Genomic DNA, 126362 nt, shown 5'->3' on the forward strand with positions numbered 1-126362 from the left:
CTCCCTGGGAGCTCTCTGACTCGTGCGAAAGGTGGCCCAGAGCATCCACCTTAAATAAATCTAATTTTAACTATTAGGCTACAATCAACTACGCGCAAGTGTGCAAGTCATGGGCCTTGGCTTCTTTCTGTCTTCTCAATGTCTCCATGTTTCCATATTGAAGAGACAGTTTCAAGTGCGTCTCTTGCTGTGTTGAAGGGACTTCTTTGGCACCACCCCACCCCGCCAATTTCTGCAAGGCCCATTCCATCTGTCTAATGTTTCTAATTCAATGATCAAATTTCAAGAGGACAGTAACATGGGGGGAGGGGACAAGTGTCCAGTGAGTTAGGACTATGAAGCTCGCTTTAGGGTCCAAACCATTCCATCTTCTTTCAGAAGAGCGCTTTGCATTCCCCCCAATGTTGTATTAATAATGACATTTTAAAATTCTGGGCATTAGCTGTATATGAAAACTTAGAAATTCCCTTATTATGGTGGGAGGCAAATGTCAGAGACTGTTCATCAAAGCGTCTTTATGACCTTAAAAAAATTAGCTTCAGGCATAAAAATGGTGGAAGACATTTATAATAAAATATAGGGGTTTTTTTTCCTTTTAATTATCCCCCAGGGGGGTGGAGGTCAGCAAAGGGGTGAAGAAGAGAGAAAAACCAGGCCCATTAAATCTTTTTCTAGCCTGATGCCTGAGTTTGATTCAAGTTCACTGCTAATTCCATCAGCTGGGATGGATGCCAAAGGGAAGTCCAAATCCAACGCTTGTCTGGGCTTAGAGACTGGTTTCTGAACTGCAGGTCCTGCTCCCTGAATGACCTTGTTTAATAAAAGTAACCCCAGAAATTCCTGTTCCTGAGACAAATTAGTGCACAATGTATCGCCCTCCTATCAGACCCATAGAAAACATCTGGTTGAAAAGCAACCCCCCCCCCCCCCGCTGGCCTGAAGACTTTCTAGTCGTCCTACACTAAATGTCTTCTCCCCCCGCCCTCTGTGGGATCTCCCTGGGCACTAGATTTCCCCTGTTCTCACCCCTACTGAGGGGTGATTTTTCGGGGGAGGGTGCCACTCCACCCTCCGTCTGCCACCTCTGCCTCCTTCCTACCTTGCCCCATGGGTCCCTTTCCCATGAAGCCCTCGCAGTCCATGAGCTGCAAGAGCCAGGGCCCCCCCTTCTCTCCCACCACACGCCCCTGGCTTCTCACTCTCCTGGCGGTGTTCTCGCACTCACTACGCGTGTAGTGTGTCCTCTTTCAGACGCACTAAGGATGGGAGTTGCATTTCATTTCACATTTTATTTGCCCCACGGGCCCTAGCCCAGGGCCTGAGACTTGGCCATTGTTCATCAAATATTTGTGGGACAAATAAGTGGAAGTCACTGTTCTTCGCTGATTCTTGAATGAGTGTCATGTCAGGGCTCCTGAGCACTGGGCCCCACCTGTCCGGGGGGAGGAGAGTCCCAGTAACTTGCTCAGATCATCGGCAGTCAGTGGTCAGTTGCCTTGTCCAAGGCAGGCCCTTCTCTGACGTGGGTGAGTTAGTCCTTCCAGAAGCGTTGCCTACCACAGTGGGCTAGAAGCCTGAAGAAGCTTCCTAGGTCGACTCGCACCGCCGCTCCCTTCCTCCCCCTCTCCTTCCCCATCTTCTCCCCCATCTGGGCAGGAGGCCGACAGCGCCCCCACGGAGCACCAGCCGGGAGCCCAGATGGAAGCAGGGGAAGACAGAAGTGCTCAGGCTGGCTCAGCCAGGAAAGGCGCTTGGCCAGAGGACCGGGCTGCCAAACGCCGGCTCGGGCTGGGAGAGGAACGACCGGGAAGCCCAGGCGGCAGGCAGGAGCACCCTTTGCCTGCAGGAAGGTCAGTGAGCTCCACCCGTTAATGCTCCCCAAACAAAGCTCCCGGGAAATAGCAGAGCGGGACTGGCAACTGTGTCCCCAGCGGTCACAGCCACCATGATTCTTCCCGGGCTGTTTCAGGTGCTTGATGCAAAGCTGAGGGGGGAAGGGCTCTGGAGTGAGACAGGCTGGTGGTCTTGCAGAGCAGGCTGTGCCCTGTGCCCTGTAACGAAGTACTGCTCTGAAAAGGACACGCGACTCCGACCTCCATTCCTCAGTTTCCCCATCCGTAAAACTTGGGTCTCGAGGAAGGAATTGTGACCACTAAGTGAGATCGGGCACATAGAGCCCGCTACCGGCCCTGGCCCCAGCCAGGCTGAGTCTGCCGCCAACCCTGTCACCACACCCACGCTGACGGAGGCCACTGGACAGTGCCCCTCAACTGCACACAGACAGCCGTGTCCCCAAGTTGGATCTGGTCCCCCACCCAGCGTCCCATGGGCAGCGCTCCGACAGGAGGAGCTCAGGCCTGACCCAGGCTCAGAGCCACACTGCACCGCGCCCTCCCCCCTCCTTCCCTGGGACGTCGCCCAAACCCACCCAGAAACCCAAGGGGCAGGCTCTGCTTCCTCTCCTTTCTGGCCCTCGGCCCCAACCCCTCGGCCAGTCCTATGGGCCCTTCTCCACAAGGCACCCAGGTGTGACCGCTTCCCTCCACCCTCTGTCCCCATCTTCAGATGCCGCGGTGCCGGGTCACAGCATGTGACCCTCACCACCCCTGCCCCACCCCACCCCCGCCCTGGTCTCCTGGGGCCAGCCTCCCCAGGCCCAGCGTTCCTGCCTCTCGCCCCTCCGGCAATCGCGGGACTTCTCCCCCTTCAGAGCTCTTGTCCTTGACGTCCCCTCCACCAGCAACACGCTGCTCCTAGACCGGCTCCTTGTCCATCTGTCCCTTCGTTCTGGACTCTGCTGTCTCCATCTAGGAGCCACCCCCTCTGCCCCGTCCCTGCTCAGTGTCTCCCCATGCCACCAGTCAGCCGTACGGAAGACTGCACACTCGCTCATGTGTTTCCTGTCTCTCTCCCCTAGAACTCGAGGTTCCCGAAACCAGGGACTTCATCCGTATGTGCACCCGCCGTGCACGCCTGGTGTGTGTTAGGAGTCTCATCTCGACTCCCGGCCTGCACGTCTGGGCTTTGGGTGGCCCCTGCAGCGTGACGGGGTGTGGATGGCGGCACCCAGCCGCCCCCACGCCGGTTTCCCAGCCGCACCGAGCAGGTGCTCAGGGAGACAAGGCACCACTCCAGCAAGACGGGGATGGCGGCCCCCGGGGAGCGCCGGCTCGCATCCTGCCTGTCCCTCCGTGGGTCCCCGGGGGCCCAGCGTCACAACTGTTCTGTAAGAAATGTGCCCCCGCCTCCCAGCCACTGGGCAGTCCTGGGACTCCTCATCCTGGGGTTGGACCCCTTTCTCCAAATCCTGGAAACAGGCTGCCAGGAAACAAGGAAGTTAAACTAAACTGGTTCCCACAGCAAGGCCGTCACGCACTGCTCCGGACGGTCTCGCCCTGGAGGTGGCTTCGCCTCGGGAGTCAACGGCAGCATCGGAGGGCCCGGCAGCCTTCCCTTGTCCCCACCTGCCAGGCCCGCTCCTTCTGGGCCTTTCCAGGAGCAGGTCCCTCGCTCACCCCTCTGCCCTTCTCCCACACACCTGCAGAGCTGGCTCCTGCCATGGCCGGGAGCTCGCTGAGATGTCGCCTTCCCTGGGAGCCCGTGTCCGACCCCGTCTCCATTTGCAGTGCAGAGTTCCGGGCCACACCCCACACACGCCCGCCCCGCTCTGATTTCCTTCGTGGTGACCCTCAGTGCTGGGCGGCAAAGCCTGTCTTTTCCTCACTTGTTCTGTGTGCTGCCCGTCCCCCTCCCTGCCCCGGAGGCTGTGGGGGCTGCTGCCTGGCACGCGCAGGAGGCACCGAACACAGGTTCCTGGTGGTCGGCCTGACTTGTAATTCACAGGGCGCCCCCCTTGGGGAAGAGGGAACCGTAATAAATGAGAAGGCAGGGCCATAGCAGATGAAAACATGACATGGAGCCCCGGCAGAGAGGGCTGGCGGTGCAGAGGCCTGGCTGAGAACCGTCACCGAGCCCCTGTTTGCATCGCAGCAGGAAGCAGACAGGTACTGCTAGCACACGGCTTGCAGCTCCCACCTACGGGTGCCAACGCCCGTCCCTTTTTTGCCGAGGACTGGGCAGGGCCTGGCAGCATCAGTGGGTGTGCAGAGACCTGGGGAGTGAGCACAGTGCCTTGGGCAGCCCTGACATGTGACGAAGGGAGGGGCTGCTGGGACAGCAGTGTCCTCCGGAGCTGGGCCCCTCACCAGCATGGTCCAGCTGGCACCCAGGCAGACTGATGACCGCGGGCGGCTCCAGGAAGCAGGTGGCTGGAGGCGGACAAGGAGAGCGGCGCCCCCTGCTGGTTGAATCGGCTCTCTGCAGGGGGGACACTGGAAAGTGGAACCAGGGTCCCCCCACAGCCAGGTCCCTGGCCTGCAGGCTCGGTGACCCTGAGCAGGGTCTGAACATCTGCTTTCTCCGTCTGCGGAGGAAATAACTCCTCTCTGTCGTTTCTAGTTCCCAGCACTAAAGGAGGCAAATACAGGTGAAGAAGCCACAAAAATAGAAACCGTTTTGGTTGTTGTCTTAAGTCAACGTGGAAAGTGTCCGGGACATACATTGGAAAACAGCGACTTTAAAATAACATGAAAAGTGGGTGGCTGGACACGGCGGGTGCCCCTCGCCCCTTCCCTGGAGGTGGACGCTCTCCGGGGGGCGCTGACCTGGCCACAGCCGTCCCCAGCCGACTGTCAGAGGCCCCTCATGCTCCCCGGCCTCAGACTCCTGGGCCCTCATCTTCTGATCTCCCTTCCTCCAGGCTCCCGCTCAACATGCGGACCAGGTCACGTGTTACTGCTGATGAGTCGGCAGGAGGGGCGCCGCGTGGGTGGTACTCGTGCTCTCTGCCCAGACGTCCAGGGGACGCACACCTGGGCCCACCGGAGCACCACCCCCCAGAAGGATCCCCGCCCCTCACTGCTGTTCCAGTGGCCAGTCCTGGTGGGCACGAGCCCCATCGCTGGCTTTTGGGGTCTGAGACCCACACCCGCCATCCCGGAGCCAGGCTCCTGCTTCTTCCTCCTCCGCCAGTGGGTCACAAGGGGTCCCCACCCTGGTGGCCACGGGGGCGAGCTGATGGGGCGTTGCTGGTGCACGTGGGGCAGGTCTGGAGGGCCCGAGCCACCTGCAGTTTGCCGGGGCCCCGGGGCCTGCCATGTTCCATCCTAGTGCAGCACCTGCATCCCACGCTGCCACGGGGAGCCCGAGTCCCGTCCCGGGGGTCTGACAGGGTCCTCCCACAGTGGGCAGCTCTGGGAGGTGTCACCTGGGGGAGGGGGTCCATGTCCAGATGCTCCATCCCTCCTTTTTTCTCAGTTTTGTTGAGTTTTCATTGACAATTAAAATGGTGTGTGTTTAAGGGCTATCACTCGAGGGTTTGATGTATGTATACGTTGTGAACCAGTTACCAGAATCAAGTTCATGCACACCTCCATCACCTCACACAGTCACCACATGTGGGGGTGTTGTCAACACTGGGGACCTGACCTTTTAGTGAGTTCCAAGCACACGACACAATATTGTCAACTCGAGCCTCGCCGTCAGACACGAGACCCCCAACCTGTTTCCCCTGCGTACCTGCAGCTTTGTGCCTTTGCTCCACACCCCCCGCGCCCCCCTCCCCCGGCCCGGTAACCGCCACTCCGCTCTCTGTTTCTAGCATGGTGACCGTTTGGGGTCCCCGTAGGGATGTGCGGCGTTCGTCTTCCTGAGCCTGGCTCGTGGCACTCGGCACGGTGTCTTCCAGGCCCCTGTGTGGTCCCTAGACTCTTCCTGTCAGAGCTGAATTGCATTCCTCTGCACACATACTCCGAGTTTTCGTTTTCTGAGGGGCCTTCACCCCGTTTTCCGCAGTGGTCACGCCAATGTGCATCTCTACCTGAAGTGCACGGGGGCTCCCTCTGCCCCGCACCTTCCCGGCACCTGCTACCGCTTGTCCTTCCAGTGACAAACACTGACAGGTGTGAGGTGCAATGTCAGTGCGGCTGGTCTCCCAGGGATCCTACAAGCTGAGCCCCGTTCCTGTACCTGACAGCCACTTGTCTGTCTTCCTAGAGAAATGCCTGTTCAGGTCCCTTGCCCATTTTTCATGGGATTATCCATTTGTTTGTTTGCTTGAGAGTTGTACGACTTCCTTCTGTGTTTTGGATACTAACCCCTTATCGCATACACAGTTTGCAAATATCTGCTCCCATTACGCAAGTCGCCTTTCCATTCTGTTGGTCGTTTCCCCGCCCGTGCAGGATCTGTCAGGTGTGCTGCGACCCCACTTGCCTCTGTTCACCTTTGTTTCCTGTGATTTTCATGGCAGATCCCAAAAATCATCGTGTAGCTTGTAAGATCCAATGTCCCAAACGAACGAGGAGAGGGCTCCCAAACTAACGAGCTCTCCCTTCTCTGACCATGTATGGTCCAGCCCCACAGGTCCCGCACCTAAGAGCCCAGCCACTTCAGCTCCCTTTGACCTCCACCCCACGTGTGGGCAGGCCCCACAGTGCCTGAGGCTCGTGGCTGTCTGTGCGTGGCCGCTTCGCTCCTTCACGGGGACCGGCGCCTCACCGGCCTGCTCTGCCGGGACTGATCCGCGCTCCGGGCCTCTGGCCAGGACGGGAGGCTGGACCAAGGCGTCCGCATTATGTTCAGGCAGGAGGAAGGCGCTAGCTCCTAACAGGGAGAGGGGAGGCCAAGAATAGAGAGAATAACAGAGTCTTCCAGTGTCGAGACGGGCATGAAAAGTAAAAGAAATGTGAACACTCCATGTTATTTTTAGATCAGAAGTACCAGATTCAAAATACAAAGTGATCTTGAAAGAGGATAAGATTGTGCACATTTAAGCTTATGCCAAAAAAACCCCCTAAATGACAGTAGAAAACCCAGCGTCCAGACTCGTGCTGAAAATGCAATAAAAGATTTCAGTAATGTCTACTTAATAAAGTGGGGCTTTTGGTTGGTTCAGAGCACAGTACAAAAGGAAACAGGGAAAAAGGAAAGCTTTGCCGGTGGCCGATGGTGTGCCGGTGCCTCACGGAGAACGGAGAGCGCCGGGTGTGCCCGGGAAGACGGGCAGGGCAGCGGGCGGAAACAGAGACTGGGCGGAGGGCTGCTCGGAGGAGCCAGCGGGCTTTCCCGTCCCTTTCTCCTTTCAGGAAAAAAGAGGTTTAACAAGGAAGTTTCTTTTGTGAGTTCAAGTAATGGAGTGTTTCTGCTTCCACTTACCTGACCTGTCCCTGAGTTTCTGGGCTTCCTGGAGTTTTAGTGAAGAATAAAGACACCTTGGAAATGTTATTTACAATTTCTGCAAACTCTGAACAGACCCAGACAACTCTGTGCGCACTGGGACCTCAGGGACTGTGGATACATCTGGAAACCTCCGGGGGGGGGGGGCAGGACAGAGCCCGAGACACAGTGACACAGCACCGTGGGCTCCCTCCGACTGTGTGAAAATGACAGAGGATAACACAGACATTCCCAAGCGTAACTATTGTCCTTTGGAGTCAGACGTCCCAGGCGCCGTGCTGACCCCACCCAGCTGGGACACCTCGTCAGAAGTGCACGGTCCTTGAGTAATTCAAGCAACGAAGACTCAGCTGATGCGCAGCACAAACACCCCAGCGCCACAGAGATTTGTCCGGTCCGACAGCTGATCGGTGACCCCTGAATCTGTTGGACAAAATCCAACATCACTCAGGATGAAAACTCTCAACGCCTGGGTCTAGGGTGAACGTGCCTGGACACAATGAAGGCCACAGGGGATGAGCCCATGGCCAACGGCACCCTCAACGGTGAGACTCCGAGTGCCTTACCCTTAAGATCAGGAAGAAGACGAGGACGCCCCCCACCCCCCCCCCCCCCGCTCTCACTGAATCTGCGGCTGGACACGGTGCCGGCCTGAGCAACAGGCAGGAGGAGGGAGTAAATGGCACTTGTCCGTCAGCTCCGTCTCCGTAAAACTCGGGGGAAGGAAATGAACACAAATCATGGTTCTTCAACCTAAGAACTTGGAGCCTTCCGTGTTTTATTAGGCTGACATCACCTGCTCTCAGGCAGACAGACAGACTGACAGGCAGGCAGATAGATGGATGTTCCATAGACAGTCTTCCTGATACGCTGCAGCAGTTAGACATCGCACCGGCCAAACTCAACATCAGACGCCCGGAAACCAGCTGTCTCCCGGAACCTGCAGCTGTTCGGCAGGCAGAAGTCAAAACACGAACGTAGGGAGAGCTGGTTCACATGCGGACCACAGATCGGCTGCACCATACATGATACTATATGTGATGATATGATGGCCTGTTTCTTCACTCTGCACTTCAGCATCACCACGGCCATCAGCCCGCGTGTCCCTGTGACGCCCGGCACCGGCGTAAAGGGTGGTATGTGAGCGTGGAAGAGGCGGACGGTCCCTAACAAGGTTGGAACTTGTGCCCAGACAGGAAGTGTCACGCCGTCATCACAAAACCAAAGACTTGAGCTCTCTTCCTGCACCCCTGGGCCGTGGCTCCTGCTCAGTCAGATTTGCAAGTCACGAGCCCGGGCGACAGCCACACCTCTCGCGAAGCAATTTTCTTTGCTCCTTAGAAATGCGGTGAATTGGTTTTCAGTGAGATTCAATTATTAGGGACACATTTCATTTTCAGATCTGAACGGTTTTGCAAAGATGTGGTATTTATAGAAAGCCTCCTGATATTTCTTTTCAGAAGTTTTCTTTTACTACTGATTTCATTGAAATACCAAGTATGGAAAACCCAAAGCCGTGAAGAGAGGCATTGCCAAGGGTTGAAAATGCATTAACCCTTTCTCGTCTGAAAGAAAATAACCCTCATGTAGTACAGGCGACAAGAACTTTTCGTGTCGTTCTGTGTCCTCGGAAATGAAGAGATCATGGTGTGTGAGCGCACGTGAGGAACCGGGACCCGGGCGCCCCTCCAGGCCCAGGCGTCCGTCCCCGGGAGGGCCACCAGGCCGGCACGGGCGGCGCCTTCCATGCTCATGGTCATCGTCACCGGGTGCGGGGCCTGGGGGGCTCGGAAATATCGGGGGGACCACCGAGTGAGGCATGGAAATGTCTAATCAATATGCTGTGCAATGTAATGTTGAATGGCAACTCTAACTGAATCAAAGTCTTAATTTTAAAAAGAGAGAGTTCCTAGAAAAGCGAACAAAGACACACACACCAGCGAAGTCCCTACTTCTAACTCAGTGCAAATTGACTGTGTCAGGATGGCCGCCCATTTTTACAGCGATCGTTCAGAACGGGGGGTGGTATGTTTCTTCTCAGCCTTCTCATAGGACAACAAGCAGGAATGACACCCACACAAAGGGCACATCTGACCCCTCCATGAGGCTGCAAGGATGTGCCGCCCAGGACCCTGGGACAGGGCGAGGACCTGGCTGCATCCGTCGCCCCCTGGCACTGGGGCCTCGCTGCCCACGGGCTGCTCCTGGGCAGTGACTGAGCCCAAGGGGATGCCAAGGCAGGCCCGGCCTGGGTGCAGGGCCAGCTCCTCAGGCCCGGGACCCCTGCTCAGGTCCCTGTGCTCTGAAGGACCCCAGGGCTGGATCAGTGCCCTGCTGTTCACTTTTACCCAGGAGTCCTTCAGAATCATTTCATGCTACACACACACACACACACAATATTTCTTTTACAGAATCCGCTCGCCATATGGGGAGTCTCGCAAGTTCAGTCTGCAGAGCAGCCTGGGGGCCAGGGAAGAATGTCATCCGCAGTCTCCAGACTGAGGGCAGGCCGCAGGCAGGGGTCCTCCCCCCAGGGACCCTCCTGCTGTCTCTTCAGGCATCAACGGATCAGCTGAGGCCCCCGCCGCACCCACGGCAGATCCATCACCGCCTTTACTCAGAGTCCCCGGATTTCCATGTGGTTCACACCTACTAAATGCGTTTACAGACACCTCTGGACTGGCGTCGGGTCAGGCGTCAGGGCGTCATGGCCGAGCCCCAGAACGCACCGTCGCATCTCCAGTCTGACTCCCACCTTTTGGCAGGCCCCTCCGTGGTGCAGGAATTCTTCTCCACTTGGCCCACCGCTCCGGCACATGGAAGAATCCCTGGCACACAGCAGGCATGCGTTAAACACTTACAGAACCGCTACGTCGGTGGGTGAACTGACCAGGGCAGGCACTGGACTGGGCAGGTCAGGGACGCCCTGGCGGAGGGGACGGTGTTTGCGCAGACGCAGAAGGGAGAATGCTCAGGCACTCGAAGCGTGGGAAGCGAGGCCGCCCTGAGGACTGCGGAGGTGGGCAGGCCCGTGGGAGCAGCTGGGGCTGCAGCCAGGCCCCACTTGCAGGGACCCCTCCAGTGGTGCCCTGTCTGCTAAGACCGTGTGAGCCCGGTGTCCGCCATCTGCCCTGCAGAGTCCAGCTGTCGCGCTCCCTCCTGTGTCTCTTTGCTCCAAGAAGCACCTTTCCTCCACGTTGCCCAGGTGCGCAAAAACGTCTACGTGCTCTCCTTCCTCCTTTTGCAGAAAGGGGAGGTCGCAGGTTCACAGAGAGAGTGGTTCCCAGAGTGGGTCTGGTTTCAATCAGGAGGGGCCTCATGGCGGTCTGCACCCCTTCCAGGCCCCCCCGGGGGCAGACGGTTCGTTTTGCATGGGGGGCCTCCAGGTGATTTTTAAAGCCCCGTCTTATACCATCTTGCTCTAGAACCAAGCTCTTCAACTCCTCGGGGTCTGCGGCCCAGCACTCCGCTGATGCAAATCTCTCCTTCCTGCTTGGACGTTCTGGAACTTTCTCCTTCTGATGTTTTTCTACGCGTCTTGAAACGGCAGAGGACGTGTGGGGCCGAGCAGTGGCGGGTGTGGTTTCTGGGCCGGATGCGGAAGGGCAGTGGTTACTGGGTTGCAGCAACAGAAGCCCTGAGGTTGCTGTAGCCTGACGTCAGCTCTGCACACAGTCCAATGCGCAGGATCGTGGGCTCGTCCTCAGAGAGACCAGCGCGTCTGGCTGGGGTCCGAGACCACGCTGGCACGTCCTTACGTGTCGCACGGTGCCGTTCCGTCAACACTTACTTACCGAGGACTTCGGCGCCTTGCACCATCGATGGGGAGCGTCTGTGGCCCCTCCCTGCAGAGAGACCCTTGTCCCTGTGCCAGTCACAGCAGGCGGAGCCTTGGCGGAGCCAAAGTCTCCGCAGTGACTGTCATGTCCGCCAGCAGCCGTAAGAGCCCATGTAAGTTCCACGTGCCTTCACGCTAGCCCTGGGCCGGCCGCATCTGGACGGAGGCCGCTCTGCCTGCATGTGCCGCACAGCAGAGCATCGGAGGATGAGCCGTGGACCCCCACCCCGGGTGAGACGGAGTGTGGGGGTCGGCTGTCTTACAGGAGCCGCTCGCGCCACCCCACACAGCTCATCGCCGTGCTGGACGTGCGATTTGCCACACGGACAACCACTAGGCGGTGACCCCGAAACAGCCGTGCTTCATAGCAACTTCTTTTAAATCAGGGCACCGCATCGCTGAGGTTTGCAAGCTTCCTTTACCCAGAACGCCCCGGCCCAGAGCGACGACTAGAAGACCTGCCCGCAGACCTGCTCGGGCAGAAAGGGCCAGGCCGGGCACTGGGTTGCTCCGTCTCCCCGGAGACCGCACGCAACTGCAAGGCAGACTCTGGCCGGCAGTCAGTGCGTAGTCGATGAATAACTAAACGGATTATTTCTGGCAGAGCTTTCGAGGATCCTCTGGGGAACTATGTCCACAGAGAGATCTCCATTGCCATAGCAACAATGGGGTCCTGCATGAGGTGTCGGGTTCAGAGGTCAAATTCACGGACAGAAAATAAAAGGTCGGGGCACCCATGGTCAAGGTTCAGATCTTATCGTAACCGCCGTCTCCAGCTTCCCCATCACAGCCAGTCAGAGCTGCTAACGACTGCCATCGAATAGTCGTGTTTGGCTGCCTGCCATCCATTCCTCCCTTTTTGGAGGCAACACCTCAGTTCTGGGGGACCCACCCATCTCCAGGGGTGAGAGTCAAAAGAAGTAACCACTGCCATGACACGCAGATGACCCTCCCGACCGTTTGACACCGGTTCTGCTCAGCGATCCCCTGACGTGGGTCCCACGGCAGTAACGCAGCCCCGCAGGTCAGGGACGGCAGACCTGCCGGAAAGCCCAGCGGGCTGGCCCCAAACTGCGCCTTCACTGTACGAGGACCCGCTCCCTGCTGAATCCCTCTCTCTCCCCGGCAGGGTGGCCTGAGGGACAGCTCGGGCTAATGTTTGCATGTTTGGTGGTGGGGATCACTTTAAAACCAGAGGGGGGCGGGGCGAGCGCTGTGGGCAAGAAGGCAGCCAACACAACCTGAACCTCTCTCAGCAAACTCTGGATACGCTGCCTAGAGTAGGGTTTTTAAACACCTTAAGAAACATGCCGTTGAGCTCACAAGAAAGAAAGACGGAACCCCAGGGCTGTGTCCCAGAGAGAATGTGCATTCAGTGGGCTGGGCGGGGGGCGGGGGGGCCTGGTCCACCTGACCCAGGTACTCGGTGTCCACATTCCCGTGAAGACAGGCTGTGGCCCCAGTGAGATGCAGTGTGTGTGTGGGGGGGTGAAAACCCCCGCAGGGAGATCTGTGGTCAAGCAGCCGCAGCCTCAGCGAAGGGCGGGCCAGGAGAACGTCATCCATCAGCACAGCCAGCCGTGGAGGAAACAGCTCGTCGGCTTCCGCGTGGGCCCTGGGGACAAAATAGAGAGAAATAAAAGCTTCATGCATCTGAGACCCCAATTTATACTCGTTGTAGAGTCCAGGAAACACCAAAACTGGAAGTTAATCTCAATAGTCGTTCTGGGCGAGGAAAAACGTAGCCTGAACAGAAGAACATGCCAGGCGATCTCTCAGACACTCTGCAAAGAAAGCCACAGCAGATTCCCACGAAGCACAGCCATCATAAACACGGACTTGCCGGTATGTTGCATTACATGCGTACTCACATATGTGCATGTATGTATACCTACACACACGCACAGTCCCCAGGTGTCATGAAACAAAGCACACAAGAAGATTAGAGACCCTCCGACTTCGAGATTTAAAAATTAACAATCTGGAAAATACTACAAATCGCAGGTGCTAAAAACAAGTTAAAAATTAGGAGACATGACGCCCTGCAGGGTGAACAAATAGCTATGGCAGAGAACGAGCGGGTTCAGACAGAAGCCAAGCGGCGCTTCCAGAAACGCAGAGTGTGTTCAATGATCTCAAAGCTCAGGGCACAGAAAGGCCGCAGATTAGACGCAGCTACAAAGAGGACTCGGGAGATGGAAGGCGATGTGACGCGATGCCCTCGGAGGCAACGCAGAGGGACCGCGGCTCGGCTGGCGTGTCGGGGCCGCAAAGATCAGACACGGGGCCACCGTGTGAGCCGGAAGTCCTGCCCCTGGGAACGCCTCCAAGGGGAACGAAAACGCCACCTCGAAAAGACGTTCGCGCCCCCGTGTGCACGGCAGTGCCGATCACAGGAGCTGAGACGTGGACACGGCCTGATTGCACGTCAGCGGGCGAGTGGACAAGGACACACGTGTGTGAGGAAACTCCACCACTCAGGGCCACATGGGTAGACCTCACATCGCGCTAAGGGAATTGGTCCAACAGACAAAGGCAGACACTGTATGATCTCACTCACCTGTGAAATCTAAAAAAAGAAAAACTCGTAGAAAAAGAGGTCACACTTGTGGGTCCCGGAGCGGGAGGGTGGGGGCAGGGGAATTTGGGGGAAGGTGGTTGAAGGTGACAAAGCTCCAGTCATGAGAGAAATCAGCACTAGGATGTAATGTACAACATGACACGTAACACTGCTGAGTGATTAATATAGGAAGGTAAGAGACCAAAAACCTTTCATGTAAAAGTTCCCATCACGAGGAGAAGTGTTTTCCCTTTCTTTTTGTTGTGTCTCTGTGAGGAGATGGGTGTTGGCTGAACCCCTCGTTGTAATCATTTCACAATACAGTCTGTGGGCACCAAAGCACCATGCGGTGTGCCTTGGACTTACGCAGTGAGGCATGCCAATTATGTCTCAGTAAAACTGGGAATACAAGCTTAAAAAAAAAGAAGAAAAGCAGCCCTGGCTGGTGGACTGAGCACAGGCCTGTGGGCCTGCAAACCAAAGGGTCATGGTTCGATTCCCAGTCAGGGCACATGCCTGGGTTGCAGGCCAGTTCCCAGCAGGGGGACCCATGAGAGGCAACCACACATTGATATTTCTCTCCCTCTCTCCTTCCCTTCCCCTCTAAAGATAAATAAATAAAATCTTAAAAAAAAAAAAGAAGAAGAAGAAGAAAAACAAGTTCTGGCTGGTGTGGCTCAGTGGATTGAGCACCAGCCTGCAAACCAAATGGTTGCTGGTTTGATTCCCAGTCAGAAGACAAGCCTGGGTTGCTGGCCCGGTTCCCAGCAGGGCACGTGGGAGAGGCAACCACACATGGATGTTTCCTTCTCTTTCTCCCTCCCTTCCCCTCTAAAAATAAATAAATAAAATATTTTTTTTTAAAGTAAAGAAAAACAGATGGAAAAGTGGTTAATGGATTGTTTGGAGGAAAAAGTCAATATCTAATACAGGTCCTCAGAATTTCAGAGAGAGAGGAAATATTGGAATATAAAATGAGTGAGAATTCCTAGGAACTTCATGTCTTAAATACAAGATCCTAAAACCACAATGACCCAAGGAAAAAAATAGATAAATTCATCTTCATCAAAAATAAATACTTTTGTGCCTCAAAGAACACCATCAAGAAAGTGAAAAGGGGGGGGAAGGGGAAGGATTCACAGGAACAAGTATAGAGGACACATGGACAAAAACAAGGGGGGTGGAAATGGGAGGGAGGAGGGGAGCACTGGGGTGGGCTGGGATGGGAGCAAAAGGCAGAAAACTGTATTTGAACAATAATTAAAATTAAAATTTTTAAAAAAGAAAGTAAAAGACAACCCACAGACTAGGAGAAAAAATACAACTCATGTCTCTGATAAAGGGTTCGAACCTAGAGTATAAAAAGCTCTTACAATTTAGCAATAAAAAGACAAACCCATGTAAAAATGGGCAAATGGTTCGAATAGCTATTTGTCCAAAGAAGACACCCAAGCGGGCAATAGCAGCATGAAGAGCTGTTGGACGGCGTCGTTGGTCAGAGAAAGGCAGAGCAGAAGCACTGTGGGGTCCGCCACTCCGTGGCTGCTGTCAGAGAGACAGTATTTGCGAGGGCTGCCGAGGGTGTGGAGAAGCCGAAGCCCTCACACAGGCCGGTGGGGGGGGTAGAACCGTGCAGCCACTCGGGAAAACAGTAAACAGTCTGGGGTGCCCACAGAAGCCCAGTGCAGAATCACCCCATGGACCAGGACTTCTATGGCTGGGTGTGCACCCCACCGAGCTGAAGACCAGTGTCCAGACCAAAACGTGTGCAAGAATTCTCAGAGCACCCTCCATCCGAATAACTAAGTGGAGCGGCCACCATCCGGCCACTGGAGGAACAGAAGGCAGCGTGTCCACTCCGTGGAATGTCATTCGCCACGAAACCGAAGCACACACACCGCAACGGGACAGACTTTGAAAAGACTCTGCCGAACAGAAGACACCAGGCGCACAGGCCACGCGCTGTGTCGTTCCATTTACAGGAAAGGTGTAAGACAGGTGAATTGACAGAGACAGAAAATAAACCAGCAGGCGGTCGCCGTGGCCTGGGGAGGGGCGGGGCGGGGGAGGCCGCTCTGTGGCGTGGAGTTTCTGGGTCGGGAGGAGGCGAAGTTCTGAAATGGTTAGTGCAGCTGGTTGCGCGATTCTGTGAATGTGCCTAACGCCACTTAACTGTACACTTTTCAAGGGCCAGTCTTCTCTGTTCGTTATATTTCAGTGTTTAAAATGGCTAAAATCTATACACCGGGAAAACAGACAACTCTCAAAACAATAACGCTTCCATTAGAAAATACTGTTTTCCCAGAGAAGAATGTGGTCATAAGTTAATTCCAATGTGAACAAATGGAACAAAACTGAAGAACGGGACGACAGTTTCCCGCTCACCCTGGTGCTGATTTCAGAGCGGGCTTCCCAGGACCGCCCTCCGCGGCGGCTGCGGACTGTTGGGTTCTGGGGCCACTGTCTGGGGCCGAGGAGTGGGCGAGGGGGAGGCCCAACCGCAGCGCCTGGAGCGGGGAGGGGGTGTGAATGTGCCCGCATTTCTCTTCCAGCACCTCTGCCCCCGCACTGGCCAGTCCCAGGGGGATCTCAGGGTCAAGGCCACCGGCACAGGTGGCAGAGATCCACTTCTCGAGACACTGAGCAGGGTGGACAGAGAAGACCCAGCTCCTGTTTCTCTGTCCGTTTGCATAAGAGGTAAAGTCCAAGGAGCGGTTAGGTCCCGCTCCTCGCCTCTCAGGCTGGGAAGGGCAGCGTCTTGACCGCTGTCACGGGAGACATCAGGAAGTACGTAGAGACACTTTTGGGAAGAAAGGTGCCTGGCTGCTCAGACAGTGCCATCTGGTTGGGACATCTTCTAGAGCTCGCCGCCCAGGCTCAGAACTTCTGTCATCCCAGACGACAGCCCCAACCCAGAACGGAAGCTGCCGTGGGTCTCGAAAGCAGCTGGCACCTGGTCGTTCTATTCATGAGAAGTTGCAGTTCCAGGGAAAGTTCAAAAACGATCTGTGCAAAAGTGATAATGAAAGTGCTTCTCAAGCCCGGCTGGTGTGGCTCAGTGGATTTAGTGCTGGCCTGCAAACCAAAGGGTTGCAGGTTTGATTCCCAGTCAGGGCACATGTCTGGGTTGCAGGCCAGGTCCCCACTACGGGGGACGTAAGAAGCAACCACACGCTGATGTTTCTCTCCCTCTCTTTCTCCCTTCCTTCCCCTCTCTAAAATTAACTAAATAAAATCTTTAAAAAAAATAAAGTGTTTCTCAGACTCACAGAGAACAGGCTGACAGCTGGGGGGAGGGGGCAGAGGGGGGCGCAAACAGGAAGAAGGACTCACGGACACAGACAACAGTGTGGTGATTTCAGGGTGGGGGTCGGGGGGGGAAGAGGGGATAAGGGGATAAATGGTCATGGAAAATACAATAAAAAGGAATACAAAATAAATAAAATAAAGAAATTTTGTCTTGCCCTGGCTGGGTGACTCAGTTGGCTGTGGTCTCGCCCCATAACTGGAAGGTTATGGGTTCCATCCCTGGTCTGCTTGCACATGGCAGGCAGCCTGTCAGTGCTTTGCTCTCACACCAGTGTTTCTCTCTCCCCCATCCTCTTTCTAGAAGCAATGGGAAAAGAAGTCCTCAGATGAGGATTAAAAAAAAATAAAATGGAGAAGAAATCACTTCTCTCCCTGGCACAGCTCGGGGCGAGTGGTCGTGTGGGGACAGGAAGGCGTCTGGGTCACAGGGACCTCCGCACCCAGACCCTGTCTGCGGGCGTCGGGGCTGAGGGCACGGCAGACGGCAGGAGAGCTGAGGTCGGCTTCTGCAGGTTCCGCCGGCAGCACTGAAAACGGCCGACAGACCGCGTGCCCCGCGGGTACCGCCCTGGTGGGCCCGAGCTCCTTACCTCCGGTGCCGGTGCCGCTGTGACCTCGAGGGCAGTGTAAACAGGGTCCTGGCAGCTGAATCGTCCCTGCTAGTGATTTTGGACGTTGCGAGCCTGGCCGGGTGGCTCAGCTGGTTGGAGCGTTGTCCTGTCCACCAAAAGGCCGAGGGGTCGGTTCCGGGTCCGGGCACAGGCCTGGGTTGCAGGGTGAGTCTTCAGTCGGGGGCATCTCCAAGAGACAACCGATCGATGTTTCTCTCTCTGTCTTCCTTCCTCTCTCTCTAAAATCAATAAACGTTTTTTGAAATTTTCTAAGAAATCACGAGCCTCACACAGGGTGGGAACAGGCTGGACTGGCTGTCATTGTATCCCAAGGGCTCTCTAAGGACTGTCACGCGCGGTGGTTCAAGGAATTGTCTGAGAGCTCTCAGCTAGTGCGGCTGATGCAAGGCTGAGAGGGCCCTCGCACTGTCCCCCCGCCACACTGCCCAGGGACGGTCTGGTCAGCGTCACACTCCAACGTCTGATGAGGCAATGAGGAGCAGAGAGGGGAGGGGCCCCTCCACAGGCCTCGTTACTGAGAAAGCTGGAACTGAATGGCTTCTGGCTCCTGCGCCCCACGGCAGAGGGAGAGACTTCACTAACCCTCAGCTGCCGGTTCTTCCCACTCAGAAGAGGAAGCAGCCCTGACTGGTGGGCTTGGGGGGTCAGACATCGTTCCATGAACCCAAAGGTCACCGTTCGGTTCCCGGTCAGGAAACAGGCCTGGCTCGTGGGCCAGTCCCCTCCTGGGGCACAGGCCAGGGGCAACCAGTCGATGTCATCAATTGTATCTTCCTCTCTCCCTTCCCCTCTGTCTAAAAAATAAATAAGTAAAATCTTTTTAAAAAGAAGTGGAAGCCCAAGGAATAAATGAGTGAGGAACAAGCAGGAACATGTCCCTGTGCTGTGTATTTTCCTTCCGGCTGGGGGTCGGGACAACCCCCTGTCCTCCTCCAGGGACACGTGAGCAAAGCTGACGCAAACAGCATCGCGCGTTCCCCCAGGGCTGGTGGGACCGGCTTGAGCCATGAGAGTGCGCGCCGTTGGAAGCCGTGTGCACATTTGGGTGTGAGGAATGCTTGTCGGGGTCCCCATCTGTCTCCCCACTTAATGACTGAACCATAAATTAGCACTTTTCACTGGCTACATTCAGCAAATGCGATCGATTCACTGACTTTAATGTCAAATATGGAATATTTTTGACTTTTAAGTGTTTAGCCTTTTAATTTATGCTCACATTTGGAAACCTAAATGAGCTATTGAAATCTACCCAAATATCATAATGTCAGGGATTTTGTTTCTTTGTCTTTTCATTAAGAAGTTTCTTTGATTGAATCATTGATGAGACAACTGTTCGAAACATGGCTTTTTCCTCCAAAGGGTAAGAAAAGCAAGTGTTTTTAACACTTCGAGGCTCTGATCAGGAAGCGCACTCTGCAGCGCAAGGACTGAAGCCTCCGGGCCCGGCTCCCAGGACGGCCCCTCCGTCCCGCCCTGCGCTGCCCCCCGCCTGACCCCCACCCCTTCCTCAGCAGGGAAGGGCCGCGAGGCTCTGGCGCCCTCTCCTGCGGAAGCCAACTCCCCAGCTCGTCTGTGGGTGAGGCCCCCCCCACGGCTCTGGGCACTCCCTGCCACACCACCTGCAGGCCCAACAGGAAACAGGAGTCCAGAGGTGACCCCCAACAGTTCAGGATGACCTGGGGGCACACAGGACCCCAGGAGGAGGGAAGTGTTAAGGAAGCGTGCAGGAAAAGAACAACATGCATGCATGTGTGAGTGCCGGTATGCCGGCACCCCCATTCTTATTCCTTGCCCAGAGAGCCCCAGTTTTGTTGGGGGAGGTATCGTGCCCAACTCTGAGCAGTGGATCCGGACCAGGCAAAGCCAGTCACCGTCACCTCGTCCTTTGAGCTCCAGGATCTTTGTCACCATGCCAGGGGACATAACTCTTGTCACCCACTGAAATCGGAAGGCTTCTGGGGGCTTCGGGGGAGACTTGTGCCTCACTGCCCTGAGCTCCCATCCTCCCCTGCTTCGAATGTCGATGTGATATTTGAAGTGGTGAGGCCGCCATGAGCCTGAGAGTGTGGGAGAAAGACGGGGGGGGGGGGGGGGGGGGGGAGACGCCGACCCAGAAACCCCTCCTGGGAGCCACCCACCTCTGAGCTTAGGGTTGTTCTAGAGGAACAAGGAAGGCCCCGTGGGAGCCAACGGCCACATTCCCCGCAGACACCTACGGGCATCTCGACCTGCGTTCAAATGCAGAAGTACTGAGATGCACTGACCCAGAGGGGAGAGTTGCTGGAGAGCTAAGAGTTAGTCCCAGGTCTGCTCCCCAATTAGCCTCAGAACACCCAGCTGGTCCGATTTCAGTTCTTCACTTGGGTGCTGATTCACCAACTGCTGAGGCAGTTGGCCCTCAAGTGTGGGTTCCAGTCTGGAACGACTCAGAGGGAGAGAGAGAGAGAGAGAGAGAGAGAGAGAGAGAGAGGTGCCGTTTCAGTGACCACTCCGCCAGGCCTGGGAGAAGAGATAGGAGCTGAGTGTTCTGCTCCAGACCCGCCGACCCCCAGGGGACAGGGCGCTGGGCAGGTGCTGAGCCTCCTGGCTTGGAAGCCCCCAGGTGAGCCCCTCTGGAATCGGGTGAGAAGGCTTCTCCATAGTCCTAACAGGCCGAAACCTGCAGTGATCTACAAATTTACCATAATTCCCATAAAAATTCCAAAACCCCTTTTTAAGAAGATGAAAAAGCCAATCCCCATGTTTATGTGGAATTGCTAGGGCCTTGGAATCTCCAGAACAAACTAGAAAAAGACGAACAAAGTTGGAGCACCCACACTTCCCAATTTCAGGACTTACCCAGGCAAAGTGAGAGCAACCAAACGGTGCGGAGTTGGCCTACGGGGAAAGAGAGCAGGGGAACAGAACGGAGATGGGCCAGCTTCCTTCCAGCGAAGTTTCCCAGATGACTGACTCAGGGGGAGAAGAACACTGTCTCTTCAACAGATGTTGCTGGAACCACTGAGTATCCACATGCGAAAGAACGAAGTTGGGTCCTCCCCTTATGTCACAGACAAAATTTCACTCAAAAGGTACCAATGACCTCATCATAGCAGCTAAAACCGTAGACGTCTTAGAAGAAAACATACAGGTAAGTCTTTTGACATTGGCTTTGGCTGGAATCCTAGACAGAACACCAAAGCACAGGCCACACAAGAAAGCACTGATAGACTGGACTTAATTAAAATGGAAAAAAAATCATCCATCAAAGGATTAAAAAAACCCACAACAAAAAAAAAAACAAAAAAACCCCACAACATACAGAACGGGAGAAAATACTTAAAAATTGTTTATCTGACAAGGGTATACCATCCAGAATATATAAAGAACTCCTATAATTCAACAAAAAAAAGATAAGCAACCCAATTTTAAAAACAGACATAAAAACTTGAATAGCGACTTCTAAAAAGATATTCATGTGTCTGATAGGCACACAGTAGAAGACGCTAGGCGTCCTCAGTTGTCAGGGAGGGACGAGTTAAAGCCACGCCTCCCCGCTCTGACCGGTGCGGCTCTGTCGGTCAGACACTGTCCAAACAGTCGGTGTCTCTGCCCCTCTTTCCCTCCCTCCCTCCCCCTCTGTCTAAAATCAGTCTGCATGTCCTTGGATGAGGATTTAAAAAAAAGAAAAACGCCACTTACAGTTAAAAATCCATTTTTAAAAAGGAAAAAGATATATACTTATCTTAGGCACTTCATTTTAACTTAAAGGGTATAAATGTCCATTCCTATCTTTTATTTTAAGACTTTATTATTTACTTTTAGAGAGGGAGAAGGGAGGGAGAGAGACATCAACTGGGTCCCTCTCTCACGCCCCCAGCTGGGGGCCTGGCCCACATCCCAGGCACGTGCCCTGACTGGGAATTGAACCAGTGACCTTTCAGTTCACAGGCCAGTGCGCAATCCACTGAGCCACGCCAGCCGGGGCTCCTATCTGCTGACAAACACCCAAAGCCTTTCTTGGCTATGGGTTTGCTGATTGGACAGCTTCCTTGTGTTTCTTGTATAAATCACATCCATAGACTTCTAGCTTTGGCTTCTTTAAAATAGAACAAGAATCTGAAGCTACTGTGAAATGTTCTGAGCATGGAATCCTTCCAGATCTTTGCGACGTTTTTCAAATTATTTTACAGTTTTGTCAACCATACCAAATTAAGTAAAATTTTTGAGCAACTCACATTTGTTGAGTCTCACAGATGCATTCAACTTAGTTTCACAGACACAACTCTATGGGGTAAATTATATCGTTTTGCATAGAATCAAAGTTACAGGGAAAAAAAGATCTTTGTCTTATTCACTGGTTTTATTTTGAGCACAAAGAGCTTAGCATGTTGTAGGTGCTCACTTTCTTTTAAAATTCGGTTCACATAATGTTAAATTAAATTTAATTAATTAATTGCAGCCCTGGCAGGGTTGCTCAATGGGTTGGAGTGCTGTCCCAAGCACCAAAAGGTTGCGGGTTTGACTTCGGGTCAGGGCACACACCCGGGTCGCAGCTTCAACCCCCCCCACCCCCCCCATCAGGGTGCACATGGGAGGCAGCCGGTCAGTGTTTTCTCTCTCTTCCTCTCCCCCTTCCTTTCTCTCTACGCATACCCTCAGGTGAAATTTTTAAAAATATTTAATTAATTATGGTAACAGTACATTCAGTATGAATCAGTGTCTTATTCGGCCCCTTGAAGGCAACCGTGAGGCTGAGATGCCCCTGGTGAAAATGAGTCCGACACCCCTGGCTTCAAGGGACACGTGGTAAGGGTCTTGGGCTGTGGGCGGCGGCTCCTGTTTGAATGGCTGGTCCTGAACTTGGAAGGAACGAGGTGGGAGACTGAGTGACAGGGAGGGTAGCGAGGGCAGGTGGCCGGGCCTCTCCTCTCGGAAGGCTCCCCAAGTGCACACCCGCCCACAGACCCTCACTCTGCAGCGGGAAAAGTGCTGACTGAACGGTGACCAGACGCCCGGCCCCGTGGCTCTTCTGTGGCCTCCCGGCCGGATGGCCGTGGCGGTGGGAACGGAACTCACTGGTGTATCGAAGGCGCGCCTGTGGATGTCCCTGCGCCAGCGCTTGTCTGGCTGCTGGTGAGGGGGACCGACTCACAGCCGCCGACAGAGTCACTCTCTGTCCTCTAAAGTTGTCTTCCGTGGATGGGCCAACCCGGGGTGACAGACAGCATTCGATCCCTTCTCTCATGAGGATCAGCGTCGGCCCTCATGGATCAGACGGTTATTCTGGACTTGAACTTGCTCTCTGCACAGGCCGATTTTGGATGGCTTGTCGCAGGAGCGCACGTGAGAGACAGGAAATGAGTCTGAGCGGCCGCACGTGCAGTTCGCTGGCGCTACATTCCCCACTTCCACCCAGAAACGGCTTTGCAAACATGCCCCAACCAGGAAGACACGATGGCTGTTGACTGGGCTGGGCTGTGTGGCAGTGAGCACTGTCCTCTCTCGGTGGTTATGAGTTTCTGGGTCCTCCAAGGTAGCCACCCTCTTTCTGACTAGGCTAGAGGTGACTGAGGGGCACCGGGTAAGACCACACCAAACACATCGGTCACTGCACCTGAACAGGACCCCGGGACAACCCGGGCTGCCTCACGCCCTGCCCCCTCCCTTCCCGAAACACCCGGCTGCCTTCTGAATGCAGCCCCGGGCCCCGGCTGGGCCTACCCAGTACGCAGAGAATCGCTCCACCAGCAGCCCGAGGCTTGCCCCATGCCCCTTTGCCATTTCTCCGAGGAGCTTCAGACTCTCGTGCAAACAGGGCTGCTGGTATCGCGAGGCCCCCTGGTGGACAGGCAGGTGGATGCTGGATCGTGACCCTCCCTTGCAAGGAGACAGCGCGGTCAGCAGGGAGGCAAACCACCCCGGTGTGCTGGGGGCTGTCCTGGCTTTGGCACGGGCAGTCCTGCCCAGGAAAACCCTCAGGCCTGGGAAAACCAGGACAGCTGGTCCCCCAGCAGTCGGCCGAGGGAAAGGAAGGTCTGCACGGTGCAGTCGGCCGCAGGTTACGGCAGGGGAGCTGGAACCCGCAGTGCTGGCGCGGAGCAGTTTCCTCTCCGGCACCTGCACGCAGGGCCCACTCTCAGACCTGCCCAGCTGCTGACATCGCCGTGTCCCCTGTCCGTCAGAGCTGGGAAGGATGCGTGGAAGTCCCGGAGCCTGCTTCCTCCCCCCGCTGGCTAACTGCTTCTTGGGGCCCACCCTGCGTGGTGGCTTCAGCCTCCCCTCTTAACGTCGCTTCAGCTGATCTTTTCTGAGCCTCTGCTGAGGTTTCTGCCTCTGCCGTCACCTCGGGCCTGGGACCGAACACCAGGCACAGGCACCTGACCCCTCCTCCCTCTCCCGATGCCCCCCACCCCTGAGCACAGCAGAAACGGGGGGGGGGGGCACGTCTGCTCCCAGCGTGGCGATTGCTTCTGAGGCACATGCACCTGCAGGCAGGTGCACTTCGTGGGTCAAGAGAACGAACACCTTCTGAAGGTCAAAACCACATCTCCAGGGGTTGCTAGACAGCAGTCTTAGAAAACCAATGTGCACAGTGGTAGGAAGGGAAGTGGACGGAGTCCCGAGGGTCTTGTGGGAGCCCAAGCTCTGCCGCCCAGCGGGGGCCCCGGAGAAGTCTCCTCACCAGCCCGACTCTCCGGGTCCTCGTGAGTAACAACGAAGGGGTCAGACAGGGCATCACAAAAGTCCTCTCCACCACTGCCGACTGGGAAAAAGAAAATGCCTACGGTGATGTCTCCTCCAGCAGGCCGATGGGGGCGGGGCTGAGTCGGCACCACCTGGGGTGCTTCCAGCCCACCAGCCTCCAAGGCACACGGGCTTTCGGAGAAGGAGAAAGAGGTAGTTCTGCTTTATGAAAGGTCTTCTAAGGACTGCGATGGTCCTGTGGTAGGCAGAATAATGCACACCCCCCCCCAACGCCTGGAACAGTCAGTACGTTAGGTTCCCTGCCAAAGAGGAATTGAGGTTGACTGAGGTTGCTTATCCGCTGACCTAAAGGTGAAGGGGTCTCCTGGGTCACCCCTGTGGGCCCAAGGAGCCCTGCAGGTGGAAGAAGAGGTTGGGGCGCTCAGACTGAGAAGGGCTCTGCCGTCCACGGCTGCCTTTGGAGGCTGGAGACAGGCCAAGGGCCAAGGGGTGCAGGGGCCCCCGGCAGCGGGACACGGCCAGGGACGGACGCTCCCCTGGAACGCCCAGAGGGAGCACAGCCCTGCCCAGGCCTTGATTTCCACCCTGCGAGACCCAAGCTGACCTCTGACCTCTAGAAATGGACCAATTGGCGTTGTTTCAGCCAGCGAAGGGAGCTTTCCGCTACGACTGCAACAGGAAACAAGTCCAGCGACCTCTGGGGCCAGGGTGTGGACCCCCACTCCCTCTCACCTACAAACACACAGGCTCTCACACTCACTCACACACACTGACACCCTCACACCCGCGTGCTCGCACACATATACACTCCCTCATGCACACGCACTCACACACGTTTAAGGGCTAGTCCACTACCCTGGGTCTTGTGAAATTACGTCCAAGGACTCCTCAGGGTCCCCAGAGTGAACTCGAATCTCCTCGAACCAGGCTAGGGAAGCATTGGCAATGATGCACCCGCCCCGCCAGGCTCTGCCCAGACCTCCCTGCCCTGTCCTGGGCCTCCCTGCCCCGTCCCGGGCGTTGGTGACCCCCCGCAGCCCATCACTGGGCCACACAGACTGCACCCTGACCCCTGGGAGAATCTCTCTGCCCACCTCCAACCGCGCCCCCTCCCTATGGCGCCTGGGGGAGCCCCTTGCTTTCTGTCTCCCTCCCGACACCTGTCTCATCCCCCACCCGGGTGCGTTCCAAATGTCCTTCCCGACACCGGCCCACGACTCTGTCTCACTCACCTCAACTCTCCTCAGCACTTGCTGGACGCCTTTTTTAATTCTCCGATTAAGCATCACTGGACCAACACTCTCCTTAAAGCAGGAGGCCCTGATCGGAACACGAGACTTCAGGTGCGCAGTGATGGAAGAGGGGTAGCGGAGCGCATCTCGAGGACACCAGAGCGTCTTTGTCTCAAGGGCCACTGACTGCCAGAAGTTGACTCAAAGTGCTGTGTTGGGAAGCAGCCTAAAACTGCCCTTGGAGTTGGTGAGAAAGGTGTCACATGGACCCGCAATGTCCCCCGTGGGCACAAGCGGGGGGTGGCCCTTGTGCCATGTGCCTGTGGCCCAGAAAGGCAACCCCCCCACTGTGGACGCCTTTCCCCTGTGACTGAAGCCCAACATCAAAATAGCTTTTTGGCAGGAAAAATGCAATTCACTTATATCAAGCTCCGTTTTCCCACATTTTGCAAAACATTGCAGCATTCAGAGCAAAGAGAAAAAAACATCAGGTCCAAACATTCAAAACCATATGCATTTCACGAGCAAGAGAAACTCTCTGTGACAGAGAAACAGGAGAACAGAGCTGCCGAGCGAGCAGGTGCAGGATCGTGGTCGGGAGCACCCGGGAGGGGTCCGTTCGCGCACCAGCAGCTCCGAGATGAGGACCGGGTGGAATTCCAGCCTCTTACTTGGACGGCACTTTCCTTTCCCCGTCTGCCCTCTGCTGACACCTGACAAGCAACAGACTCATCCGAGGCGGAGCTTTTGCTGGGGGGGAACCGCAACGTGGAGACTAGAGGCAGTCTGCTGCCCTAAGTCCTGGTGATGGGGGGGGGGTGCGGGAAATGCTGTGGATGTTGGTGACGGTGATGATGACGGGGTGATGGTGAGGAGGATGGGGATGATGGAGAAGATTGTGATGGTGGTGATTGTGATGGCGATGATGGCAGTAATAACTAATGCATATGTCGCATTTCTCTATTTCTCCCCGGCTCTGTTGCAAATGCCTTACGTACGCACGTACATTAATTTCATCCTCACAACAACCTACGGGGCAGGTACTTGCACGATCCGCTTCTTCATGTGAGGAAACTGAAGCACAGAGAAGTCATGCCACTCGCCCAAGGTAACACAGCTAGTAGGCAGAGAGAAGTGGAGAGGCTCCTAACACCCTGCTCTAGAGTACAGAATCACTAACTGTTCCTGATAGGTGTCCTGTTTAGGGTTTCATGAGGGTTCTCTCTCAAAGGAAAAGCGCAAGCTGGGGAGCGAGGGCCGTCACCCACACAGGTGTGTGCGGTACCTTCATCGAATGTTACTCCGGACACTTGGGGGTTTCCACTGGGGGTGGGAGGGGAGGGTGGCACTGAAGGAGAAGCCCCTGAAGAACAGGTTTGGGGGAAGGGCAGTAGTGGGAGGGGCTTGTCTCAGGCATCCCTGAGGCAGAGACGCATCTGAGTGGGGAGTGAGGTGTCTGTGACCAGGAGGGCTCCAAACCTGAAGCTTATGCATCTCCAGAATTTCCCAAGAGACCGCGTGGACCAAAGAAGAGGGGCGCACATACGTGCAGGCGCCGGGCAGCTGGTGTAGAGTGCAGGTGTCGGCAAAGGAGGACCAGCCTGACCAGGTGGGGCTCCCAAGTCTCCTTTCCTTCCAGTGCAGCAGAGAAGCCTTCATGGGCCGGGAATGGGAGTTAAGCAAGAGAGTGGCATGATGAGATTTGCTTTCAAGGAACTCCGGCTGTGTTTGAGGGGGGGTTACAGGGCCCTGAGACGGAGCAGGGACCCCCAGGCAGCTCTCAGCAGACGTCCGGGCCAGCCCCGTGGTGGCGGGACAGCGGGAGCAGGGAGTAGAGAGGGGCCCTGTGCAGAGGCGGGCAGCAGGGAGCAGAGTGGAATCGAGGCTCTGACCGTTGGCCGGAGCAGCTGGCGGATGTGGCGTCACCGTGTGAATGGGGGAGATGCGGGGGAGTGCGGGGGTTTTCTGCTTTGGAAGTGGGCTGGGCAGAGGACTGGTATTGAAACGCCGTTAGATGTAGGGGGGAGCTCGAAGCAGGACATTGGAGACGCAGGCCTGCATGGTAGTGTCCTCCGCGCCCGAGCCAGGCCGGGAGAGACAGCTGAGCCACCGGAAAAGGAGGCGACAAACACCCCTGCGCACCCTCTGCGCGTCCACGGTGGTAGCTCATACTTCCGCCGTTTTGCGGATTGATCCTCTTGCATGTGAATCTCGCTTCAGAGCTGCTGCCGCCCCAACCCCACCCACCCGCCCACGGGCGGTCTCTGTCGCCGTCTGTCCCTTTGAACAACGCTGGGGAATAGAGATGCAGCTGTGAGCCCCGTAATTACACCTGTTGGGACTTGCACCTGCGGGGGCTTCCCGACGACGGCTGAGGTTCGCCCACCCGCGCACCTGCTCTGTGCAAGCGGCCCTGGCTGGTGTGGCTCCGTGAGCGGAGAGCCCGGGAATGTCTGTCGCGTGCGTGGGAGCCCTCTGCTGGCCAGCGGGGGCTCTCCACTCACTGAGGCTTCTCGGCTGCATAGCATCAGCATTCCCTTTAATTTTTGTAAAAACGCTCTTGGGATGGGAATCCTGATGAGGGACTCAAGGCTTGGAGAATTTTAGTGTTAGGTAACAGTTAATAAGCCTAGCGGTGAATGCACGTGCAAAGCTATGGATTCAGGAACGGCAGTATGGCCCGACCTGACTCGGGGGGGGGGGACGGGACCACAAGCAATTCCACCTTTGTGCTCTGTAAGCAATCAAGGTGCCATCTGAGCCCGTGTGTCCTAGGGAGAGATGTCCTGCTGCCCAGGACACAGGTAAGAAAATCACCCAGGACACAGGACACAGGGCCCAGAAAGAAAATCGCCAGTTAGTGGATGAACGGATGTCAGGGAAGTTGCCGGACTGCAGCGTTTATCAGATTAACTGCTCCCCTGGATTCCAGATCCCACCCCTACACTTTCGCCCCCTTATACAAGGGCCGACTTGAAAGGTAAGACGGCCCTGCTGCAGCACAAACCCGCGTCTTCTCAGATCGCCAAGTGCCTACAGACATTCAGTCCCTATCTCTGCTTCTTGGGTCTGGTGAGGACAGGCAGCAGAAATGCCAGCTTCCCAGTTTCAATCCCACACGGTGACCACTGGCCACTTTTAAAATGGTTTAACTTGTCATAACTAACAAAATCTCCGTCTGAGAAAACCCAGTACTCTGTGGTTCCAGGAAACCAGGCTGAGAGAGACACACATGCGTGTGTGCTGGAGACGTACTTCATCCCACCACTGGGCACCCAAGTCAGGATCCAGCCCGTGAGTGAAAGCAGCAGTTTCGTGGCTGAAAGGAGGTGAGAAGCATCTAAAGTTTCTGGCGTCTGCTGCACAGGAAGGCCACGGGAAACCAGTCACTGAGTGTCCTCCCAAAAGTGAGAAACACTGTGGAGTTACGAGGGTGCTGTCCCCCTTCACAGACAGAATGGCGTTTGCGTGGGGGCTCCAAGACTGTAGCTGCTGGCAGGGATGATGACGCAGATGGTGCAGAAGCCAATGGGGACGAGCACGCCAGGCGGAAGGATCGCCTTGGCCCCTGGAGGGTCCTCGATTCTAGAATGGGGGTGCAGAGAACTGCAGGAGCTGTGGGGCTGGCTGAGGGTCTCGAGCACCAGCAAGACTGGCCTTCCCTGGCTGGCAGTGAGGACCCCGAAGGCCCACTGACTGGACACGGACAGACTTGACCAGGTCTGGGCTTACGGGGAAGATGGGCGTGGGCAGGACAGTTGGGGGTGGAAAGGGACAAGAAGCCAAATGGCCACCTTGGTGGCTCTTCCCACCATCCACAGAAGGGCTCACAGGGGCCTCTGCTGGAGTCGCAGTTCTTGGAAAGAGAAAAATCAAATGAAGAGGAAGGGAAGGGGGAAAGGCGTGGGCTCTGCCAGGAACTGCACCAAAGCGCTGGAAAGTAAGTTCCACTTTTCTCAACAACAGCAAATACTGCGTACCCCTTCCTGCACACAATCCGTCTTCCTCCTCCCGGGGTGGACTGGCTGGGTCCCCAGGTGCAGGGTTGCCCCCATTCTCGGACCCTCAGACTGGTGCTGTTTAGGTATCAGCTGAGAGCATCGCCGCCCCCTAGGGGCGATAGATGGAAAAACTGGGAATTCTAATCTGATTTCCTGACTGTTAAAGGAATCTGGGCCCAAACATGGTATTTGCATCTTCAAATCTCATTCTCCTTGTCCCTAAATCAGGCTTCGTTATCTGCCCCATCGAATATGTACCTGGCAGAGCAGCTCATTAATGACCAAGGGCCCTGAGCACCTATAAAACCAGGTGTAAATGTCTGTGTGGCTCTTAAGTAAGAACAGGTTGCATGCACATCACACATCAGGGTGGGGCTGCTGCTTCCAGCCACAGCTGAATCTCAGTACGTTTCAAACTGGTTAGTTTGTATCAACAGCACTTTTCCAAAACCTCTGCTTTCCTTGGCCTCCTGTGCAAATAACCAGGAGGAAGCCTGGGACGCAGTGGATGTCCAGAGGTCGCACTCCCCGGGCCCGCCTGGGCCACCCAGGGCCGCACCCTCATCAGCCACCATATCTTGCCTGATCACAGACTGCTGAAACCCAACCCCACCCCCCAACCAGCGGCTGCCCCTGTCCCTGTGGCAGGGCCCACCGCACAGAGCGCAGGCTGCCTGCCAGCAGCAGGTGATCCAGGAACCCCTGCAGTGTCTCCTCCGATTAGGGACAGATGTTAGAGCGCCGCAGCCGCAGAACCTGGAGGCCCCGGGCACAGGTGGCAGGTGGGCACAGGGGCTTAGATACCACCCCAGTGGGGTCCTGGGGGGCATCCAGGAGCCTCTCATTGGTGAACAAAGGCAGAGTGAAGGGGGGCCCCAGGATGTGCCTGCCGGTCACCATGGCCAGGCCCAGGCTGGACGTCGACAACTCAGTAAGGAGACAGACGGAGCAAGTGCAGAATATCCACAGGACAGAATCAGGTGCAGCAATAAAAAGACATTAACTAGATAGATCTGTGCGTGTGTGTGTGTGGTTAGTGCTCAAAAACTCGATGGAGAATGAAAAAAGGAAGCTTCAGAACAGGCGTTTAGTGTAGATCCTACTTCACGGACACGCACACTTGCTATGTCGTCTCCACGGAAAGTACATTTAAAGGCACATACGATTACAGACACGTTGAACCAACTCAGAGTCCGGAGGCTTTACTCGAAATAAATGACAGACTTATCCAGCACTCTTAGAGTCCGCAAGCTGGAAACACAGCTAAGCAAAAAGCCAGGACTGCTCGAAGAGGAAAGAAAAGTCAAAAGTTCTCACAGCGAAAAGCCCGCTCTTGAGACTGGGCAGTCCTGCGTCCCTCCCCGGGCACCTGGTCCAGGACGGCCACCAGCCAGGTGTCCGGCAGCGAGGATGATGGTGCCAGGTGGTCCAGTCACGTCAGGTGACCCGGATGTCAGGCGGCCTGGACACGTGAATGCTTTGGCGGGTAATGAGAGAGGGTCCTGGAGTGCAGACCCGCCCGCCCCAGGCTCTGGTGCAACACGGGAAAGTTCGAAGGGGTCCAAGTTTCCAGGCAAGAATGGAACCTTTCCTCGGGTTTCAGCCTTCATAATGTGGGTCATTTCGGCAGCCGCTCACAGTGCCTCAGCAAATGTATTCCCTACCTTCACTGTCCCCTCGGGCGTATGACACATACTTTTTCAGGGGGCCACAGGGATGCTCACCAAACTCGTAGCAGAAGGAGAGGATGCAGGGCCTGGGGAGGAACGACGGGACTTCCATTCCGTCTGCAATGTCTAATTTCTCATAGCAAAAGGGGGGCAAGCGAGTATGGTGTGGTTAACGCAGAGGTATCAGACTCATTTTCACCGGGGGCCACATCAGCCTCAAGGTTGCCTTCAAAGGACCGAATGTAATTTAGGACTGTGTAGATGTAATTACCCCTTAACTAGGGGCCAGGAGCTTGGCGCTGCTGCAGGGTAGAAACAAGGTGCCGGGTGGGATAAAACAAGGTGGAGGCCGGGTTCGGCCCGCAGGCCTTGTGTTTGCCACCTGTGGGTTAACTGGTGTCCACCGTGGTGGTGAGGAAAGGCGGCAGGAGGAGAGCTGGAAGGGGTCAGCCCCTCTCCTCTGGGTGACGGGCTCTGGACCACTCCCCAACCCACAGGCCTGTGAAGGGAGAGCACCTGCTACCTCCATCCCCCAGCTCCCTGCATCCTTCCCAGAGACGTTTCCTGCTGAGGCTGCAGGTAGGAAAAACCAGAGGACAGAGGAGAACCTAGAAATGCGTGGAAATAAGAAGCCAAGGGCAGAGGGAAGTCTGAGGAACCAGCCGCAGGTCCGAGGCTTAAGTTCCACGCAGTCTGGCATGTCTTCACCCCCCCATCCACCTCTTTATTCATTTGTTCACTCATTCATTCGTTCACTCGTGTGCTCATTCATTCGTTCAGCCAGTCCGTCTACAGCTGTGTCGGGCCTGCACTGTGTGCTGTGGACCCTGCAGAGCACGTCACATCGCCCCGTCCGAGGGGAGCCCCTGGCCAGGGCAGCGGACAGGCATCAGACAGCCCGTCATGGCGCAAGGTCAGGCTGCGGCGAGCACTACCAGGGAAGGCGAGTTTGAACAGACAGGAAAAGGCTGGCAGTGGGGCTGTTTCCTTCTGGGGGCGTCAGGGCAGGCCCCCCAGCAGCTGGCTCAGCCACCGAGGCTCTGATGAAAGGAGAGGGTTCCAGGCCGAGAATACAAGTGTCGAGCCCTCGAGGTGGGACCCCGAGAAGGAGTTCTGAGGAACCGGAGGTGCTGGCCCATGTGCGCTGGGAGGGGAATGACGGGAGAGGAGGAGAACAGTGACGCGGAGGCCGGGGACCTTTGTTGGCCGAGGTGAGGACTTCCCCGTCCTGTTGTGTTCAAGTGGGCCGGGAACCCCGGGAGAGTTTTAAGCAGGGAAAGGACCATGCGGTGCCAGCCAGGCCACCTGGCCCTCTGCGGGGTGCCCGGGCCAGAGGTCTCTGGGACTGGCGGCGGAGTCCTGATTGCCAAGGTGTCCAGTCTTCATGCACAGATCCTGGCTCACAGCCCCCCAAACTCTGGGACTCTCCCAAGTAGAAAGGGAGAGTCAGGTGTCTGTCGTTGGGTTAATGTGGTGTGTTTACTGGTTGCCGGGGAAACCCACCCTGGGAGGGGGGACTGAGTTCAGTCACCAGTGACTTAATCAATCACAACTGTGTGACAGAAGCCTCCACAAAAACCCAGGGGACAGTCCACTGGCCCTTTTTGGGGGGAGCATCCCCATGTCATCGTGCCCCCACGGAAGAGGCCAGAGGCCCCTCTGCTCAGGTCTGCCCGCTGCATCTCTTCACCTGCCTGTCGGATCCTGTATTTTCGTTTCCTTTGTAACAAATCGGTGGTGAGTAAATGGACGGATAGTCTTGAGTCCTGTGGGCCATTCTAACAAATTCATCAAACCCAGGGAAGGGCCATTAGAAACTCCAACCTGCAGCCAGGGGTTCAAAATCAGCGCTTGTGACTGGCATCTGCAGTGGCGGGGGTCTCGTGGGGCGGAGCCTGCGGAGTCCGGTTCCGCCTCCGGGTGCATTGGTGTCGGAACTGAGCTGCAGTTTTGAACACCCTGCTGGGTTCACCTGGCGATTGAGAACGGCTAGTTGGTGTAGGGAAGCTTCCACCTGCTAGAGCTGGGACCCAGCACCCCCTTTTCACCAGCCTGTTTTTCAGTCTTCTCCCTGGATGCAAGTCTTCTGCCCCCCTTCCCAGCTGTTGGCTCCATTTTTTATCAGGGGTCGACTCCCACTCTCTGCCCCCAGGACCCCCAGCTCTGAGCTGCACCCCTAACTGCTCCGTCTCTTGTCAGCTTCGGGCCCAGGGCCCCGACAAAGGGCCCATTTGCATCTCACCACCTCAGGAGAGAAAAACGGGGGATAGGTGCAATAAACAAACAACGGGGGGGGGGCAGGAAGCGCTGAAGCAGACAGAGAAGAGACAGCCAAACCAAGCCAGAATATGGCATCGCTGTGCCGGAAGTGCTGCTGTGGCGCAGACAGGTTTAGCCCAAGTTCAGTTTCGAAGACTCTGCATTATTTTTCAGCTGCACAGGGAGGGGACCCTCAGGGGAAGAGCCCCGCCCTTCGCTCTGCAGCAGCGGGTGCTCGAGGAGCGAAGAGGTGACTCGGGCAAGGTCACGGGCTGGGGAGAGTCAGGGCCCAGCTGTCCCCCTGCCCGGCGACCACCACCCAGGGCCTCCTTCCACAGCCCCCGGTTGTCTCCCGCAAAGACCCGGGACAGAGGGGACAGCAGTGAACTGGGCTCACACGGCTCTTCCCCTGGGGCAGACTCAGAAACCGATTAGAGGAACAGAAACCTGGGTAAGGTTCGCCCACCCATGGACAGCACTGGGGAGAAAGTCACACACTTAAAATAGAAGGAGAAGACGGTCTCTCGTGTGACTGAAAGAATTATTTTTAGGCGCATGAGTGAGAGGCTGCCTGTGCGAAGCCCCACTTGACTTAGAGCCGGCGCGGTCGCCTCGCGTCCGTCCATCTGTCTGTGGGCTGCCGTTGGGGAAGCCAGGAGCGCACCAAGCCCTGCGACCACACCGTCCTCTCCTTTGACCTCCACGGGGACCTGGGAGCACTGTCCCCAATCTGTCTGTACTAGTACCAAGGGTAAGCCTGGGGCTCAGAGGTTCAGTGACTCCTTAAGACCGCACAGCTGGTTTGATCCACGGCAGCTGGCAGCTGGGCTCTTTGTATTTCAAGGGACAGGGAAGGCAGGCGTGGAGTTGGGAAGACGTGGGGGGAGTTTGGACTTCGCCACTTCCCACAAAGAGCCAGCCCCTTAGACTCATCTGGAACACAGGGTCACACCATACCAGCCCGGGAGAGGACAGGGGGAAGGGAGGGGATGAGGGGGAGCAAAGAAAATGAGGGGGCCAGGAGGGGAGAAGCTCCGGCTCGGGGCCTGCCTCGGCAAGCCTCGGCTGTCACTGACGCACACGGCTTCCCGGCCTTCCTCTTGTGCTGCGGTCTTCCTCGGTCTTCCTCTCCACACCACGCGTGACTGAGAGACACAGCGGGCAGCTTTCTTTTCCAGGGCTCTCCCTCCCTCATTCACTGGTCCGGTTTCCTAATGAGAAAGATGTTGGCCCGGCGCAAGCAGAGAGAGATTCACTTCTAGAGAGAATCAGTGAGGGTCCCGGAGAGTAAATGCCAGGAAACGGCCAGCGCCCTGTTCGTACACACAGCAAATGTCGATGCGGTGTCCGCTGGAGCCGAACTTCAGGGAGAGCGTGGTGAGCAAGACCGGGACAGCCCTGGGCCCCAGGGAGCTGGCACTTAGAGAGAAGACAGGCATCGAGAAAGCCATTTGTGTCACCAATGTGACCATTAGCCTGTCTGAGCCACTGTAACAAAACGCCATGGGCCAGGGGGCTGATAACCAACAGAAGTTTATTTCTCACACTTCTGCAGGCCGAGGGGTCCAAGATCAAGGTGCTGGCAGCTCCGGTGCCTGGTGAGAACTCAGTTCCTGGTTCATAGATGTCTGTCTCGTTGTACCCTCTTGGCAGAAGGGGCGAGGGAGCACTCGGGGTCCCTTTCAGAAGGGCTCTGGTCCCACGACCTCATCACCACCACCCCGGAAGGCCCTCCTTCTAGCACGACCACCTCCAGGGGCAGAGCTCTAACACATGCATTTTGGGAGGACATGACCCTCAGGCCGGAGCACTGACTCACACACCTCTGGCCCGCTAGTTCTCCAGGGGTCAGACCGACAAACAGGCTCTCCCTCCGCTTCTTCCACTTGCCTGCGAGGCTGCGTCCAATTCAGTGAGTGTCTGATCTAAGTGGAGGGGGGAACCTAAGGCCTCCATGCTTCCTGCCAGTTCAGTGCGACTCACCCTCTGTGCTGAGAGCTACTCACATGGCCGCGTCTGGAGGTGGGGAGGGCAACTGGACAGTCGCCTTCCACACTCGGGGGCCATGAAACGGTGGGGGCCGGTGGGCCAGCTCCGCTGAGGTCAGAAAGAAGGCCAGATGTATCAGTGACTATACTCCAGGAAGACCGGTATAAAGATGCGGAAACACATCTTTACTGGGGGCTCTGGGGGCAGAGGAGAGAGCATGTCAGGCACATATTAACTTTGAGGATGAGGGACCCAGGTCACAGAAGTTCTAGATTTCCCTAAAGACACCTAGCTGGTAAGTCGTGATGGAAATATAGACCCCAGGTTTTTTAATTCTTATTTTTTTTAACTCTCACTGAAGAATATAGTGATTGATATTAGTGCAAGAAGAAGGGAGAAAGAGAGAGGCAGTCAGCTGCCTCCCATACGGATCTCAACCAGGGATTGAACCTGCAACCTTGGTGTATCGGGATGATGCTCCAACCAGCTGAGCCGCCCAGCCAGGGCCAGGTGTTCTCACTCTTCATCAAGTCCTTCCTCCGTGCCACAGCCTCACCTAAAACCCAGCGGGCCTCACTGCTCAGTGACTGACGCTGGCCGGGCCACTGTCCCTCGGAACAGGTCACGTCAGAGCCTCGGGGGCCCACTGGGATGGGGTGGCGGGGACACAGTGAGTAAGACAGAAGGGAGGAGGAGCAGATGACAACCTTCTTGGGCTGATGGCAGGGATCCGACTCCCGGGCCATCCCCGCGGTGGCCCCGCAGCGACCCGTTCAATCCTCACAAAAACTCCTGTGAGGCTGGCACTGCCGGTGTTGGCCCAGGTGCAGAGGACGAAGCTGGGCAACACACTCTGGCTCAGAGACTTAGTACGGGGCAGCCCCCGGGTTTGAACTCAGCATCCCGGCCCGGCGGTCTTGGCTCGTAGTCACTGCCTGACAGTGTCTTTAAGCCGACTCCCTGGTCTGGGTGAGAGAGGAGAGAGCAGCTGGCCCTGTGTGTGTCTGAGATGGAAGAACGCCACCATTAAGAGAAAAGAGCACAGACTAGCTTGCTCAGTCGTCTTGCCATTCCATGCAGCCGGGAGAAAGGAAACGTTCTCGCACACACATGCACGCACACACACGCACACACGACCTGTGTAGCAGCATCCACTCTTACTGAGTGTACATTTTGCTGCTTCCTATAGTTGGTCCACACAAGGGGAGGAAGAGGTGTTCTCCTGGCAGAGCCCCTCCACCCGCAGACACCGCTCCGACCCGCTGAGCCGCCCGGCCAGCCGGCCAGGTCTGCGTTTTTTCAGGTTGAACTCTTATCTGAAACCGGAAACTCTGTGAATAGCTTCAGATTAAGAAAAAAGTTAGCATTTCAATGATCTGTCATGAAAGTTGAAGACTGATGTTTTCAAAGAGTTTAAAAATACAGTGTAGTCTTTTCTATAAGTAAATCTCCATAAATATGAAACTTCAGATAGAGGCGCCTGAGAAACGATTTGCACTGTTTCTAATCAAGACATTATAAATAATGTTTAGAAGGCAATAATAAGACAGTGGGCTTTATCTTTAGCGATATATTTGGACACTCCTTAGGAGTTCGGTGTGACCAGCTCAGAAACCGCCTGGGAAACTCAGAACGCAGACAGGGCCGGCCCCTACTGCCCTCGAGGTGACGATGTTTCTTTGCCAAAGTCATGATTAGAGAAAAGTATCCAAGGAGTTGGGTTAACGAGGAAAGACTTTGTATTTATATTTTGCATGGGGGCCGGGAAAGGGAGGGGGGTTATTAATGAGCATGGTGTGTGGAGGGAGGAGAGACTGGGTGTGAAACCTTGCCCGGGCCGAGGCGGCAGCGACGCCGCTCTGGGAGAGCAGTCAGTGAAAATGCCCGAGAGAAGAAGTGCGAAATCTGACGATCTGAACAGTTTAGAAGCGATGTTGCTGGGGACAGCAGGACCTTCGGAACCACGCCTGGGGGAGACGGGCTGGCAGAGGGCGCCAGGATCATCTCCAGAAGCTGAAAGACAAGCTGCCAAAAATGACCTCTGAAAAGCAACTTTCACTGAAAGAATTAGAAGTGAGATAACTCTCAGTTTTAAACCATAAAACATCTGAACATTAAAAATGCATCAGGACACGGCCACAGGCCACTCCAGGTCACAGTGGCCCGTGCCCCGAGCTGCATGCCCAGGGGCAGCAGAACGGGCTCAACCTGCTCCGTATCTCCGTTCTTTTCAGAGCAGCTCCTCTTGGCACGGATTCAGAAGACAAATACCCAAGGTTAAGGGGGTGACAGGCAATCAGGAAAAAGTGGGGTGCTCACTGGTGAAACCCAGGGTCCAACCTGGGAACCACCCCGATCCAGGCAGCGTCTGGGGGTCGGGGGCACAGCACAAGACCTAGGCCTTTGCTCAGACTTTGATTGGACCTCGGGGGAAATCAATCACGCCCTCGATCTTAAGCGAGGGCCCCTGGTCCGAGGACAAGTTTGAGGAGGAAAGCGAGCCTCCTCCAACACGGAAGAGGTACACGACTCTGACACCGTAGCGCCAGGGCGGCCGGGAGCAGTATGCAAATGAGTATGTGTGGCTGTGCTCTGATAAAACTTTACTCACGGAAACTGGCACTGGGCCCCGTTGGGCCCACAGTATGCCAACCCCTGATCCAAAACACTGTACAAAAAAGTAACAAGTAATGCGCTTTCGTATAAAACACTTTTTCAAGCATAGCAGGCAAAAAAGAAAAAACCTAGATCAAAGCAGCACTGGTATTTGAGAAACACTTAAAACTGAGAATTAACCATGGTGGTGGTAGTAACAGGAAGAAAAAAAAAAAAGAACATGTTTATTTATTATTTAATGAATGCTTACACGGCGCTTACTAAGTTCCAGGCTCCGGCTCAAACACTTTGTACGTATTAGCTCGTTTAATTCCCAGAACAACCCCATATAACACTGTTATTTTCCCACCTCACAGATGAGGAAAGGAAGACAGGGAGACACCAAGTCACCTGCCCAAGATCTCAAAGCTGGTGACCAGGGAAGACGAGAGGTTAGGCGAGAACGTCACAGAACTGTCACCGAGACACGGGATGAAAATGCCCCTCCCACCACTGACTGGCCAGACAGACCTCTGCAGGTGCCAGTTTCCCCCAGAGAGTCCCCACGGTAGCGCTGCCCTCCCTCCCCACTGCATGGAGTTTCTGCCCCTCTCGAATGTGATTATGCATGGGGTTTTTCCCTGTTTCTAAAAATTGTTTAGTGACTTTTTAAGGGAGAGAAACATCGATTGGCTGTTCTGCTTACTTATGGATTCTTGGTTGACTCTTGCGTGTGCCCTGACTGGGACATACCTGCAACCTTGGCACAAGAGTGATACAGAGAGATCTGATGAGACCACTGGGGAGAAGCTGGGAGGGGCCGTGGGAGGAGTTTGCGGGGGCAACGGTAAAGAGTCTGGGACGGGATTGGCTGAGAAGTTGAATGTCCTGAGTGCCCGGAAATAGAAGGTTGGCTCTCTGGCCTGCAGGCTCTTCTGGCCGGGGGGGGGGGGGGGGGGGGGGACAGGGGGACGGGTGATGGTGCTGTAGCTGGTGGTGTTTCCCAGCGGGAGGGGTTTTGGGTGGGAAGGAACTCCGGGCACAGCCTGGGATCCGGCTGGCCTGGCAGAGGGTGGCAGCGTTGTTCTTCTCTGGGTGTTCCAGAGGGGATGGGCTCCGAGGCAGAAGCCTGCCATTCTTCCCAAATTGTGTAGCTTATGTTGTTTGAGTTTGTAAATTAACCCTATAGAAATGAGACAACTAAAATCAGGGGAATGATAGGAGAACCCAAGTATTAGAGTATAGCCTTAATTGATAGGCATAAGTGACTAATGCATGTGAAAAGCAGTTATTCCAAAATTGTGAAGCTTTTGAATACAGACACATCTGCTTCTAGAGCTTTGCCCAGAGGGCGCCGGTGGCAGGCAGCAGGACCGCACTTGCTGTCCAGTTATATGGGACAGCGCTGTAAGCAACTAAGCTACCCAGCCATTTTTTTCTTTCACATTTCATCTTAATTATGCATTCAAAGTGTTCTGTTACTTCCATTCACTCTGACAAAAGGTTGGTTACATTCAATATTCAGTTATCAAACAAGAGTAAACATACATAAAATACCAATTATGGAAGCACTGACATGCAAAGATGCTCACCAATAGACTTTTTTTCAATATGGAAATCAGCAATCAAAATAGGAAATGAAGTGTTTGTACTAGAACTGAAAGTCGTGAATGATCAGCGCGACCCTATCAGCCCTTGGGAACTCAGACAGTCAAACGTAAAACCTGCTTCTTCACCTCCCTGGGCTCCATAACGGTCTTTCACAGTTATGAATTAATCTGATTCTGACAATGATTGTTTTGCGGACTAGAAATCTAAGATTTGGAAAATCAAATGAACCTACCAAAGGTCATGTCACAAACCGGTACCCTGGACGCTTTCCAAGGCCAAGGATATGACGAGGTACATGTTACCTTCTTATTTCACTTGTACAAGTATTTTCTTCCTTTTATTTCCAGGGACAGTGCAAAGGCAGCCCCCCATGGCCACAACCCCTGCAGTCTGGGTTCCCACAGTTGGGGCACCTGCAGGGGTCAGCATGTCCAGAGTGCGGGCCTGACCCTCGCCCCTGGAAAACCACCTTCGTGATCACGGCCTGGCCCCTGCCAGGTAAGCACATGAGAGTGTTCTTTAGAACACACACTGAGGCTGTAATGGAGGCTTAATGGAGCCTCATCACTGGCGTTTCTTAGAACGGATCTGTCAACGTACTTCAGGTTTGGGTAAGCAAAGCACATCTCTTTCATCACAAAGACCACACATTTCAACCTCTCTTTAATGCGATCAATATTTATTTCCTTTCCCATCGTTTGTCACATTTGTTGTAGTGCCGTCTTAGTCAGCAGTCTTATCTCACGGGGACTATTACAAAGGAGCACCGATTCTGGAAGACGCCACTCGGAGCTACACATCCCGAACATTCTGTATTGGGTCGGTTAGGATACTTCCCATCACCAGTTGCAGAAAACCCAACTCACACTGCCTTCAACAGTAAGGAAATGTACTGACTGTCCTGACCCCAAGAAGCAGGGCAGGCTTCAGGGCTGGTTTCATCCAGCAGATCCAGCTCCGCTTCTCGAGGTTTCTCTCGGTTCTGCTCCCGGGCCCATGGCAGCCTCGTCCTCAGGTTGACACCAAGATCATCCCATGTAGAAGATGCTGCTGGTTTGCTTTCTACAGTTCTCTGGAGTGTGAGGAACTTTCCCCCAGAATCTCCCAGAACTCATCATCTTGCACCTCATGAGACCAAAATGTGTCAGGTGCCTATTTCTAAACCGGCCTTTGAAGTCAGAGCAATGTCCTGTGCTCCGTGGCTCGGGCCTGAGTTTCTGAACAAACCACTGGCAAAACGGTGGGTGGGGCGATTACATTATTAAACTGGGCTTGGACCAAGGACAAGCTACCTTCAGAGGTGGGATTCTTCTTCTTAGTCTCAGAGTCGTTAAACAAAAGGAGGGCGCAATGGATCGGGAAAAGTGTTCGTCGTTGCTTTTGGCTGAAAAACCTCTGAATCTCTTCCTTTTAAGTTTGGGATAAAAATTTAGATTTATGCTCCCCAATTATAAACACTGGTAGAAAGCAAACTCTACTTCCTGTTACTGATACTGAAAAGCAAATCTGCAACTTCCCAGCTAGGGTGCAGGCAAGTAACCTTCACTTCACCGAATGAACACCCTACCCCAAAACCCTGACACCATTTTTAAAAAACTTGAAAATAGGACTTCCGGCCAAGATGGAGGTGTAGGTAGAAACACTGTGCCTCCTCGCATAACCAAAATTAAGGACAACAAAGATTTAGAAACAAAAACACAACTAAAACAGACAGAAAGTTGAACTGTACCAAAGTCCGACAACAACGAACCATGCATCCAGACCAACAAGAGGGGTGGAGTCATTGGCCCAAGGAGAGGGGTTGTGGTTGGCAGACCTGGGTGCAGGGAGGAAATGAGCAGAGCGTGCGAGGCAGTTGGCTGACCACGGTCACACATTCACATGCAGATAAACCAGGTAAAAATGGGCAGCAAGACAGACTGCGCGACCCAGGGCCCCAGCGATGAGAAATAAAGCCTAAAAGAACCGACTGAAAAGGTGCCAGGAGAGACTCCCAGACTCACAGGAGAGTTCATTAGAGACACACAGGGTGCTAGAACATACACAAACCCACCCACCCAGGAACCAGCACTAGAAGGTCTCAGTTTGCTTGGCGAAAGCAGCAGAGGAGACCAAAGTCCGAGAGAGAGCGGAACAAGCACCATTTCTCCCTCTCTGACCCCGCCCCCACACATAGCCTCACAGCCCAGCAAATGGGTCACCCCACCCTGGTGAACACCTAAGGCTCCACCCCTCATACATAACAGGTGCGACAAGACCAAAAAAAAATATGGCTGAAACAGAAGAACCAGTCAAAGCTCCAGAGCCAATACTTTTAAGCTACCAAGAGATAGCCAACCTATCAGATGCACAGTTCAAAACACTGGTGATCAGGATGCTCACAGAACTGGTTTATTTTGGTCACAAATTAGATTAAAAACTGAAGGCTACACTAAGTGAAATGAAGGAAAATGCACAGGGAAACAATAGTGATGGGAAGAAAACTGGGATTCAAATCAATGGAGTGGGCCAGAAGGAAGAAAGAAACAACCAAACAGAAAAGAATGAAGAAACAAGAATTCAGAAAAAAAAAAAATGAGGGGAAGCTTAGGAACCTCCAGGACATCTTTAAACTTTCCAACATCTGAATTATAGGGGTACCAGAAGGAGAAGAGGAAGAACAACAAGTGGAAAAGTTATTTGAACAAATAGTAAAGGAGAACTTCCCCAATCTGGCACAGGAAATAGACCTCCAGGAAGTCCAGGAAGTCCAGGAAGCTCAGAGAGTCCCAAAGAAGTTGAACCCAAAGAGGAATACACCAAGGCACGTCATAATTACATTACCCAGGATTAAAATGAAGGAGAGAATACTAGAAACAGCAAGAGATAAGGGGATAAGAGATAAGAGTAACCTATGAAGGAGTTCCCATCAGACTGTCAGCTGATTTCTCAAAAGAGACCTCACAAGCAGGAAAGGGCTGGAAAGAAGTATTCCAAGTCATGAAATGCAAGGCCCTACATCCAAGATTGCTCTATCCAGCAAAGCTTTCATTTAGAATGGAAGGGCAGATAAAGTGCTTCTCAGATAAGGTCAAGTTAAAAAGACTTCATCATTACCAAGCCCTTATTATATGAAATGTTAAAGGGACTTATCTAAAAAAAGAAGATAAAAAAGATGAACAGTGAAAGGACAGCAAACTCACAGTTATTAACAACCACACCTAAAACAAAAGCAAACTAAGTGGATAGCTAGATCAGGAGCAGAACCATAGAAATGAAGATCACATGGAGGGTTAACAACAGGGGAGTTGGGAGGAGAAGGGAGGAGAAGGTACAGAGAATAAGTAGCATAGACAGTGGGGAGAAAATAGACAGGGGGAGGGCAAGGGTAGAGTGGGAAATGTAGAAGCTAAAGACCTTATGACACATGGACATGAACTAAAGGCAGGGAATGTGGGTGGGAGAGGGTGTGCAGGGTGGAGGGGAATGAAGGGGGGAAATGGGACAACTGTAATGGCATAATCAATAAAATATATTATTAAAAATAAACACACATTAAAAAACTGGAAAATATAGAAATAAAAACTTTTCAGATATTGGACAAAAGGCAAATTACTGACAGAGGAACAAATATAGAATTATTGGGCTGGCTGGCATAGCTCAGCGGATTGAGCAAAGGCCTGTGAACCAAAGGATCGCAGTTCGATTCCCACTCAGGGCATATGCCTGGGTTGCAGGCCAGTTCCCAGCAGGGGGCACACGAGAGGCAACCATACATTGATGTTTCTGTCCCTCTCCCCTTCCCCTCTAAAGATAAATAAATAAAATCTTAATATATATATATATATATATATATATATCGAATTATCAAGACTTCTCATAAGAAACTATGCAAGCCAGAAAGCACACTTGAAGTGCTGAGCAAAACCCCTGTCAATTTAGTATTCTACACCCACAGAAAATATCTGTAAAAAATAGGGGTGAATACAGACTCTTTGGCATAAAACCGGAGCGATGTCACAGACAGCAGACTCGCTCTGTAAGAAACACTAAACAAATGTCCTCAGGGAGCAGGAAATTGACACCAGGTAGAAAGTTGGGTCTATTAAAAAAAAAAAAAAAAGGGAATGAAGAGCATTGGAAATGTTAAGTATTTGGCAAAATACAAAAAGCATTACCTTGTTTTTTAAATGCCTTTAAAAGAAAAATGATTGTCTAAAGCAAAAACAAAGCTAATGAGTGATGGGCTGATAAAACACATGCAGAAGTAAAATACAGGAGAACAACAAGCGCATAACTGGAGAGGGCACCGATCGGGCAGAGGTGAGAGGGTGGGAACCCAGATCATGCGAAGACTCATCCCCAGGATGTCGGACAGAGCGGATTTCGGGACAAGGAGCAGGAACCGCAGGGGAGGGAGGGAGCTCTCCCAACGGTAACAGGATTGACTCATTAAAGAGAAATTTATTCACCCAATAACAATAATTCAAAACACATGAAACAATGGCGGGCGGAACTGGAAGGAGAAGCAGATGGATCCACAATCACAACAGGAGACGTGGTCTCCTCTCTGAGTAACTGCCAGACCGAGTGGACAGAAAAGGGAGAGAGAAGGGGTTGCTTGGCGCTGCCCACCCTCCTGGCCCGGCCAACACCAACAGCACCTCCCACCGCAGGACAGCGAGACAAATAACGCGACTGTCAAGTGTGTAAGGAATAGTCATCCAGACCAGCGACAGGCGGAGCCATGAGATGAGTCTCAATAAATTTTAAATAATTGAAATCGTACCAAGTACAACCTCTAACTGCAGTGAAGTTAAATTACGAAGCAACAGAAAGACACTTGAGAAATTTCTAAGTATTTGAAATTTAACAATACATTTCTACATAACTCATGGATAAAAGAAGAAATCACAAGGGAAATTATAAAATAGATTTACTAAATAGAAATGGAAGCACAACACATCAAAATTTTAAGAGGGAAGTTGTAAGTTTTAAATGCTTACATTACAAAAGAAAAACATCTCCAATCAATGATTTTAGCTTTCACTTTAAGAAACTAGAAAATGAACAGCAAATTAAACACAAAGCAAGCAGAAGAAAGGAAATAACAAAGAGTGAAAGTCGGTGAACCAGAAAGGACGCAAACAACACAGTGAATCACCAAAAGTAAAGGCTGTGCCTCTGGAAAGATCAACATACGAGATGAACCTGTAACTGTACTGTAGTACGAGGAAACCATAAAGACAACACAGAAACTACCAACATGAGGAATAAAAGAGGAGGTGTGACCATGGCCTTGAAAAGAACAAGAAGGGACTGTTGTGAAAAACAGTCAATAAGTCGTTAACCTTTCAATAGACAAATTTCTCAGAAAACGAAGGTTATCAAAGGTTATCAACAGAGAGTCCGTAGGAAGGTGACGAAATCAGGAGGCTGGAGGGACAGGAGACAGGGCAGGAGCCTCGGCGTCCAGCGGCTGCGTCCAGCGGCTGCGTCCAGCGGCAGCAAAGGCAGGGAAGTGCATTCTCCCGAGAGACTCCAGGAGGGAGGCGGCCGGCTGACGGCTTGCTCTTAGACTCCTCCCACCAGAACTACAAGAGGCCAAGTTTGTGTTATTTAAAACAAACAAAGAAACAAACCAAAAAACTGACTCAAGAAATAAAATACCAGAAGAGCCCTATATACATTTTTAAAACTGAATTATTAAAACCCTTCTATAATGAAAATCTTAGGCCCAGATGAGTTCACTGGTGAACTCTAACAAAATCTTAAGGAAGAAATACTCTCAATTCTACACAAATGCCTTCAGAAAATGGAGAAGGAAATATTTCTTAACCCATTGGATGAGGACAGACGACTCCGACAGCAGAACCATCACAAGAAAAGGAAACGACAGATCAGTATCACTCAGGAGGAAACGCTCTTGACAAAATCCTTGCAAACGGAATCCAGTGACGTGTAAGAAGGGTACTCTAAGACCAGTGGGGTTTATTCAGGAATGCTGGCAGGCTGGTCAAACATTCAAAAACTGATCAATGTGATTCCCCATATTAACAGAATAAAAGAACCAGACGAATAGCTCAGTAGACACGAAAACAACATCTGACAAAATTCGACACCCACCCACGATTTATTTTTTTAGGACTTTATTTATTTATTTTTAGAGAGCGGGGAAGAGAGGAAGAAAGAAAGGGAGAGAAACATCAGTGTGTGGTTGCCTCTCGAGCGCCCCCCACTGGGGACCTGCCCCCAACCCAGGCATGTGCCCTGACTGGGAATTGAACTGGTGACCCTTTGGTTCACAGTCTGGCACTCAGTCCACTAAGCTGCACCAGCCTGGGCCCATCCACGATTTAAAAGGAAAAAAAAAAAAAAAAAGAACAAAACCGCTCAAGACACCAGTGGCAGGGGACTTCCTGACCGGTCCAACAGCCTGGGGCTCTCAGCCTGAGCAGCGGCAAAGGCTGTCTAGCCCGGAGACAACACATGCGACCCCGGTGTCCACTCTCACCACTCCCGGTCAACACCGCACTGGAGGGCTCATCTGCACAGATAAGAAAACAGCAGGCTAGAAAAAAGTAAAACTCTATTCAGATAAGACATGATTGCATGCTGATGGCCACTGTGCGTCTGAAAATGTGCCCAACGCCGACGCAGAGGCTAAACCCGAGAACCTCAGTAGGGGGCGCTCTCTGCGCCTGTGCACCTCGGTGTCCGGCCTGTCCCGCCTGCCCGGCCTGTCCCGCCTGCCCGGCCTGTCCGGTCTGCCCACCCACCCGGGTCCTCGGCGGCTGCCCGCCTTTATTCTGGGAGTGACGAATGAACACTCGATCGGGCTGTTCAGTCTCGGAAGGTGACAGGTCACTTCAGTAGAGGCTTGAGTTTCATACCTCCGATTTTGAAGAAAGAACCTTAGAGCCCTGTGCTTAAGTAAGACAAGAAACAGCCCGGAGAAACCGTTTTCCTTTGCTAGCTTCTTGCAGTGGTTCGTGTTCTAGGCCAGCTTGCCTGGCCACGGAACTGCCCAACCATGAGTCGCTTCTGCGAAGGGGTGGCTGGGTGAGATGGGCTGGACCGCAGGACCCAGGGAAGCAGACCACCCTCTGCAGGGCCGGTGGCCCACGTCTGACCGCTGAGGGCCCCAGTGCAACAGGGCGTGGCGAAAGGAGGAGTTAGCTCCTGTCCTCCTGCCTCACCGGTTGAGCTGCGCCATCTCACTGCACCTCCTGCCCTCGGGCTTCGACTCCCAACACTGGCTTCCCTGGTCCTCCCGTCTCCTGCCAGGCACTGGCCACCAGCTCTCGATTCTCCTGATTCTCCAACGGCAGAGGGCAGATTTAACCTGTATGTAAGTCTCCACATATATAACTGCATATAATATACATACACATATGTAAATGGGGTACATAGAAGAATATATATATTTCCATCCTCATGGTCTGTGTCTCTGCAGAGCCCTGACCAGCACCCCCTCCTGTGCTCACTCACATGCTGTTGCTGTAGCCAAGGCTACCTGTCCAAAGCCCTTCAGGTTTGCTGCACAAACCTGAGTCCTTTCTTTTTTTCTTTTCCTTCCTTCCTTCCTTCCTTCCTTCCTTCCTTCCTTCCTTCCTTCCTTCCTTCCTTCCTTCCTTCCTTCCTTCTTTCTTTTCCCTTTCTCTCTCTCTTTTGGAGCTTACTCTTTCTGGCTACAGAAGTAATACATGCTTTCTTCGGGGGGTGTAGAAAGTGCTGAAAAATTAGAAAGAGAATGAAAAGTCCCTAAAGTCCCATCAGCTCAGTGGGCACTGAGCTCCACCCGGTTCCCGGCAGCCTCCTCGTCTGCACCACCGTCTCGGCCCCGGCAGCACAGAGGGAGACGGAGGCTGGCACGGGGAATTCCCGGTGGGTGCTGGGGAATGCAGCCGTACACCGGGAGATTTCAGATGCAGAAGGGGGCAGGCGGAAGGGCACAGGGGGTCAGGTGAGTGCTCAGGGAGGGGAGGAGGCTGCCCAGGGGGACAAGAGGGGTCTTGTGCAGTGTCATAGTTTATACTCGCCCCAGGAAGCACCAGGACGAAGCATGAGAAAGACCCTGGCTACTCTAGAATTCACACCTATGGATGGTTCACGCTGGACCTGGCGGAGGTGAGACGTGTCCTCTCTGTAGTTACTCTCTACTCCCGTCCGTGGACCGTAGCCAGCACATCTTCCAAGAGAATGGAGTCACATGTGAAAGGCACGGAATTAACAAGCGTTTTTTAAAATTTTAATTCGTTGATTTTAGAGAAAGAGAAAGGGAGAGAGAAAGGAGAGAGGCAAACATCAATTTGTCGTTGTACCTGTTCATGCGTCCTTGGCTGACTCTTGTAGGTGCTGACGGGGGACTGAACCTGCAGCCGTGGCGCCCCGGGACGACTCTAACCAACTGAGCTAGCCAGCCGGGGCGTTAGTTAACAAGAATGTTACTTGTTGAATGTCATCTTTGCTTTCCTCGGGATTTCATCTACTCTTTTTAAAAAACGGGTTTGTTTGGAATGACTCTTCAACCCACATATGTCTTCACACCCACGTTATGAACACACAGTCTGTTTAGACCCTTGTCCTTTGAGAGAATGAAATGTCCTGCTGATTTTTATCAGCCACTTGCACTTACGGTCGCCTGGCCATCTTTTTAACAGGCTGCATTCCTCTGCTTCTACGGCTGCTCACTTTCAAAGCACAGCCCTGCAGAGTTTTTGTCATTTGCCCAAAACTTCCTATTAGAGCATGTGACTTGTCTGCCTGAAGAGCTAGAGACCAAAGTCCAGCAGTAGCTGTGCAGAGGTGCAGCAAGTGTCCCAGGGCAGCTAGCAATGATGCTGCCAGGTAGCTCAGCTGGTTAGAGCACCTGCCCAATACACTAAGGCTTCAGGTTCAATCCCCAGTCAGGGCACATACAAGAGGCAACCAAGTGGAACAACAAATCAATGTTTCCCTCTCTTCCTCTCCCTCCCTTCCTCTCCCTCCCTTCCTCTCTCTCTCTCAAATCAATTTAAAAACAAGCAAAAGAGAGGTGATGCTGCCATCTTCTGAACAGAAAAACGGTAGAAAGCCCTGAGTAGGGCTATTCCTTGCTAATAACATGCATTCCCCAAACGACTTGCTTAAAAGACCTCCCAAGCATGATCGACATAAAAACCAACCCTATCCAGAAAAGAACCTCCAAAATTATCCACTTCAAACACAAGGATCGTACAAGGCACATCTCGTTCCCTGTCCACTCAACTCTCAGTAGGACGGCACATGGAACACGTCCCCCTTCACTTGACCCCAGGGCCACACAAAGCCCGACAGCGGTAGGCGTCAAGCCTCCCATGCAAACTGTTCGAAGCCCCCATCACCACCTCCCGCCCAGCCCCTTTCCCAGCCCAGCATCAGAGCGCAGCCGTTCTTAGCCAAATCCGTTTCCCCCTTCACAGGAGGGGAGACGCCGGCATATGTGAATTGGGGGAGAAGGACCCAATTCGGCTTTGTGCATCCAGGTGGAAGCCTCCCTGCTGTTCACAGAAGGGAGGCGGAAGGTGGGGGGGCGAGTCAGATCACAGCAACACAAGGTCAACTGTGCCTGGGCCGGGTCCAAGAGGAGTTGTTCTGGCCGGAGAGGAGCGGGCAGCTTTCGGCATGGTGACTGGCATGCAGGAGGTGCTGGGCACATGGCTGGTGACTAAAAGGAGCTGATGTCTGAGTGTCAGCTAGGTGCCAAACAGGCCTGCCCGGCTGGAGGAGCAGAAAGGGGCTGTCCACGAGAGCAAAGCCTGGCCTGTGTCAGGTCCCAGCCCTGTCCAGGGAATGGCAAGACTTGGGTTGTGCCCTGGGAAGAGGTTGGAAACAGGATGCAAGATCTCAGACAAATGGCAGACAGCGAATTATGCAGAAAGGCAAGGTCGACCCATGAAAACCTGCACTTTCTGATGCAATGTCAGTGCACCTACAGATGAGAAGTGAAATGGGTTCTCAAAAACATAATGGCAGTTTTGCTGGAGATAAGAAGGCATCGATATGAAGTAGATGATGGGTAGGTCTAGAGAGAATATTTGGGATCTACTCTGTTGCTCTGATAATTAAGAGTGCATTCGTCTTATCTTGAAAGAAACAAGCACCCCCGCATCACACAGCTCTTGCCCTTACACACTGCCTTCCTGGCCAGGTTTCTGCAACGTGCCTCCTGCCGCCTTCCCGAGAGCACTTGGCTTCTGCTCCTGTACTCCACCCAGCGTACCTGCTGGGCCTTCCCTTGCTAACAGTCTACCTTCAGCATGGAAGGGGCTGACTGCTTCTCTGGTGCCCTTCCTCTTCCTGCCTCTTACCCCTCACACACCTATGTTCCCTGTGTTTCAGCCCCTGCCATACCAGCTGTGTGCTAATGACTCCCAGATCTGTACCGCCTCTCAGCCAGCCATCCGGATTCCACCTGTGTTTACCCAACTACCTCCTAGACATCCTCACTTATTTGCCCCAGGGGCAGCTCAAATTCCATAGGTCCCAGAAGGAAGTCATTTAATTCACTTTACTTAACCGAATGGGGCCTCACTTCCTCAAATGTAACACAGGGGTATTACTAATAGGCACCTCACACAGAAGCCCGTTACGGAGATTAAATAACACAGAGTAGCATGTCAGATAGACCCTGGCACATGTGAACCATCTACGAGTATTAAACACCATCCTGTTCCCTCACACCCATTCCCTCCTCCCCCTGGATCCCCTACATTGACTTATAAACCCAACCATCCACATCATTTAAACCAGAACCTGGACCATCTTTCTTGAAGCCTCACTCTTCCTTAATCTCACAGCCCCTTTCCCACTTCTTAAATATCTGACCTTGTCTCTCCTTCTTAGCTCCAGGGACTTAGCCCCCAGCACATCCCCAGGACTAGGGCTATTCCTTCCCTGACCCCACTCTTGTTACTACTCCACTCCTCTCTTCTGAAAGGACACATTGCATGACACCACCCCCCTTATAAGCTTTCAGTGGCTCCCCACTACTTTGGGGACAAAATCCAAACTCCTTGGAATGGCCCCGAGGCCCTTCAGGACCCGGTTTCCTCGCTCCTTCCAGGTCCACATCACAGCCCAGGCTCCAGCCGGTCCTCCCCGGGGAGGCTGATGCCACCGTTCTCATCGAGCTCAAGATGGAACAGCTTCTCCCAGTGCTGCTGCTGCCAGATGCGGCTCAGGTGCCACTTCCTCCGGCCTTACTGGGCTTTTAGTTGGATGATGCCTTTCTTCTTAGTTCCCCAGGGGCTGTGCCCTAACACTTAACATGCTTCAGTAATTATCTGCTCATTTGCCTATCCTCTCCACTAACCTGGGTTGTCCGAAGGCAGAAAAATGATCTTTTATTTCCATGTGCCGAGAACCCAGCCCAGCGCCTGGAAGACAGTAAATACTCAGGGGAAGTGAATCGGGGCAGCCTTTCCATCAAAAAAGAAACGAGGTGGCCTGGGGAGGCGATATCAGGGTTTAGCAAGTCCACCCCTCCCATGGCACAAGGCTGTTCCACGGAACAAGGGTTCCTTTGGGCCCGTGTGTCCTTCTCCGCACTTCAGCTCGCAAAGACTAACCCGCACAACTGCGACACACACGGGGCTGCGCAGCAGAGGCTGCGGGGGAGCCGGCACGAGCACGTCCACGAGCCGGGTGAAGTCCTTTGTTCCCGGCTCCGCGCCCGCAGGACCGGGCCAGGCGCAGGACCAGCACGGACGGAATGGCACTCGGAAATAGCCCGGGGGACGCTGCAGGGTTCAGGGGCCAGCCTCCGGGAGCTGCAACCCGCGACTTCCGGCGACCGCACGGGACGCGGGCTCTAGGCTGGGACCCCTCCCAGGCCCGCGGCGGCGGGCGGGAAAGCTCCCAGCTCGCTCGCGTTCCGCGCCCGCCGCCTGGCGCGCAGGACGGGGCGGGGCCGGCGTGCACGGGGACGGGGCCGACGCGGCGGGGCGGGGCCGGCGCGGGCACCGGAAGCGCTGGGAGGCCCGAGCCGTCCCAGGGTGCCCCGCGCGGCGTGGACTCGGGCCGCTGCCGCCATCCCGCTGGCGAGAAGCTGAGAGAGGCCGCCCGCTCGCCGGCCGGGCTCGTGTGGCCAGTGCGTGAGGGCGCGGGGGCCGTGTCAGCGAGACGCAAAGCGCAGCCGCCGCCACCGAACGGACATGTTAGGGCGCAGCGCCGCCGCCTCTTGTTCCTCAGCCCCCGAACGGCACTGAGAGGGGCCCGCCGCCGCCGCCCGCCCCGCCGCCCCGCTTCCTGCCCGGCCCCCGGCCCCGGGCCCCGCCGCCGTCGCCGCCCGCTCCGGTCCCGCCCCCGCCCGGCCGGGCCGCGGCCCCGCTCCGCCCTGCGCGATTCTATGTAACCGGCGGGCCCGGAGCCGCCGCCGCAGCGCGAACATGGACGCCGTCAACGCCTTCAACCAGGAGGTGAGGGGGCGCGGGCCGGCGCCGGCTCTCCCGCGCGGCGGGCTTGAAGCTGGGCTCGGGCGGGGACGCTTCCTGCTCCGGTTCCGGCGGCCGGGCCCGCGCGGCGGCCTGCGGCCCGGGAGGTGGCAGCGGCCGCGGGGCCGACCCCTCCCCTCCCCCACGCCGGGCGACGACCTCGGCCGCGTCCCCGGCCGCGGGGGCCCCTCGTCCGGCCGCTCGGCCGCAGCCCCACTGGTGGCCTCGGGAGCCAGGGACTGCCCGCGTCCGGGACCGGAGAGCGGTGCGTGGGGGGCGGGGCGGGAGCGTCCGCCGGTCCCGACTCCCGCTACCGGGCCGCGGCCGCTGGACTCTGATCCCAGGCGGTTGGCGCCCGGAGCCGGTTGGTAGCGAGCCGGTCCGACCCGGGACTCGCGCACGTGGGAAGTGGGGTTGGTAAGTGGAGTTTGTACACGACGGGGGTGCTCCTCGTCACTGCCGGTCGCGCACGGCGCCCCCGGGGGCTCCGAGCCCGGCGAGACACCTGAGAAGTTGAATGAGCGACCCGAGCCCGCGGGAGAACGGCCTCGGCGCACCGTTCTCCCCCCCTCCCCCTCCACCGGCCTTACCCCGCGGAGACCCCCCTGCCGGTCCCGGAGCCGCGGCGACCCACGAGCTCCACTTTCCCTCCAGTTCCTGCGGACGCGGCGCGGCCCGCGCAATGGTGGGTCGGAGCCTTGGGGGCAGGGCGCCCGGCCCGGGTGATTTAAAACGCTGTCCCGGCGTGGGGACCATTGTCATGAGTTGGGGTGGATAGTCTTCCTTTTGCAAATGCTGGAGACAGAGCCGGTATGTAAAAAGCCAGCTGCAGCGGTTGTGGGTGTCTTGATGGGGCGCTCAAAACTTGCTGCCTCTCACGAGATTTTGCGGGGTTCCTCCCATCGCACTTCCGATATGCGGGGCGAGCTGTCCGCGGGGCCCGGGAGCCGAGCCCGGGAAACGGTGCGTCTCCGACTGGGGACCTGGAGGTGTCCCAGTGGCCGCGGGCCCGCCGTCCGACGTTGCTGGCCAAGTTCAGCAGTGGCAGCTTTCGGTCTGGGGAAGTGGCTCCTGTTTGACCTTTTTATTCTTCAGTTACAGCTGACGTTCAGGGTCGGGTTGGTTTGGGGCAGGCAGTGTCGTGGCTCCACATTTATGCTCCTTAGGCAGAGACCGCGCCGCGGGGTGACTGGGCTGTTGTTCCGGCCAGTACTGTGGCTGCGGCTCCGCGGGCTCGGCTCCTGGGCAGAGTTGCTGGCTGGTTGCCCCCCGCCCCTCCCTGGGGCAGGGACTGGCAGGTGCGGTGCAAGGAGTGAGTTTGTACGAGTGGCTCAACCGTGGCTTAAAGGTTCCGAGTACACTTCTTTCCCGAGATAAAAACAATGAATTGTTGTTACTTTGAAAGGACATTTATTAAAGCGGTGGACAAGGAAACAGGAAGGGTTTAGGGTGGGAGAAGCAAGCAAGGGGACAGCTGCCCCCTGTTGCCATCTGGGGACCAGTGATGCGGGACTGAAGCTGGGGGGGGTGCCGATTGCATAGTTTTGGGGGAAATTGTCGGTGGGAAGAGAGGAGGGTTTTCAGTGCTGAGAAGTATCTAATTCTCACTCAGGCTCCATGGAAGTTGCAGTTAAGCGTGTGCTGGAAAAGTGTGATGAGTTGTTTTTACTTCAAAAAAATTAGGAATGACATTGAGTCCTTGGAAAACGGAAGTGGTATTTTAGCCTTTTTAGGTGTGCAACATGAGAATTCGATTACTGCTCGTGTCCCCCGATTTTCATTCCCCTTCCTAGTCCGTCTGTGAGGACTTCATGTCGAATTAGCAAGGCGGACGGTGTCAGCTCTCTGAAGGAAAGGTCTTCTGAGGGAGTTAGTCTGATTTCAGACCCATCTTGACCCACGTGCTTCTCGGCTATTACTTCTCACCACTCACGACCTGGTGTTGGTTACCCGTGACCTCCGGTCTCCCAGATCTCACCCTCACAGACTTCAGAGTGCCTCCCGGCTGCAAAGCAGAGCCCCGCCTGCGGCACGCCCAGCACGGGACCCCCGCTGCTGGGAGTCCGGTCTCACAGAGGCCATCAGGCATAAGGACGCCCATACCATGGCTCCCTGGGGCCTTTGGATAGCACTGAGGACCTGGGACAGGGGACCCCACGGGGAGCGGTGACGGTGGGGCACACGAGCCGGCAGTGGGCTCCAGAGGCTGCTGGGGAGTGAGGATGGCTAGGAGGTGGGGCCTGATGCCTGAAGTGTCGGAGCTCCACTTTTAGGCTGTGGGTGAATGAAGGTTGTGTGTTCGTGGGCGATGTGATCAAGAGGCTTGGTTCGTGGTACCCATTGTGGAAGGCAGGGGAGGGGGGGTTGGGGACAGGCGACGGGTTGGGGCTCAGCTAAGAGAAGCCAGTCAGATCTGGACTTGGCTGGTCAGCAGTGGCGCGCAGGGGAGGGGGCTGTGGGCCAAAGGAGCCTCCGCTGGGCATGGTGACCACCTGGTGTCCTGCTCCAGGCACTGGGCACACCGCGGTGTGGTTAGCACGGTCCAGCAGCCCCCGCGGTGCATGCAGCGCAGGGGTGTGTGTGGGTCTGAGCGAAGTCCTGTGGAAATTCTTGGCACTCCAGTAGGCATCTGGCACTTGAACTTGGGCAAACCCAGTGATAGAGGGGGACACCCAGGAGTCACTCTCCCGTGTGCCCTGAAGAAGAACGTGGGGGGGTTATATTTAATAAGCATCTACGGCACTCGGGCACTCTGAGTGCACTTGCCCAGTCAGTACTTGTGCGGCCTTACCTGGACACCACGTGCAGGTGAGGCAGCTGACTTTGGAAGGCGTTAGCAGTGTCCTGCTACCTAATGGTCAGGGCGGGCGGGCTGGGGCTGGACTGCAGGTGCAGCCTCCCGTTGTTGCCCGCGGGCGGAGCTTTGCGCGGCGTCCCAGGAGTGGTCGCAGGTCGGAGCTGAAGAGAAAGCCGTGTGGACATTTGGAGGGTGGTGGGGTCTGAAGTCCGAGGTGAAGTGGGGATGTGGACGATGAAGGAAGGTAGTGAATGTCACCGGGTCTTCTTTAGAAGTTCGACTGTAAGAGTTCAAGGGTGAGGAGAAGGAAGAGCAGTGGCTGGTGCCCTAGGCACTGACCAGGCCTCCTGATGTTGGGGTTGGGGCGCCTCCAGCCCTGGTCTCCAGGGGCTGGGAGCGGGGCAAGTCTGGAAAAGTGCAGTTTCAAGTAGGGAAAGGGGGCGGGTCACAGAGATCAAAGTTGTGCTTCAAGGAAGGAGCGGGGAAGCCAGGTCAGAGGGGCTGTCTCCCTGAAGAGGAGTGAACAGGATCAGTGAGCAGTTGTGGCCAGTCCTCAGTTGTGTTCTGTTAGGGTCACACACTCCTCAGCGTGAAGAGTTTGGTGTTCGGTAGCTTTGCTGAATGACCGACTTTATAAATGGAGTTTCTTTATCTAGCAATTGCATTTTTAGCATTCAGTCAATCTTCTCTAAATCCAAAGGAACATATCTCCCCCCCACACAGCCCCTCCCCCAAGTCAGAGGCAGATGACGGATTATCAGTCTCCGTGGTGCATAAACAAAAGACAACACTCTGTGTTTCGATACACGTGGGTAGTGTGTTGTGCATATTCTGCGAAATGGGTTTTTGCTCAAACATTAACTGTATAAGATTTAGTTCGTTCTCATGGCCATGTAGTATGCAGCCTTGGAATAAACGGCATTCTGTTTGCTTCCCCAGTCGATAAACAGGTGATTTCTCATTTTTTGCCATAGACACTGTAGTGAATGTTCTTAAACGTCTTGTGTAAGAGTTTCTCTGGGACAGCTTTTCTCAAACTTTGGATTTTGACTTCTTTAAACTCAAAAGTTAAGGACCATAGAAAGCTTTTGTATTTATGGATCGTGTGAGCTGATATTTACCATATTGGAAATTCAAGCTGAGAACTGCATTTATTAAAAATAACAGTAAGCCCACTACACAGTAACATAAATGACAGATGTTTTCGAAAGAAAAAATCAGTGAGAAGAGTGATGCTTTCCACTTTGCAAATCTCGTTTAAACTTCGTGAGGTAGAAATTCTCATCTCCTCCCTCCGTCTCTAGCATCACGTCCACCAGACAGTGTCTGGAAAAGGGCTGTACCCTGGGGGGAGAGGGGATGAACGGGAAGCGACTCCCTCGGGCGGGAAGCGGCTGCACCTCCCAGACCCAGAGGGGAGCTCGGACCCTCGCGTTCTGTTCTGAAACTGCGGCCCGAGGTGTGTGCACACGACACTGCCTTGAGGAGCAGGCGGGAGTCGGCACTTTCACCCCGTCCGTTTCCCGTCCAAGTCGGGCCGAAGGCAGCCAGATGAACACTTCGCGTAGGGCTCGGACTTGGCGCACTTAGCGGCGGAGTGGCGTCTGCCAGGAGCCGCCGTGATGGGGAAGGAGGAGCTGAACCGCTCCGGGATGCTCTCGCTGGAAGTCGGTCTGTGTGGGCTGTTATGTACTTTTTACCTGCTGGTCGCTGGGTGTGATCGTCGTCTGCAGTCCCCATCACGTGGGGAGGACACCTCGTGAAGTTCTCTGTCACCCGGAAGCGTTCCTCTTTGGCTGCTCGGATCCGAGGTCTGTCTGCAGAGACGCAGGGATGTGGGGCAAGGCTCACAGTGCACAGGAGGGGACATGGGAGAGCAGGGCGGGTGCCGGAGCGCCGCGGGGTCCCCCGGCCTCCCTCGGTCGTGTCACCCTGCCACCACGGGGAATCTGGGGGGTCTTAGAAGTTAGCCGATCAGCTCTGGCTGGTGTGGTCCGGTCCGGTGCGGTGCGGTGGATTGAGCACTGGCCTGTGGACCAAAGGGTTGCCAGTTCGATTCCCAGTTAGGACACATGCCTGGGTTGTGGGCCCCAGTAAGGGGGGGGCGCAAGAGTGGCAACCACACATTGACGTTTTTCTCCCTGTCTTTCCCTGTCCCTTCCCTTCTCCCCTCTCCAAAAATAAATAAAGTCTTAAAAAGACAAAAAGAAAGAAAAGTTACCGCCCTCACATTGGGAGGGGACAGCTGGCCCCGCACCGCTGTCTGGAGTGGTGCTCATCACTGACGTTCATGTTGAGAGTACGCGCCACCCCCCCCCATTATTATTTCCTACAGTGTCTTGTTTCAAAAACAACTCCCTGGGCACATGATAAGGAACTGGTCCAGAGAAAGACTGGGATAACGGGAAAGTTGGCTTGTAAAATCCTGTGAAATGACACAGGAGATAAAGAAACTGAGAAAGTGGTGTGTCATCGTGTGTGTGTGATGTGAAAATATGAGATGGACGGTCATTAGAGCTCAGGCGAAAGGGGAGGGTCGTCCGAGAACCTCCTCGGAGTCACCGTTTGTGCCGGGTGGTTGGTGATCAGGTGTGCATCCACGCGGGTCAGCGATCCCAGTTGGAGAGACAGTGGAGCAGTGATGTGCCCGGCACATGGGGCATCGAGAAGATCCTCGATCCATTGCTTCTCACACTCCCCCCCCCCCCCACTGGGGACCCGGCCCGCCACCCAGGCATGTACCCTGTCCGGGACTTGAACCGGCGACCCTTTTGTTCACGGGCTGAGCACATTGCTCTTCTTACAGCAAAATTGTTTTCAGAAACAGTCATGGAATCAGCCAGGAAGGGAACCTGAACTTCATACCAGTTACAAATAAACATTACAATGGGAAGAAAGACGGTTAATATTTTTAAACTCCATTAATATCTTTGGAGAAAAGGTAGAAAAACTTGTCCACACACTGGTCTGTCACAATAATGAATAATAATACCCCAGTTTATTCTCAGGCCTTAACTTCTGTGCATTTGTCAGTGACCATCAAAGTTGATCATCCCATATTATATTCAGTAGACACAGCCAGATTTATAGATCTTATCTTCACCCATAATTGATTGAAGCACACTTGTTATAAATTTTAACTACAAAAACCTGTACATGATGCAACAGATATAAAATAGTTGGGAAGTCTTCACCATGATGACATTCTGTAACTTTTATTCATGGATCTTCAAGCTTTGTGTTTCATCGTACCTGTGTTCCAAGCTGATTCTGGGTATTTGTAAATATTTATGCTGGAAGAACTGCATGCAGTTGTGTTTCAGAAGTGCTATGTAAGCACAGGGTCCACAGGGGTGTGCGTGTGTGTGTGTGTGTGTGTGTGTGTGTGTACCACAGGACGGAGACCGCTGGGCTCCAGGCAGTGCAGGCCGCTCTGACCCTCCGTGGTCTCTTCTGGTGCCGAGGCGCGTGAGTCGGTGTGTCGGGGGCGCTGCCTGCGAACAGACTGCTTGTTGAAGTGTATGTAATAAAGCGTGCAGATTCCATGCTCATGAACTGTTGGAACTTAACAGCCACCACAGCATGCTAGTTGAAAACTTCGAGAGCCCCAGTCAGCCAAATTTTGTCTTTGCTGTTCTTTAGACTTGCCGGTGCTTGGCGATGATAAAATGACTTTCAGTCAGCTTTATTATCGTGTGTAGAGACAACGTACCCACTTACTACCTGACCCTGGGTGGGTTTCTCCCATGGCTCCACCCAGGTGCGCCGTCACCTTCCAGAGCAGTAGCTGACGGAACCTGTGGCCTCAGCCTCCCTTCGCAGTGTCCCCGGTCCGCGCACTGGATCACGAGTGTCCCGCTCTACTCCCCCTTTGAACTTCGCCAGGGCTGCATTTCAGATCAAGCAGAATTGTGATGTTCTGCCTCAAGGAAACCTGTAAGGCAGAAATTATGGTAATATACCTTTTAAGCCTTTAGGAAACAGGTAAAATATTTTTTAAGCTTTAATAGTTATGTATCATCTAGTTCAGCTTCATTAAGAGATGCTGAATGATAAATCATTTGAGAAATAACAGTCAAGTTTGGAGTTCAGTTGGAGATATGTTCAAATCTTTATAAAGGATTTTACCATTGCTTAATAAATGTAAATGTATATTTTACAAAGTTAGGTTTTCAAAAATATATGAAATGTCTAGAACAGACAGATCCATAGAGACAAGAAGTAGATCACTGGCTGGGACAAGGGAGAAGGGAGAGTGACCGCTGGGCACAGCTTTTCTTCGGGTGGGGTGGCGAAAGCGTTCTGACAGTAAGTGGTGTTGGCAGCTGCACAACTGGGAACGTGGCAGAAACCCCTGCACTGTACCCTCTAGAGCAGGGGTGTGAACTCACTTCCACTGGGGCACGGCAGCCTCGCGGTGACTTCAGGACCGTGCAAACGTGACTGCTCCATGACAGTCAGGCAAGAGCTCGGCGCTGCTGCGGTGAAAACAAGGTGGAGGGCCTTGTGTTTGCCGCCCGTGCTCCACACGGATGGGTTTTATGCTACATGATCTCAAAGGCATGTAAAGAGCAGCACAAACTGTTAGGCTTTAACACATTATCTTCATTGTTTTGTTGCTTGGTCTGATTTTCTTTTTTTAAATATTTTTAAAACTTCTGTTTTGAGAGTATTCTAGTAAAGCTGGGGACAGTGATGCAGAGGAGGGACTTGCGGTAAAAGAAGCGAGAGGAGAGAGCCCGGGCAGGGTTGCTTCGGTTCTCTGAGAACACAGCGGAACCTTGGTTCTCCAGCTGCATTCGTTCCGCACGTCTGTTCAAGAAGCTGTTCGTTGGAAAATCAGATCTCTTTTGTTTCCTGAGACATGCGTGCCTGATCATACAGGTACCACCAGCATGAAAGGGTGTCGGCCGTAGAACCAGAATTTTGGTCAAGAACCAGAACCACATTGTTCAGGATGGAAGAGTTCACCAACTGAAATTTGACTGTTATGGGAGAGAGTTGAGTACTGGCTGGGCTGCTTGGACACCCTGGGAAGTCACAAAAAAGGGGCATTGGGGACAGGGTCAGGGTGAGCCTTCAGCCAGCTGCCGCTGCCCACTGCTCCTGGCTGCAAGTCTCCTGGGCACCCCCCGAGTTTAGGTGCTGCCTGTGGGGGAAGGAGGGGGGCAGGGAAAGGCACCAGCTTGTGCTCCAGAAGGCTAAAACAGTACCTGCCAAATACTAAACAGCTCTGTTAATAATGAATTCTACGTTCAAAAGATATCTTTAGTTTTTACGTGCTATTTCAAGATCCATTGGGGACATTTGGAGGGAAGGACAGGAAAGGAATTCTACATTTGCTTGTGACATACCAACCAGATGCCGCCTAATGGATTAGGTGTTTTATATGTATGTCTTCATATTCTTTCCACTTTAAAGGTAGGCATACTGGAAATGTGGTGTGAATTGTCCAAGGTCACGGTGCAGGGATGGCCGTTCTGAGATTTGTCTGAGCCCAGCCCATGGCCCCGATGGCTGCTCAGAAGTGTTTGTGTGGCTGATTGTCATCTTTTGGGTGGTTTATGGAGTGAGAGGGCTCACGACAGAGCTTTTTGTAAGACGGGAAGCATGGCAGTAGGGTGCCCCAGTGTGTGCTTTTGGAAGCACATGTCAACGTTTAAGAATAATGAAGTTCGGCCCTGGCTGGTGTAGTTCAGTGGATTGAGTGCGGGCCTGCAAACCAAAGGGTCGAGGTTCGATTCCCAGTCAGGGCACATGCCTGGCTTGCAGGCCAGTTCCCAGCAGGGGACGCACAAGAGGCAGCCACACATGGATGTTTGTCTCCCTCTTCTCCTTCCCTTCCCCTCTAAAGATAAATACATAAAATATTTTTAAAAAGAATAATGAAGTTTGGTTAGTTTTTAAGTCATCTACAGTAATGCAGTAGTACAAGGTTTAAGACTCAGGACACACCCTTAGGCAGTGATATTTTCTTTATAATTTATATTCGGAATTAAAATTTTTAGTTGATGAGGGATTTTGTGAATGCCAACGTTTTCTGTTTCAGTCCCGTGCATGGGACTGAACGCGTGTGCGTGGATCCAGTCACTGCACCTTTATGGAAGTAACCGGGTCTGGATGAAACACATAAAGTGTGGGGGTGTTTATTTGTTTCATCTCGTCAGATGGATGTTTGTCCTGGAAACAACTTTTATTTTTTCTCTTGAGGTCTAAGAGAGATGCTTAATTCACAGAAACGTGTACCTTGGGCTACACAGAGTTCGCTAGTGAGGTGCAGTGAGAGTGATTCTGAAATCTGGCATCTGTGCTCGTAAAACAGAGTGATGGTGTGGAGGAAACATTTGACGTTTTCTGAAATCACCTTCCAGCCTGTTTCTTGAGCAAGTGAAAAGGAGTTGTGGCTTGACTGCAGTTCAGTGAGCCGGGATGGAGGTGAGGACTAGAAACGCCTGCGGCTGGAACACAGCAGGGCAAAGCGCTGCGGAGGGAGGCGGCCATGGGTCCCAAGGGCACAGGCGGAGGAGGCGTAGACCCACGGAAATGGGAGGGTGTTGGTCGTACAGTTTAGGGCACGCTCTACAGAGCGGGTCAGCAGAAATTACTCAGAAAATTGGTTCTGCCATCAGTAAATGGTAGCAGAGTTAGGGCTTGGTGATATGATTAAAAAGTGGGAAATAATGCAGGTGATGTTTGAACTGCCGTTTGCTACATTACTGTATCCCATTCTCTTAAGTACATGTAGACGTAGTTAACCCAACAGGGGGTTCATATTTAGTGTTAACAGTGTATATTGCACTTGTATGTATTTTGTAAAAAGCCTTGTAAGTTTGTCCCATTTTAGGAATATTTCATGTTAATGTCTTCCTGCCTCCTAAGCAAGTGGAAGTCAGTTAAACAGTTGGACTTCAAAGGGTTTGACTATGTAAATAGAATTTACATGGGAGTAAATTATATATTGTCAGTTAAAGGGGTATGTTAGTTAACACACAGATATCAACCAAAAAATACCTTTGAAGAGTGATTTCTCATATTTGGTTTGTTTATTTTTAGAGAGAGGGGAAGGGAGGAAGAAAGAAAAAACATTGATTGATCGGTTGCCTCTCACACACACCTGGACTGGGACCAAACCCATGACCCAGGCATGCACCCTGACTGGGACTCAGACCAGCAGCCTTTCATTCTGTGGGACAGTGTCCAGCCCACTGGGCTACACTGGTCAGGACAGATTTGGGTTTTATATCCACAAGAGCTTCAGTTATATTTTTAATGGGGCAAATTTTTAAACTTACTTTGAAAAACTTGTTTAAGTAATTTTGAAGTTTTATTAAAGATTTATAAGCCATTGATTTAGACATAATTAACTTAAAAAAAGTTTATACCATGGATAAGTTGGATCTAATGATGATTCTATAAGTGTGTATTTAAAGTAGGAGAAATGCCTTTTGTGTCTCAGACAGACACAAAATAAAGTTTTGTTTTTTTCAGCTCTAGCTGGTGTGGCTCAGTGGATTGAGTGTCAAGTCAGCCTGCGAACCAAAGAGTGGCCCTTTCAATTCCTAGACAGGGCACCTGCCTGGGCTGCAGGCCAGGTCCCCAGTAGGGGGCGCATGAGAGGCAACCACACGTTGATGTTTCTCTCCCTCTCTCCCTCCTCCCCTCTGTCTGAAAATAAAATATTTAGAGAAATATTTAAAAATTTTTAAAGTTGATGAAAGGCAAAATTAAATTAGAAAATATTTCACCAAATACCATTAACATTTTAGAGTATTTCTGTCTTTTTTCCCCTCCACTTGTTTCTGGAAGTTTGTATGGTTATGCAATAACATGGCATTATTTTCTAATTTTAAATTGTCATCATGGAAAATTTGAGAACATATTATTTTACAAATTTCTAGAAATAAAAGTATTAGATATAAAAGATTTGGACATTTTTTAGTTGTTGGTTGTATAGCTTTAAACTTTTCCCTGAGATTAAAACCCCCTACCAGGCCCCATCAGCAGAGCGTCCCGTTTGCTTTATGCTCTTCTAGACTTAGGCCAGTTAGACGACTGCAGGATGACATCGCCGTGTTCTGACTGCTCGTCAGTGAGGTTGGACTTTCTGTGTTTGTTCATCAGTTATTAGGGTTGTTTCTCTTAACCGAGTTACTTTCCTCTGTACCTTCTTCCGTTTCACGAGTATTTCTTTGCGTGTGTGCATGATACTGACTCATACTCTGCTCCCAGGGAGAGGGGCAGAGCGGTCCTTGGCAGAGGGGGCTGATTTGCCGCCCCCAGCCCCCCCTGCACCCCTCATCACGGTCATTTCCCAGTGGGCGGGGAGGAAGTGTTAGCTCTGACAGCCTGTGGCAGAGCGTGTGTGCGTGCGTGTGTGTGCATGTGTGTGTGTGAAGACACGGCGTGGAACAGCGGGGGGAGGGGACTGGGCACCGCCTGGCACCCACTTGTGCCCGCAGCGAGTCTTACGGGGTCGCCTTTGGGCCGTGATCAGGTGGACAGAGCATATTTGCAGGAAAATGATTTTAGAGTTTTCTCCTAATTATGTTTTGTTGAAAAAGCTTGATGTGTACATTCATGAAGTGTTTATATGTTAGTAATAAACATTAAAGTTACGTTGGACTTAATTCTTGGTTTGGTTGAAGCCAGTATATGTGGTATATTAGGTCAAATGAACAAAAGCAAAATTGTAGGATTAAACGCTTTGATATCTGCATCTGTAGGGGGAGATTTTGAATACCAGCCTGTCACTCTGTAGGTATTTGTTTTTAATTAGGGGAGAGGGTCGGGGGTAAATGTCCCACTGAAAAAGATTCCGAAAGGAAATTTTGTTTGAGGGATTTAAAAGGTTAAAAACATTACTTAGACTAGAAGTAGTCTTCTAATTCTTTTCATTGCTTTGACAGCTCAATTTCAAAAAATAGAAAAAGACATATTTCAGAAATCGTAGGCTTGATGCCAGTAACTTTTCTCTCTGCCAGTTGTTAGTTTTATGAGTTTCTAGAAATGTCTAGTCACTAGGAACCAGAACAGATTCACTCATGATTTATACTAGACCAAATTAAACTTCTTTGTTTTGCAAAGTGTGTTTTGTCTAACGAGCTCTATAAACTGCTAATTGTCAGGATTTCATCATGAATAAATTAGAAAAATGGAGGCAGGATGAGATGTATTGCCGAGTGAATTTTAGCTAACTGGCAGTGTCCGAGGAATAGCAGATAAAGTCATTCTACAGGTAGGTTCTGTTCTTTTTAATTTAAAAAAACCATTGAGTTGGGGGAAGACGTGTAAAGCAGGTTCATGAAATACCAAGCGAATTGGAACCGCTGTGGCATCAATTAGCAGAGAAACGCTTCCGGACTCAGAAACTGGAGTAGAGTCAGCGCGACATCTAGTTACAACAGAGATGCCTGTGAAAACAGCCTTAAGAGTTGCAGTTTGTAGTAGGTGTGAGTTTAACAAGGAATTAAGCAGTTTAAAAAAAGTAATAATAGGTAATGGCCCTGACTGGTGTGGCTCGTGGGTTGAGTATCCTCCGGCAAAGCGAAAGGTCGTGGGTTCAGTTCCAGTCAGGACACATGCCTGGCTGCAGGTTCGGTCCTCAGTTGGGGCGCATAGGAGAGGCAACCGAGAGTATTTCTGTTCCTCTCTTTCTCCCTCCTTCCCTCTCTCTCTAAAAAAATTAAAAATAATCATAATAAATAATGCCACTCCCACCTCTCTAGATTCTGAATTCTGGAACTTGAGAATATGTTCGAATGTGGCCAAAGAGAATTTGCAGATGAGATTAAGCTGAAGGGGTGGGTTAACTATCACATTATCCCGATGAGCGCCCGCTAGTCCGAGAGGCCCTTCCGTGAGAGGCTGGGGAGTGGGGGAGACGTGGCCGTGGAAGCAGGGCTCCCGGAGCAGAGAGGACGCCACGCTGCGGGCTGGGAGGAGGGCGGGCGTGGGCCCCAGGCGGGCAGGTGCCCTCTGGGAGTGGGGGGGGCAGGACGGGTCTGTCCCACAGGCTCCGTGGGGAGCCTGCCCACAGCGCCTCGGTCCCCGAACCGCGGGTAGTGGGTCTCCGCCGTGTGCGCAGCAGGGTGTGTTGTAATGTGTTACTAAAGACACGTACTGGATCCCAGTAGCAGGGATAAACCCGGAAAGCGGTGTCGGAAGGCAGTGTCGGGGGGAGATTTGGGGTCAGTGGTGGGAGGATGTGGTGACCACCGGGGCGCATGAGCGGCTGAGCCTGTGTCGCTAGAAACATCTGTGTGGTTGCCTCTCACATGCCCTCCACCTGGAGACCTGGTCCGCAACCCAGGCATGGGCTCTGACTGGGAATCGAACCAGCGACCCTTTGGTTCGCAGGCCAGCGCTCCATCCACTGAGCCACAGCAGCCAGGGCTAAAAGTCTTCGATACTGCAACATTTTCACCATTGAGAAGACTACGCTCCATGCAGTGCTTGGGTAGTAGCTGTAACACAGAGAAGGCCGGGTCACCGAACAGCAGGCCTGCTCGGGGCTCTGTGTAGCTCCACTTGCCGAGCCAGGCACACGTCAGGCACAGGTCAGGCACGCTGGGCCCACAGGTTTCTGGGCACTGTCTCATTTACTCTGAACAGCACGAAGACTGCAAGTGAGGGCCAGTCAGCTTTGCAGATGTAAAAGGTCCCCGAAGTTTAGAAAGGTTAACTGAACTTGTCAGAGTTTATGCCACCAGTGAACAGCACAGTATCATTTTACTTTGACTAACACCAAAACCCTGAATTCTCTAGGTGCTGTGGCCAAATATTCTCACTCTTTATCTTCTCTCGAAACTTCTTTGTTGATATAAGGGATTGTGAGATGAATAGTCAGCTCCAATTTTTTGAATACTTTGTGTATCGAGCTTCTATACGTCATGCGGGAGGACAATGTTCACACTCAGATTTCTCGTAATCTTGCAGCTTGTGACAAAGCAGAGAGTCAGACTCACGTCTGTGGCTGGATTTCTGTTTTTCCTCCTCCGAGGAGGCGCTGAGTGCCTTTCGTCCCCTGGGCGCCTGCTGCTGGTCCGTGCGAGGCCCCACGTGGCTCTCTGTGGTGGTGTTCGCACGTCCCCTCCCTGACCCATACACAGGCTGCAGGGAGAGGGCGGCCCAGTGAGGCTCAGCGGCACCTGCCCCGCGGCCGGGAAACGCGGGTCAGTCCACGTGCAGAAACTGGTGTCACCATCACAATACCTGGGAAGTAGAAAACAACGGATCCCTCTCACGTGTGCAGACAGTGGGGCTGACAGCTGAAGCCATTTGGCCAGAATCATCCTGTTTGGGCCCAGTTCCACAACCAGTTCTGTCTTCCTTGCTCCATAGTAACCACGGCGTCTGTTTTGTTTGTTTGTTTTCTTCATTAATAGAGTTCATTGGAATTATATTACGCTTTATAGCTTTCAAGTTTTGTATATAAAACTGGTAGGTTTTTCTTTCAAGTTTGCTGGCCGAGATGGGATACTGGGCAGGAAACACTGCAGCCTGCGTTGTCTTCACCCCTTTGCTCCTGTGTATCTACTGCCGTGTGTGGTCTGGGAACAGCGGGACAGTTTTTCCTCACGCGGCAATGCTGCTGTTCCCCAGCGCGTGTTCGGAAGAGGTGGGACACTGGTGTGCGGACTCTCTGCCTCACTGAGAGGTGACCAGTGGTTGGTGTGGGCTTTATTTTCCTCAGTTGTGAAGAAGAAGAATTTTTCTGAATACTTAACTGCCTTTGGTTCTGTCTGTTTTCCACGACCCCACAGTAAGAATTCCGGCTCCACTCGGAGCGGGGGAGCGTGTGCACGCACAGCACACGCGGAGGGGGTGCTGCACCGGGCGCTCCCCGGCGCGCCGTGTGTCCGGTGTTCCCTGCCCAGCTCGGCTCACTTCTGCGGCCCAGTTTGACAGCCCGGGTACTGCACTGCGTGCTGGTAAATGAACTGCTTGAACCCTCAACCCCCTGAACAAGCAGGGCTGTGAGCCTCCCTGTGCAGAAGAGGAAGGTTTCTCGGACCCTGGGAGGGGTTTCCCAGGATTTCCCGGGCAGTCAATTGCGGGGCCTGCGTTCTGGCTGTCACCTGAACAGAAACGTGCTGTTTTCGGAAACTGGGTAGCCAGGATCTCAACCATGAATTTTTGATCTGCACAAGAGCGATGCTTCCCCAGTGTCTGGGCCAGCACGGTGGCGTGACGGTTAATTCTTATTCAGTCATTCAGTTGCAGCCTGGCTTGAGGCTCAGGTGATGACTCGGTGCGATTCCTCTAACCTGTTGCGGGGTTGAAGTAAAATCACCTTACTTCTGTGCTACTTTTTGTTTGTTATTTAAAAAAATCTGGATGGGCTGGGGTGGGAGTAAAAGACAGAAAAATGGTATTTGAACAATAATTAAATAAAAAATGTTTTAAAAGATTTTGGGGCCCACCCCCTTCATAACAATTATATTTTAGTATTTATTGCCTCTTCACTGGGTCTAAATGCATATATTTTCTCTTACTTCACAGTGTATTCTTCATCGTCTTTACTATCTGCACTATTCCCTTGTGCTAATGTATTAGAATATTAAAGAACTTCGTTATTGTTGGGTATTTGTTGGAAGGAATTTGAGCTTTGGGTAACGGTAGACTGCAGATTGAAATCACTCTTGATCAGCTGTGTGACTCTGAGCAGATTCTTGAACTCCTGTACCTCAGTGTTCTCATCTGTAAAGTGGAATTATAATATCTGCCTCGCCATAGAGGCCACTCGTGTTTCCGTCCCAGTGAGCACTGTCCGTGTGCACAGTGCTGTAAAGGGCGCTGCTTCCAGCACGATCTCTAGGTCACTGCATCTAACGAAGGCCTTGATCTAAATGCGAGGGGACCTGTGCAGTGGCTTTGCACCGTGAAGAAGTCAGTGAAGTACTAATGCCTTTTATTGAGCTTTTAAAATGTAACTTTGTTTAAGCCTCCAGTTTTGAAACTTCTGCATCTGTCGATAGTATTTTTCTTTATAAATTATATCAAATATGAATTTACGGGGCTAAGATTTAAAAAATAACATTGGTAAAGGAATGTAAATGGCATCTGTTATAAAAAGAAGCTTAAATGTTAAGCTGTGAAGTGCCTAACACGGAAGAACTGTTTGAAGGGGGTCATTTGTAAGGCTTCGAAAGGCCAGTCTCCTTCCTTGTGCCCAGACACTGAATTTACGATATCGAGCCACTCACTAAGCTCTCAAATTTTGTTGAATGAATGAAAAATGATCCAATATTGCATTTCTGCTTTCTCACCTGCCACTTATGTCTTAACTGGTTGGACTTGGGAATCACTTTCAAAAACTGGTATCACTTCATACTGAAAGTACAAGGTTTGCATCCTAATTAACCTCATAGCATTTGACCATGCAAATGCCTTTAATTTCTGGGATTGGCCTTGGTGTCCCTTCATGCAGCCCCCTCTCTGTACCTCATTGGCAATTTTGGTGCGTGCCCTGCTGAGTTCCCGTCTTGTTCCTGGCTCCCTCGTCTTGCCATGAGTTCCTCTCACTCATCCTCATGGCGGTGACTCTGTGATCATCTGATCTTGAGCCTGGTTTTCTCTTTCTGCATTCGAGGTTCACGTTCCAGTCTCTGCCTATAGTCTGCGCCTGGGTCTTCGCAGGGCATCCCGAATCAGAGTCAGCGCGCTGCGTTACGTTAGCCCTGCATCAGTACAGTGTATGCTAAACCAGGCATGGGTGTCTGCTTAACATTTTTCCTGTTCTGCCTCTCACAGTTCATGGTCTGTGCAGGTCTGTGGTGGGTCCACAGCACCGTGTAAGGCCACAGATGTGCCATCAGGGGTTGGGAGCATTTGCCAGATTTTAGCCAAGACAGTTCTCTGGGTATAGTCCAAAAGAGGTGTAACCCTTCTAGGTATTATCTCAGAACAGGTGTAACAGCATTTATGTTAGTTGTTACTATGTCGGGTTGGCCAAAAAGTCTGTATACTTTTTTTCGTAAAATAAAAGGCATACTTTTTCATATTCAATACTTTTATTATTTGGGTATTTTGAGTATGTTGGCTAGCTCTTGTGTGGTAGGACATTGATTGTTCTCTATGTCTTGATTTGATCACTGTCACCTCAGCTGGTCAACCCAACCATGGAGCATCATCCAGTGAGAAATCTCTAGCACTACACTCCACAAACCACTTTTGACGTGTTTGATCCATCACAGCACCTTCTCCACACACCGCTCAAATCTTTTTCCGCGTTTCAGTTGCGTTGTTACCTCTCCTGAAATAATAAAACATAATATGCCAAAAATATTGCATGTTTTCTTCCATCTTTACTATTAAAAGGGCCACACAAAAATTTACCAATTTTGGTAAGGTTTTTAAATGCACACTATGACAGGTGTCACAATATAATCTAACAAAATTGTTTCAAATGACGTTAAAGACAATTAAGCGCTACTGGAGCCACTGTATGGAAAAAACCAAACGAACTTTTTGGCCAACCTGATAATTACCTAAAATAATGTACCACTACAACTCAGCTCCCCCCTGCACAGAGCAGGCCCTCTGAGGCCAGCCCCCACCCTCTACCTGCCGTCTTCACTGTATGGGACAGAGGGACACTCGTCCTCTGAGTCTTAGGGGACGCTGTTTGAGGGCTAGTCTTTTGCCTGAATGACAGTTATACTATTATACAGTATAGTCTGTACTTTAATTTTTTAATAAGTCCTGATAACTTTTTAAATATATAGACTGCATGGAGGATTTCATCAGAAGATACACTTACCTGGTCTTGTCTTGTGAGCTCAGTTGGCTGTTATTTTAATATGGCAGATTCCTTACTGCTGAAATTATCAAGAAATCCTGTTTGGGACATTAGTGAATATCCCAAACAGGGACCCAATGAAGCCCTGTTAGCTCTGGCTTGGGCTTCATTAAGATGGTTCTCTAAGCTTTTAATGGCCAGAGAAGTAATTCTCACTGTTGCTCATTCTTGAGACCCGTGTGTTAACTTTTTTGCACCCACCTTTCTCTGCTTTAAGGTATAAAGAAGGAAATAGAACAGTAATAAAAAGCTGTCTTAATTTTAAAATTTACAAATGGCCAGAATATAGCCTTTATAAATGTATATTGCATATTTCATGCAATATTGACATTTTTAATTTGTTTTTTGACCTGTATAGTTTTAGAATTTATATATTAATTGAAATATTTTTAGTTTTTCTTGTTTTTGATTTATATATCTCAAATATTACTATTTCCTTTCTAATTGCTTTTCAATTAGTGAGCATCCTCAAGAAAAATTATTACATTGCCAAATAAAGTAATAAAGAATTATGACCATACTTATTTAGATATTCCTTTTCAAAAACGAATTTCCGTGTTAATATCTTTGTTTCTCCTGTTTTCTATATCTTATTATTTATGGGAAAATTTTATGTTTCCGGATATGTTGCCGAGTAGGGCTACCCCTCTGGGAAATGAGACTTCCGTTTTTTAGGCTAGCCTCTTGGCAGTGGTCTAGCAAAGGTCTTTGTTTTAGGAATTCCATATTTGAAGTAGTAACATTAATTGGGAAAAATAGAAATATGATTCAAATAAGGTTGAAATGCCTATTTCAAAATATCCTTTTAGAAATCCCAGGTATTTGGTACGTGCCTATGATTAAACGAAACAGAAACAATGATCTCGGAAGGTAGACCTCCTTCTGGCCAAGATGGAGGTCTAACTAGATATGCTTTGTACCTCACACAACCAAAAGAAGGACAACAACAAATTCAAAAACAAAAAAACGACCAGAACTGCCAGAAAATTGAACTGTGTGGAAGTCTGACAACTGAGGAGTTCACAGAGAAACATTCATCCAGACCTGTGGGAGGGGCTGAGATGAGCAGTGGTGTAGGGCTCACAGCAGGGCAGCAGCTGGAGGACTGGGACGTCCCACATTTGGGTGCAGGTAAACAGGAGGAACGACTGGGGAGCAAGACGGACCGCACAGCCCAGGGCTCCAGTGCAGGGAAATAAGCCCTCAAACCCTCTGACTGCAAAAACGCTGTGGGGGGTGAGGCAGTGGGAGAAACTCCCAGCCTCACAGGAGATTTCGTTGGAGAGACCTACTGGGTCCTACAACACACACACACACACACACACACACACACACACACACCACCCCGCCCCACCCCCCACCCCGGGAATCAGCACCAGAAGGGCCCAATTCGCTTGTAGGTAGCGGGGAAGTGACTGAAAGCCAGCTGAGAGCCGAGCAAGTGGCATTGTTCCCTCTCGGGTCCCTCCCCCCACACAGTGCCACAACAACAACCCTGTGGGTTGCCCTGCCCTAGTGAATACCTAAGGCTCCTTGCCTTACAATATAACAGGTACAAAGAAATATAGCCCAAATAAAGGAATAGATCAAAACCCCAGAAAAAGAACTAAGCAATAAGGAAAGAGCCAACCTATCAGATGCAAAGTTCAAAACGCTGGTAATCAGGATGCTCACAGAAATGGCTGAGTAAGGTCACAAAATAAGGGAGGAAGTGAAGGCTTTACAAAGTGAAATAAAGAAAAATATACAGGGAACCAACAGTGAAGGGAAGGAAACTGGGACTCAAATCAACAGTTTGGACCAAAGGAAGAAATAAACATTCAACTGGAACAGAATGAAGGAACGAGAATTCAAAAAAATGAGGAGAGGCTTAGGAACTTCCAGGACAACTTTAAACATTCCAACATTCGAATCAGGTGCCTAAAGGAGAAGGGGAAGAGCAAGAAATTGAAAACTTATTCAGAAACATAATGGAGGAAAACTTCCCCAGTCTGGTGAAGGAAACAGACTTCCAGGCAGTCCAGGAAGCTCAGAGATTCCCAAAGAAGTGGGACCCAAGGAGGAATACACCAAGGCACATCCTAATTAAATTGCCCAAGATTAAAGATGAGATAACCTTAAAAACAGCAAGAGAAAAGGAGACCGTTACCTACAAAGGAGTTCCCATAACACTATCAGCTGGTTTCTCAAAAGAGACCTTATGGGCAAGAGGCTGGAAAGAAGTATTCAAAGTCATGGAAGGCAAGGACCTACATCCAAGATGACTCTACCCAGCAAAACTATCATTTAGAATGGAAGGGCAGATAAAGTGCTTCCCAGATAAGGTCACATTAAAGGAGTTTATCATCACAAAAAGATGAGCAAAACTATGAACAGTAAAATGACATCAAACTCACAACTATCAACAACTGAACCTAAAAACCAAAAAAAAAAAAAACTAAGCAAACAACTAGAACAGGAACAGAATCACAGAAATGGAGATCACATGGAGGGTTATCAGTGGGGAGGGGCAGGGGGAGAATGGGGGAAAAGGTACGGGGACTAAGAAGCATAAATGGTCAGTACAAAACGGGGGGAGGTTAAGAATAGTATGGGAAATGGGGAAGCCAAAGAACTTACATGTACGACCCATGGACATGAACTAGGTGGGGGAATGCTGGTGGGAGGAGGGGTGGAGGGCTGAGGGGCATAAAGGGGAGGGGAAAAATGGAACAACTGTATTAACATAAATAGTAAAATATACTTTTTAAAAAAGAAGGTAGACATGAGCATCTTAACGTCAGGATTGTGTCTTTAGAACCTGGGCTCTCGTTATGTCTCGGGGGGCTTTAAACTCACAGGAGCTCCTGACTGTTAGGTTCACTGCCGTGTGATTTGCTGCGTACAGTTGTTATTCCCCAACTGAGTCAAGAAACTTGACTCAGTGGGTTCCAGCTTTATAATGGCACTTTAAATTTATCACTCGATTTTAATACGTGTTTTTTCAAAAGAATCTTAGAATTATTTGAACACTCATCTCAGTGAGGTTTGGGTTGAAATTACATTAAATACTGAGTCACATTATTGCCATTTCAGTTTAGGAAAATAGTGTGTTTGTTTACATCTAAATCATTTTTGAATTCAGTAAAATTTTATGATTTTTTTCTGTTTGTATGTTTCTGTAAATTTCTTAATGTTTCTCCCCTTTCCCCTTTTTTGATATTTTTAATATGATCTTTTCCCAGTTTCTAAGTGGGGGTACAGTTATATAGGAAAGCTCTTGATTTTTCTTTACTAGTCACAATTTTTAAACTTAGTTCCAAATGTCTGTTACTCTTTTAGTTAATAGACTGCAAATACCTTTGTAGAACTTGTGAATTGACCTCTGCCTTTACCTGTAATTAAAAAAAATTGTTTCTGCTTGTTTTTTTTAAGCTCTTTTCACTTATGGACATGAAACCTCCCATCTCTAGAGCCAAGATGATTCTCATCACAAAAGCTGCTATTAAAGCCATTAAGGTAAGAGTAAAATCAATATATTTAATTTGAGAAAATGGTTTTGAAATTCGGAAACTGTTAGTGAACTTGAGAGTTTGCCCTGTGCATCTGTTCAGGCCTGAGCCATTGAACACTAACTGGCCCTCTGTCCTCTTGTTACTAGTACTTTCCTCGGCCGGTTTCCCAGCTCTGTTGGCACACAGTTAACAAGTAAAGATTGTGTACGTTTAATCACACACACTAAAACGTGATTTGATACATATACATCGGTCAGTGATTACCACAATTAGCTAATTAGTACTGTCACCTCACATAGTCACCTTTTGTGTGTGTGTGGTGCTGAAAAGGGTGAACTCTCAGAAGTGGAGAGGAGAGTGGCCAGGTTTTTTGTTTCTGTTTAATTCTTGTCATAAATCAGCTAAGTGGTAGTTTCATTTTTATTTAAAAAAATAATTCGGGCTGCATGGAATTAAATTTCTTACCCAAGGTGAAATATCCTAAAAAAGTGATTCATTTTAGAAACTGCACAATTTAGATTTGATTCCATTATTCTTATCCCTCTCATAAATAGCGCTTTATGAAGGTTTATTGATTAAGAATCTAAGAAAGGGGCCTTCTGTTTAGGGGTGGGGGTTGTAGTTTTGTGTTTTAGTTAATTTTCTGATATATTTTCAATTGATGACTTTTCAGCTGATATTTCTGATGGTTAATTCAGTATTATCTTGAGAATCATTTAAATTATGCAGATTTCAAGGTTTTAAGTATTTTCTAATTATATTGCAGGAAATGTAGACATGTAAACTAAATAATTTTCTTGTAATTCTTTTCAGCTTTATAAGCATGTAGTTCAAATAGTAGAAAAGTTCATCAAAAAGGTAACTATCCATTTTATGATTACCTCATTTTACTTATGTGCAGTATTTGGAATTTGCTTTGTACATTGTAATTCAGATGTTTGCTTGTAAAGCCACCAAGCCGACAGGTTGTCACCAGAGGCTCTTTGTAAAGAAACAAAACGACTTTAGGGCCCTCCTGTCGACTGAGTGCCCGCCGCATGGTGGGCACTCAAGGACGGGCCCCAGTGCACTGCCTGCCAAGACTCGCCCCGCCCAGCGCGCCCCGGCCCTGTGCCCTGGCCGTCCCCAGGCACTTGGTTCATGTCGAAGCATTTCAGATGAAAGCACTTTGTAATAGAACTTGTCCGGCTTTTCCCTGCTCCCGGTGTGATTGCGTCATTCTTAGTCACAGGGTTAGTGTGCTTCATAATGGTGTGACCGGCACACGTGGCTCAGCGGAGCACAGCGGGCGGGGACTTCGCTGTCTTCTCCCCCAGCCTGGAGCCGTGGGGGTGTCTCTGGTCCTTGGCCTTTGAATACTGGCTGAGAGAGAGAGTAGCAAATCGAAGTCCGGCTAAGTAAAATGGAAAAATGAAAATCACCTGCATGCACATTTGGATCTGCTCGTATTTTATTACATACATGTACACGAGTAAAAAGAAAGGGGAACCTGCTGACTGTTAGATAGCTGCTCCCCCACTGAGATTCTCGCAGACACCTGCAGGGGGCACTGTTGCTCGACTGGGCCACGGGGGCTCTGCTGGTGCCCTCTGTTGGCCATTCCACCTTGGGGCCCGCCTTGGGGAGAAATCAGGTGCAGCACAGCTGCTTTCTTAGGGTGAACTGCCAGTGACGCAGCTGCTGGGTTAAACACGGCTTTGCTCTCACTGTGGACTCGCCCTCCTAAGGGGTGCCTCACTGGGATGTGCGTGGGTGTCTGTGCCTGTGCTCTGCCCACTTGTCAATTTCACAGTCCGAGAACGCCCTCTGTTAGTTTTTGTTTCTCTAGTGCTGTATGTTAACGTTCCCTTGTCCACAATTTTTAAGGGTAAAAATTATTATTTTTCTTAGCAGGCTGCTTTGGATTTGCATGGTGGAAGTGGTTTAGGGGTTGGTAGAGTAATGCTGATTCTGGGAAGCTGCGGGAGATGGAGGGATGGGAGAGCAGCAGAACACGGGGGGTCCGAGGTACCAGGGGAAGGGCAGCTCTGCACGGACCTGTGGGAGGCCAGGCGGCAGGCGGTTTCTGCACAGAGACGGTCGTGCCAACGGCTGCCGGCCTGCGCCTCACCGTTTTGTGTTGACGTCCCACCTTTCTCTTCGTAGTGCAAACCGGAGTACAAAGTCCCAGGGCTGTATGTGATCGACTCCATCGTGCGACAGTCGCGTCATCAGTTTGGGACTGATAAAGATGTTTTTGGGCCAAGATTCTCTAAAAACATAACCGCCACATTCCAGTATTTATATCTTTGTCCATCTGAAGATAAGGTATAGTTAGTAATTTTAAATTAAAACTTGTATTGTTCTTATTTGTAAAATATTTAAATGTATTTTAGATGTTGGAAACCTCTATGGTAAATTCTAATCATGTAGTAATTTCTGAACTTGAAACAAAACCCCATTTTTTCTGTAATGATCATCTCCTATTTATCTATTTTCTGTTTTAAGATTTTATTATTTTTAGAAAGGAGGGGGGAGGGAGGAAAAAAGAGAGAAACATTGATCAGTTGCCTCTCACACGAGCTTCCTACTGGGGACCCGGCCCCCAACCCAGGCATATGCCCCAACTGGGAATCAATCTGGCGACCTTTCAGTTTTGGGGATGATGCCCAACCCACTGAGCCACAGCAACCAGGGCTGTCTGTTTTCTTGGAAAGTCGTTTAGGGATGTCAAACTATTGAAATAGGAAAGGAGCACCATCTTGTTTTAAGGAAGACAGAGAGGAGGGCTTGTAGCTGAGTGATTAAGACATTCTACGCCCATCGAGAAAGGCAGGGTTCATCACAGATGGCTGCTTATTCTAGAAGGGGCAGCAGTGCGAGAGCACAAGTGGTCTTCGCCAGCAGTCAGCCGGCAGGCCTGGTTTCTCACACCCGAGGCTGGTGTTGCGGCGTGCGGACTCCGGGGGGGGGGGAGAAACATGCTAGGTCGTGGGCTCCGTGCTCGTTCGGGGGGAGTGCTCTTGTGGGGGAAGGCATGAGAGAAGAACACCGTCCTTCGGTAGGAGACCAGAGTCCCCCCCACGTGACACACTGGGCCTCTGTACTCACTGGTGCACAGAGCAGCTGACTTGTAAGTTACCGGCCGTTTCTGACACACTGTGGCCCCGGCCGGGTAGCTCAGTTGGTTGACGTGTAGTCCCAGTACGCCAGGGTTGCAGGTCCGATCCCCTCTCAGGGCATGTACAGGGATCAACCATGAATGCATGAACGAATGGAACCACAGTGACAAATGATGTTTCTCCCTCCCTCCTTCCCTCCCTCCCTCCTTTTCTCTGTAAAAAAAAAATCAATACATTAAAAGTATGTATTGTAATTGCTTCAGTCATCTTAAAGAAATTCTTCTTCTGTAACCTTTTTCCCAGTGATAGGGTTTCTTTTTAACTATAAATTAAATATGAAAACTTTAAATACACTTCCTCATTATTAAATAGTCCATTTCTTTTGCGTCTCTAGGTTACGGTACTTTCTGTTCTCCCCCTCCCTCCGTTACAGTAGCTCACACTACTGATGGAAGGCTGGTCGCTACCGTCCAACCGGGCTGCGGTTCTGGTGATAGATTTGTCTTTCCCATTTACTACACAGACTTAGTGTGGAAGAATTGGCCGAGGACTTCTTCTTCGCTTCCTCTGTGAGGTACAATGAATTATTTGTGCAAATATTTACTGTGTGTTCATGTTTTCTCACAATTAACAGAGTAAAATAGTCCGTGTGCTGAACCTGTGGCAGAAAAATGGAGTCTTCAAGATTGAAATCATCCAGCCTCTTCTGGACATGGCAGCGGGAAGCAGCAGCGCTGCCCCCGGAGCAGACAGCATCGCCAACAACGAGGGTGAGGCCCCGCGTGTCTGCAAGCGCAGGGAGGCTGTGTCTTCCATCCACGGGCCGTTCGGGGTCTCTTTCTAGTGGTGGGACTTTTTCATGAGAAGGACACTTGGATTTTTGCATTGCGGAAGGTACAGGGTATTTTTCCCATAATGACTTATAGTGAAAACACCATTCTTGCAGGACTCAATATAGTACAGACTCTAGTACCACAATCTACCTTTTTACTGTGTTAAACTGGACCAAGTGTTACTTTAGTAAAAAAGCTTAATGCAATGTAAACAGCAAAATGGGTACATTAAAGTTTTCTTAGGCCTTAACATCCTTTCCTTTTTAGGTTCACCCCCTCCTCCAGTTAAAGTCTCTTCGGAACCCCCACTAGCCACTGCAAACTCGGTAGCACCTGTCCCTCAGCTGCCCAGCTCCGACGCTTTCGCTGCGGTGGCCCAACTGTTCCAGACCACTCAGGGCCAGCAGGTAACCCGCCCACCCAGGATTACATTGTTTGCAGTTCGGTGCTGCTGTCCGTTTATCTTCTGGCCCTAACGATGAGCACAGTTAAGGGAGGAAATGGTTCTACTGTTCACTAGAAACGCCTCGACTTGGGAGGTAGTGGCATGGAAGAAAGGGGCGATGTGGGGGGGGAGATGAGGGGCAGCCCTGGCCCTGAGCGGGCCGTGGGAGGGGCTCCAGCGCTGCCCGGGCTCTCGGACTGCAAACCCAGAACGCGCGTTTGCCGTGCTCACTGTTCAAAACTTAGCCGTTCCTGAAATGTCGGCTTTCCCTGGCATACTCTGTGCCTGTGGTATTTCGAGGCACCTCGAAGGGTTCTTTCTTAGTGAAGTATCTTTTGACGCAGTGGTCTTACCTAACTGTGGTGTGTTGATCGGTTTACCCGTTCTTTAAGCTTCAGCAGATCCTGCAGACTTTCCAGCAGCCTCCAAAACCACAGTCTCCTGCCCTTGACAATGCTGTGATGGCGCAGGTTCAGGCCCTCACGGCCCAGTTAAAGACAGCTCCCACGCCCCCGCCCGAGCAGAAGGCCACCGCATTTGACAAGGTAAGGATGCCCCCCCCCCCCGCGCCCGCCCACCTGCTCGCTCTGCGCCCCTCCCTGGGGGCAGGGAGGTCAGCCTCCTCTGGAGCCTCCAGTGCTCGTTCTGTTGTTCGTGGTTTCGGAGGTTCCCCCAACACCAAACACTGATTATTTTTTCCAGTTATCAGTTCAGTGTATTCTTTACGAGAAATCTTTCAGTGAAGAAAAACATAAAGGAAAGGAAACAGGACCACTGACCATGAAACCCCACATTTGGAGATAACTACTGTAATATTTTGCTGTGCATTTTTTCAGGATTTATTTCCCATGGATACCTGCCTTCATTTGGTTATATTATACATACACACAGTTTTTAACTTGCTTGTTTCGATCTTAGTCTTCTTAGTCTCATGCTTGTTGGTGCCGTGGTTGAGGCTGACAGGTTTAGTCTGCGTTCGTCCCGAGTGCTTGCCGGGCCCGTTCCACTGTGTGGACACAGCACCGCTTGTTTAGCATTCCTTCCCCTTTCAGCGGACACGGAAGTTGCTTCCCGAGCTTCGCTGTTAAAAAACCGCAGTCCCCACGTGCGTGTGAGGGTGTGGGCTCTGGGTCTGCACTGCTCTGCTGGGCTGGGCGTGGGGGGGGGCAGCCGCTGCGGTGTCGACGTGCGGAGAATGCACAGCGCAGAGCTTCCGGCACAGATGCTGCCCAGACTGCTCCACCCTCATCTGTTCATGTGTCTTCTGTTTATTGGGTTTATGGGTGTGTAAGATTTTACTGTATTTTATAGGTTTCACTGCCAGTAAGCACATTTGAAGGTCCTAGAACTAAATGAAATCTTGAGATTTCTGGTTTCTTTTCAACGGTCTAATCATAAGATACGACAACTTTAGCTGTCGTGTTTTATGTGAGATACGTGGTGCTGGTGGTCCAGAGTGGACTCCATGCAGTGAACACCGGCTGTCACGGCCTCTTGGTGATTGCGAATGACCACTGATTAGAAGGTTAGATCAAGTTTTTGAACGCAAAAGGCGTGTACACATAAGATGAAAATGCAGGTGATACAGAATGTTGTAAAGTACAAAGGGAAGCAGTTCTCTGCTTTGAACAGATTTGTGTATTTTTTCAGACCTATTTCCATGTACATGTGAACATAAATTCTCATATACTATGGTCTTGTTTATTAGGTTTTTATTTTGAGTTCTGATTAGGAAACCTCCTCACGTATATATTTTTTAATTTTTTATTTTATTCTAGAAGTTTTATATTTTTGTTTTTTACGTTTGTCTCTTTTAATTCTTCTGGAACCTACTTTAGAGTGTGGTTCAAGATAGTTAAATCTTTATATTTTTAGAAATGAGCATTCCTCCCTCACTGTTTTGGTCATATACCAAATTCTCATTTGTCTCTGTGCCTATCTCTAGGCACTGTTCTGTCCCACTAATATAATACTTGCAACTTATAGATCCTATTTTATTTCCAGGTATCCTTCCCCCGACTGCCCACATTCTCTTGGGCTGTTCTTGGGCATGTTTCTTTGTCAGGGTTCACCAGAAAAAGAGCCGGTTTTATGCTCCAAGAACAGGGGATGGAAAGGGGAGAGAGGCAGCATTTGGTTGGTCTTTGAGGCATCGGCTCACTCAGCGATGGAGGCGGGCAGGTCTGAGATGGGTGGGGCGGGTGGGAAGTCGCAGACGTGGGTAAGGGTTGCAGTTCCAGCTGAGTCTGTTCTGAGGGGCAGGGTTTCTGTGTTGCTGCTCTTAAAACCTTCAACTGATTAGTTGAGGCCCACACAGATTATGGAGGAATTCTTTTTTAATTTTATTTATTTGTTTTTAGAGAGAAGGGAACGGAGGGAGAACGAGGGAGAGAAAATATCAATGGTGGTTGCCTCTCACCCGCCCCCCTGCTAGGGAACTGGCCCACAGCCCAGGCACGTGCCCTGAGTCGGAATCAAACTGGGGATGCTTTGGTTCACAGGTCGGCACTCAACCCACTGAGCCGCACCAGCCAGGGCTAGGAGGTATTTCTGTATTCAAAGTCTTCTAATGTAAACATTAATCTCAGTTTTAAAATATCTTTGCAGCAACAGCTAGATTAATATTTGACCAAACAGCTAGGCACCATGACCCAGCCAAACTGACACATCAAATTAACCATCACAGCCTACTTTTCCAGATGAACTTGAGCATGCGTTTTGGAATTCATGAATTTATAGGCTGCTGTAAGAAGTACCGATAGCTTATTTATGTAGTGTCCATATATTACAATGTCTTTTTTCATGTCTTCTTGTACATTTCTTTCATTCTTAGCTATTTAGTCATGTTTCATGTTTCCTAGTATTTCATTTGGTTAATGATATCGTAGAGCAAAACTGTTGATTTTTATTTTACCTTGTAAATGATCATGGTATTAAATGCTTAATTTTCTTTTATATATATATATATATTTTTTAATTTATTTATCTTTAGAGGGGAAGGGAAGGAGAGAGGGAGAGAAACATCAATGTATGGTTGCCTTTCATGTGTCCCCTGCTGGGAACTGGCCTGCAGCCCAGGCGTGTGCCCTGACTGGGAATCGAACCGTGATTGTGTGGTTCGCAGGCCTGAGCTCAATCCACTGAGCTACACCAGCCAGGGCTTAAATGCTTAATTTTCTAGTTGGTTCTCAGATTTCTGAGTAGCTACTCCTAACTTTTCCTCTTTAACATCTAAACCTGTTTTTCCCTCCCTCCCTGCCTTCCTGTTGTATTGGTGGCAGGACTTTCAGGAAAATGCTGAATAGTGGCAATGCTACTGGTCCCTGTCTTGTTCATTTGAACGGTAATTCCTCTGGTATTTTACCATAAGTGAGTTGGTCAGTGTTTGTTTTTATATTGAGTTTGGAAAAAAGGAATTTTGTGCTTTTCCTGTTGCTAAAAAATCCAGTTTTAAGCTAGTCAAACAGGTTGACTGGAAACGATTTGTGTATTTCAGCTGATTCATAGATTTTCAGTTTCCTAAAAAGGAACAAAAAATATGTTTGTGGATAGATCTCAGTTTAATTTTTTAATTGCTTCAAATCTTTTTCCAAAGCAATAGGTATAAATCTTCAAACCTTACAGAACATATCTCTATGTGATAAAGTGCAGAGTTCACAGGTTTTGTAGACCCAGGTTTTGAGCGTGGCAGTGTTTCGACGTCCAGTTTCATAGTGGTGCAGTGTGCACCACTGTGCGGGAGTGACGGTGGCACCTGTGTCCTACTGCCATGAGGGTTAAATGAGCCAGTGCATATAAAACAGCGCGGTGTCTGGATCACTCTGTCACAATAAGCACTTTAATCTCCTGGCCTGGAGTTGCAAAGGGAAAAACACATGCTCTCCCTTCCTAATCTTGAGATCCGGGGCTTGGGAACGGTGTGGCAGAGCGGTCCCGGGGCCCTGCCCATGTGGGGGCTTGAGGTTGGAAGCCCAGGAGCAGAGCAGACACCGCTGGAGAGGGAACGTGTGTTGGGTGCCAGAGATGGGGACTGGGAGGTTGAGCAGACTGGTGTCCGTCCTCATTCTGCCGTCCTCAGCTCTGCTGTCTCGGCGATGCTTCTGAATGACCAGAGCTGTAGCTTCCCCTTTGTGAAAAGAAGGAACTTGGTCTGCGTGCCTGCTTCGTGTGGTGATGAGGAGTTGCAGGTGGTCCACCCACACACACAGTGGGTGTGCCTTGTGCTGCCTGCCTCCCTCCCTCCTCCCTCCCTCCCTCCCTCCCTCCCTTCCTGAGTCAATGGATTGGAGTTTAAGTGGTTCTTCCAGGCATGATCTTGTTAAGTACCCTCAATCTTCCTTCCTTTCCTTCCTTCCCTTCCTTCCCTTCCTTCCCTTCCTTCCTTCCTTTCCTAGCTATCCGAGGTGAGCTCTGAAGTTTTTAGAAAGAAGCTAGTGCTCAGGTACTGAGAGCTCCGTGCCCTGAGCAAGCAGCAGTGGACGTCTCCTACAGCTTTTGTAGTGATCGGATTGGGTGGTCTCGCTCTTTGTGCATTTCATGGCCTCCTGGAAAATGTGCACCGTTGTCACATGTGTGGAGCTCCAAGTTTTTTGTCTAGGAACACAACTGTTTCAGTAAAACATTTATATTGCTAAATTAACAACAAGCATATAGATAATGGTCAGAAAGAAAACACTGCATTTTTAATTGGGGAAGAAAAGCAGAACAAAAAATGTCTTTCTCAAATGACATTTGTGCTAAAATGGGTTGTCCATGAACCCAGGCCCTGGGGCACGTGCGGGAATGGTGTTGACAGCACGTGGCGGGGGCAGAGGCAGCGGAAGCGTCCGCTGTTTGTACAAAGCTTTTGTGCACTGAACACAACCGCCTTTAAAACGGAATGCCGCCATACCTGTTGCAGAAGCTGCTCGATCGATTTGATTATGACGATGAGCCAGAAGCTGTGGAGGAATCGAAGAAAGAAGACGCTGCCGCCTCTGCTGCCAGCACCGCCTCTGCCGCTGCCCCTGCGGCACCTGCCGCCGCCGCCCTGCCCACCACTGCTGCACCTGCTGCATCTCCGCCACAGGCACCTTTGTGAGTCCCGTTCCTTGGTTTCTTTGGAGTCAGTGGCCTTTGCAAGTGTAGCTTAAGAGCGTCCAGTAGTGAGGTCATTTTCCATACACAGTCATTGTCTTTAAATGTTGATACTTTGGGGTCTCCCAGATGGGGAGGGCATCCTGTAAGATTTATTAAAAAAAAAGTGGCTTTTATGTTGGGAATAATGCTTACTGTATTAGTTAATATATAGGCAAATAGATGATTGAGCAAAATGTTGATTATTAATGATCCCTAGACATTTTTTCCATTTTTAAATCACTCTTAAATTATAGTTGACGTACATTATTATTAGTTCCAGGCTAGATAGCATTCTCTGGGCTTCTGTATACATGTGGGTGGGAACCCCTGTGTTCTGAATGGGTAAAAGGGTCGCTCACCTCCTTCCAGTGGGTTTCCTGGTGACGGCCTGCAGCAGCCGGCGTACCCCCAGCATCAGAGCATGGACCCGTTTCCGCCCCCGATGATGGCACTGCAGCAGGACCCTGTGCACCACCAGGTACGGGCGCTTGTCTCGCAGCTGAGCGTCTTCACCTTCCAGCGTCTTCATCAGAGTGTGTGAGCTGCACCTCACGGTCAGGGTTCAGCTGTGCAGCAGGGGCTGATTGGAGGTGCTCTTGGCTTCAATCAGGACAAGAATGCTAAATACCACGCGCTTACACTTTAACGATGGGTGTTTCTGTTCTAGTATCTTAGAGAGCGGTTAGGGCTCTGTCTCAGGGAACTGGCCTGTCTGGTTGCAGAGCTCTTTCCTGTTGGAGGGGCCTCTCTGGGACCTGGCGGCAGGTGCCAAAAGGCTGTCGGCATGCCCACGCAGGACCCGAGGAGGGGGCGTGGCCCACAGAAGAGCTGCAGGGAGGCACGGAGCATGTTTTAGTACAGCCCCTAATTCAGAGCTCCCCGAACCTGACCGTGCATCTCAGTGAACGGGGGCACGGATCCCGGCCCTTCGGTGCTGCAGTCGGTCCAGAGGGTCGTTCTCGTGTTCACTGTGCAGTTTCTGTCGTGCGGCCGGGCTCGAAGTAACACTGCTGGCCTTAGTTCGGAAAGGGCTCTAAGGAATCTGTTTAGACCGTCCTCATGTCATTTCAGTCCATTTTATACATTTGGTAATATGAAACTTATGTTGTGATTTTAATGAAGTGCTGATGAATGAAGTTTGAAAAGTATTTTATAAGTCCGTTTAAGATACTAAGAAAACCTATGAGCTTATTTCAAAATGCTTAACAATTACTGAAGTTCATAAATAATTTAGAAAAGATGCTTCTTTTGTGACATAATTATACTTTTAATTATATAGACATTGGCATGGCATGTACAGAAATATGTTAGTTTGTGGTTCACTGTCATCACTATATTTGATGTCCTAAAAGTAGGCATGTTAGTTGAAACTCTGCTTAGAGTAAATTTTTAAAAACAATTTTATGTATGTATGTATGTATGTATGTATGTGTATATTGAGAGGGGAGGGGATAAGAGAGAAATACAGGGAGAGAAACATCAACTCGTTGCCTCTTGCATGTGTCAAACCCGGGACCTGGCCCGCAGCCCAGGCTTGTGCTGTGACCCGGAATCACATAGGGTCCACCCGAGCTCCACCCATGGGGCTGGAGTCAAGTTTTTAAGGAATGAATCTCAGAGTCACTGCTTCCAGCCACTTCCTCCCAAAAGTCAGACCTTTGACTTTCAGTTCAGTCTACCTCATGGTTTCCTCACATAAATGAAGTTGTGTCTTTAAATATACAAAACCTAAGCCTCACGTGTTTGTAATTTTAAAAAGAGTCATAGGGTTTTTAACAGGTATACTTCATTATGTAACAGCTCATTGGATAATTATTATCTGTGGAAATTGTTCACCACTATTGTATGTCATTGTAGTTTCTCTTAGATCAAAATTTATTGAGGGTATTTTGCTTTTATATTAAATTAAGGATTTTTTTAAAAATTATTTTTGGTAGCTATTACTTTAAACCTACTCATACTTTCTTTCAAAACAAAGGTCCCACTTCCTCCTAATGGACAGATGCCGGGATTTGGCTTGCTTCCCACGCCTGCGTTTCCGCCTCTGGCTCAGCCGGCGGTCCCCCCAGCTGTCCCCGGGCAGCAGCCGTTCCCGGCCCCGTTCCAGGCCCCCAGTGAGCCGCTGGCGCAGAAAGCTCATCAGGTGAGGCTTCCTTCTCAGTCATCCACTGGCTTCGGTGGCGGGACTTGTGCAGGCTCCTGCCTGTTGGCTTGGGATCCACATGTTTTTGAATGAAGAGAGACTCTTACTTGGGCACATATTAACCCCTCTGTGCCCCAAGTTTTTCATCTAGAAAGTGGACATCATACCACTGTTGGCTAGTTTCCATAAGGCTCTTAACGATTGAGATACATGAAGTACAGATGCCAGACCAGCGCCTGGCCACAGTTTAGTGAAACAGTGTGTGACCTGCACGAAGTGCTTTCTGAAAGTGAGCTATTTCTTCTAACCTTGTAAACCATATAAAAAATGTTTCCCACTGAAGGCCAGTGAGTCTTAAGCCAGTGATATGGACTCAAGCCCCCAAAAAAGAATTGCTTCAAGGCAAGAGCTTTATGATTTAATGTCCTTTAGATCTTGTCCTCTTGCCTTATTCATAATTTTCACTTTTTGTATGTACTGATGGCTGGTTCTTTGTTTGTTTGTCTTTAAAGGAAATGAAAGTAGAACAGCCTTGTACTCCAGAGGTTAATAAGCGGCACATGTCCGACAGCAGAAAGTCAAGATCCAGGTCAGCATCCAGGTAATTCACGGGAAGTGCTTTTCCGACCCTGTGTGCCTTAGGAGGCATTAAGAGTAAAATCAAGTTGGGTGTATAGAGTAACTCTGTGTGTGTGTGTGTGTGTGTGTGTGTGTGTCTGTGTCTGTGTGTCTGTGTGTCTGTGTGTGTCTGTGTGTGTGTAGTGGGGACAGTCACCTTACCCATACTCGTTCCCTCTGAGTCGCTTTAGTGCCTGCGCACAGAGAGTACGTGGAATGGCAGAATTATGCCTTGGTAGTTCTTACAGTAATGAGCACGGTGCCTTTGTAAGTTTACCAGCTGGCAGAACAGAAACGATCAGATTGCGTTTCCATCGCTGCGGGAAGAAGACCCGACTGCGAAGCAGGCGGCAGCCGCAGATCAGGGACGGCACCCAGCCCTTGGCCCGCTGGCGCGGGGTCCGCGCAGCACTGGGGCGTGGAGGGCGAGAGGCGCTCTCATGAGTGGGCGGCTGTGTTTATCGCACTTAAAATACGACCTTTCCCTGCTGCCGGTGTCTCACACCTTTACCAAAATTATCACTTACATTTTTCCCCTTTTCTAAAATTAACACGTGCTTACATTTAAAAAAACCCTTTTCTCTCCGTGTGCTATCCGTTCTCCATCCTCGTGACACTACTAGGTCACCAAAAAGGAGGCGATCTCGATCTGGTTCCAGATCGCGGAGGTCTCGGCATCGCCGCTCCAGGTCTCGGTCCCGAGACCGACGCCGACACTCTCCGAGATCTCGGTCCCAAGAAAGACGGGATCGGGAGAAGGAAAGAGAGCGCCGCCAGAAAGGCCTTCCTCCGATCAAATCAGAGACTGCGAGTGGTGAGTGCGCTTCGTCTTCGGACTTGCTGCGTTATTTTCCTCCTCGCGTCGCGGGTTTTACGTGCTTTCTGACTGTTAGCGGGGCGCTGCTTCCCCATATCTCGTTAGTCTGATGTGTGTCCTGGCTGGGGTGTCCCACCACGGGCTGCCTGCGGCCCCACACGAAACTGTAAACTGACTTAGAACCGTTTTGCTCATCAGTTTTTGTTAGTGTTTGTATTTAATGGGTGGCCCAAGACAACTCTTCTTCCTGTGTGGCCCAGAGACGCCGTAAGGTCGGACACCCCTGCTGGGGGTCAATGTAGGAGACACATCACGCACACTTCACGGGGGGGCGTGCGGTGCAGGCAGGGATGCTTGCGCAGAGTGACTGAAAGCACTGCGCTGGTTGGTGTGGAGTTCAGGAGTTAGGGTCACATCTTAGACCTGTTCCCAGAGACCAGTTTCTGCAGCTCTGACATGTACCTGCTTTCCTGGTCTCGGTTCTGGCGGCGGCGCCACCGTGGTTTAGAGATTGGAAATGTATGCGGGGTTTGCTGCTCCACAGGGTTTACTCGCCGTGTCTCGGCGTGAGTCACGCACACTTCCGTCGCGCTGTAGTCAGGTGAGGCGCGGGGCAGTTCACTGGCGGACGCGCGGACTCACGCAGTGGCGTTCATTTCAGTTTGCAGCACCACACTCTGGGTGGGACAGCTGGACAAGAGGACCACTCAGCAGGACGTCGCCAGTCTCTTAGAAGAGTTTGGTCCAATCGAATCAATTAATGTGAGTGTTTATTAAATTATTTAATGAAAGTGGACAGGTGCAAGAGTGTTTATGTGGTAGAGCTTAGGGGATTGTAGGCTCATGAATAATTGGCAGTTGAGACCAAATTTAAAGTGCCAGGTTACAAGTGATTTAATTCCCAGTAATTGGAACAGGGGTTGATTGAAGGAGAGGGGTTATTGGAACTGGTTGCTTATTATTATATCTTGTTGCTCTTTAATTCTGTGACCGTATTTTGTGACGTTGGAATGTCTTGGAGCAGATGATTCCTCCCAGAGGTTGTGCCTATATTGTTATGGTTCGTAGGCAAGACGCGCACCGCGCCCTGCAGAAGCTGAGCCGCGGGAACTACAAAGTGAACCAGAAATCCATAAAGGTGCGTCCGCGTGCGTCTCCTTAGAACGGTAGTTTCGGGTCTAGGCATTTCAGTGCGTCTTCTAGAAAAGAGGTTGTCTGCTAAAGTTAACAATGTTTAATGCTAGGTTTGTGCTAGAATTTTTATTTTTATTTTTTATGTAGGTCGAACAGTTCATTAAGATATTTAATTGGTGCTTTTTATATAATGTCATTTGGTGAAATATTTTACATCATTTCAAAAATTTTGGATTTAAAATCTGTCATCTCATCTTCGCATTAACTATGAAGAATACTCCACAAAGAGAAAAGGATATATAGACTCATGGGGGCCACAGTCAGTGTGTCCTCAACGTCATAACACTCAGTTCTGCCCTTGCATGGGGCCACAGATGGGTTTTGTCCAAAGTCCCAGCGTGTTGGGTGGTGCACAGGAGTATGCACTTGACCCTGGTAAACCTTTTCCTTTAAGTTTTATGCTGGCTCAGCTGGGGGCGCAGGGTGGGAGGTGTGGTTAAGGAGGTGGCACCAATCAAATTTCCATTCTAGGACAGAGGGACAGGAATAGGCAGCCAGTGTCCTGGTGCCAAGTAAGGTCCAGGGAGAGCTAGGCCGGACTGCAACTTTGCTGCCCAAGTGGCCGTGGGTGAGAACAGTGGGGAACAGTGAAGTCTCAACACGTGTGACATTCTCTGCCTTTCTTTTTGTACTTTAACCACTGGTGAAATAGATCGCCTGGGCCTTAAACAAAGGAATAAAGGCAGACTATAAGCAGTACTGGGATGTAGAACTTGGCGTTACCTACGTCCCGTGGGACAAAGTCAAGCCTGAAGAGCTGGAGAGTTTCTGTGAAGGTGGAGTGCTGGACAGCGACACGCTCAGCCCAGGTACGGCGGGGCCCAGGGTCCTTCAGAGTCGCGCGTCTTCTTGCTAGTGCCTGCGACAGTTTTTTTATTTTTATTTTTTTATTTTTGGTAAGCCACCCCACCAGAGTGGCTTTTGGGGTCTTTGCTTTTCTGCATCGTACAAGTGAAGTGATGCAGATCCAAACAGAATACATCACAGGGACAGCGGACCAGGAGTCTTAACCTGGTCGTCGTTGGTACCGGTGTAATCCATGGCTTCGTAGTAACTGCTGTGAAGACGTTCAGACGTTCAGAGAAGAGTTGAGAGCGAGAGTGTATGTCCAGGCGGTGCAGCCACTTGGGTCAGGAGCACTAGCAGTGCCGGGGTGATGGGTCAGGTGTGCAAAGTACAACACAAGTGGGCATGGCCCGGAGACCCACAGGCGGCCTGGCGGCCCAGGAGTAGAGTGAGCGTGTCGAGGAGATGTCCCCACAGGAGCGATGGCAGGAGGGCCAGGGCAAGGCAGGGGGGTGACGCTGGCCTGGCTGTCCCTACACCCCTCCTTCCTGTGCATGGCTGACACCTTCACTCACACGGAGAGCTAAGTGTGTGTGTGCAGGCAGACAGGTGTCGGGTCCGCTGGTGCCGGGCGGGCTGGGAGGGCCTGGGCCCGGCGGGTCCTGCTCGTCCTCTCCGGACTCTGTCCCGACAGCAAGAACCCAAATTAGAGCTGGGTGTGTCTGGGTCGAGTCGCACCTCTGCCACTCGCAGGTATGTGACCTTGGACAGTTTGTCTTCGTTGTCCTCATTTACAACATGGGGATAATAATAATAGGAACTGCTTGTGGCGATAAGGATGGATCTAGTTAGTGGATATAAAATGCTGAGAACTGTGCCTGGCGCATAGTAAGCACTTTTTTTTGCGTATCTGTTCGTTTAATAAGTATAAGGTTAGCATAACATTTCCTTAATAATCAGACTGCTGGTTTTTTAATATAGTCAGCATTTTAAAAATCATCTCTGGATTTCAAGTTACAAACTGAACATGGTAAGCTTGCATTGTGAAATTTGTTGAACTGTTACAGAGTGGAAAGGAATTCCCAAGAAGCATGAGAATGAAGTTGCCCAAAACGGAGGGGCGGAGAGTTCACACGCGGAACCCGTGTCGCCCGTCCCCAACCCTTTGCCTGTGCCGGTCCCTCCGATGCCGGTCCCTGCACCCATAACGGTGCCTCCTCCACAGGTACGACCTGTTCGGGGGCCATTCAAAGCCCGGGTGTCCCAGAGATGCCTTCCTAACCCTCCCGTAGACCTGCGTCTGCACTCGAGGGCCAAGCCATGAGTGCGTGAGCGTGCACTGCTACTTTGGTGCATTTTGGTGTGTCCGACCTTTGATAAGGTCTTTTGACACTGTCTGTGTCCCCGAGTGTGTCCCAGGTGATGCTGCGGACTGGAGGTGCACGCCTGTCCCGGCTCCTCCTGCCCTTTACTGTCCCCTCGTGTTCTCGCACTGCTTTGTCTTTCACGGACTCGCGTTCCCAGGGGCTTGGACCTGTACCCTGCAGGCAGCTGTCGTGGGGAAAGGTAGTTTCTAAATCTTCATTCTGGGTGGTGCCACCGTGAAGCTTTTTTAATAAATTGAGTGCCGTTAAACAAGACGGCGCATTGTTAGAGAGTCTTCGCTGTCCTGGTACTTCAGAAGAAAGGCTCTGGGTTCGGGCAGAACGGGGTCTGGTCCCAGCTCCGTGGTCCGCTCAGCAGTGAGACCCTGACCTCGGGCTCGGGTTTCCTGTGTGCGGGCTGCAGGTCCCTCTCCTGGCACCTGCTCTGGGCTCTGGCGTCTTCCCGGGTCAGAGCTGTTCCGAGGGTTCGGTGAGCTGCTGTGTGTTAAATGCTCAGCAGGTTTCCTGTTACATAGTGAGCTGAGTGATAAAACATTTTTTATGATCATAAAACTATAAATAGTTGAGCCATAGCTTATGTATGTTGTGGATTTTCCTTGTCTTTCGATGCCTCCCTTTTTTCGGTCTCTCGCGGTGAATCTGACCGCAGGATCCAAGCTGGCACCGGGTGGGCCTGGCCTCCTGCGTTCGCGTGGGGTCTCCCTGCCCTGCCCTCAGCCTCCCACTGGGCCCATCGGTTCTGAATGAGATCCGAGTCCAGCGGCACTGCCTGGACCCTGGCTGGCGTGTTAAAGCCACCGTACTTACCTTTACTGATAGCTCGTATTTATTTGCTGGGTGTTTACGACGTGCCGGGCGCCGGCATGTAGCGTGGATTAGCCCTCCGATCCCTGCAGTTCGGTGAGGGTGGCACTTTGCACTCCCAGATGCACACACCGAGGTCTGGCAGGGGCCTGAGGCCGTGGCCACTGTGCGCTGGCCGGGTAGCTTTCCTTCGAGTCCTGTGTCTCAGAGCCACCTGTCCTCGGGGCATGTTCCAGCCTGGGGTGTCCTCTCAGACCGCCAGCGGGTGCCGGCGGGTGCGGTGTGAGTTTGCTGTCCTGAAGCAGAGGGCAGAGCCACCGTCTGGGGTGGCTGCAGGTTGCCGTGTGCTTTGTAATTTATTCACAGAGTGAGAACAGATTTAGAAACACGTTTCCCTGGCATTTCGCCGCCCGGTGGGGGAGGGCTCACGTGCAGCTGCCCGTCCCTTTGTCCCTTTGCCTCAGGTGCCACCGCAGCAGCCCGGCCCTCCCGTGGTCGGCGCTCTGCAGCCGCCGGCCTTCACGCCGCCCTTGGGGATTCCTCCTCCGGGCTTCGGTCCTGGCGTTCCTCCTCCTCCTCCTCCTCCTCCGTTTCTGCGCCCAGGATTCAACCCGATGCATTTACCACCAGGTACGCCAAGTCGGGTGAGACATGTTTCTAAGTCTGAGGTACAGTGACGCGGCGGGAGTGACGTCATTTTTGTCATCGCAGGTTTCCTTCCTCCCGGACCCCCCCCTCCTATAACTCCACCGGTGTCCATCCCTCCTCCGCACACGCCGCCGATGAGCATCCCCAACCGTAAGCGCGGCCTCCTTGTGTCCGCCCCTCTCGGAGTCCGGGGCCGGGGCGGGCTGGCAGGGGTCTGCAGAGTGGCGAGCGGGGGCTGGGGGGCCACTCACTGTTCAGCTTCACGTGTCCATGTGGTTGTGTCCCTTAGCTGCTATCGCTGGTATAAAGGAAGACACCACAAAAGACTTATCTATTGGAAATCCCATTCCAACAGTGGTGTCTGGGGCGAGAGCGAACGCCGAGTCTGGGGACAGCGCGAAAATGTTCGGCTCTGCCGTGCCGCCCGCCGCACCCGCGAGTCTGCCCGCCCCTCCTGCAACCCAGCCCGTGTCGCTTCTGGGTAAGTGAACGTGTCGCCGTGCACTTCCTTGTTCTGCCCAAGCTAGGTGGCGTCGCTTTTTTAACTGGTAATTTCGGCAAAATTTCCTCTGTGGGTTTAGTGTCTTCCTTTGGGGAAGATCTTCCTCTTAAATATGTGCTCTTGATCTTGACCAAGAGTAGCCCTAGAGACGAGCTCCGTGATGAAATTATGTTGGTTTACCTTGAATAAAAGTTGGGGGTTACATGTCTGATTCGGCGCAGGAAGGGTCTCTGTGGGGTGGTCTGTGGTCCAGGACCGGCGTGACTCGATGCCCAGCTCCATCGGGGACGACGGCTCCTCTGCGGCGCAGTCCGCACACCCCACGCCCCCAGTTCAGACCAGTTTTTCTGTATCTGACCTTTGGTGGCGTTCTCTGTGGGCTAGCAAAGAAAACAGTCTTGGATACATTGCAGCGAGGTGGCTTTGTTGCCCGAGTGACAGACCCCTCAGTGTCCCTCTGCTAGAGGTCGTCTGCTGTCCTCCACCCACAGCGTGACATGGTGATGAATGCAAGTGTGCTCAGTGTGTGCCGCTCTGAGAGGCCTTACCCTCGCTTGCCCGGATCATAATGAACACAGCACATCCTTGTTGTTCTGACCACCTCTCACTGGTAGCTGGTCCTGGAGGTGGCAGTGTCCGGTATGCTGAGCACCCGAGTCTCCTCCTGGGTGGTTCGTGTCCCCTGGTGTCAGGGCGCTCCAGTCCCGAGAGTCTGTGGGTTTTCAGGGGTGCACGTGTGTGCTCGCTTGCCTTCATCATCTCGGGTGTTTCAGGAAGAGCACATTGGTCACCGGAAGGGTCGGGCTGTGGGCGTCAGTGTGGGGCGCGGGGCTTTGACTTCTCCCCTATACCTTTCAGAACTGCCAAGAGGTTTTTATTTTGTACCTGTGCTGCATTTATAATAAAAATCCATTTGTTTTTAAATGGCATGCTGTCTTCTGGCCTCTCCAAGACTGAGTTTAGGTTGATCATAAACTTGACCTTTACTTCCCTTAGCACACAGACTGAGTAATAATAGTAAAAGGGTTTGGGGTTGAGGTCTGTCACAGATGGTGTAGCGATGGTCATCACAATGATGGCAAACGGTCAGTGGAGTGAGGAGGCTGCTTTGTAAGAGGCCTGTGCCCTGGGAGCCCGAGAGCAGAGGGTGTGCAGGACTGGCAGCGGGGGCTTGGGCGGCTCTGGTTCTCAGTGTGGCTTTGTTCTGCTGTTTGCAGTACTACGGCTTCACAAGACTCACGAGTCTGACTTGGATAGAATTTCCTGATGAACCCCTCTCTTTCACCCCATACCCCTGATTATGAATGCTGTTTGAAATGGAATTTTCTAGTCTAACGTCCGTGGATGTTAGGCCACCTGGGACCATTTACAAAGTTATGTGCCTTTACTTTTTCCCTGGGATTAATAAATTAATTGAATAAGTGAGAAGATTTCATTATCTCCCAGAGTAAAATACCCACCGCTTTCAAACAGCCTTGAAGAGCAAGTAGCCTGCTTTGATTTAATATTCAGGGCTCGAAGGTTCTACCCTTTGTTTCTTATCAGCAAGCACTGACGAGTACAACTGAGACTGCGTCCACCACGTGAAACTGCGGGGGGCCGGTCGGAGGCGGGGGTCCGGAAAAGTAAACACAGGAGGCCAAGCGCTGCTCGGAGACACACTCCTTAGCCTTCACGGTACCTGACAGGCCTGTCATGCTGTCTGTCCGCCCCTCGTCCCCCTCCTCACCCCAAGACGGGGACGTTGGTTACATGACGATGCCAGGCTGTTTAACTTTCCCCGTGGCCGCCTTTGTAGCTTTTAAAGCACAGTTTTGAAAGCTCTTCCAAATCTGGAAGTTTTAAGATTCACTATAACGTAACTGGAAGCTTATTAAAAATTAAAAATAAGCAGTTTTTACTGAAATAGAGTTTCGGTCAGGGAAGGAAAGCCTTCTGTGTTCCTTGCGTTAGAACCTTGAAAAGAATGCCCCGTGAACGTTGACCTTTCCGAGAAAGGAGCCTTCTCTCGGTGCAAAGAAGGGAGGGTTTACCCAAAAGACTGACTGTGGTCCTATTGCTCTGATGGAGGGATGACGTCATCCGCACCTACCAAAGGGCGGGATCAGGTAGGGTCCCAGCTGCGCTTGGCCGGGTCGCAGGGCCCTGACCTCAGGCGCTCTCAGGTTCCTCTGGGCGCCCTGGCGCTTTCTTCCATGGATGCACAGACGCAGAGTGCCGGCCCAGAGCCCTTTCGGCCTGGAAGGGAAGTGTGGCACTGAACTTGGCTTCTTCATCCGAGAAAGGGGGACTGGAAGCGCTGTGCGCACAGGGTGTCCCGGGGGCCGCACAGCCTGCCACCAGGCCGGAGTGCCACGGGAGGGAGGCGGGCCACCAGCAGCTTCCAGACCGCCTCAGGCCGGGGCTCAGCTACTCTGACCAGTTTCAAACTGTTAGTTACAGTTTTCGACCAAGGAAGCAAACTCTTGATGTAGTTGCCTCAGGTGTTTTCATGGTAGATTAGATCAGACCCCAAGTTCACACACATTAAAGCTCCACGAATTGGCTCACTGAGTAGAGGTGTGTGGGGGTCACAGTGGAACTTCACTCACACAGCGTAACCTGGTGTCTGGCTGCTCCCCATCCTCCTGCTCACACGGTCGCACAGCGGAGGGCGAGCAGGTCATCGAAGGCGGCTGGCTCAGGCCCTGATCTCTGAAGTGCAGCAGTGACATTTCTAAGTAGCAGGGGCCACACACGTCCCTGAGAGCTGCCAGAGGTCTGCACTGAGGCCTGGTCATGCTGGCAGGGGGCAGCGGGGTGCTCTGGGGTGGAACAGTTTGAAGAGCCCCCTCCGATCGTCAGATGCAAGTGTAGGCAGTGGCTTGGGGTCATGACTCCATGTTTCTGGGGTCGTGCTCAGGCAGCCACACCGCCAAAATCACAGAGAACTGAACCTCCACCTTCTAGAGATTCTGGGTATTTTAGAGACGGATCATCTGAAAGTACAAAAGTACTTGATACACAGTAATCCATTATCACCAGTGTTTAAAGAAATCCTGCCTTAATACTTCGCACTCCGTAACAGCAGGTAGAAGGGTGGGTTTGATGAAAACCGATGGCAAGTTTCCTGGTGCTGGTCACTTAGGAGGGGGAGCATTAGCGCCGACGGCAGCTCATGAGTTCATCCCCCTTGCCGTGTGCGTGCATCTGTCCCCTTCTGTGTAACTTGTACCTGTGACACTGTACGGCATATTTTACTAAGTTTGTTGTGAATGTGGAGTTTGGGTTCCTTTGATGTTCCAAACAATAAAAGAGATATGTAAAAAAATGTTTGTTTGTGTTACATATTTCTCCTGTGTTACCAGTATATCCAAAACTTTTTTTTTTTTTCAAGGAAAAAGCATTCTAGGTTGGACTCATTCCTTTTGTGGAAAATTAAAGCTTCTTTTCTTGCCAAACACATTTAATTATTAATGTGCAGAGAATCTTCCCCATTTTGTAACACTGCTGAAGATTATGGTAAATTCATTAAGGATTGAGTATTTGTAAGATTGTCTCCTACTTACTGATAATTTCTGTTACCAAAAATTTAAATCCAGAGTGACAGATTGGTGGTTGCAGCCTGAATTGCTGGGTGTGCTTTAGGCTGGGTCTTCATCCACCCTTGCATGGCCTCAGCCAGCAGTGTGTCAGGGTCCCCAAACTGGCACACTAAGGAGTTACATGGACGAATTAGTTTGTGAATTATTACACTGAAACAGCTGTGTTTGCCTCCGTGCAATATTTCATAATCCTTAAAACTGCCTAGAAGACCGATAATCTCACCACTGACTTCTGTAATTACTTTAAAAGTGGTATTTGGTTTGTGGTGATTTTAGTTAAATTTCTGTGCCCTGAATTCTTTTTTAGAATTAGTAATTTTTAACAACATTTGAATTGGAACATTAGAGCACCAGTTTACTAGTGTGAAACATTCAAAGAAAACCTGACGACTGTTCTGGAAAGTAGTTTTTAATATTTAATTTTTTAAATATCATTTTTGGCAGTCTAATATTTTTTCCTGTAAACTTTGCCATGATGTCCAGTTACATTGATCATAAGCTAGAGGATCCACCCGTGTTCGATTTGGTGCCAAAGGAGCCCATGGCCCGTGGACCCTGCAAAAGCGCTTTCCTTTGGAAGGCTTCCAGATACACATTATATCACCTGTTAGTGTGGTGTCACCCATTAGTGTGGTGCAGTTGAAATGGGTCCCCAGACTCACCACAGTGCCTTCAGCTTAGTGAATCGCATTGTGCAGTAGCCACTTCCTACAGTGAGCCCCCCAGCAGGGGGCGCACTGCAGGCAGGACACAGGAAAGGTCCCAAGAAAAGGCTTGAAAGGTGCTGGTCACATTTGCCGCACCCGCTGTGCTTCCCGGGCTGCAGAGCTCCTGCCCAGAGTCTTCACCTTCACCCTGGGGTGGGGGGGCTGGAGGCAGGTGGCGGGGCGAGGCTCTGGGCAGGCTTTGTTAGATTCTGCTGTGAAGAATTATTCCAGGTAAGATTTTTTTGCTGATTACATTGAGAATAAAATTCCTTACAGATAATCTCATAAGTTAACTGAATGTTTTAAACTCTTGATTCTAATAGCCCAGCTCTTAAAGCTAAGTTATAGCTATTACACTTGGCTAATTATAGTAGGAAAGCAATTAGTATGCAAACTGGAATTCTAAAAAGCAAGTGAACCATAGGGAAATAAACAGACAAAACTCTATCACACTTTTATTTATTTATTTATTTATTTATTTTTTAAGGAAAAACCAGGAGTCATTTTTAGGTGCTAGTAATCAATCTCTGATTTCTCTTTATTTGAAATTTGGGTTCTCATGTGATAGATTTTTATCAAAAGTGTACCTTATGCTGAAAATAGATATTAATATATCTGCATTATTTATTATTGAAAACTCAAATTTCTTTTTAAAAATCTTTCACTAATATTCTAAGCACTATTTAAAAAATAATCTCCACGTATAATGTAGTCTAAACTGTGCTTTAATTCTTTGGGAATTCGCCCCTTATCCTCCCATTCTCTCCAGCGGCCATCACGGTGCCTTCGATAACTGCATGGCCAGCAGAGTGGTCGTGCCTCGAGTGTTGCTAACTGGAGAGTGGAGGCAGGAGAGAGACACATGAGGGTTGTCCTGTTTCCCTTTTCTTTCTTTCTTTTAAGATTTTATTGATTTATTTTTAGAGAGAGAGGAAGGGCGGGATAAAGAGGGAGAGAAACATCGATGTGTGGTTGGTTGCCTCTTGCTCACCCCAGGCGTGTGCCCTGATTGGGAATTGAACTGACAGCCCTGTGGTTCACAAGCTGGTGCTCAGTCCACTGAGCCACACCAGGCAGGCCTGTTTCTGTTTTCTGAATGTCTGGAATAAAAGAGAACACTTGGTGAATATAGAGACCCACCTGTGGATATCGAGGCCTTGGGCAGGGAGAGGAGCGGCTGGCCTTTCTCCGTGAGTGGGAAGTTTGGGGTTAAGTTCATGCAGAGTGCCACGATGACATCCTGTTGGGGTCAGTGCAGAACAGGTGGGCCTGTGGCTGGGCACAGCAGGTCTCAGGGCCCCCTCGGTTCCCGAGGTCAGAGCCTTGCTGCCCTGCACAGAGGCCTGGAGCCCACGCCCTCTGCGCCTGATGAGTCTGTCGTCACCCCTGCCACCATTGCTCACCGAGGTGTTCACCGTGTGTCTATTCAACGCCTACTGTGTGCCGGGCACTTGCTCTTCTGGGACCCAGAGACACCTGAACGAGCGAGACAGGGCCTGTCTTCCTGGAACTCATGTTCGGGTAGGGACTTGGGGGATCAGTAAATGAATAATTTCACGTGGAGGACTTTTATGAAGAGAGGAACGCAGAGGCTCAGGAGTTGGAGGAGCAGCCCGTGGAATGTGCTGCTGTACATAGGGTGGCCGAAGGGGATTCTGGAGGGGAACCGTGGAGGAGATCGCTGGTGGAACGAAAGAGGGGCCTGGGCTGAGGGTGCACTTGGCTTGGCGAGGGGCCACAGCGGGGTCGTGCAGCTGGGGGCGGGCGGAGTGGCGGGCAAGGGCCAGGCTGTGGTGGAGTGTGGGGGGGTCAGAACAGAGGGTCTAAGGGACTGACTGTTTTCAGGGACTGCTGTGCCTGCTGCTGTAGAGAGAACAGGCAGAGAGGGAAAGGGGGGCTAGTGTGAAGGCTGTTGAGTAGGTGAAATGAAAACCCGCATTGTGGGGGCCGTGAGTGTTGGGTTCTGACTATATTTCAAAGGTGGGGCTTGCAGAACTGCCTTACAACTCTGGGGGGGTGAGAGGAAGGAGGCACAACTGACCTCGACCTGAGCGGTCGGGGGTGGGTAGTTCCCATTCCTGAGACGGGCAGCTCTCGCAGGGGAGAGTATCCTGGGGAGGGTATCCGGTTACGACACTGAATGTTTCAGCCTTGCTGTGCAGTGCACATGTCCAGGAAACAGCTGGTAAATGAAGTCTGACGCTGTTGGTTCCGGTGCCGTCAGCACAGCCACTGGGGCCTGAGAGGCTTCCCTGGGCAGGGAAGGAGAGGGGCAGAGCCAGCAGTGAGACTTCAACACGGAATGTGGGAAACATGCCGAGAACCGAGGTTCCCCCTCCCTGCATCCCTGTGAGGAGTTTGAGCAGCCCAGTCCCTGAAACCCTGTGGGCAGAGCAGTCACCCCATGTCACACACGGGGAAACTAGGACATGAAAAGGTGGGAAACCTGCCCGCTGTCACAGCTGCAAGTGGCGTGGCTAGAACCAGAGGTAGCATCACTCTGACGATCCCCATGCATTTAAAATACCCTGTGCTGTTCCGTCCCACAAGTGCTACCGAGAAGGCTGGGCAGTCAGCTCGGAAGCCAAGCAATGGGAGGTGTTCTGGAAGCAAGCAGAGAATCCCTGGGTAGGTGGGAGGGCTGGGTACCGCGTGTGGGGCAGGAAGAGACTGGGCAGCTGCGTTTGGTGAGGTGGCGTCATGCGGCGGACCGTAGTGTGGGCTCGTCGGGGTGATGGGTCCAAAACCAGGCGCACGGGCGCAGAGAGGGTGGGCAGGGAGGAGACGTGTGCGTGATCTGGAACACCCAAGATGTTCTCCTATAGGGGAACAGGAAAATGGGACCATCACTGAAAAGAGATGGAAAGTGGAGTTTACTTTTTATTTCTAAAAGATGGGAGAAATTATAATAGCTTTATTATTGGAAGATACAGTGGAAGGGAAATGTCTAGTGCCAGACACAAACACGTGCTAGCCGAGAGCCTTATGCAGGGCAGAGGGGCTGGGCTCGGGGTCTGAACAGGGGTGCGGCCTGCCCGGCCTTCAGAACGCACGCGTGCTCATGGACAACGCTCAGGTGAGTGAGCTGGTGGGTGTGGGGGCCAGCACGGAGATGAAAGCTTCTCGGGTCTTTAATTTTTTTAAATGACAAGCCAGCAGGGTAAAAGCAGTACATCTGTATGGTGGAATATTACTTGGTCAGAAAAAGAAAAGTAGGGGCACACCTCAGGGACGTGAACGGGTTTGGTTCCAGGCCCCTGCAGTAAAGCAAGCAGCGCGGTGGAGTGAGTCTCAGACTGTTACGTGTGCAATAGCGTGCCTTAGAAAAATGCACACACTTTAACTAAAATCACTTCATTCCTAAAAAAGGCTGACCCTCGCCCAAGGCTTCAGGGAATTGGAATCTTTTTGCTGGTGGAGGGTCTTGCTCTTGATGTTGATGGCTCCTGATTTATCCGGGTGGCAATTTTTTAAAATAAGATGATGGTGAAATTTGCCTCATCATTTGACACTTTTTTCAAAATTGAGTCCTCGCAAGCCCTGCCGCTCCTTTCTCAACTGAGTTGGTGCCGTGGTCCAGGCCCCTGCGGTTGCTTCGGCCGTCCTCACGGCGCCTTCACCAGGAGTCCAGCCCGTCTCAGGAAGCCCCTGTCTCTGCTCATCCATCCGCAGCAGCAGCCCCGTTCGCTGCAGCGCTGCTCAGGTCTGCGGCACTTGAGTCCCGTCTCCAGGCTCCTCGTCAGCAGCCGCCTCCTGCACCGAGGTCTTGGGCCCGTCAGCTTCGTCCACGAGGCCTGGAGTCGACTTCTCCAAAGTCCTGTTAATGTTGCTGTTTCGACCTCTTCCCGTGAATCACGGGTGTTCTTAATGGCAGCTAGAATCGGGGAACCCTTTCCAGGAAGTTTCCAATGTACTTTGCCCAGATCCATCAGGGAAATCACTGTCTGGGGCAGCTGTGGCCTTACAGGATGTATTTTTTAGATAGTGAAACTTGAAAGTCACTCTTAACTGCTTGACCCCTGGGCTGCAGAATGGGTGTGGGGTGAGGCATAAAAACGTTAATCTCGTCCATCTCCTTCGGAGCTGCAGGTGACCAGGTGCACTGTCAGTGAGCAGTGATGCTCTGCATCGCTTTGTTCTGAGCAGCAGCAGGTCTCAGTGGCGGGCTTCAGATTCTCAGTGAGCCGCGCTGCAGGCAGATGCTGTCACACAGGCTTTGTCGTCTCTGTGGTCACAGGCAGACTAGACTGAGCATCGTTCTGAGGGCCCCGGGGTTTTCAGGACAGTAAATGGGCACCGGCTTCAGGTCACGGTCACAGCCGAGGTAACCCCTCACAGGAGAGCCAGCCTGTGCCGAAGCTCTGCAGCCAGGCAGTGCCGCTCCCCAGCTGGGGAAGCCTGGATGGTGTGGTCTCCCAGTGAAAGGTGGTTCTGTCTGTGCGGAAAACCTGGTCAGCGCGCCACCTGAGCTAGGTCTTCTGGGGCACTTCTGCCTCACCTGGCGCTTTCTGTCGCGGAGACGGCCTCTCTTTAAACCTCATGAACCCACCTCCACCAGCTTCCGACCTTCCGCAGCTTCCTCACCTCTCAGCCTTCACGGAATCGAAGAGAGGGCCTTGCTCTGGCTCCGGCTTTGGTTTCAGGCCGTGTCGTGGCTGGTCTGTCCCTCTGTCCCACCCACTAACGTGCTCTGCATGGCGGCAGGCAGGCAGTTTCTCACTCCTGTGCCCCCCGGAGCCGCGCTGTTAATCCTCTGCAGGCGCATTTACTTTGCGTTCACAGCCCGGCCGCTCCGTGCACGGGGCCTGGCTTTCAGCCTCCGCAGCCTTGGGCAGGCCTGCCTCACTCAGCCTCGCCATCTGTAGCGTCTGATGTGCGTCCGGGCGCACGGCCTCCCTCCCACTGCAGTGCCCAGCGGCCGTCATAGGGTTCGTTATTTATTCACTGGGGAGGTTTAGCGTTGCTGTGTCTCAGAGTACAGGGGCCTGGGGACAGGCAGGGAGATGGGGCGGCTGGGCCGGGGGAGCAGTCAGAACCCAGCCTTTGTGGACATGCTCACCGTCCTCACAGGCCTGGTTAGGGCGCCCCGAAACAGCGGCAGTGGCAACATCAAAGGTCACAGACGCCCAACATCAGTCACGAAAAGGTTTGAAATACTGCGAGAACTACCAAAATGTGGCACAGACACAAGCAGGCAAATGCTGTTGGAGAAATGGTGCCTGTGGACTTGACTGCTGTGGGGTTTCCCCAACCCTCCATTGATGTAAAAAAAAAAAAAAAGCAGTATCTGTGAAGAGCAGTAAAGTGAGGCGTGCCCGGCCTGACGCCTGTAACAACATGGGTGGACCTCAGACAGACGTGCAGAGCGGGAGGCTGCCATGCTGTGCGGTTCTGCTCACCTGCACCGTCAGCACAGGCTGGTCCGCAGGGGCGGGGGGGGGTGGTGAGTGGGTGCAGGGTTCTGCGAGGTGGTGGGCACGTCCTGGAGCCAATGGTGATGGTTGCCCAGCCTTGAGTAGCGTGCAGGCGGAAATACACACTTGTACGTGGGTGAACGTGGGCCCTGGATTTCATCTCACCGAGGCTGGTCTACTGCAGTGTAAAGCAGCTGAGAACAGGCAGGGTTTGGAGGCGAGGTGGACATGGGGAGAGCACGCGAGGGCATGAGAGTGTGAACGAGCAGGGAGACTCGGATCGCTGGCCAGGGTGAAGGGGCACACATGGCTGGGGTCAGGAGGTCACAGCGAGCCGGGTCGGCGGGCTGGGGTGGGGCAACCCCAGCCGCCGTCCGGTGTGGCTTAGGTGGAAGAGTTGCACATAAAAACAGTGGAGACGCGGGAACCAGGGCCCAGAAGAGAAGGAGAAGGGAAAAGAGGGGTAAGTCGGAGGGCCCCCCCCCCGACAGGGCGGGCTTGCTCCAGACCTGCCGTGGCCACCCCCTGGCCGCGCACGCCCCCGTTCGCTCATCCGCATTCAGCTACCACTACCGCTGGCCGTGGTCAGCTCCCCTGTGGCACCCGCTGCTCGGGCAACTAGGGCAACTCGGGCGCCTTCGCTGTAGGCAGCCAAGGTGTGTCCTCGCTCAGCTTTTCATTGTGAAACGGCCCTCTTCTGGCTCATCATAAGAAATATCGTTAAGTCTTGGGTTGTTTTGAGTTAAACCCCAATGTATGACTTAATCTAAATGAATTCTAAGTACAGAAATTTTGGACTGCCACTTCCTTGGTTCATCTTAAAACCTCGCTGCATCACGGATTTTATATCTTCTATCGAATGTGCTTCCTCGGGTCCGAACTCTCCCCTCCGACCCCCCTTTTTTTTTGGCCTGCACTCTGGTGACCGGGTGGGTCTGTCCTCTGGCTCCAGGTGCACACACAGTGACCATCTCGTCAGCACATCCCCCCTGACCCAGTAGCTCTGTCTTTACCACCCTTTGGGACTGTGGGGATATTCTCTAGGAAATCTGAATTTCCCGGGCCCGTGAAGGGCTAAGGAAATCCATTTGTTTACAAAAGAGGAAGGGGGTTCAAGTATTTGGCGTGTTAAGCAAACCCCAAGTTCAAACATCCACGTATATAGAGCAGGCAGCGTCTTCCTCTGTAAAACCGCTTTGTGGGCGGCTTGAACGCGCAGTGCGTGCCGAGCTGACCCCGGGAGAGGGATCCTCAGACCACGTTAGAACGGACGTGGGAAGCTCGAGAGCCAAGTGCGCTGCTCACCTGTCTGTGCCAGGGAGAGGGGGCCGTCCGTCGTCCTGTGGGAACGAGCAGGAGTGGGGCCTTCCCACCCCGGTCTGGCCAGAGACCCTCGCTGTCCTCTCACTCACCTGAGCTGCTGCTCTGGTGATGCTTGGAGCCCCTCCCCATTTTTCTAGGGTTGTGTAAACCCTAGAAACATTGGCCACAGCCCCTCGAGCCTGAGGCTACTTGAATGTGCTGCATGGACCTGAGACACCGAGACACCGGTCTTCGGTCCCTGGCTGGAAGTAAAGCTCCATCCGTTGGAGTGATCGTACGAAAGCTCGTCTTTGCATCAGACACTCAGTGGCAGGCGGTTCATCAGCGGTCAGAATGCACATGCTGAATATCGGCTTCAGCGCTTAGCTCCCGGCCAGGCTACAAGCGAGCTCCTGTGTGTTCTGTGCCGTTTAACCTCAATGCAAGGCAGGTGCAATTAGCCCCGTTTCTGAGGCTTATGTCCAAGGTCGTGCCTATGTAAGCTTACATTTCACCAAACAGGTTTCTCTTCATGCATTTAAAAGAAGGTATTTTGTTTAACTGAACACCAAAGCTTGTGAGAGTTTGTGGTACCAGAGGCGTGAACTGGCTTGAATTCATCACGCAGCCCACTGTGCTGGGTGCATAACCCCCACGGAGGGGGCTGGCCCCAGGCTGTTCGGGGAGGAAACCTCGGAGATTCTCGTCACGTTTGTATTAACTGGCCACGCAGAGAACCTGGGAGCAGGTGGGAGGAAGAGATTCGGGACGTAACCAGAGCAGCCTGAGGTCAGGGGAGGAGCGGACACTGAGCATGCAGTGCTGGCCTCGCCCCGGCCGTGTGCCCCGTGTGCACCACCACCTGTTCCGCACGTTCCTCGTTTTGCCTGGAACGCTGTCTGTTAGGGGGACCCCCGGGGGGCATGGCCTTTGCCTTGTGATGCCCACAATTGCAGAAAAATAAATGGAGAGGTGACAGTGCCTTTCGTCACTGAAGTGGTGGGCAAATCAAACGCTGGCTTGGTGACTGGTGTGCGTACGTCTCAACTGAAGCACGGCCCGTCCTCACATGGGGGAACAGGACCCAGCGAGGCTCTGTCACTTCAGCAGCACACACTTGGTCGTGTCGCCCGCGGCCCCCTCTGCCTAGCCAGAGATGCGGTGTCTGTTCTTTCACGGGGCTTTGGGGGCGCCTGCAGAGTGCACTCTGCGCCTGGGCTGGGCCTTTCTTTCGTGAGCCTGAGCGCGGGGGGGGTTTAGTGACATGGAACTGGGGAGACCTGTCACTGGCTTTTCTGGTTGGTGGCGCTTTTTCCAATAATGAGCAGGATTAAGACCGAGAGTGCAGGCTTTTCTAGGAGGACACGGGAAATAATGCAATGCACTGTCTCTCGGGCGCTCCCGGTGCCCGGGGAGGGGGGGCGGGGCAAAGCCAACCTCCTCCCGGAGCCCGCCGGCACCGTGTCCTGGTCCCACTTGCCCGGACCTCTGCGTGGAGGCTGATGTGCCGCGGACTTACCTTGAACGTGGTCCACAGGCAGCGTGTCGCGGTGCCGGCCACCGGGCCCTCCCCTTGGGTCTGTGGTGCGGGTGCTGCACACGGCACCCGGTTTGAGGAAGTGCGTTAAATCTGATCTCGTTTCCACCTCCACGGGGGAGTTGAAAACACAACCCCGTCTTCCATTACTGTTCTCACGTCTGGCTTCTCGTTGCCTTTCAGGAACCCAGGGAGTCGCCCCCGGCCCTGTCATCGGCCTGCAGGCGCCGTCCACTGGGCTCCTCGGGGCCCGGCCGGGCATGATCCCGCTGCAGCGCCCCCCGGGCTTGCCCCCGCCGCACCTGCAGCGCTTCCCTCTGATGCCGCCAAGGCCCGTGCCGCCACACATGATGCACCGGGGCCCGCCCCCCGGGCCGGGGGGCTTCGGGGTGCCCCCGCCCCACGGAATGAAAGGCCCCTTCCCGCCGCACGGCCCCTTCGTTAGGCCTGGTGGAATGCCGGGGCTGGGGGGCCCAGGACCTGGCCCAGGACCTGACGACAGAGACGGGAGGCAGCAGCAACCACAGCCACAGCAGCCGCCACCGCAGCAGCAGCCGCAGCAGCCGCCACCAGCGCAGCAGCCGCCGCCGGCACAGCAGCCACAACCGTTTAGAAATGAAAACAGGCAGCAGTTCAATTCAGGTAGAGACCAAGAAAGGTTTGGACGAAGATCTTTCGGAAATAGGGTGGAAAATGACCGGGACCGCTATGGGGACCGGAGTGACGAGAGAGAGAGCAGCGGCCGTGAGAGGCGAGAGTGGGGACGGAGGAGCCCCGACCGGGACAGGCACAGAGACTTGGAAGACAGAAGCAGACGGTCTGGTGGGCACCGAGACAGGGAGAGGGATTCCAGGGATAGAGAGTCTCGCAGGGAGAAGGAGGACAGCCGGGGCAAGGAGAAGCCGGAGGGGGTGGGCCGGGCCGTCGACCCCCCCCTCAGCCAAGCGGGCGCCGCAGAGCCGGTCTCAGAACTCGCCACGGGGGAGTCTGCGGCCACAGCGGTGGCCGCGAAACCTGCTGCGGAGCTGCCCGCCGAGGCTACCTCGTCCGCCGGCCCCGAGAAGGAGTCGGGCTCGGCCGCGGAGGCTCGCTAGGGACAGGGACTGGCGGGCAGGGACACCGGCGCGGGAGCGGGAGGTGTACAGATGCTGTATTATATTTGCCCTGCTCTTCCCGCCCCACGGTAGTTGTGGGGCCTCATAAGCAATTTGATTGCTTCCCTTCTATTTAAAAATAGCCACAAAATAACAAAAAATACTGAAAATATGAATAAATATTACCCTTTTTGCTGTAACTTTTTAAAAGTTTTGACTTTAAAAAGTTTACAAATCGTAATTAGAAGTGCTCTCTATTTTTTTTTTTTTTAATTTAAGACATGGTAACAGTGAAAGCTCCTCAAACAATAGGGATGTTTTTAATAAACTCTATTTTCGTAACAAACTTCGGTGTGTGCCCTCCTTCACGCGCTGCCCCCGGTGGGCGAGGCCCGTCTGCCCCGTGCGGCCGTCTGCGCCGCGTCTCCGGGAGGGCCGCCGCCGCCGCCGGAGGGGACGGACGCACTCAGTGGCCTGCAGACACCTCGACTTGCAGTGCTTTCGATTTTTGGCGTTTTACTCATAAGGTAAAAGTTAGTGGTTTTAATAGTTTGCAGCTTAATCAAGGTTTTTTGTTTTGTTTTTTGCTGTTGGCTTTGTGGTAAATACCGCCCTCACTGATTTGTAAAGAGAAATCTGCTGGGGAAACATGGATCTGACGCTGCCCGTCGTACTGTGAACTACTCAGTCGCCTGGGTGTTACTGATTTAGAAGGCCAGGTGTTTTTCTTACCGTCCCATTACATTTTTCAGAAGGGTGGGAGATGCCAAGGGTCAGTTTTGCACCCTGAAAGCGTTTTGTCTTACTCTCCGTGTTCAAGGGCGTCTGTGGAGACTTGCTTCCCGTGAGCCTTGCCTGTTGCCCTTCTGGACTGGTTTTTTGAACCCCCCTGCCAGGCGGAGGGAGTGGGAACTCGGGGCCACCTGTGAAGTGCTTCCTGTCTCTGCTTCAGACTGTGGGGTTGGGTGGGGACAGCAGTTGTAGGTCACCCAGGAGGTGTGACATGAAGACGTCCAGAGCCGGGTCAGCCCCACCCGAGGCTCCGCACCGCCACCACACACAGCGCTCACCGCGGCCACAGCGCCCGGTGGCCCCGCAGAGGCCTCGTCAGTCTGCGGTGGCCCAGAGTCAGCGTGCCTCGTCGTCCCTGTCCTTGTCCGCACTGCCTGCTGGTCCAGCTCTGAGTGCTCTGTGGGCAGCGGGCAGCTGGGGCAGTGACCTCGTTCTCGCCTTTAGGGAGCTCGAGACCCCGTGTCCTGTGCCAACCCATGAGGTCTGACAGCCCAAACAAGCTCTTCTGAAGTGTCTGGTTTCACGTTCAGGTCCCAGGGCCTTGCTGCCCGCATCTCCGGTTGCAAGTATCGAGGACACCCTGTTCACTTGCACGTGACAGCCCCCCAAAGTACTGGAAGTACTTCCACAAGGGGAGGCGTGCCCTGGGCCCTGGAGGTCACGAGGGAGCCGGAGTGAGTCTTCCCCGACACCTGTGGCCTTGTTCGAATTCTCTACCTAACCAGTTTCCACCACTTCCGTGAGCCTCCCCCTTCACTGTGAAAACACTGCAAACTGTCTTTTTCTAAACTAGCTTTTCCTCTGAAATGATGTGCATTTGATCAAGTACATCCTATAGTTATGACCCATCCGAATTACACTTATTTCTGGTTTTGCTACCAGAAACATTTTACAATGTTCTATTAAGAGACAACCAACCCCCATGGTGGAACCTGCGTGAAATTCAGGTTTTGTTCACATCTGCACAGGTGCTTCCAGGACCAGCCAGCTCCTCCGTCCAGAGCCCCACCCCTCCCTCTAAAGGGCGTGTCCGCAAGCAGATGAGGCCACCCGCTCCTTTCACAGCAACAGGGCGAGTGGGCCGTTTTGGCCAGTCGGTGAGCTCACCCTATCAGCTCTCCGAAGCCATCGCTGGGCCAGTGTCACTTACCAAAGGGCTCTCAAACCGTTAACATCCAGTTTTGAAATGAGCATACTTTTATTGTCAGAGGTTAAGTGGTAAGTGGGGTAGCCCCTTAGCTCACCCAAAGCTGACACAGGACAGCCTCCCCTCCAAGATCGAAGTTCAAGTCCCTCAAAGACCAGTGTCGAAAAATGTAAACAGTGCAATTATCTATTTCAAATACTTTCGACAGAGCAGTCTCTGAAATAACCCGTCAGCACGGTGCTTGACCTGTTCCACGAGAGGTCCCCGTGTGAGTGACAGCTGGTTTAGGAGCCGGTTCGGATGCTTCAACAGGCTTGAGCTTCGGCGCCACGTTGGGTCCTCATTTACTGCTCGAACGAGAGCTGAAGATTAAACAGACAACTCCACGCCCACGTGTGCGCGACCGTCAACGGACGTTTCAATTGAACGAGATGTACGCAGTTGCCCAAGTCCTCCGAGCAATCATGACGCAGCTCTGGTCACGGGTAAAGTCACTTTTAAAAAAAGACACACACACACACTCTGAGGGCTACAGAGTTTAATGGTTATCAAGTGCCTACAGCTGGTGAGACGGCAGGGCCGCCGGGACTCGGCCTGGGGGGGGACGGTCACTGCGCGATCCCGATCACCCCGCAGGCCAGGCGGCTGCCGGCGTTGCCCGTCTTCTTGCTCTCGTCGTTCCCACCTCTGCCCAGGTCGTCCCGCTTTTCGTGGACCTTGTGGGAACAGGGAGGACACGGGGCTGGGACTGTCCAGTCGCCCGCCTCTGCCCGGCGGCGCCCGCGAGGCGCGCACCGTTAGGAAGCAGCGAGTGCAAAGACGCCTCCTAGAGAAACGGGCCGCTCCTCAGTCTAGCGGCAGGACAGACCACCGCTCAGCTTTTTCTCGGTGAGGCAGAGACACAAACTGCCTTTACACGCTCAGTGGGTGTCCCGGCTCTGAAGGAAGCACTGACACCCAGCGGCTGGCTCAGGCCTCCCGGTGCCGGTCCCGACCCCGAGGAAGCCGAGGGAGCAGCTACAGCCGGCCTTCTCTCAAATGATCTCGAACTACCTAGAAACAGTACTTTAAACTTTCCTCATTAAACATTTACAAACTTTTCTGCTTCTCAACTATGACTGAAGAAAGTTCCCAGGATAAGGGTCGGCCGGAAGACGACAGTGGAAGGCCAGTGGCCCCTCTACCTAGCGTTTGTGTGACCCAGACGAGCCCCCGAGGGTGACTTGGGGCAGCCGCTCCCCGCGGGCTCGGCCGGTGGTGGTGACCAGGCAGGAGCCCACGCTCACACTGGGTCTGTCCAATACCTCGGCGGGACAGGCACTCTGCTGAACTACAGGGGGGACCCCATCTAGGCCAGGAAAGCCGGCGGTCTCGATGCCAGGCAGAGACGACATCCGCTGGGCAGCGCGGGGTGACGTCGCCCAGCGGGACCTGCTGCGTCACTGCACCTCAGCCCAGCGGGGCTCCTCACCGGCCCAGGTCTTCGACGCCTCCCCACTGGGACCACCCAGCACACTCACTGCTTTCTCCGGGTCTGAGCTACGGGCACAGTGTGTGTGGCTCCTCGGAAACCAGGCCCGAGCCCCGTGAACGGGTGTGCGACTGGGGAGGGGCTGTCTGCACACCCTTGGCCCCTGCGAACTCACCACCATCGTGCGGCCGATGATGGAATGGGGCCCTGAGAGGGAGATGAGGGAGTCTTCCAGAGACACCTCGGCCACCCCGTTTTCCTCCGCAGTCACGTTGCCCAGGTCCCCGACGTGCCTGGCGTTGACAAAGCATAGGAACAGCACGTGAGCTCAGTTAAAAACTGGCAGACCTAGCATGGGCAGGGACACGGCAGGGACCGCCCCCCAGACAGACAGGCGGCCAGTGCAGACACAACACTCGAACCGGCTCCCGGGCTGCGGGCAGGGCCGCCTCTGACCGCGTGGGGTGGGGGCTCCGCCAGCCCTGGGGGTGGGGGCGGGCTGAGGAGCGGGGCCCCGGGCCCCTGCGGGGGAAATGGAGGGAACCCCTGTCCTCAGGCCTGCTGTCCCCCCCAGAAGGCTCCCAGAAAACAAGGCCTGCAAACGGAGTCTCATCGCGTGTCCCAGGCGGGTTCATCCGTCCGTGACTGGCAGCGCCGTTACTCATTCCCTGCACCAGTGCCCGTGCACAGAAGAGTCCCGCACTCAGTAAACGCTGTGCAACTGCGCTGCTCCCAGTGTCCCCGTCTGTGCGTCCCTCCACGCAGCAGAGGGTCACGGGGGCGAGGGTGCCGGGTCTAGCGGGCCATCTGCGAATGGCACACCCACGCTGATCCCGAAAAGCCCCTGCCGTGTTTCTGATGCGAGGTCGTGTCCGTCACTCACCTCTCTTCATCCTGGGGTCCGCCGTGGGTTTTGCCTAGAGGGTTAAAGTGAGGACCTGCACTGGTACAGCCTATGGACCAAAAAGAGAAGGAGCTACGTTATGAATCAAAATTCCAAAAGACACCCCATGGAGAAGCTGGCCGTGGCCAGAACCTCCTTCGGAGAAAGTGGGGACCTACGGCACAGAAGGGGCAGGAAGGAGAAACAAGGCCTCAGTGCCCGTGACGCGGTCGAGTCCACACCCTTCTCTGGGCTTGGATTTCTCCGCCACCCTGTGAAGAAGCCCTGGACTTGATCCTCAACAGTTCCCTTCCGCTCCTAAGATCCTGTGGAAATGGTCCTGGCTCGTGCAGAGGTAGAAAAACCCTGAACTACAACAACTTAGCTCCCCAGCCACACGCTCTGGGCGGCTCCCTGTCTGCCGTGTGTGTGCAGCATGGAAAACGGCAGGGCGCCCAGTCGCAGGCCCGGCTGCTGCCCTGCACGGCCCGGCAGCACACAGGCCGCAGTCTGTCGGCAACGGTCCTCGGGCCGCAGGGACTGCCCTCCACACAGACACAGGAACTCCCCTGACCACCAGTCTGCTGCCCGCCTGCCTTCCCCTGCAGACGGACAGTCCCACTGTGTGCCGCTCCCCCCGCACTGCCCACTGGGAGCAGACAGGTTACAGGACGCTGCCCCGTAAACCACAGCCACAGAGCAGTGCCTCTGACAGCAGAGGCAGGAAAAACGAGGAGCAGCTGGAGCAGCCCTGTGGCTGCTGAAATGGGTCAAGTGTGGTCCTGACGTCCTTACAGGGATCAAATTATGGAGCATTAAAAACAACTTCCACCAAATCCAGTCAGTTCTCAATCTGTCTACACACGAGGTCAGATTACTCAAAAATGGCAAAAGGTCACTAAACCCATTTTTCTGCCAGTAAACTCTGTGCACGTGGAACTCCGTGCAGAGCACGGGCAGTTCCCAGGCGGCTCACTTCTGCCTCCCGGGACCTGGTGCTGGAGGCGGGGCCTGCAGCCCCCCTCGGCCCCGCCCATGGAGCCTGGGAGCATGCAGGTGGCAAGAAAGCAGCTGAATTTGTTTGAATGTTTTTATTTATTTATTTTTAGGGGGGGAGGGAAGGAGAAAGGGTAGGAGAGAAACATTAATGTGTGGTTGCCTCTCACACACCCCCTACTGGGGACCTGGTCTGCAAGCCAGGCATGTGCCCTGACTGGGAATCGAACCAGCAAACCCTTCGCTTCACAGGCCCGTGCTCAATCCACTGAGCTACACCAGCCAGGGCTGAATTGTTTTTCCTAAAAAAAATACCTGCAGCCCTGGCTGGTGTAGCTCAGTGGATAGAGCACGAGCCTGCGAATCAAAGGATCACGGTTCGATTCCCAGTCAGGGCACATGCCTGGGTTGCAGACTGCTTCCCTGCAGGCCAGTTTCCAGCAGGGGACGCACGAAAGGCAACCATACACTGATGTTTCTCTCCCTCTCTCCTTCCCCTCTATAAAGAAATAAATAAATAAAATCTTAAAAAAAACATTGGAAAGTGAAAAAAAAAATCCCTGCAACTTACATAATCAAGCCATAATCACAATTTAAAAAAAAATCCTCCTTCCCCTTCCTCTCCACACGCAGCATCAGAAGCCAGTTTTGAGGCTCCGCTGCCTGTTCACTAAGGTGGCTGCTTTCCCTCGTCTCGAGATGAGGAACAGGTCTGGGTCTCAGCCCCGCATGGCACCCACCTAGGGTGTTGTCTCCAAACTCGTGGACGTGGAACCCATGCTCGCCTTTGGTCAGCCCCTTGATGGTCCCAGAGACCTTGACGAGACCAGTGCCCTGTATCAGAGAAGAGCACAGGGGGTGTGAGGAAGCCTCCGAACAAGCTGCCTCTACCACGCACGACGGGACAAGAGCGTGGACTCGGGAGTCAGAAGCCGGCAGTCGCCTCTGGGCAGGACACGCCACCAAGGGAGATGCGGCCCCGACCAGTGTCCAGCTGGCTGGCCTAGGGTCCCTGGCCTTCACTGTCCCCGGGGGGAGGTTGATCAGGTTCCAGCGCTCACTGGGGCCCGTGGCTACACCGGCTCTGCATCCCTCAGGGCCCCCCAGGAGGATGCGGGCGCAGAGCGTTGATTCAGGGCTGGAACACACGCTCTCCCAGGGCCCGGGGCACCGACTCTTGTGTAGCTCGCAGGGCCGCAGAGGGGCTGTTTTCTGACCTGGCAGTCACTGAACCTCAATCACCTTTCTGCCTCAAGTACTGAGACCGAAACACGGAACAGTGAGACCGAAGCAAAGCGGGTGACAATGACCCGGCCGCGCCTGCACATCCAGGACCTCCTTAGGGCAGCGAAGCAGAAGCCCTAACTGCTAAACACACACTCAAGCCCCCGTGCCACACGGCACCTGTCCTCCCACACTTGGGACCTGCCCTACCCCAGGTGTCCCGGGATGACCTCCCACTGGACAAACGCGATGCTCAGACCAAGTGGCAAGGTAACAGCTGCCCTCGGATGTGCTCTTTTGTTGTAAAAATCGAGTACTTCTCCCGGGTCGGCCTTAACTTAGGAAAAATTCAAATGAGTTACCCTATAAAACACATTATCCAAAAGCACAGAAGACAAACGGGGAGTTCTCCCGAGCCCACGTTTCCTGGGTGAGACCACAGGGAGCACCCAGAGGCTGGGGGCGAGCCCCTGTGCACAGCCGGGGTGGGGGGGGCTGTCCCAATAAATGGGCAAACCCCTCAGCACAGCATGGCCCTGGTCTACAGAGGCTCAGTGTAGGCAGATCTCCAAACGCTTCAAGAGCAGCTAAGAATTTGGACTCTAAGATGAAAATTTTCACTTTAAACACCTGGGAAATGATCCAAAATTTCAGGCACACAACAGGTCAATCAAATACTGCTTACTGGTGATTAAACACATGCCTACCTGGAAAGCTGTCCTGCCCAACTGTCCAAAGGTCTTTATCGGGTACAAACAGCACCCCCACTCCCAACCCCCCCCACACACACAGGAAGCTGGGCACTGGAGGGAGGGGCCACGCAGGCTGCTCGGGAAGGGGGGCCCAGCTGCCTCCCAGGGCGAGGAGGAGGGTCGCAGAGAGGTCTGGCCAGTGAAAACAGCAAAATTCAGTCCAATGCCAACGAGCCTTTTCCAGCAGCTCTGGAAACCACTGCAGGGGGGAAAAAACCGCTGCACCCTAAGTGCCCCTGTGCGAACACTTCTCTGTCCCCTCCCACCTCTGGAACCCCCCCCCCAAACACTCGGTCTCGCTCCCTTGTAAGTTATCCGACCGTGAGTGACAAGCCCAGCACAACGTCTGCTTCCACCAGCCAGCAGCCCCACGGAGACCTGGGGACAGTGCTCTGGCCAGGCTGCTGCGCAGTACAACCCGCAGTGAGCGTCCGCACACTTCACGTTACAGGACTGGGCCCGACATCTCCTGCCGTCTCAGTGCCTGTTGGTTGAGCGACTCCACAGCCACTTTACCGAGGACGGGCTGAAACATGCTGCCAAGACCGAGCGCCAGGTCCGCGCGTGGACACCGGGGCTCCCCGCCCCCGTCCCCCACTAGCACGAAGGACCCGTTGCGGCCCTAGGCCGCTCCGACGCGGACACAGACCGGACCCCGCCGGTCTGCATCCAGCCCGCGCATGCCCCCCGGGGGGGGGGGAGCCCGCTGGGGGTGTCGGTCGGAGTGGGGCTTCGGGGAGGAGTTTGTACAGAGCGCCTTGCTGCCCCAGCACCTGGCCGTGACCCGCATGTTCTTATTTTCACGACCCTTCCTTCCACACAAATCCACCAAAGCGCCCTCGGCCGCAGGGCTGTGCCCACAGCGATCCCGGGAGGATGGGGCCGGGGACCACGGTCTGTAGACCCCTAAACTAATGAAACATTTTAGGTCGCGAAGAAGCCCCAGACCGACCAAGGGGGCCACGGCTCCCTGCGTACGGACTTGCTGCGCAATCGCCATGCCAGGCGCACAGGATGCAGAGGCAGCAGGGAGCAAGGGCCGGGTCACCACGCCCCCGCCCCGCCGTGAAGGCCCTGGGAGGCCGCCTCCTCCCTCCGGCCCTGGCTTGTTCTCAGGCCCTTCAGGCCCACGGTTCCGCCCAGGCCCAGCCCGCGCCGCCGGCCACTCTCGCCGGTGACTCAGCACCGCGGCTTCGAGAGTGATCAGTGGCCCCGGGGCCTTGCCTCCTGCTCGAAGCGGATGATGCCCTGCACCGGGCCGTCGCCCTTCAGCACGCACACAGCCCTGGTAGTCATGGCTCACGGAACGCGCGCAGATCTGGATCGGAAGACCGGGCAGACGCCGCAGGACACGCCGACGCAGGGGCGACGGCGCCGCGGGCATCTTATAGGCCGGATCCGGCGCCCCGCCCCACCCTGGCCCAGGACCAAGCGCCCCAGGACCGGGACCAATAGAGCGCTGAGCTGGCCCTCCGCATAGTGGCCTAGGGACGCGATTGGCCGGGAGTGGCGGGGGCGGGGCCTAGGGCACGTGGGAGCCCCGCCTCCCGCGCCAGGGACTTCCCGTGCGGCCCGCAAGAGCTGGATCTCGGGTTGGAGCCGGCTTTCCTCTCGTGGCAGGTGCAGCCGCAGGTTGCATCGCCCAGGCTGGCGCGCTCGCGAGATCGGAAGTCACCTGGGCTGGAGATGGCATCCGTTGTAACTGAGTTGGGTCCTAAACGTGTTTGGTAAAAATGGGGACGCATGCAGCTGGGAGATTTTGTAGTTTCCTTGTTTTCATTGTCTTGTTCGGGGGGTTCTTGTTCGGGAGTGTAGAGGCAACACACCTCTGCCCCTGGCCTCATCCGGCCGGATCTGGTCCTGAGCACGCGCCGCTACCGATTTGGGCGCCAGGACCCTGTCTTTCCACATTTTCCTTCTCACACAAGGAAGGCCACAACCGTGAACCTACCCAACGTCAAGTCACCCAAGTCACCGCACTGACCTCTGCACGTGGCCCTGTTTCCTCCCACTCTACAGCCACGACAGGGCAGGGCTGGATGCCACACGATTTGTGTCGCCCCTGGGAAGAGAAAATGGGGCCACATTAGCCACGCTGCGCACTTGCTCGGGTCCACTAGGGCGAGCCAGGAGGAACAGATTCCCCTGTGCTTCTAGGCAGGCTGGAAACTGGAACTGCGGGCCTTTGCAACCCCGTTCCATGCGGGGTGTGCAGCAGACCCCAGCTAAGCCTCCGGTAGCCCCTGAAGGACAAGGAAAGTTGCTCACGTGTCCAGACCACCTGTCATCTGGAGCAGCGGTTCTCCGCCTTTTTCATCTCATGGCACACACAAACTAGTAAAACTCTGTGGCACACCAGAAAAAAAATTTTTTGCTGGTATGACAAAAAATAGGTATAATTTTTTACATTTGTATTAATTGAGAGAGAGAAACGTTGATTTGTTGTTCCACTTACTGATGCTGGAACAACAAATGGTCGATTCTCACGTGTGCCCCCGACCAGAGGCTGAACCCGCACCCTTGGTGTGTCTGGCCCACGCTCTAACTAACTGAATGAGCTACCTGGGCAGGACAAGAATGGGTGCAATTCTGATTCATTCACAATGGACGGCTCTTGCGTTGGCTGTTGTCATTTCTTTATTTGACAGTCTAAGGGGAAAGAGGCCAGGCCCCCGACAAAGCCGTCCAGTACCGCATGTTACAGGTTCTTGCTGGCGCACCAACTCCGACAAGCCCAGGAGCTAAGGAGGCCAGACAGAATCTTGCAGACATGCTTTTTACTGTGAGAACCGTCTGCTTTCTTCCTTCTTCAGAATGCTCTGGGTATCGCTGGGCTGTGTTTTTCCTTTGCAAATCCTAAGCCCCCAAATAATCTTTATTGTGTGTTTCTTGCCAAAGCTTCCTGATTCCATTTATGCTCAGCTGACACCCCCATATGCCACCAAACGGGGACTGTGCCCACTGCAGTGCAGGCTCTTGACTTCTGAGGGAAGACCTCACAACTTGAGTCCAGGTGGTTGTTAGAGCATGTTTGTGAAAGCTGGGGACAGTGTGGCAAAGGGAGGGCGAAAGGTAGAAGGAGCAACAGGATGAGAAGAATGGGGGCCTGGGAGGCAGGGTCAGGGGTGAGCCTGGGACGAGCCGCTGCCGCCCGCCTCTCCCTGGCTGCAAGTCTCCTGGGGACCCGCCTGGTGTAGGAGGAAGAGATAGCAGACCTGGGCGGTGTCTAGGGAGAGAACGCCCTGGGTCTTGTGTCTTTGGGCTTTTTTTCTTTCTTTGGCCTGGCAGAGTTTGGGGGAGGTCTCAGGAGAGAGTCTCAACAGAATATTCATTAGCTTTTCAGGTGTGCTCTTCAACATCTTGATTCGTCAGAATGTATGTTTAGAAGGATCAGGGTTACTTTTGTGGTTGGTTTTACTTTTACAGAATGTCATTGAAGAGGGATGGATGGAGGCCGGGCTCGAATGTGGGACCCACATGTTCGCAGTGTCCTTGGCAAGGGAACAGAAAACCTTGTGATGGCTTAGCCGGCTGTGACTTGTTCCGATTGTTTGGCCTTCTGTAATTACGTTGTCTTGGAGTCTCTCCTTCCACTCGCCGAGGAATTTCCGTAGCTTCTCACTCCCCCCCCCCTCACATACACCAGAGTCACTTCTCCTTCAAGGAAGATGTTCCAAAACCATATCATGAAATGAGCAAACAGTCCAAACAAGTTTTGTGGGGTTTTGAAATGTATAAACGTACATTGTGTGCTCAGAAATCTCTAGAAAGATGTACAGGGGACCCTGGGCACTTGTGGGGGCAGGAATCAAACTTGAACTAACGTGCTTCCCTTCAAATTTTTTCACAACTATATGCATTTGTCTTTGTAACATGGCTTAGAAAGAGAGCTCTGCCCACACACGCACTTTTGTTGGAAGGACGGTTTGATAAACTGGAGGGGGCGGGCGGGGAGAAGAATCTTCACCTCTGTCCCCACCAGTGGTGCCTGATGACCAGGGTGGCCAACCTGCTTCCGGCAGTGAGGTCACAGTGGCCTGGAAGCTGCGTTGGACTCGCAGGGAGGGCCTGTCGGCAGCAGGTGCGGTGGTCCCGGCTCGGTGGTCCGGGTGGGAGCCCAGAACCTGCATTCCGGGCGCCCTGACGCTGCCGGTCTGGGGCCTCGCGTGGACCCCCTCACTGTCAGGGCTTTCTCCGGCCAGGCCACACGGGCTGGCTTCAAACACCCGTCTCCCGCACACCCTTCAAACACAGCCCGCCTTTCCCTCCGATGTGCTGGGTAGCCGGGCTGACTGGGGAGGCTGGCGAAATACGGAGGCCTGACTCAAGGCCAGCGTGAGGCAAGGCCAGACCTGTGCGTGTTTTTCAGCCACGTCTGGGCTTGTGTGTGTGTGTGTGCGTGTGTGTATTTGGGCCCTTGGACTCCGAGGCCTTCTCTGTCTGACACGCACAGTGCCCGCTCTCTGTCACCCTCCAGAAGAGGCACCTGTGTGGGCCAGGGCCTGCCGCACTCTCTGGCGGTCTCCAGCCCCGCACAGGTGGGGGCTCGCCCGGGGCCTTTGCCCAAGGTCGAAGTCTCTGGGTTTCAGGAAGGCAAAGTCAGATTTCAGTTCCCTGGGTGAACTTGCCAGGCAGCAGCCCACAAACAAAGGGTGGGCCTGAGTCCGGCCGGGCGGTCCAGTGGGTGGCCCTACAGGAAAAGGCTGCGGACTCCATTCCCGGCCAGGGCGCTGATGGGAGGCAACCGATCCTGTTTGTCTCTCCCCGCCTCCCCCGCCTTCCTCTCTGACAATCAGTGAACGTACCCTCAGGTGCGGGTTAAAAATAGGGAGTCCCTCGTCTTTAACACATTCAGCCTGGAGAGCCCCTTGTTTGGGCCAAGGAAGGGCTGGTGCCCTGCAGGGTTACAGGAGCCCTGAGGTCTGTCCTGGGGCCTCCCTGGCCCTGGGCCCTGCCCTGCAGAGGGCCCTGTTCTGACCCCGCTCAGCCACATGTCCCATCATCGGGGGGAGAATATGCAGAGCTAAGGAGGTACTTCCACACAGAACCCCACCTGCCCGTCCAGAGCAGGCTTGGTGAAGTGTGGGGGACCAGGGCCACCCCCAACCCTGACCAGCAAGGCAAGGCCCCTCAGGGCGGCCCTGAACACTTGGGGACAGAGAGTCACCACACAGGGCGGTCTGGTCTCAGTGTTCCTCTGGAGGTATGCTGACGGAGACCTTTGGCACTGTTCTCGTGTCTGTACGTCAACTTCGTGACGGTCGTCGCGCTGACCATGCACTGACGAGGCTGGCTGGCTGGCACCCATGCCGTGCGGGGCCGTGGGGGGCGTCACGTCCGAGGCCGTAGCTTCCCCTGACATAGGTCAGCCTTAACCTCCACTGAGCCTGCCTGCTGCCCTTTTGCATCTAAGCCAACACAGCTCAGAGACGTCCGAGGGGTGCCCCTCCCAGACCCTCAGGGCCCAGCCTCCACCCGAGCAGGAGGCCCCGGAGCCCCGGGGTGTCTTGTTCCCCAGCACCAGCCCCACGTGCAGCCGTGGGTGAGTGTTAACGGCCCTGCCCCCACCGTGTAAGGGAAGAGGGTGCCTCTCTGTTTACCTTTCATGCACCTGGGAGATTTCTCCCCTCTTTGCTCTCCCTGCCCCCTTCCTCTGCCTCCCACGGGCTCCTGTGGCCCCCTCGCCTCCCGCCCCCAGAGCCTCCCTTGGGGAATGAGCTGCAATTCTCAGAACTGTGCTCTCAACCTGTTGAGATTTCACTTCCCGGCCTGTCCTCACAATTTGGCTCCAGTAAATTCTTACAGGACTTTTCCTCTGTGGACAGAATTTATTCTTACTGACCCCAAATCCCACCATTCTGCCCCCCTCCCCCCCACTGCCTCTGGCGACCTCCAATTTGTGCTCTGATGTTTAGGTCCCACCCAGCAGTGAGGTCTCGCAGGGTTTGTCCCCGTGTGGCTTATTCACCTTCGCACGCGGTGCCCCCAGGTCCATCTGTGTGCTCACGGCTGGCACGATTTCCTTCTTTTTGGGGTGGAGTCGTATTCCACATGTACACATGCAAGTTCCGGATTCCGAGTTTTCTTTATCCGTCATCCGTCAGCCTAAGCGGCTTCCATGTCTGGTGAACAGTGCCGCCGAGGACCTGGGAACGCACGGAGCTTTTCCAGGGAGCGTTTTGTTTTCTTCAAATGAACAGAAGCATCATTGCCAGAGCATGTGGTGGTTCTGTGTTCAATTTTCTGAGAAAATTCAATTAAAATTGAAGGATTTTTTTTCAGTTTTTCATTTATCTTTAAATAAAATATTTTATTAATTTATTTATTCAAGAGTTTTATTTCTTTATTTTTAGAGTTTTTATTATTATTTTAAGGGAAAGAGAAAGAGAGGAAGATAAATATCAATGGGTGGTTGCCTCTTGTGTGCCCCCTACTGGGGACCTGGCCCACAACCCAAGTATGTGCCATGACTGGGAATGGAACCAGCGAGCCTTTGGTTCGCAGGCTAGTGCTCAGCCCATTGAGCCACACCGGCCAGGGCAAAATTTGAGGGATTTACATGTGGCAGAGGTCTGAGGCCCCTGAAGCAGGGCGTCTCGGCTTCGGCCCTCCTGGCGTGTTGGGCCCACGTGGTTTGCGGGGCCGACAGAGGGGGAGCCGTCCTGTGCATTGCAGGACACCCAGCAGCACCCCTGGCTCCTGCCCACGCGTTGCCGCCGCCCCCCACCCCAAGCTGTGACAACCAGCTGTACACAGACCGGGCCACACGTTCCCTAGGGACAACCTCACCGCCAGCTGAGAACCCTGTTCCAGAACGTGCAGTGAGCACCCCGGGCCCCCAGTTCGCAGCCTGACAGCCCTGAGCCTGTGGTGGGACCTAGGCCCGTGACCGCAGGCCCCCGCCTCAGCTTGGCCACACATTCCCCCCTACGCCCAGTGGGGCCAGGGCTGCGGAAGGCCCGGGCACAGGGGACTGGCCTTCGGCCCAGGCCACGGAGCTCGGAGACACCCGCGGATCCCGGGTGTGAACCCGCCTCCGGGTCTTCGTGAGCTGCTCTTGTGGAGGCAGGAGGCCGGCTGTCTCGGTTCAGCTGTGCTTCCGATTTACCGGGAACACTCAGTGTGCGGGCGTCGGGCGGTGGGGGGGGCGCCTCTGCGTCCCGCCTCCCGGTGCTGTGGCCAAAAGGCTCTGTCAGCGGCACGGCCGGCCGTGACCGCGGCTGGACAGGTGACGGGGAAGTTCACTGCTGTGCCCGCCCGCCAGCCCCACTGAGAGTCCGTCCCAGGGGAGGTGGGGTGGCCTGGAGCCCCAGCCGGGCTGGGGACTGAGGGAAGGTGTGCGGGCCACCCAGGACCGTGTGCTCGCGGTGGGCGGGCGAGGACACGCGGGCTCCGGCGTGTCTCTCCTGCGTTCCCGAGTGGAGGCCGTGCCCGGCACCATCTGGGGTTCCCGGCGGACCAAGGAGAGAGAGCGGAACTGCGGCCCCAGGCGCCGCTCTTTCCCGGCCCCCACCCCGTCTTAGGGCCCCCTCCCCTCCCCCACTTTGCCTGGCCTTCCTCTTTCCCCAAATAGTCTTTTCTTCATGACCCAGGCGGTTTCCCCTTCACACCTCCATCGTTCTCCGAAAGTGCAGTGTTCTCTTCACCTCCTTCACACCGAGTGTCACCGGCAGATTCTCACCAAGGCCTTTGCTTATGAAAAACACATTTTATATGAATTGTAGGAAAAGATATTAGAACTCGGACAAATCCAAAGAAGTAAAGTACAAGAGTTTCTTCGGGCTGAGAAACAAACACCAGTGACCAGGAAGGACGTTAGACACCGTTGAAGCAGGAGCGAAGGACACACCCCGAAGGTGTTTCAAGTTAGTGACTCACACTCCGAAAGGAAAAAGTCTCGAAGCTGCTACCAGTGAAGAAACCTGTAAGGAGACTGTGCCACAGCCACGGAGCATCCGAGGCGTTTTTGAAAGTTGGAAAAGGAAAGTGTAAAAATCGGCTGGTTACTAAGCAGGAGCGAACGGTCTGGGGTTAACAGTACGCAGGCCTTCCCGTACGTGGCCCGAGGTGACCCCTGAACTGGCCCACTGTTGACCCCGAGGAACCCACAAAGTCATGCAAAGCACGAGGTTCAGATCTCCACGTTCCCCTGAAGAGCACACATGGGACTGCCCAGGCCGCCGAGGGTGTCCATACTCGCAAAGCCACCAAGTGTGTAAGCATGTCCCTTTAGGTGGTGACACAGCGGGGCTGTACACAGGGGTGGGGGCCCCCCCAAAAGTGCTAGATTTTTGCTGCACGTGGTTAAAACTGCAGAGAGCGATGCTGAGCTGAGGGGTCTGGGCGAGACTCCCGGGTCGTGGAGCCCGGCCAGGCAAACAAAGCCCCAGACGCGGTGGAGAACTTAGCGCTCGGAGGACTGCCCATATGCCCACTGTCCCGCTGTCCCGCTGTCCCGCTGTCCCACTGTCCCGCTGTCCCGCCGCCCCAAGATGACCCCGCTGAGAGGGAGCAGCTTCTTCCCGAGCCAGAAGAGGGCTTCACGGAAGAAGGGGATGTCCCGGACCAAACCGAAGAGATGGAAATGGGCAGCCAAGTGGACTCCGCGTAAGGCCAAGGCCGACGACAACGCTGAAAAGTGGGCGGACTGTCCAGGGGAGTCAGCATGCGGCTCTGGCCCTCGGGGGGCCCCGACTGTCCTCTCCCGAGCTCCCCCCAGCTCCCCGCTGAGTCAGAGGCCTCCGGGCTGGCCGCTCGGAGTGACGACCTGGGGGCTGCTTGGAAACGCACTACGCCTGGGTTCCAGGCAGGTGCTCACACAGTGTGCATTTGTTTTGTTCATTTATTTTTAAAGAACGTATTTACAGAGAGAGGAGAAGGGAGGGAGGGAGAGAAACACCAGTGTGTGGGTGGCTCTCATGTGCCCCCTACTGGGGACCTGACCCACAACCCAGGCACATGCCCTGACTGGGAATTGAACCCATGACCCTCTGGTTCCCAGGCCAGTGCTCACTCCACTGAGCCGCACCAGCCGGGGCTCCCACAGTGCGTATTTAAACTGTAAGTGCACATGCAACTGCTGAGAGACACGTGGGGTCGGTTTCACGGGGGGTGGACCGCTTACCTGGGCACTTCGCATCGCTCGTGAAAACAGGTCTGCATCCGATGATACACGCGTGACCCAGCCGCTGTGACGTGTGGTCAAAAGCAAGTTCTTTTTCCTTTTCTGTTTATTTTTTTGTGGAAGTATCATTTACCTTATTTGGCTTTAATGGGTCATTTTCGTGTTTTTTTATTTTATATATATACTTTTTATTGCTGTTCAACTGCAGCTGTCTGCATTTCCCCCCTCCCCCCCCCCAGGCAAACCCACCTCCCTCCCTTGCTGCCGCCCTCCCCCTTGGTTTTGTCCGTGTGTCCTTTCCAGGTTCCTGAAAACCTTTCCCCCATTGCGAAAGCAATCTCTTGCCCACAGAGACGATAAGCCACCGAGGGGGTCTGCGCAGGGCGTGCCTGGCTGGGCTCCTAGGCCCAGTGGTCTCGAGGGCATCCGAACAGGCTTGGGGGGGCTGGACGGGGGAGGGCGGTGCTGGGGGCAGAGAGGCCGTGTGGGAGACGAGATAAGGCCCTGGCCCAAAGCCATTGCGGCGAAAAGGGGAAGATAATGGAAATGGAACCTCGGGCTCCAGCGACTAACTCAAGTGTGGGGGGCGGGGTGTGGGGGCAGCGCGAGCTCCCAGGTTTCCCACTGGCGTGACCTGGCGGGTGGTGGTCCCACTCACCCAGAAAAGCAAGGTGAGTGATTGAGAGCTTAATCCAGAACAGGGCGCATGGGGGTGCCGAGGAGGTTCCCCTGGACCTGGGTCTGTGGCTCAGGGTGACTTTCAGGTCTGGGCTTGACACCCAACACGACAGACAGAGAAGCTGCTCAGATCAGTGGAGAAAACAAACGTCACTTACTCCTTCCAGGGGTGTAGCTGCCTCCACGACCCCTGCCCCGCCCGGTGGGCAGCCATCAGGTGGGGCAGGCGTGCCCGAGGCGCCACCGCCCAGGCGCAAGTCTCTTTACAGGAGACTCAGATCAGCTGGACAACTGGGGAGACGCGTCGCTGGTCCCCGCCCCCCGAAGCTTTTCTCTTTGTAAAAACACCAGCCTCATTAGCATGCAACTCACTATAAAAATTCTCCCGTTGGCGAGGGCACTGGAGCAGGTCTTTCTAGTGAACGCATGGAATTGCCGGGTTTTCTCGGGGTCCCTTGGCCCACCCCGAGCCCCAGGCAACCTCCGATCCGCCTCTCTCTCTAGAAACTCGCCTTCTCTGGGCGCAAATGAGACCGAAGGACGCGCATCCCTTCACACTGGTGTCCTTTTCTCACGCTGCACGCTCAAGCTCACTGTGCACACCTGTGTCCACTCCCCACCCCCACCCCCGTCTCCTCCCACCGCACGGCAGAGCACGCGCCCTCGCCCTCACCGGCTGACCAGCGTCTGGACTCGTCACAGGTTGAGTCATGTCCCCTCCGAAGTTCACATGTCCAAGTGCCAGCCCCAGGTCCCTGGGAACAAGGCCTCATTTGGAAATAGGATTTTGTGGGTGTGTTTAGCTAAGATGCGGTCACCCCGAAGCAGAGCGGGTCCCTAAGCCAGCCTGACCCGTGTCCTTACAGAAAGAAGAGCTTCGACCCAGACACACAGGGAGGGTCCCGTGTAACGATGGGGCAGCGGTCGGGGTGATGCTCCCACGAGCCCCAGAGCCGAGACCGCTGGCCCCACGGGCAGCTGGGAGAGGCGCCTGGGACAGAGGCCCCCAACCTCCAGGGACAGCCCCGCCACACCCTGGTCTCCGCCTCCGGCCTCGGGGCTGGGGAGTCAGTTTCTGCTATTTAGGCCCCGTGGTCTGTGGTCCTTTGTCACAGCCGCCCTGCCCCACTGGTGAAGACCACCCCCAGTTTGGGCACATTGGGAGCAGTGCTACTGAGAACACTGGGGTACAAGTCCGTGTGGACAGACAGGTCCTTTCTCTTCAGTTTGCTTTTTAAACTTCTGGTGGTTTGGTTACGTCTGGTGGGCACGCTGGGCTGGGTACCACCCGTGGGTGGTGGGCAAGAGCGGCCCCTGGTACCACAACGGAGGGCCTGCACAGTGTCTCCTGCGAGCCTTGGGAGGCCCCAGGTGGGTGAGTGTGTGCGTGGGGCCCAGCGCTGCGGGCACTGTGCAGGTGCGGAGGTGGGGTCGGGGGGAAGGTGGGCGGCAGGCGGCCAGGTCGGGGAGCAGGTACTGAAAGCAGCCGGGAGCCTGGGCCGGCATGGGAGTGACCCAGGCCCGCTGGCTCCCGCGGTGACCTGCTGAGCCTGGCTGAGGTGGGCAGGCCGCGGCTGCGGGGGGCGAGGGCTCCGGGCGAGCCCCCTGAGGAGTGACTGCTGGGGGAGGTCACATGGCTGGAGAGAGTGCTGACGGGTGTGCCCTGGGACCGGTGCTCAGGGGTGACACGTGGTGGCTCGGGCTCCCCAAGGCTCTGCTCTTCTAGGCTGCTCTGATGGCAAAGCCGCCAGCCCCCTGCCGGCACGATGCTGCCCCCACTTGGGTCCTGGGCTCCAACCTGGCCAGTGGTGGCTTCCGCTGCCCGGAGACTGTTCTGGGGGTGCAGGCTTCTGCTCCTTGTCAAATCGCTGCTGATGGCAAGACAATGACCGTGGGGCCCGAGTGTCGGGAACGACAGTCGCCTGGGAGCCCAGGTGGGGCTGGATGCTGCACCCCAGGCTGGGGCGTGAGTCCCCAGGTGCGACAGGTTCTCCCCAGGCCAGGCGCTGAGCACCGTGCTGGCAGCTGGTTGGCTGCTTCCACCCACGAGGGCCACACCCACCTTCGAGGCCATGTGACAGCCAGTCCTTGCTCAGGGAGCTGCAGGGCCCAGAGCTGGGCAGCCCCACCTGCACTGGCCAGGGAGGCTGAGTCCCTGGGGCTTGAGTGACCGTGGGAATAGCTGGCCAGCTGGAGGAAGAGGCCTGCTTCCCTGGAGGCCGGGCTAACCCCGCGTGGCCACCACAGCCATGGGTGCCACTCATAGTGTTTGGCTGCCTGTGGAAGATCCAGTCAGGTTGCTGGACATGCCAGGGCCACGTGAGCAATGAAAGGCGTCTGGCTCCAGTTCACCGCGTCACAGTGCTCACCAGCTTGTCACTGTGCTCACCTACCTGTCGCACTGCTCACCTACCTGTCACAGTGCTCACCTACCTGACTGTCACAGTGCTCACCTGCCTACCTGTACAGTGCTCACCTCCATGTCACAGTGCTCACCTGCATGTCACAGTGCTCACCTCCATGTCACAGAGCTCACCTGCCTACCTGTACAGTGCTCACCTGCATGTCACAGTGCTCACCTCCATGTCACAGTGCTCACCTGCATGTCACAGTGCTCACCTGCATGTCACAGTGCTCACCTGTGTGTCACAGTGCTCACCTGCCTGTCACAGTGCTCACTTCCATGTCACAGAGCTCACCTGCCTGTCACTACACTCACCTTCACTGGCAACCTGGGTGTTTGGGGAACAGGAACTGATGTGTGTCCTGTGGGGAAGCTGAGCAAGTCATACAGCAAAGGGAGGCTCAGTGTGACCTGCGAGTGACTGTCTCACCTGCGACTGTGGTCGGCAGGTCCCACGACAGGTCCACGAACCCCACCAGCGTGTCACTTCCTTCCGAGTCTGCTGTCGTGCTCACCTGGGCCCTGATTGGTTGAAAACGCCCTCCCCGCTGCCTTTGCTGTACCCCGGCTCTGCTGCATGGCCAGAGACCTGGGATCTTCCGCCTCCAGGAAGGACGTGGGGGGTCTGCGTCCCTGTCCTTCACGGTCAGCTGTGTTTGGGAAGTGCCCTGAATCCAACATGGTCTGCAGCTCCTGGGCACAGCGGCTGCTCTGCAGGGACTTGGCCCGGGGACCCCGTTCCTGCTGCCTCAAGAAATGGTGAACCAGGGACGGCCTCAGAGGCCTGGCGATGTTGTGGGCACGTAGGCAGAACGCGCAGCCTTGGGCTCGTGACCTGCACGCTGGACGGTTGTCCAGATGGTTCGCCAGCGCGGGGTTTCCCAGTGTTGTCTGGGCGACGGTGACCTGCAGGAGGCCCAGGGGAGGGACGCGAGGGACTAGGGGCTAACCCAGACTCACGGAGGCTGCACGTGGGGCCTCGGGCCCGGCACCTGAGCGTCCACTGCTGGGAGCACACGAAGCCGGGGCAGAGGTCAGGTCGCCGGCTCTCTGTGCTGGAGCGGGCCACCGAGAGTCAGGCCTGCGCATCACGCTCACACTCCTTGGTTCGTGGTGTCCTCCTGCTGGGTAGGCAGGCAGGGCTGGGGTCCCTCTTTAGAAATGGGTATTGGGACTCAGGGAGGCCACCACAGCCGAGCAACGGCGACACCCGGGCTGTCTGGCCTCCAGGCCAGCGCTGGTGCACCGCGCTGGCCGGATGTGTGTGAGGGTGATGGGAGTGACCGAGTGAGACCCTTTGTCCTTTTCACCACCGTGCAGCGGTGGCAGCAGCGCAGTAGCTGCAGGTGGACCCTGCACCCCGGTTCTGCGCTTGTGGGCTCCCAATGCCATCGCTGCAACCCACGCGTCTTGGTTCCGACCACACGCACGAGCACCCAAGGCCTCTGGGGCGTGTTTGGTTTTACCAGAACTCCTGTGCCACGGGGTCGGGGTTCTTTGTCCCCCTTGTTCCCTCACGACATTGCGTTAGCCTCAGAGAACGGGGTTCGCAGCCACACTAATGCTGGAAGTGGCCTTCTGTGGCTCTGGGCAGCGGACAGCGTTGCTACACAGAGCAGCCCCAGGCGCGGACACCACCTGTCCCTGGCCCGCCGAGGTGGCACCTTCTGGGAAGCTCTCCCTCCACTCCCGAGGGAGACTCAGAGCTGCTGCGG

General features: G+C 53.3%; 3 protein-coding genes and 1 non-coding gene across 6 annotated transcripts; 1 reads left to right on the top strand and 3 right to left on the bottom strand.

The window, feature by feature from the left end:
- Nucleotides 1-39962: 39962 nt before the first annotated feature.
- LOC119061091 (U1 spliceosomal RNA) lies at nt 39963-40125 on the bottom strand. Its single transcript, XR_005084719.2, has one exon. It is a non-coding gene; the product is annotated as a U1 spliceosomal RNA (small nuclear RNA).
- Nucleotides 40126-45406: 5281 nt separating this feature from the next.
- On the bottom strand, nt 45407-52010 carry LOC119060958 (translation initiation factor IF-2-like). Its single transcript, XM_053657942.1, has 6 exons — nt 51766-52010; nt 51190-51668; nt 50934-50997; nt 46798-46911; nt 46378-46521; nt 45407-46145 (listed from the first exon to the last, which is right to left on the bottom strand). Exons 1-6 carry the CDS (start codon nt 52008-52010, stop codon nt 46142-46144), a joined length of 1050 nt encoding a protein of 349 aa, XP_053513917.1. The 3' UTR covers nt 45407-46141.
- Nucleotides 51618-105516, top strand: SCAF4 (SR-related CTD associated factor 4). Of its 3 annotated transcripts, none has more exons than XM_037161310.2 (20): nt 51618-52038; nt 73065-73148; nt 73958-74002; nt 75290-75451; nt 76880-77015; nt 77346-77485; nt 77916-78068; nt 82424-82599; nt 83011-83119; nt 84620-84784; nt 85297-85373; nt 86026-86216; nt 86881-86981; nt 87244-87357; nt 88066-88222; nt 89267-89424; nt 90853-91018; nt 91100-91186; nt 91326-91517; nt 104266-105516. In XM_037161310.2, exons 1-20 carry the CDS (start codon nt 52009-52011, stop codon nt 105174-105176), a joined length of 3354 nt encoding a protein of 1117 aa, XP_037017205.2. In that variant the 5' UTR covers nt 51618-52008; the 3' UTR covers nt 105177-105516. The 3 variants fall into 3 exon arrangements, with proteins under 3 accessions (XP_037017205.2, XP_037017204.2, XP_037017206.2); XM_037161309.2 differs by having other exon boundaries at nt 85297-85385; nt 104266-105515; XM_037161311.2 differs by having other exon boundaries at nt 85297-85385; nt 91392-91517; nt 104266-105514.
- A 2122-nt stretch (nt 105517-107638) lies between these two features.
- Nucleotides 107639-113820, bottom strand: SOD1 (superoxide dismutase 1). Its single transcript, XM_037161420.2, has 5 exons — nt 113666-113820; nt 111206-111299; nt 109470-109539; nt 108762-108879; nt 107639-107831 (listed from the first exon to the last, which is right to left on the bottom strand). Exons 1-5 carry the CDS (start codon nt 113735-113737, stop codon nt 107724-107726), a joined length of 462 nt encoding a protein of 153 aa, XP_037017315.2. The 5' UTR covers nt 113738-113820; the 3' UTR covers nt 107639-107723.
- Nucleotides 113821-126362: the final 12542 nt, after the last annotated feature.

The sequence above is a fragment of the Artibeus jamaicensis genome, unplaced genomic scaffold (assembly GCF_021234435.1).
Source record: "Artibeus jamaicensis isolate MK-2021 breed Jamaican fruit bat unplaced genomic scaffold, CSHL_Jam_final scaffold_474, whole genome shotgun sequence".
Lineage (NCBI taxonomy): Eukaryota > Metazoa > Chordata > Mammalia > Chiroptera > Phyllostomidae > Artibeus > Artibeus jamaicensis.

Bases quoted from the DNA above. Each gene is read 5' to 3' on its own strand.
- SOD1 (XM_037161420.2), bottom strand. From the start codon at position 113,737: ATGACTACCAGGGCTGTGTGCGTGCTGAAGGGCGACGGCCCGGTGCAG. The intron at 108,880-109,469 runs GTGAGTGACGGA...TGTCAACGCCAG, and splicing joins GGACCCCAGGATGAAGAGAG to GCACGTCGGGGACCTGGGCA. The intron at 107,832-108,761 runs GTGAGTTCGCAG...TGTTCCCACAAG, and splicing joins TCATCGGCCGCACGATGGTG to GTCCACGAAAAGCGGGACGA.
- SCAF4 (XM_037161309.2), top strand. From the start codon at position 52,009: ATGGACGCCGTCAACGCCTTCAACCAGGAG. The intron at 89,425-90,852 runs GTACGACCTGTT...CCTTTGCCTCAG, and splicing joins TAACGGTGCCTCCTCCACAG to GTGCCACCGCAGCAGCCCGG. The intron at 91,187-91,325 runs GTAAGCGCGGCC...TGTGTCCCTTAG, and splicing joins GCCGATGAGCATCCCCAACC to CTGCTATCGCTGGTATAAAG.
- LOC119060958 (XM_053657942.1), bottom strand. From the start codon at position 52,010: ATGTTCGCGCTGCGGCGGCGGCTCCGGGCCCGCCGGTTACATAGAATC. The intron at 51,669-51,765 runs GTGGCGGCGGCT...GGCCTCTCTCAG, and splicing joins CGCCCTAACATGTCCGTTCG to CTTCTCGCCAGCGGGATGGC. The intron at 46,912-50,933 runs GTTAGTGGAGAG...TTGGAGAATCAG, and splicing joins TCTGCCTTCGGACAACCCAG to GAGAATCGAGAGCTGGTGGC.